At 43.7% G+C, this 144,179-nt stretch overlaps 3 long non-coding RNA genes and 4 pseudogenes across 7 annotated transcripts; 5 read left to right on the top strand and 2 right to left on the bottom strand.

Annotated features, from left to right (window-relative positions):
* The first annotated feature begins 20,136 nt into the window (after positions 1–20,136).
* Positions 20,137–22,363, top strand: LOC134485027 (sperm motility kinase Y-like; annotated as a pseudogene). The gene has a single exon (XR_015646174.1). The product of XR_015646174.1 is annotated as a sperm motility kinase Y-like (transcript).
* Positions 22,364–34,165: 11,802 nt separating this feature from the next.
* On the top strand, positions 34,166–37,226 carry LOC148007076 (sperm motility kinase Y pseudogene; annotated as a pseudogene). The gene is made up of 2 exons (XR_015646172.1): positions 34,166–35,752; positions 36,481–37,226. The product of XR_015646172.1 is annotated as a sperm motility kinase Y pseudogene (transcript).
* Positions 37,227–53,510: 16,284 nt separating this feature from the next.
* LOC134485028 (uncharacterized) lies at positions 53,511–64,720 on the bottom strand. 2 transcript variants are annotated; one of them, XR_015646170.1, is made up of 4 exons: positions 64,632–64,701; positions 62,637–62,759; positions 58,041–58,118; positions 53,511–55,347 (listed from the first exon to the last, which is right to left on the bottom strand). It is a non-coding gene; the product is annotated as an uncharacterized LOC134485028 (long non-coding RNA). The 2 variants fall into 2 exon arrangements; XR_015646171.1 differs by lacking the exon at positions 58,041–58,118 and having other exon boundaries at positions 64,632–64,720.
* A 17,153-nt stretch (positions 64,721–81,873) lies between these two features.
* Positions 81,874–86,014, top strand: LOC148007075 (sperm motility kinase Y pseudogene; annotated as a pseudogene). Its single transcript, XR_015646167.1, has 2 exons — positions 81,874–85,233; positions 85,485–86,014. The product of XR_015646167.1 is annotated as a sperm motility kinase Y pseudogene, transcript variant X2 (transcript).
* Positions 86,015–91,556: 5,542 nt separating this feature from the next.
* Positions 91,557–95,318, bottom strand: LOC148007074 (afadin-like; annotated as a pseudogene).
* A 1,145-nt stretch (positions 95,319–96,463) lies between these two features.
* On the top strand, positions 96,464–115,433 carry LOC148007073 (uncharacterized). The gene is made up of 3 exons (XR_015646168.1): positions 96,464–96,520; positions 98,424–98,546; positions 109,601–115,433. It is a non-coding gene; the product is annotated as an uncharacterized LOC148007073 (long non-coding RNA).
* Positions 115,434–126,862: 11,429 nt separating this feature from the next.
* LOC134485055 (uncharacterized) lies at positions 126,863–132,116 on the top strand. The gene is made up of 3 exons (XR_015646169.1): positions 126,863–126,936; positions 127,322–127,531; positions 130,792–132,116. It is a non-coding gene; the product is annotated as an uncharacterized LOC134485055 (long non-coding RNA).
* Positions 132,117–144,179: the final 12,063 nt, after the last annotated feature.

The following is a 144,179-nucleotide window of genomic DNA, read 5'->3' as shown; positions in this document are numbered from 1 at the left end:
GCTCTGATATGGTTCATGGTATGTTATCTACTCATGGAGCCCTCAAGATTTCTTTACTGCCCAGGGTCCAAAGAAGTATTTGATGTCCCTTTACTTGGATGAGAGGAGACTTGAATGTCACTGCTGCTCACAGGTTCTTGGTAGTTGAGCCCAATGGTGGATGCATTTTTGTGAGTCATATCTGCACCTCCTCCTAACATCTGTTAGAGTAGATGAAGTCTGTCTGTCTGGGTGGGGCAATACCTCCTCATCTAGGCCTTCTTGTGTGCATCTTGACCTGGGCCAGAACATGTGGAGTTGGGACAACCATTCTGGATGTCATCTGATGCAATGCCTCACACAGAGGTGCTGGCAGAACTGAGGGTTCTATTCCCTGGACATTGTGACACGAAACAGACTGGGAACAGTGGGAAGAGGAGGGTCCACAACACTAGCTCAGACTCCAATCTCTAAAGATCAGATTTCATCTTTCGTACAAAATCTGGTGAACTAGCCCTGTACAAGACTCATATTACCTTTCATTAGAAAACCTTTGGGAACAAAAACCCTAGTGTAAAGTGGGGTCTGTGCCAGCTGAGGGTGCCTGGCATCGGTCAGGTCTGGTGTCAGGATAGGCCCATCCACAGACATACACAGGCACACACACACACACATACACACACACACATCATTTCATGCAAGCCTACACAGCCCCCCCCCCAATCACCTGCTATCTTGGGATGTGTCCAGGCTGCCTCAACTTAGCTTCTTCCCACCACATATGTCCCTAAATTGTGTGAACCAGGGGTGGTCACTCCCCTTGCTGGGTTCCCTATTCCTCAAGTTCAGGTGAGGTCACTCTGCTCCTCCTGATCATTTCCTGGTCTAGAGCTTGTCACCTGACTCTGTGGTTCACAAGTGCTCCCAAGGAAGAAATAATCCATGTCTCCATGTTTACGTGGTTGCCCATACTGCTGATTCCTGGCAGGAGTCATGTGTGGATGGGTACTTGACAGGGTCTTGGTCCTTAGTTTGTCACTGTCTCCATGAACACAGCATTCCTGTGAGACCAAAGCACTCCAGACACAGCTTGGGGTATGCTGAGTGGCATGGTAGAGTATGCCCCTGAAGAGCAGGCAGGCCCAGCATGGCCACAGTACAGCCTTGGATGTGCCTGTCTGCCTTTCCCACCAGAGCATGACCTGCTGTAACAGGTGCTTGTGATTATCTTGGGGAACACAGCAGTGAGAACCCTGCTGGGGTTTCTGGTCTCCAGGGAGCAGGCAGGGGCCTTGTGCTCACTTGTCCCTCACTAGTCCCCTTGGCCCAGGGATTGTGGTTTTCAGGACTCCCAGAAGCATCAGAGGCCAGCACAAGTCATCCTTAGTGTGTGCAGCAGCTACAGGTGCATGCAGGTCAGGACCTGTGCCCTGTGTCTTCAGAGACAAGAAGGAGCCAAGAGCATTGGCTGACCCTGTGAAGCCACTTGGGTCTCAAAAAGATTCTATTTATGTCCTTACTCTGGGCCTGTGGAGACATTGTAGGGAACTATACCAATTTCCTTGGATGCCAGGCTGTGCAGAATTGCAGATTGTGGTCACAATCCATAGGGAATGGACAGGACAATTACAGGCCACGCTCTGCCATGCCTCTGCCTAAAAGTGTGCAATGGGGTCAGGGTATGGGCATAAGGAGGAGCACATGCAGATTCGAGTCTCCTTCCAATATTCATCTGTGGGCTGGGTAAAGAAAGCCAGCACAAAATCACAGTAACTTTATATGATTGTCTTTTAAAAGAAACATCAAAGATAACAGGTCTAAATCATGAAAATCGCATCTGTGTGTGCATAGACAGCTGTTTGCATGGAGAGTGTGTACCCACACTCCAAGCATAGACTACAGGCATGGGGAGTGTCTGTCTACACTTGGAGCAGAGCATACATGCTATCAAACACACAATAAAGGCCATCATGCCCAGGCCTTCCGTCTATAAGCCACTGAAAGCCTCTCACTCCTCAGTGGGGTCTGATGTCCAATACCTTAGAGACATCTGCAGACTGTGCTGCCAGAACATGAAGAGCCATGAGAGTCTCCCACAGGAACTCTGTAGTCTTGCTGGAAATGCAAGAGGAAAGCCCAGCCTCTAGGCCAACGTGTAGCATAGTTCATACAAGTATCACTGACACACAAACATGTTGAAGACAACATGGCAGGGCCTGACAGAGCTGTAACTTGGCCAAAGGTGGAGTGGCTGGGACAAATGAACAATCATGGCTGTGGTAGCTCCCTAAAGCCTGGATTTCTGCCCCCTCTATTATGGTGTCTCTGAAGAAGACAAACGGATGGACTCCTAGAGCCTCCTGTTGATTAGCTTGCTGTTCAGATGTGGGATGTGGTCACAGTGCTCTGACAAGGCCACAAGAACATCCATGGGAGTGGAAACTAGCCTAGGTGTGTCTTACTGTGCCCAGGGAACTGCACTCTGGCTTGTGGTGTGGAGGCCCAGGGTGCAATGGGGTCAAGGTGTGGCATAAGGAGGAGCCCACGCAGCATAGCATGTGAGTCCTTGAGCTCACTGCATTTAAGTCCTGGGGTGAGTCTCATGTGGTCAAACTCTGCATGACTCAGGTGGCTGACATCTTACCTGCTGTGATTGACATCACCGGCTTTTACAATGTGGGTGTAGCCTTAAGAGCCATGTTATATACTTGTCAACTGGAAAACAGAACTTGTGTTTCACTTAGGATGGATGTGTGTCCTTCCAAAGTGTGAGTGTACCATACTTTTGTTTTCTTCCCTCCCTCTCCACTTCCAAAGTCTGGAAGGCCTCCTTGATGTGGGCTCTAGACAGCCAACGCTCACTGCAATGATCACTTGGGTTTGCCATGAATGAACTTCTGTACTGGGAACTGACCTGGCACAGGGCTAGGCTTCCCTTCCTTGCTGACCGAGCAGAAACCTGTGACAATCAAGTGACACCTGAAAGAGTTCCTGTGCACCAAGTTGGGGTACCGTTCTCTGAGTTGCATGCCTCTGTGGATGAGTCCCACAAACGCCAAGGCACTGATGACAGGCCTGGAAAAGGACAGCATAAGTCACAGGAGACCCCAGGTTGATCTGGCAAGGGATAAGCACTCTTTGCTATGATTAACCTTATCTTGCTCATGGACAGACAATTCTCATGTGAACCAAGTGTGCTAAGTTTACGAAAATGGGCTGGGGTTGGAGAGCAGGCTCAGTGGTTCAGAGCCTGGCTGCACTTTCAAAGGTCCTGAGTTTGATTCCAGTCACCATATTATGGATACTAACTAACTATAATCAGATCTGATGCCCTCTTTGGACACACAGATGTACATGCAGATAGACCACTCAAATAATTGAATCTTAAAAGAAAGGAACAAAGGAATGAAAGAAGGAAGAAAAGAAAGTTAAAGAATGAAAGAAAGAAAAGAATGAAAGAAAGGAAGGAAAGTATGAAAGAACGAACGAAAGAAAGAACGAAAAATCAAGAAAGGCAGAGAGAGAGAAAGAGAGAGAGAGAGAGAGACAGAGAGAGAGAGAAAGGAAGGAAGAACGAATGAAAGAGAGAGATAGAAAGGAGAAGAAAAGAAAGGAGGAAGCAAGCAAGCTGGTCAGCTGTAGAGAAATGGGCCTGTAATACCAGACAATCAAGACACACAGTAGTAAGGGGGATCAGAAGTTCAAGGCTAGCCTGGTCTACAGCATGAGTTCAAGGTCACCATGGACAACTTAGTCACACCCTTTTTCTAAAGGTGAGGAGGGCTAAGGCTACTAACTCAGTGGTAGAGCACTCGTGGGGAAAGCAGACTGCTGTCCATTGATACCTCTCCTTCCTTGCTCTGAAATACACAATGGTATTAGAAGAGTCAAAGGTTCTTGGCCTAGTATCCACTATTCTATTTGCTACATCGTTAAGGGTGCAGTTTTTGGTATTTTGGTCAGGGATCAAATCTATGAAATAAAACTTAAGCAATACTCTTATTGCTGTCAGAGTGGCAGGTGGATGATAAATGCTTGCCCACCTGCATCAGTACAAAGATGGTTCCTTGGACTCCCTGCAAACACATCACTGCTAACTGTATGCCCTGTGTAGGCTTTTCCAGCACTGTACATAGCTTGAAAACCTTCCCTGCTATGGACCCTTGAGTGGGCATCCTGCCTTTTTCAGTCTCAGAATGGAGCACCTGGTCACCTCTAGGCTCACAGGTCAGGGACCTCTTCCATCCCATGGTGAACAAGACTGGCACGGCTGCACACACCTTGAAAAAAGAATATATTGGCAACCCTTAACGAAAAAGATGGTTCTTACTTTCCATTATGGCATTCTATAAAATACGGGTATTTCCTGGTACAATTACACATGTCATTGATTGTGTGTGTGTGTGTGTGTATGTTTGTGGAGGTTGGAGGGGGATAATTCATTTCTCTAAGCCCCTTCCTCAATGTGAGGCGAAAAACATTGACTCTCATACAGACTTTTAATAATTACACAGTTATTTATATATTTTTAAGATTTGTTTATTTTTCCAACTTTTTTTAGCGCTCTCTCTCTCTCTCTCTCTCTCTCTCTCTCTCTCTGTGGGTTTGTGTGTGTAATTAGATATAATACTCAGGGTCAGTACATCCTACACTTGAGCTACCCTATAACTTTTTATGTTTTAAACAGCTTTATTATGATATCTTTGACATATAAAGCTGATATGTGCTAGAGGTGAGCATATTGATGTTCTTAAAGACATGTTCTTTCTCAGATACAGAATGCCCCTGGCTAAAATCCTTGCTGCTCTTGCAGATTAACCTTGTCATGCACTGAAGCAATGGGACACATACTAAGCACACTCCCTGAGATGCCTCCTAGGTCGGTAGCACTGGCTCCATCCCAGGCAGAGCTGGAGTGGGCAGCTGTAAGGTTGAGGACCTGCATTTAGGACACTGGGCCCCAGGAGCACCTTACCTGCAGGTCATCCTTTGTACCTCTGAATGTCACTCCTGGGTTCTCACTGCCTTGCACTTAACCATAGACACCACTGTAGAACTGTCTAAGGCCAGAAGGGCAAAAACATTGTTGTTATAAATTTCTACTAAGTAAACGTCAAATGTTGAGCTTCTTGAACAGTATTCTGAAATGAACCTGGGAGAAACACAAGAAATATGGTCTTAAGTCTCTTCTGGAACTGCCACTCCAGCATATTCTTCCACAGGCAGTCACTCTCCTCTGCACTACCGTCTCCCTTGTTTTGCAGCTCATGGATCTCCTTGCTTAGCATATCCACAAGGTGCATTTGCTGTTGCTTCTCCAGCTTCTCCCTGGCATCTTGTTTCCATGGGTCTGGAGACAGACTCCCCAGAGGACAACTCCTCTTTACTGATAGTTATGAACTGCAGGTCCCTGTGCTCAATAGTGGGGGGCTGCTGCGGGGACTACAACACCAGAATGACTGTTTCTTGGGACCTCTGCAGTGTGGAAGGTTTTCCTGGTTTGGTCGGTGTGGTCAAAGAAGAGAAGGAAGCAGGTTCAGGGAATGAGAGTGCATCTGTCACCCATTCCTCTCCTGCTCCCTGTGCTTCCTCTCTGCTTCCTTGTCCAGGCAGGCCTTCTATATCTGAGACCACCGCTGCTGCTCCTCACTCTCTTTTGCTAGCCAGCAGCCACCTGAACAGACTGGGATGCTGCCTTGTTTGCAGAAGGTGGTGGGAGGGGCAAATCCACTAAAATGCCACCAAAATCTGGTGTAGTGGACCTGTGGTAGAGGAGGTGGTGGAGGGAGGTCTGTTCATATGGGCTGGGAGACAGTAACAGTGGTGGGCAGCACCTCTGCTGGGGTTTCCCAATGGCCAGGACCACTCTTAGTCAGAGTGGAAGCAGGGGTAACTGACTTGGAGGAAGGGTTCAGGTGCTCCTGTCTGGATGTCATAGATTCCAATGAGGAGCTCTGGATCCACATATTACTGTCACACTAGAGACCCTTGCCAGCCTCTACTCAATGGAGCTCAAGTAGGTAAAACTCTTCCTGAAGTTCTTCCTTGGAAGAGGTAAGAGGCTGAGAAAAGAAAAGAGGAAGCTCTACTACTTCAGGGACTCACCAGAGATGTTAGCAAAATTTCATGCATGTTTCTTCCTCACAGAGGAGGTAACAAAAACTGGGGAATGGGTGAATAACCAGACCTGACACTACTTTATGGCTCACCCGCCAAGTAGCCAGCTGTTCCTGTGTCTATGAAGGAATAAAAAGATTTTTCTATACACTGATGCATGCTGTTTGTGGCATTGTCACTCCTGCAATTTAGCTCCTAACCAGGTCTAGGTTGAGGGGTCTGTTCTTGTGAAATGTAAAGAAATAAACAATCAGATGATTGAAACTGCATAAAAGGCGTACTTTTTCCTCAGGGATCTGTTTTACAATCTTTTAAAAAGCATTCAAGGGGTTTGAAACCCCGAAAGGAGCTTTGACATTTCAGGAAAGGGCGATGGAGGGAAGATTTGTATGGTGGGTTACTGGGAAGAAAGGAAGGGCTAATATTGGATTATAAAGGAAATAAATAAATGGTTTTCTAAAAAGCATGTATTTTAAATGCTGTGCTAAAAATGTAATGTTGACCCTATGCTTTCAATAAAAAACATTTCACATTTTCTTATTTACTCATTTACACTAATTCGCATTTTCCCAGATTCAATAATTTAGTATTAGTTTACTTGAGTAGCGTAATAAAAATAAAACTTCAGTGAACAAAATTCAGGAATGATAGTTAATGTAATTTGTTGAGAACTGTATCAAAGAAGTCAGATATTTCACAAGTAAGAAAGTGTTCCAGCTCATCTCAGACCTCAGTGCAGAGGTCTCCAGTGGAGACAGATGTTAGCTGCTGTTCTAGTGGTATATGCACACTTCTCTCCAGGAATAGGAGGCTGATCTATTAGAAATAGTGTTAAAAACCCAAGTGTCACATTAAATGACAAGTAAAATAAACATAACAATGTTCCTTTAAATGCAGGAGCCATGTCATACCCATCATACACTGAGGGCAGGATGTTTAGCACTGAGCCAGAGACAAAGATGTACCAGAAGTCGGCTTCACGCACCCCTACAAGTCTCCTGACACCACAGACCAGGATAAGGACTTTCTCCAGGACCAGATGAGATCTGTGCTAGAGACATGAGAGTAAATACGTGAAGCCTTTTGGAGGTTGGGGTCCCTATTCAGGATATTCCATCCTCACTACTTTGTTAGCCAGCCTTTTAAGTGTAAAAATGATCTCCACTACCTTGGAAACCTGACACTTTTTTGAAGACACATTTACAGTGCATTTTGATCTATAAGGTCAAGGGGTTTTCAAGTAAAATCCTAATTTTGGACTAATTTGTGACCTCTATGAAAACAACAATGATCGAAGTACAATGTGCCTCACTGGCTTCTGGGTTACAAGGTGACTTAGAGAGTGCCTCCTCTTGTCACATTGGGGCTGAAAAGGTGATCTGCTCTGTTTTTCATCAGCCTGTCTTTACCAGGCAGATTCGTTGCATCACTGTGCTCTGTCCAAGGCTTTTGAGGACTCTCTGGGGAGCCGTTTTGAGCTGAATTATTATAGAGCTCAAAACCTTTACTCTTCCACCTATCGATGATGGACAATGCCATCGTCTGCTACACATGTGGCTGGAGCCATGGATCCCTCCATGTGTACTCATTAGTTGATAGTTTGCTACCTGGTAGTTCTGGTGGGTTGTGGTTGGTTGATATTGTTGTTCTTCCTGTGGGGTTGCAAACCCCTTCAGCACCTTCAGTCCTTTCTCTAACTCCTCCATTGGGGTCCCCCTATTCAGTGCAATGGTTACATGCAAGCATCCTTATTCCAGAGCACTGAGATGGGAATGGGTGTGTGGGAGCGGGAGCATCCACATAGAAGCAGAGGCAGGGGGTTGGGAGAGCATGGGAAGGGGATAACGTTTGAAATGTGAATACATAAAATATCCAAGAAAAATAAAACTCATAAAAACTTCACTCTGTGCTCTGGGTTTACCTGAGCCATAACGATCTGAAACTGAAACCAAAGCCAATTCATTCATTCTCTCCCTCTTACTGGTTCTAAGACTTGAAGAGCTTCAAAGTATGCGTCTAAAATTCTTATATTTAATAACTGCTCTTGGTACAATAGGGTGATCTTTATATACATTCTTTGACTAGCGTAAAAATGCAAAACCAACCAAGCAATAAGAAGAAACCATAGCCTAGGGTCTCACTATATATTTGAGGCTGGCCTGGAATTCACTACACAGACAGGGGCACCGGAAACTAACAGAAATCTGCCTCTTTCTGCATTCTTAGAGCTGTCATTAAAGGTACATGCCACCACAAATTGCTTTATATGTACATTTTCAAAAGCTTTTACATATATTGTGTCTAGAAAAACATTTCATTTACTTAATAAGTATCTATGGGGGAAACTGACCTTATTTTTTTTCTCAACACCTGAATTGTAATTTGTAAATAACAAAGTAACCTTTTTTAGAGTATTTTTTAAAAAGCACTCAACTTCTCTTCTCTCACCTGATAGCACACATATTATTATCCATCAGAATGACAGCATCACATGGTGCTGTCACCTGGTGTGATTATCCACACCTGTTCACAGTTTAGTCTTCCTGTCTGCTCACCTGGGACTCATTTGTTACCCACGTCCCTCTTTGAGTTAGTAAATGGTGTTCTGCTTTAAGATGCCAACACATGGTCTAGCCAGGATTGTTTCCTGTCCTACGCTTTAGTAAACAGGATTCTAGGCTGTCAGATGCTGATACTGTTGTTGATACTCCAGCTACAAAGGTCAGGGCTAGGGTGTGCAGGTTCCACAGCTGAGTCAGGGTCAGAAGTGAGTTCACAATACCGCACTTAACAGTCTGTGAATGTATCTAGGAAACTGTACCATCAGATCTGATCTGGATCATGATCCAGAAGTATTTCTCAGCATCATGCACTCAGTCTCAACTAACTTCTTCCTTGAAGAGCTGAGCAAGAGCTGTGGTAGGAGCTACTACATGGGACTTTTAGGGCCTCTCTTTATAAATATAATTTATGTGTATGAGTGTTTGCCCAGCATGTGTGCACATGAATGTTTGACTGGTGTCCAAAGAACTTAGAAGAAGGTTTCAAATCCCCTGAAATTAGGGGCAATTGTGAGCTAACACTGGTGTTGTAAAATACTGAACCATCTTTCCAGCCCCAGATTTTGATAACTTTTAGGAGGAGCCATATCTCAATACAGGATTACTATATGTTGGCTAACCTGGCTTGAGTCACTAGCTCTTACCTCTCTGCACCATGGAGGACAATGGCTGGGTAAGAAAGGTGGACAGGCAGTGAGAGAGGATGTCTTGATTTGCAACTTCCAGGGTAACCATGGAACTGGTACTAGTCATGAGTTCAGCTGCCTTAGGTAGAAAAGAAACAGCGGTCACTGTCACAGTAGAGTCTATGTTCAGAATACTTGTGCTTAGGTTCCTCAACCCGGTTGCTGTGTGGGAAATAAACTAGGCTTTCAGAAGATTATGTCCTGTCCACATCACTTATGATAATTAATTATAAAACAGGTAAATATATTCTATTCTATAACATTAACATTAAGATATTTAAACATTTTACAAGCTCTAAGTATAAGTGTACATATTTATATAATTATTTAAGGAAATACTCTAAAGAATATACATTCTTATGAGTGAACACAAATGAAATTCATGTGCTCTAACAACTAGGATTATAGGGTAAGATGAGTAAACACAAAGAGCTTTTACAGCACTTCTTTTTGAATTCAAATTTCAAAATAAAAAGCAAAATATCACTTCAATACAGTAAGACTAACCAATCAGCTTTAAAGTAACCAATTAGTCATACCTTTCCTGAGAAAGTCCAACCAGACTAAATCCATCCACAATGAGGAGTTGGTCATGGGCACCTAGTTGTCCAACCTGAGCCACCAGAAGGATGCAGGTGTAGGGAGAAAAGAAAAGAGGCAGCGTCAATGCACAGCAGCATTCCTCACAGCACACAGTCAGTGCACAGCAGCATTCCTCACACCACACAGTCAGTGCACAGCAGCATTCCTCACACCATACAGTCAGTGCACAGCAGCATTCCTCACACCCTTGCTGATTTCCCTCTAGGACTAAATAGGAATAGAAGTGAACACAACTTAGACACATTGCTCTCCTCATCTTCCAATGGCCTAGTGTCTCCCTATGATCATAAGGCTAGTCAAAGAGGAAGCAGAAGTACCATTGTGCATGCCCTTCTTTTCAGGACACTTCCGACAACACCCACAGTGAACAAAGCATACATACACACCAGAAGTATCCTTTGTCTTCACTCAACAATCAGCCATACTTAGAAGAGCTGTAGCAACGAGAAAACAGAGGACGACCTACTTTCCTGCTGTCTCTCAGCAGAGAGCAGGACATTCCCCAGCTGGGTATTTCCCAGAGGCATTAAAGGATGAACCAATTCCAATGGGGAAATTCACTGATGAAGTTGTGTTGCTGCTTTCCTTCAAGAATGAAACCTTAAAAGGGTTTTCTCCCAGAAATGTGGCCCAGGGAGATTGTCCAGAGAACACGCAGATGGCAAAACCCAAGTGCCTTTGTACTTTGTCCTTCCCAGTTTGCTCTGTGCTCATTCTTCCTCTGGCTCTGTTTTCCAGTTCCCCATAATTCTTACCTTCTTATATCCTCTAAGTATTTTATGATTCTTCCCCCAACCCAACCATCTCCCTCTTCTGGATTTCTTCTCTTCCCAGCAAGGACTCAATATGACTGCTGTGTAGCCCACTCTAGAGCGTGGTGCAGCTGAATGCATCCATTCACCTGAAGTTTATCACACTCTAAAAACACCAGCTTCCACAAAGTGAGGTGGAGAGTGGTATGAGCTCATGAAATCTTCCATAGGTTACTGGTCCTAGCACACACGGCATTTATCACAAGAGCTATAGAACAAATTCTTAGGCTTTCAAAAGTAGCATCACATTTCATTCAGCCTTAAATCTAATAACCAGCAATGACTTTGAAAAATTGAAATTACAGTTGCTGCAACAGTGCAGATCCTGTGAAGAGGTAGGTCCTGCGACAGTGGAGGCACTGAAATAGCGCCGGTTATGTGACAGTGAAGGTCCTTTGAAAGTGGAGGCACTGAGATTGTGGAGGTCAATCTACCTACAGGGGAGCTGCTGCACAATTGAAGGTTCTGCTACAGTGGAGGTCCTGCAAAATTGGAATTGATGATACAGGGGTATTCCTGTCACTGTAGAGATTCTGGGGCAGTGAAGTTGCAGAATCATGGGAGATCTTGCTTCAGTTGATGTCCTGAAACACTTTAGTTGCTACGGGTGGTGCTACGACAGTGGAATTCCTGGGATAGTGGAGGTTATAGGACAGTGGGTGTCCTGAGACAGTTGTAGTGCTCCTACAGTGGAAGTCCTGTGACAGTGGAGGTCCCGCAATAGTAGTATTGCTTGGACAGTCCAGATCTTGGACAAAGGAGGTCCTGTGACACTGGAGATGCTGAGACTCTTGAGCTCCTGAACAGTAGAAGTGCTGTGATAGTTGAAGTGCTGAGACACTTGTGGTCCTGTAACAGTGGAGTTGACACACAGACAGTGGATTTCCTGAGGTAGTGGTGGTGCTTAAACAGTGGATGTCCTGTGACAGAGGAGGTCCTGCAGTAGAGGAAGAACAATATATGCTGGCTGATGACCCAGAGCTTCCAGAAAATAGACCACCAACCAATATATATCAGAGGATGGCATTATTTGAAACCAATGGGATGGAAGGCCCTTGGTCCTGTGGAGATGTGATGCTCGAACATAGGAGGAGGCTGGAGTGGTGGGTTTTGAAAAGTTGGGTGAGTTTAGGAGCAGCATCATAGTGGCAAAATGGAGGGAGGAGGGAGAAGATGTAGGAGTGGGCTTTGTGGATTGGCACCTAGGACGTGGGACATCATTTGAGATGTTAGAAACAGTGGAAATGATAAGGTTTATTGTCTGATCCAAACCTAAGGGATACTACAGAAGGAACACAAAAACCCAGAGGTGCTCACCAACATTCAGATAAAATTTGGCCTTATGTGCTCTACTCCAAAGATACTATTCCAAGAACACTGTTTTTTGTTTTTTCAAACAAAGTTTAAAACTCTTAAGTGTACTCTCAAATCTGCCCTAATTCGCATAAATTGGTCAAAACTGTTGGCTTTGTAAATACTTCTATCTTGTCCCAATAGTCACATGCTGGTCATCCCAACAACATGATACTTGTCAAGGTGGGAGTCAATCAACATGGGATTCTAGTTCCAACTGGGTCATGCAGACCCTGAGCTCACCTTCAGTTTCACACACACACACATACACACACACACACACACACACACACACACACACACACCACACATACAGAGAGAGAGAGAGACAGACAGACAGACAGACAGACACACAGACACACAGACACAGAAACACACACACACATGCACACACACACACACACACACACACACACACACGGACACAACCACCCATGAGAGGGGGAGAGGTAGAAACAGAGAGAGAGAGAGAGAGAGAGAGAGAGAGAGAGAGAGAGAGAGAGAGAGAGAGAGAAAGAAGGGAGTGCTTATCATCTACTTTCTAAGGCATATTGTGTGCTCTTCGCGTTGAGCACAGAGACTTGCACATGAAAACCAATCTTGTACACCTAGGAACATTTTCTGTTCTGTATATTCTCTTTTCTATCCAGTTTTTAGGATATCTTTAAAAGCAAGTAGGGCATTGTCCTACCATGAAATCTTGGACCTAAAGGTACATTTTAATACAAAGCTTACATGTCACTTACAGATGACTCTAGTAGCAAGTACATTAAGTTCAAATCATTCAATCAGAAACCCTTAGTGTGTATACATCATTCTCACTGCCTTCAATTAACCTCATGTTTGGACCACTGTTCCTAGCTGGAGATTCCTGTTTATCTCCCAGAATAAAAGGGAGTCTCTGTGCTCAAGTGGAACAGCAGATTCAAGGTGGGACTGTTGGGTGACATTACAGTGAACATCAGGGACTGTCCCACGGAGGGAGGACATGGCCCTTTCTTTCCTCCAGGGGAAGCAGTATCTACATTGTCCTGAGCAGGGAAGGATCCTCTCATTCTAGCAGATATTCTGGATGACACAAGGAATGTGAATAGATTATGAAATCACTTTACCACATTTCTTTCTGAGGCAGAGACCCTTGAGACCCTTGGCTCAGGAGTAACAGTTCCAGATAGCAAGGTGAGGTCAGTGTGGGCCCTGTGTTGACCTATGAATAGTTATTTATGTTAATCACCAAATCATTAAAACTTACAGCATGTGAGAGAAAAGTCTCCCAGGAGTCTCAGCTAAAAGTAATCAGTGAGTTTTTAAGAACAAGGACAAGTAGGAAATTTAAATTCATGTGATTGCTACAAACAAAGCAAGACACTGTCACTAGATCACCTTTGTGTAAGGGCCCTGACGACATACACAACTTAAGATGTGAAGTGCTCAGATAGCATGCTTCCTGGCATGAACCCAAGACACAGCTTCTCTGTGTCTCATCACCTCTGAAGCATGGTCCACAAACAATGGCAACAAACCTTCTCTTCCTCAGAGTTCAAAGTTACCTTTATTGTTAGTGATAGTTTCCACAGTTAACTAACCTCTACTGGATAGACAGCTTTGACTAACCTTCTCTGAGCTTCTCCCAACCATGTACAGATGGTACATCCCTCTGCACATGAGGCCTGTTCCTCTCAGGCCTGCTGTTCTCCTTCCCAGATTAGAAACTGGATAACTTTCAAGCCTACATTCTTAAGTCATCTATCAACTTTGGGTACATGATAAGCACAACATGACATTGGGTGCCAAATAACACTTTCCTACCTGACAATGAATATGATCCAGGGGTACCAAACATGGAAACTGGTCAGGTAAGGTCAGGTAACCCCCATGCTATCTCCATGTGGAGATGAAGATTGACACACCTTCCCAAGCAGACTTTCTCAGCTGTCTCAGCCCACACAGCAGTCCTTTGCTGAGCTTCCTTACTCCCAGTGACTGATGAGAGTACATGAGAAGATGCCTGAATTCTGGAAAGCCCTGGGCCCCATGACCCACAGTAGCAGCAGCTTCTGATCACAGGTGATTTCAGGAACTGAAAATGCCTAATGTTCCTGTGTTGATTTGAATATGCTCAGCCCAGGGAGTGGGACTATTTGCAGATGAGCCCTCATTGGATAGGTGTAGCCTTGATTGAGGAAGTGTGTCACTGTTGATGTAACCCTTATGTTTCTTGTCCTAGCTGCATGAAAATCAGTTTTCTAGTAGCGGCCTTCAGATGATGATGTAGAACACCCAGCTCCTCCTGTGCCATGTCTGCCTAGATGCTGCCATGCTCCCACCTTGATGATAATGAACCAAACTGCTGAACTTGTAAGCCAAACCCAAAGCAGTGTTCTTCTTATAAGATTTGCATTGGTCATGGTGTCTGTTAATAGCAGGAAAACACTAAGTAAGTCACTTTCTACCACAGATTACGAGGTTAATTGAGTGATGTCATCACCTGAGGAGACATGGCCTCTTATTAAGGTTCTAATGTCCTAAGTAATTGCAGGCTCTCTTCTGGCCTAGGCATTGGCTATAAGATTAATCTTCCCAGTGTCTTTTTCTCTGCAAACTATACATTTTGCATTTCTATTTGCCCCATTTGCTCTTTTTCATTGAAGTCCTATAACCTCAGTATAACAGAGGCCATACTGGGCTCTCTTCAAATTTACATCGAAGAAATTTGTTTATTACTTTTTAATTTAGCCTCAGGTAGGTTTTTACGATGTGGGCGGAAGGAAGCCACATTTTTGTAAAAGCATCATACAAATTATCCCAGGCCAGTTACAAATATTATTGCCTTCTGAATCCCCTTGTCCTGGGCTTCCACATTCTGGATAGATCTTGGCACTCCTGACTCCAAATCTCCTGCCAGTATACCCCATTAAACTCTTCTTAGAGCACTGGGCCACTTCTAGTTCAAGGTTCTGAATTCTTGCATATATTCCAAAACACGTAACAAGCACAAACTGGCATGGTCAGGTATCACAGAGCAAGAGTCTGCTCTATTACATCCCCTTCTGCATTAGTTACCTTTGTATTTCTGTGACAGAAATGCCATGAGCACAGCAAACTATAAAACATGTAGGCGATTAGTGATCCTATTTCACAGACCACCTGTTACCACAGGTTAAGTTCCATGACTACAGGGCACAGTGGAAGGAGCAGGAAGCAGAGGACTCACATCTGGAATCACAAGTACAAAGCAGAGAGTGCACATGGAGTGGTGCAGTGCACTAAAACCTCAAAGCCCAGCCCCACTGGCATTCTTTCTCCAGCAAGGGCACACCTCCTGAGTCTTCCCAAACAGAGTCACCAACTGGGAAAGGAGTACTCAAATGCCCGAGACAGTGGAGGATAGCTCATGCAAAATGTCATGATGATTCAGGAATTCGAATCAGTAACAGAGAGAACCTTCACTCTGGGTCAATGTGTGTTGCTGCAAAGCCAGCAAGCTGCTCTCCCTCCTCTTGAACATAAGATGTGGATTAAGTAAAAATGTAAACAAGCATCTCCATGGAAAATCAACATCCCTGTTAATCTGGTAATACTTATAGGATAAGTCCAGAGGTGCAGGATACTGAAATCACAGAAGAAGCCAACACAAACTCAAACCCTTTAGTCAATAGGAATAAAAATTCCACAGAAGCCAAAATGGGTAACGATATGGAGCAAACACTCACTCACTCAGTAGATAAAATTACACCTAGCCCTTACTCACAGACCTACTTCATAAACAATGTACATTCTGCTGGTACCTACTCAACACAATCCTAAATGCTGCAATCAAACCAAATGGTTTCTTACTTTGTTGAGTATGACTTAAAAACACTGAAGTACTCTGAAGGAGGATAATGGAATCTTCTCAGGGCCTGGGGAAGTTGGCTGAGGGAGTACAGATTAACAAAGCAACACAACCCAATTTCCCCACCAGCAAGCAATAACCGGCCTGATGTCAGTTTCCAATTCCTGAGGGTTTAAGAGAAGCCTACTGACTGGAAGGACTGAGGTAGGTGAGATTAAAGTACAGTTACACTGAATGCTCACTTGAGGAATGGGAAGGGTAGCAACTGGAAAGTGCTCTGTGTGTGTGTGTGTGTGTGTGTGTGTGTGTGTGTGTTTGTGTGTGTGTGTGTGTATGTTCCATGAGTGTGTTTGTGTGTGAGTGTGGTTGGGTTGTTGCTGTTGTGTGCTTAATTTGAGACAGAGTGTTACCACAAACTGAAGCTGTCCTAAAACTCACCCTGTACACAAGGGTGGTTTGGACAGTAAAGAGACCTTCTCTCTCATGAAAGGGGGATTAATGATGTGTAGCACAAGCTATGTGTGAATGTAAATTTCAAAATCTGAAGATTTTATAAATCTCCTTTGGCTTGCTTTAACAATGCTGGTGATTATAGCAATACATGGTACACTGAGGACAGAACAGAATATATAGTGTGAGCTTTAGAGATGGTTCAGAGGTGAAAGGAATAGCTGATGATCTGAGTTTAGTTCCAGAGGCACTGTTAATAATCAAACACAAATGTAGCCGACTTTTATCCTGTGTAAAAATCAGTCAGGGCATCCAGTCATCTAAAGTCTGGAAGCTGGGGAAGGGAACATGGAAAATGAATATCCTAGTAAGAGCACCATTGGAAGGGGAAGCCCTGGGTCCTGCTAAGACTGAACCCCCAGTGAACTAGATTGTTGGAGGGAGGGCGACAAGGGGGGGAGGATGGGGAGGAGGGAAGGGGATGTTTGCACGGAAACTGGGAAATGGAATACTGGAAATGTATATAAAAAATACTCAAGTTAATATACATATATATATACATATACATACATATATATATATATATATATATATATATATATATATATATTCACACTGAGGTCAACCCTAGATAGGGCATAGAGCAATCCACACATCATGGGATTCAACGGGGTGTTTTATGAAAGAGCTATTTCACAGGAGCACACCTGTGTGTCAAGGCCTCCCTTCCAGCTAGGCCTTTGGAATCTCCAGTGCTAAACACTGTCTCTTCCTTTGCAGAAGTGAAACATAATAAAAATTCACACTTCACAGTACAGTGAATAGCAGTAATCGCGAAAGGTGTAAATAGAACCGATTAGTACCAGAGTATGTGGATTGATGTTATATGAAATGTGTGTGGATGCCGTGCATTATCCTTTTCCATGTACCTACATACTGAGCAATGACCCTGTACAATTTCTCTCTAGACAGAACCATCTGGAATTCACTCACTGAGGGACTTATGCCCTGGAGTGGCAGCTACAGGTAGGACTTGTGCAACCATGTCACGAATCGAAGAGACAGAGATGCATGGATTAAATGGAGAGAAGCAGATTGGAATGGTCGAGAGGCTAACCTGCCAACAACTCCAAACCCCCAGCAGGATGACAATGGAGAACAGCGAGCAGTTTCCCAGCCAGCCTCACTCTCCATAGCCAGACTTCTTCCAGTCCTTCCATTTTCCCAAGGAAAGAAAAGTTCAAAAAGCAGGGACAGGGAAAGAAAAACTGCTCTACTCCCAGGAGCCAAGGGCAAACCCCCTGGCACCTCCCTGTCTGAGCCCATAAGCAGAGACAGCCCAGTCCTGGGATCATCTCTAGAGGCTCAGGGACCCAGGCAGATGAGCCCTTGAATCACAAAGGGTTCCTCTACAGCATTCTATGGGTGTCAGTCCTGAGTCCCTGAGCCTGAGGTGCTCTGCACAGCTATTCAGAGAAGCCTTCTCCTGATCTCTGTACAAAGATCTCTGTGTTGGATGTCAGAGGAGAGTGTCCACCCAGCATGGGTTGGGGCTCTGGCCCTCTAATCTGTTGGTCCATGTTAACTTCTCCACAGAGAAAGCTTATGAGCTTTGCTGATGCATCCATTAGGCGTTTGGGGGATTCAAACTCAAGTCTCTGCCTAGTCCTGCAGCTTTGTCTCAGGTGTTTGATGATAACCTAGAGCCTTTCTGAGGACTTATGAGAACAGTGTCCTCTTGATGGGTCAGTTTAGAAACAGCTTTGTCTTTAAAAAAAGAAAACTATACCATCAGTTTGAGGCTAATCCTTCAGAATTCAAAGATAACGTAACACCCTGAGTGTAGACATGAGGACTTTAAAGCAGGATGCAGAGTAAACATTCAAAACAGAGAACTAGGGACAGCTAAACATCTTACAGGGTTTTATTTCTAACAGCCTAAAGTCTTTCCATAGCCCATAGAAGCCACGGTCTCAGAGTCCTTCCCAACCATGTTGACAGGTCCTATTGTGACCTCATGAGGAGCGATTGTGAGGCGGCCCAGCAAACACATATTAAGCTGTTGCCAGGCCTGGAATTCTTTGAGTGCTTTGAGAGGAGGTGTGGAGTGGAGCCCTCTGCGACTTGGTTGTATCTAGTGAGCTGTGTGTGGTTGTATCGAATTTTACTGTACTGTGTATATGTGTATGTATCAGTGTGTGTAAGAGAGTGTGTGTTGACAGATTGGCCTGTGTGTGAGTGCGTGTACATTTTTGCCTGTGTGTTTGTCAGTATATGTAGGAGTGTGTGAGTTTACAGGTTTGTATGTGTGTATGTGTTTGTATGTGTGTATGTCTTCTTGTGCGTACGTGTATCCCTGTGTGTATGTGTGTATGTGTCTGACGTGTGTTTTTCCAGGTTTGCTTGTGTGTAAGTATGCCTGTTTTGTGTGAATCTGGGTGTTTGTAAGAGTTTGTATGAGTATAAGTTCACTTCTGTGTATTTCTGTGTGTGTGCCTGTGTGTGTGCCTGTGCCTGTGTGAGTGCCTTTGTGTGTGTGTGTGTGTGTGTGTCTGTGTGACTGTGTGTGCACGTGCCCATCCCCTTTTGCCCCTTGTATCTATATTACCTGCACCTCAGTGCAAGAGAGTATAGAGGCCAGAAGTCACCCCGGCTGCTGTTCCTGAGGTAGGTTCTCAACCTTATTTTCAAGACAGGCTCTCTCACTGGCCTGCAGCTGCCCAAGTATCTGGGCTGGCTGACCAGTCGCTCCCAGGCATTTGGTATGCCAACCACATAATATCAGTTTAAAGGCCTATGTAGATGGCTGGCTGCCTATTTCTTGATTGATTGATTTTTGGATGACTTCAAGAGAAAGAATTAGGTCACATATTGCCACGCCACTGGCTATTTCCTTATTGGGGTTTAGTTTTTTGTTTTATTTATTTATTTATTTATTTATTTATTATGGATTGCTGGTTTCATTTTTTGGTGGTTTTTATGTTCTCACATGCTATATTACTGCTATGATTATTTACGGTTCTGCAGTCGGATGATTAACTCTATCTCCATTTTCAATGTCCTGCGGTTTCATCCTTTTACATTATTTCTGTTTCTCTATTTATTGAGCACAAGCAATCATTGGCTTAGACTTGATACAAATTTGCCCTTTGTGACACTTTGACTCTTCGGCCTTTGTTTAAGGTTTACTATTCACTGATATTTAACTGCCTTATTCCTTGTGGTTGGTTAATTTTAATTTTCAGTATTTTGCTCTGGAGAGTTGTGGATTTTTGTGGATCACTAGGTCCTGAAATTCAATGGAGTTTTCCCTTAAGTGTTGGCTTTTTATATTTGTTTGTTTTGTCTTATACTAATTCTTCCTCCTCTCGTTTCTTTCATCTGTTTTTTTTTTTCTTCAATGAACATCTATTCATAGTATTGACCATCTTTGGCCGCCCAATCCTATTGTAGTATGACGATTTTTATTTTCATCATTGCATTTAGTATGTGTGTGCTCTTGGCTTTCTCTTTTGGGGATGGTCATTTGGGTGGCTTTTACTTATGATTCTTCATATTTTCCCCCTTTTCATAATTTTACTCTATTTTTCTAGTCTAGTCTTTTCTTTGTTTTTATTTTTTTTTTCTTTTTCTTTTGTTTGTTTCTTTTAGGTTCCACATGTGTAATTTTAGCTCCTATATTGCTCCATCTTTTTCATTATTTGATTCCATTTTTGTTATTTTTAGGTAGCATTAGTACTGATAAAATGCCTACAGAGACTGAGGAGGAGTTACCAACCCCTACACCCGAGCCCAGTATCTCTGAGGAGGGCAACTTCCATTCCCAATACCAAGTATTGGGGACAATTGGGCAAGGGGGCAACGCCAAAGTCCTCCTGGCCCACCACCGGCTCACAGGAACCCCGGTGGCTGTCAAATTTCTGCAAAAGGACAAGCAGTGGTTCCAGCCAGCCATGATGGAAGCAAACATAATGAGAAAGATCAACCACCCCAACATAGTGTCTCTCATACAAGTTATTGAAAAGGAAACGAGAATATACCTCATAATGGAGCTGGTGGAAGGCCAAGAACTCTACCAGTACATCAGAGAGTCAGGGCACATAGAGGAGGATGAGGCCCGGCAAATATTTGAACAGATATTGTCAGCAGTGAGCTACTGCCATGGAAAGGGGATTGTTCACCGAGACCTCAAACTGGACAATATAATGATTGATAAAAACAAAAAGGTCAAAGTCATCGACTTTGGGCTTAGCACCCAATTTCAACCTGGAAAAATGCTAAACCACCACTGCGGCACGTACTCCTTTGGTTCCCCTGAACTCCTCCTTGGCCATCGGTATGACGGGCCGAAGAATGATATGTGGATTATAGGAGTGGTCTTGTACTGTATGGTAGTGGGAAAGCTCCCATTTGATTCAGTGATCATCCAAGAACTGCAAAGACAAGTAGTGGCAGGGGTATATCCTGCTCCCTGTGGGGTTTCAAAAGAACTGGAGGACCTCCTTAGTAAATTACTGAGGGTAAATCCCAACTTTAGACCAACAGCAAGAAAGGCGATGAAACACCCTTGGTTCAAAGAACACTGGACGGATTGATAGGTCCCTATGAAGAAATGCTTCCCCTCACACCAGACCCAGCCATTTTGGATGCCATGAAAAGCATTGGATTCCAAGCCTCTGTAGTAAAACACTCTTTAAAACAAAGAAAATATAATGAGGAAATGGCAACTTATTTCTTTCTACAAAAGCAGGCTCTCCAGGGGGATGGCTGCACAGCCCAGGCACAGCAAGTGAGTCCCGTTGCAGCCCCATTTCCTAGCCTTGATCCTGCTGCTGCTTTTAGATTAGAACCAAAGAGGAGTGGAAGCCTGCCAGTCCTTGGCACCTTGAGGGTGTCATCCTCCCACGGTCACGTATCTCACTATGGCCAGAATGCTCATCCAAAAGGAGGCAAAAGATCCACTGTGGCTGGTCGTCTCAGGCCTCTACCGATGACACCTACACAGGACCACTATCACAAATGTGCCATGAGTGTCCCATGCATTCAAACAACAAGCATCTTCAGTGAGAAGAGTAGCAATAAGGAAATCAAAGAAGACAACCCACTCTCCCACACAGCCCCATTAGAGGATAAGCCCATCCCCAGCAGGGTCCGGCACAGAGGTTTTAAGGGGTGGACCAGGAATATAGCAAATGCCCTGATAAAGCTGTGTTGCTGCTTGCCAAGGAGAAAGAAACCTCGCCTGGGGCAGAACAGAATCTCCCCCCAGAAATGAGCCACAGGGAGAGTCCAGATAACAAGCAGCAGGCACAGCCCAGCTACCTTTGTGCTTTGTCCTTTTCAGTTTGCTCTATGCTGGTCCTTCCTCTGTCTCTGGTTTCCATTTTCCCCACAATTCTTACCTTGTATCTGCTCTAAGTTCTTTATGAGGTTTCCCCAACACCAAGCCTTCTCCCTCTTCTTGATTTCTCCTCTTCCCAGCAGGGACCCAATAGGATTGATGAGTTCCCCACTCTACAGAGTTTTCTAGTTGGCCCATCCCTTCAGATGGACTCCAGCTCCCCCTTAGGCCAATAGCTCCCACAGGGTGAGGACAAGAGGTTCATGGGCTCATGGCCTCCTCCAGGGTCTACTGATCTTTTCACAAGTGGTCAACAATCACAAGTGCTGCAGAACACAGTCTTATGTTTTCAAATGTAACATACCATTCCATTAAGCCTCAAAACTAATTAACAAGGTTTGTCATTGAATAAGTATCAACAACCTAGTTTGTTGGTTATAGTTGATGGTCAGAATCCTGCATGCATGCCTATTGTTTTTCATACTGGTTTTTTTTCCTAAGACCTAGTGATCTATTGAATTTTATAGGTAGTAGTTCTAAATGGTTTGTTTCAAAGACCTCAACTGAGAAGTAGAAAAAAGAAGTTATAATATAGTAAGGGAAATCAAAGCCCCAAATGGTAAGCTAAGAATTCTACCTCACTGTCTTTTTTGCTTGGAATAAATTGTCTTGTCTATTTCACAGTGTCATCTGGAAATTCTTTCATGTCCTCAGTTTAAACAGTAGGTGATTTCAGACACATGGCAATGGAAAACACACCAGCAGAAACTACAGCAGCAACAGGAGTAGCAACAATAGCAGAAGCAGCATTAGGCACAGCAGCAGCAGGAGGAGGAGAACGAGGAGGGTAGGAGGAGGAGGAGGAGGAGGACGATGAAGAGAGGAGGAGAAAGAAGAGGAGGAGGAGGAAGAGAAGGAAGAGGAGGAGAAAGAGGAGGATGAACAGCAGGGGGAAGATTTTGATTCCCTGTCCCCGTGAGAATTGCTGATGACTACTTCTGGACACAGATATCATGCTGAGAACTGTTTATCAAAATGATTTAACAGAATATTAATTTTCATAGAAGACATGTCAATGTTCCTGAGGGCATGCAGCCCTGGAAAAGAGAGCCAGATGGCAGAGGCAAGCAGTGTGGAATGTTCTTACTGAGGAAGACCTTCTCAAAGCTGATGAAGTAATAGGTATGAAGGAGCATTTCATGGGAGTCACGGTCCCATGCCCCTGTGTCAGGGCACACAGAGCTCCTAGCCTTGCATCCTGCGTGAGAGGGGACCTGGAATATTCCCTGATCCCAACAGGGTCCTGGATTGCATGGTTCCCCCTCAGTCATGGTCCTCCCTGTGCCTCATGGGGTCCGCAGCTTCTACGGGCTGAATTTATATCAGTGATTAACTGGAGCTGGACCACAACCACACCACAGGCAAGCCCTGGGCACTGAGGACATTAAGAGCAGCAGACAACATCTCCTCCGCTGCTTCTGACTCTGCTCCACAAGCCAAGGCAGCTCCCACACAGCAGGCATCCAGCCTAACTCCCAGCAGGGAGAGTGTGAGATGCCTGTGGATGAGCTCACAGGGACTACAGGATTCTGTGGGAAGACATCTGGTAGCTTCTGGAGCAGCTGCAGCAGCCAGGACACATGAACTACAGTGGAGGTGAGCTATAGGAACAGATAGCAAAGAGCCTGATCTGGCCAATGCTGATCTGAATCCCTGAGTCCAGGCTGGAATAGTCACTCAGGGCTATTAGAGTGAAGGCCAGCCAAGGGCATACAATGTGTCACTAACATTCTCAAAGTCTTGTCCAGAAAAAAAAACACTGGCCTTGACCACTAAAGTTGAGTACAGACTCATGGGCTACAGGATAGCAGATTGAACTGAATCTCAATTCCCATGAGTATGACCTCTGGCTGCTCCCTAGGCTCAGTATAGATGAGCATGAGAAGGCACCATTGCTGTGTTTGCAGGAGTAGCAGAGAGCTCGGAATACATGACCCACTCCTAACCCAGACTGGAGCCACTCTGGGGAGGAGATGGCATCATTTGAGAGATGGGCTTATGCGGGACACTGTGCTCTGGTTTGTGGCACATACAGCTCCTGTCTTTCTTGCTGACAGTTCAGATCCTCAGCTGGCCTCATCACGGACAGTCCCATGAGGAGTGGGTGTTTGGTTCCTGCTTCCCAGTTAGGGCAGGAACAAGCCCAGATGCAGTGAGTAAGGACAGTGCTTCTGTCTTGACCCAGCTTCCTTGTCCTCCCCCCTCCCCCACCTCATATCAGGAGCCACCCAGAGACCTTCATAGGAGTGTGGGTCATGTTAATCGGAATGCACAGCTGGAGATTAAATTCTGGGTAAGGTCTCCATACAGCCCTGGTGGCTCCCACACCCTGCCTACCTAAGTTTTCCCAATTGGGTCCTCAGGGTCGTAGAGAATCTTCTACAGGCTGCCGTGAAGATACAGCCAGTTTCTTGGTAACATTGTGTTTAGCAGAGGTTCTCTGCTTCAGGCACAGAACCTTCCAGTGAGAGGGTTTGCTGAGTAGCACACCAGGACCAGAAAAGTGTAGAGCCCTCCAGTGGTAGACATGAAGTACTGCAGGAGTTTATTTCCTGATTTCTTCACATCTACCTTGTTCTAAAGGCTTTTTGTCAGACACATAGGGACCTAAGAAACTTGAGTTTGCACCCCCATAGGGAACCCAGGACACTAAACCAGCAGCCCTGTTAAACGTCGGCAGAGGACAGTCTGGGCTCTGTGTTTATAGAATGGCTCTAGACTGGTATGAAGACTGATTGACCAGCCAGTCAAGGAGAGTTAGGGACAGTTAGAGACTTGGAGGAGAGCATGAGCGGCAGACACAGCAGAGTCCAGGCCAACAGTGGAACCAGTTCATTTAATAGAGAAGCATATGCCCTCCCAAAAGGCTGTCAGCTTAAGGCACTGCACTGAAGACCTGACCCAATAACATGCCCAATTTACACATCACCCACCTGTGGCTTGTGGAGGGTCCTCAGGGTAGATCCTAAAGTCCATCATGGCTAAAAGGCAGAAGTTTGCACATCTTTGCAATGTGGAGGCTACTCTCTGCTGATGGGACCCACACAGTCTGTGAAAAAGTTTGCTTAAGTGAAAGTTGGCCGTCCTTGAACTCTCTGGTCTTCCAGGGTAGTGTGTGTTGACCACATGCAGAGCCATTCCTGAAAAACATAAGAGCCAAAATTCAACAATAGGGAGAGAATCCTGTGCCAGATGGAATCCCTCAGGCCAGTGCGGATTCAGAGACATCCTATGCCATGGCATGGAGGCTCCCAAGAACTTCTAGGATCAATGTGAGCCACACCAGTGTCCACAGTCCATCCTGGGAGAACATTAAAGTATCTGAAATTATCAGGGAACCTAAGGTAGGTTCGTCAGGATATGAAGCTGATGCATGGTGGGATGCTTGGAGGATACAGCCTAAGGCAACGTAGAGGAAAGTGTGTTATGAGAGCTAAGGCAGAGCAACCACACAGTCTGAGAACAAGTTTGCTTAAGTGAAATTTGGCCGTCCTTGAACTCTCTGTTCTTCCAGGGTAGGATGGCCTATCGGGCCCAGGACAGAGCGACTATGCCAGAATTACAATGGTCTGTAATAGAGATGGAGAAGGTGTCAGGATGGGATTTGGGCAGTGCATGGAGCTCTATGACTGCAAAGCCTGCCTAGGCTCCCAGGACCCAGAGCTGGCTGCTGCAGGAAGTCCTAGATCACAACTCTGCCGTTCCTCTTCCCAGGTCTTGCTTTTAACTACTGGACCCAACACAAAGCCTCCCTTGCAGGCTTACCAGAGAATGAAAACGAAATGGCCACCTCCTGTAACAAGAAACACTTCTAGAAGAGGAAGGAGACATCAATACATTCACAAAACCTTCAACTCGAAATCTGTCTTGCCAATAAGTGTGCAGGGATAAAGGTAAAGCAGATATTGAAGGACCAACCAGTCAATGACTGACACAAAGTGAGATCTGTCTCATGTGACAGACACAACCTCTGACGCTACTTATGGTATTCTTTCTGATTTACTTGCAGACAGAAAAGTAGCACACCTGTCTCCAGAGGCTTTACTCAGCAGCTGAAAGCCACAGCCAATCCTCAGATGGAGCTCGGGAAGTCTTGTGGAAGAGTGGGGGGAGAGTGACAAGGAAACTGGTTGGGTTAAAACACTACAAGAAGTCCCCTACCGTCAGATACCTTGGACCATGGAGTATGCTAGAGCCTGTGCAACCAACCCCAGAGCCGGGTTAGCTATCTGCAGTTGGTCTCCATGTGGGTCATCTGACAAGTAGATCCAGGACTGTCTCAGTCTGTGTTGCCTGCCATTGGATCTGTTCCCCATACCCGGACTGCCTGATTGTAAATCTGTGGGGCAGAATGTGCTCGGGCTACCTGGGACTAGATGTCCCGGGGTGGTGTGGTACCCAGGGACTCTCCCCTTGTCCAAAGAGAAGGGAGAGCATTATGGTAGAAAGGATTTGTAAGGTGGGACTGGGAAGGGAAGAGGGAGAGTGACTGGGATCTGGATGTAACCTGAATAAAGAAGACATTATTGGAAGTAAAAAAGTTAGCCTGGAAAATGGAAAGATTGATAAGTGGCTAAGAGCACTGAATACTCTTCCAGAGGTCCTGAGTTCAAATCCCAGCAAACACATGGAGGCTCACAAATGTCTCTAATGACATCTGATGCCCTCTCTGGTCTTTCTAAATACAGCTACCCTGTACGTATGCATAACGAATGATTGATTGAATGAATGAATGAATGAATGAATGAATGAATAAATAAATAAATTTTACCTAGTCTTAGTTATCAGGCAATGAATAAAATGTCGAGATTATGTTCAAACCCATGTCATGGATTGCCTGGATCTTTTAGATCGGCAGGAAACATCTCAACGAAGAACAAGAGAGGCTGGAGAAGAATGGGGAAGGGTTTGAACCCTGAAGTTCCTCAGTGTCCACTAGCACAGCACTTGTCTTTGGGAGATGACATCTTTCACTCTTCCTGACTGTTGCACCAATCAGAATTACAAGCTCTGTGGATGAACCTGTAAAAGAGGACAGTTGCTCTTGGGCCAATATGGAGGTTCCTGACCTCTCAGCAAGCTCACTGCTGACTTTTGAGGTCTCTGGAGGGTCAGCAAATTGAAGACACACAGAGTAGCCTCAGGTTGAGTCAGCCAGGCCCAGAGGGCTCAGTGGTGTCTCTCAGATTCCCAGGCCCTCCCTGAGATTGAACACACTACACAGTGTAAGAGGATTAGGGGATAACCAGGAAATGCAGTTGCTCAGGTGTCTGGCTCTGTAGGAGGGATATAAATCACAGTGGGAAGCTTCAGGACAGTCAGGTGACCTGAGCCCTCCACAGAGTCTAAGTCCAGACTCACAGACATTCATCTGTCCACAAGTCTCCTAAACACAGGCCTTGACTGACCTGCAGTCCAGAGTATGTTATTATACAGTGTCGCTTAGAGAGAGGACATACTTTCCAATTAGGCCTTTTCTGTGTCACACTGAGACTGGGTTTATGGTACAGCTGATGCAGATGGGGACTGGCCACAAGTGGCAGTCTATCGCAGATCATGAAATAAATAAATAAATAAATAAATAAATAAATAAATAAATAAATAAATACCCACTTATCTCACTGCAGATGGGGACTGGCCACAAGTGGCAGACTATCGCAGATCATGAAATAAATGAATAAATAAATAAATAAATAAATAAATGAATGAATAAATACCCACTTATCTCACTGCCTGCAATCCTCATTGTCACCACAAGGGAGTGCTGCTTTCACCTTCTCAGAAATAAAAGCTGACTTCCCTCAGGGAAATGGATGGATGGATGGATGGATGGATGGATGGATGGATGGATGGATGGATGGATGGATGATTGGATGGGTGGGTGGGTGGGTGGATGGGTGGGTGGATGGATGGATGTATGGATGGATGGATGGATGAATGGATGGATGGATGGATGGATGGATAGACAGAGAAGTGATTTGACTTAATCAGTTTCTTCCAGTCCTACTTTTCTGGTTGAAAACACACTGAACATGTCTGCTGCAATTGCTTGTTCTTCATTTCTGCTTTCTTTGGCTGTTCATTCAAGGCAGCTCCCTTAGAATCTGCTCATCTCAATAAAGGTCCATCTGTGGAATGTATAGCTTCTCCGTTAGGAGCTAAGGGATTCTTGGAAGGAGTTCCCAAAATCCCCTCTGGGGCAGATGCCAGTGTTCTCTACTTCAGACAGCAGCTGCATGAAGCAAACACACACCTGTCTGAACATTCCAGCTTGGGTGCATGTCACAGTGCACCTGCCCCAGGGTCCCTGCCAGTTGCACATGCCACAGGGCCACAACTACAAGATCCCTTCCCCAGGACTCATGCCCCCTTGCATCTCCCCCAGGATTCCTGCTCTGTTGTAACTGAACCAGGGTCCCTGCCCGGTTGTTCCTGGCTCACGTTTCCTACTCAGTTTTACCTGCCCCAACGACCCTGTCCCACTGCACCAGCCTCAGGGATCCTGTCCCATTGTGCCCACCATGCTGCCCCTTCCTGAGAGTACCTACTAACTGTTCCTAGGTGGCATTTTTCAAAATCTAATTCAAAGATCTTGCCAGTCAGAACCCATTGTCTTTATTAACACCAAGTAGATATTTGCAGGGCTTCCTCACCTACACTTAATCAATCCCTTCTCTCAATTGTCCATGTGGAAGCAAAGAAACTAGCAGCAGAACATGGATTATTCATCCAGGATATCAGCAGCCCTAGAATTCTCATGAGATGGGCTGCTGTGACTGTGATACAGGGGTGGCAGGGAGGCTTTGACACTGAACAAGCCCAGAGTGCTGCCTCTGCTCACATTGTGCCAGCACCTTAGCCTACCTCTAGATGTCCTAAACTCTGAGAGGAGGAAGGAGATCTTCCTACATAGAAGATGTTCTCTGAATCTGTGCTGGCCAAGGTCAAGCCAGAGTGTTTGAACATGCCAGTTCCAGCCCCTGAGGGTTCTCTGCCTGCCTGGTGTTTTGTTGTGCTTTATGTCTGGCAAGGTGAAGATGTGGCCCATAATAGGAATATCTTTGAAGACAACTGCCCTGGGTTCCCATGCTAAAATTCAATTAGGGACTGACAGGGACCTAAATAACAAGAAGACAGTGCCAAGACCATGAGTTCCAAAATCAAGAGCAAATGGGGCCTTGATGGTATCCTGTGCTGATCTGACAGGAGTCAGCACACACAATTCTCTTGCACATCCAATGCCCCTTGGAAAAATCCTCTGTGAAGGGTAAGTGATGCCTCATGAGAATGAACTGTCAGCGTAGGACAAGACACTTGGGACTACTGTCCTGAACTCACCAGCCTCAGATGAATGGGCTTTGAAAAGATTTCAGAACACAGGATAGGGGTGTGTAAGCAAGTGCAGGTAATCCTTGGGTAACACATAGTTCCTGAGGAGGTTCTGAGAGCTCTTGGATCCACTCCTGGAAAAGGCAGCACTGTGTTCAGGGGGGTAAGAAAGCATGAGCCTGCTGATGTTTTCACAGTATTGCATGGGAACAGTAACAATGCCCTTAGGAGTAGGATGTCCTAACACTCTCAGATCAAGCAGACAGCCTACAGCCTATTAGGCCCATATCCCAAGAAAATACCGGTCATGTGTGAAGCTTCTATAGCCAGGAAGCTGGAGCAGGGAACATTGACATTGTCTGGGTTAGGGGTTTACTGCTGAGAACAGACACACCATGACCAATGCAGCTCTTATGAGGACAACATTAATGGACACAGGATTGCAGGTTCAGAGACTCAGTCCAGTATCATCAAGCTGGGAGCATGGCAGCATCCAGGCAGTCATGGTGCCAGAGTAAGTGAGAGGTCTACATATTCATCTGAAGTCTGCTTGGGGAAGATTGGCTTGCATGTGGATAGGAAAAGGGTTTTAAAGCCCATGCCCACAGTGACACACCTACTTTAACAAGACCACGCCTCCTAATATTGCCACTCCCTGAGCTAAGCATATACAAACCATCATAGACATCTTGCAGGAGGGTGGTACTGTTCTATCAGAGAGAAGCCTCTGCTCCCGCTAATATACTGAGGTCAACCCTGGGTAGGGCACAGAGCCCTCCACACATCCTGGGACTCAGGGAGGCATCCTATGAAAGAGCTTTTTCCTAGAAGGACACATGGGTGTAGGCCTCCCTTCCAGCCAGGCTGTAGGGAGTCTCCAATGCTAAACTCTGTCTTTTTGCAGAAGTGAAACAATGAAAATTCACCCTTAACAGTACAGTGAATAGCAAAAATGGTGAAAGGTATAAAAAGAACCAATTAGTACCAGAGCATGAGGATTGGTTTTATATGAAATGTGGGTGGGTGCAGTGCAGTATCCTCCTCCATGTACCCACATGTTCAGTCACTACCCTGTTCGATGCAGCTTTACACAGAACCATCTGGAATCCATTCACTGAGGGACTCCATCCCTGGACTAGAAGCTACAGGTGGGACTTTTGTATCCAGGTCTCCCAGCCCTGGGACAGGGATGCATGGATAAAGTGGAGAGAAGCAGACTGGAATGGTGCAGAGGTTATCCTGCCAACAACCCCAAGCCCCCAGCAGCATGACAATGTAGAACAGCGTGCAGTTTCCCAGCCAGCCTCACTCCCCATAGACAGACTTCTTCCAGTCCCTCCTTATGCCAAGGAAAGAATAGCAAAAAAAGTAGGGGTAGGGAAAGAAAAATTGCTCTACTCCCAGGAGCCAAGGACAAGCCGCCTCCCATCCTCTGATCTGACCCCATAACCAGCCATAGCCAAGTCCTGGGCTCATCTCTAGAGGACATGGACTCAGGCAGATGAGCCCTTTAATCACAATCGGCTCCTCAAAAGCATCCTATGGGTATCAGTCCTAAGTCCATGAATCGGAGGTGCTCTGCACAGCTATTCAGAGAAGCCTTCTCTTGATCTCTGTGAAGATCTCTCTGTTGGATGTCAGAGGAGGGTGTCCATCCAGCATCAGTCCAGGGACTGTGGCCCTCTAATATCTTAGCCCATGTGAACCTCCCCACAGAGCCCCACCTGTCTTTGTGCAACTCCTCCTTGATCGCCTTTTATAGGAAGATATTTAGGGTCCCCTGCAGGAGGCAGGGAAAATGGCACACAGCTGAGGGTGGTAGACAAAACTGGGAACACATCAAATATTGAGTTGGTGTGAGGCTCCCTAAGCCATGCTTGGGCAGGTCTGTGCCAGCGATCCCATAAGACCCTTTGATTCTCCCCATGTACACAGCAGGAACCAATTGCCAGGCCTACCCTCTGCCCAGAGCAAAGGGAGATTGGAACTTGGATTCCAACCCTGGCCATTCCTATAATACCTGACCTTGTAACCCTTGCTCCCTTTGGGGCTCAACAGTCCCCCTCAAATGTAGACAACAATGTCTAGATGGTGTTCACAGCTTTTCTTGCCTGAAACTGTGCTTTGTTTGATACTACAAACCAGGAAGTAGGGACTTAAACTTGAGATCACTGACTCAGGCTAGGGAGGACTCCAGGGCACCTGAGCTCAGCTGCAAAGGCAGAAGCTGAACCACAGTGAGCAGAGGTGGCACATTTTGCAGTTTCTTTCCTTTTCTGCTCTCAGGCCTTTCAGTGAACTCTACAGATGAGGATCTTTCCTCCCAGGCTGAGTGTCTGCAGCCATGAGAGTCCTCTACAGGGGACTCCAAACCCCAGAAGAGTCTTCAGAAGGAAAGCGCTACACACTGCACTGCCCCCAGCACTCTGAGAAACAGAGACCCTTTCTGGGCTTGGGCCAGTCAGTGCTTAATAGTTAGCTTCTTGCTGCACTGGCTGCTCACAAATAACACAGCAGACTGGGTCCTGTGACCTGGCTGTCACAGACTGTGATTGAGAATTCATTTCAACTGTGTCAGCATAGCCACTCTGTTCCTTCTGGCCCCAGGTTGCACAGAGCTCCTTGTCCTCATACATGTCTCTTCCATCACTGGACCTTAATATTTAAAGTGAGCCCTACACTCAGGATGGACTTGGTTTTCTATACATCATGCCAACCTCTGTGTGATAGGAAGTGTCTGCCTGTGTATGCATACCCTCTTATGTGCCTAGGTGTCCATGCATACCACTACCCCATGTCCTGTCAGAGGCCATCCTCTGACAGGTCCTCACGCCTGCATGTCAGACCACCTGTCTTCAAGCCCCAACCCCTCCCCACTCCACAGATGTTGAGCTTATGGGCTTTGCTGATGCATCCAACATTGATGGGGGTTTTCGGGATTGAAACTCAATTCCTTACCCTTGGGAGGCAAGTGCTCTGCCTATCCATGCAGCTTTGTCTCAGGTGTTTGATGATAACCTAGAGCCTTTCTGAGGATTTATGAAATCAGTGTCATCTTGATGGGTCAGTTTAGAAACACAGCTTTGTTTTTTTTTTTATTTTTTTAACAGTGTACCATCAGTTTGAGGCTAATCATTCAGAATTCAATGAAAAAGTGACACCCTGAGTGTAGACATGACGACTTTGAAGCAGGAGGCATAGAAAACATTCAAAACAGAGAACCGAGGAGAGGTAAACATCTTACAGGCTTTGATTTCTAAAAGCCTTAAATCTCTCCATAGCCCACAGAAGCCAGAACCTTGAAGCCCTTCCCAACCATGTCATGACAGGTCCTATTGTGACCTAATGAGGAGCGACTGTGAGGCGTCCCAGCCAACAGATGTTAAGCTGTTGCCAGGCCTGGATTTCTTTGAGTGCTTTGAGAGGAGGTGTGGAGTGGAGCCCTATGCGACTTGTTTGTATCTTGTGAGCTGTGTGTGGTTGTATTGGATTTTACTGTACTGTGTATATGTATATGTATCAGTGTGTGTAAGAGAGTGTGTGCTGACAGATTTGCCTGTGTGTGAGTGTGTGTACACTTTCGCTTGTGTGTTTGTCAGTATATATAGGAGTGTGTGAGTTTACAGGTTTGTTTGTGTGTATGTTTGTATGTGTGTACCACTTCTTTTGTGTGTGCGTGTGTCCTGTGTATGTGTGTCCCTGTGTGTGTGTGTGTGTGTGTGTGTGTGTCTGTGATGTGCATTTTCCAGGTTTACTTGTGTGTAAATATGTGTGTGCCTGTTCCTACGTGAGTGTGTTTTGTATGAATCTGGGTGTTTGTCTGTGTGTGTGCCTGTGTGTGTGTGTGTGTGTGTGTGTGTGTTTGTGTGTGCACGCACGTGCCCATCCCCTTTTGCCCCTTGTATCTATATTACCTGCACCTCAGTGCAAAAGAGTGTAGAGGCTAGAAGTCACCCTGGCTCCTGTTCCTGAGGCAGGTCCTCAACCTCATTTTCAAGACAGGCTCTCTCACTGGCCTGCAGCTGCCCAAGTACCTTCCTTGGCTCTCCAGTGGCTCCCAGGAATTTGATATGCCAACCCCATAATATCAGATTAAAGGGCTACGTAGACTGCTGGCTGCATATTTATGGATGGATTTTTTTTCTATGTGTTTAAGAGATAGAATTAGGCCATATATTCTCAAGACCACTGGCTATTTCCTTATTGTGGTTTTGTTTTATTTATTTATTATTTATTTATTTATTTATTTATTTATTTATTATGGATTGCTGGATTCATTTTGGTGGTGATTTTTATGTTCTCACATGCTATATTATTGCTTTGATTATTTACGGTTCTGCCGTCGGATGATTCACTCTATCTCCATTTTCAATGTCCTGTGGTTTCATCCTTTTACATTATTCCTGTTTCTCTATTTATTGAGTACAAGCAATCATTGGCTTAGACTTGATACAAATTTGCCCTTTGTGACACTTTGAATTTTTGGCCTTTGTTTAAGGTTTACTGTTCACTGATATTTAACTGCCTTATTCCTTGTGGTTGGTTAATTTTAATTTTCAGTATTTTGCTCTGGAGAGTTGTGGATTTTTGTGGATCACTAGGTCCTGAAATTAAATGGAGTTTTCCCTTAAGTGTTGGCTTTTTACATTTGTTTGTTTTGTCTTATACTCAGTCTTTCTCCTCTCATTTCTTTTATCTGACCTTTTTCTTCAAACAATCCATTCACAGTATTGATCAGCTTTGGCCGCCCAATCCTATTGTAGTATGACGATTTTTATTTTCATCATTGCATTTAGTATTTGTGTGCTCTTGGCTTTCTCTTTTGGGGATGGTCATTTGGGTCGCTTTTACTTATGATTCTTCATATTTCCCCCTGTTCATAATTTTACTCTATTTTTCTAGTCTAGTCTTTTCTTTGTTATTATTTTTTCTTTTTGTTTCGTTTGTTTCTTTTAGGTTCCACATGTGTAATTTTAGTTCCTGAAGTGCTCCATCTTTTCCATTATTTGATTCCATTTGTTTGTTATTTTTAGGTAGCATTAGTACTGATAAAATGCCTACAGAGACTGAGGAGGAGTTACCACCTTCTAGTCCCGATCCCAGTATCTCTCAGGAGGGAACCTTTCATTCCCAATATAAAGTACTGAAGACTATTGGAAGAGGAAGCCATGCCAAGGTCCTCCTGGCCCACCACCAGCTCACAGGAACCCCAGTGGCGTTCAAAGTTCTCCGAAAGAACAAGCAGTGGTTCCGGCCAGCCATGACAGAAGCAAACATAATGAGAAAGATCAACCACCCCAACATTGTTTCTCTCTTACAAGTCATTGAAAACAAAACTAGAATATACCTCATAATGGAGCTGGTGGAAGGCCAACAACTCTACCAGTACATCAGAGAGTCAGGGCACATAGAGGAGGATGAGGCCCGGCAAATATTTGAACAGATATTGTCAGCAGTGAGGTACTGCCATGGAAAGGGGATTGTTCACCGAGACCTGAAAGTGGACAATATAATGATCGATAAAAACAAAAAGGTCAAAGTCATCGACTTTCAGCTTAGCACCGAAACACAACCTGGACATATGCTAAACCAGCACTGCGGTGCGTACTCTTTTGGTTCCCCGGAACTCTTCCTTGGACTTCTGTATGACGGGATGAAGAATGACATGTGGACAATAGGAGTGGTCTTGTATTATATGGTAGTGGGAAAGCTTCCATTTGATTCAGTGATCATCCAAGAATTACAAATACAAGTTGTTGCAGGGGTGTATCCTGCCCCCTGTGGGGTTTCAGAAGAACTGGAGAACCTCCTTAGTCAATTACTAACAGTAAATCCAATGTATAGACCAACATCCAGCGAGGTGATGAAACACGCCTGGTTCAAAGAACACGGGAAGGGGTTCACAGTTCGTTGTGAAGAACTGCTTCCCCTCAGGCCAGACCCTGAAATTTTGGGTGCGATGAAATGCATGGGATTTCAAGCCTCTGTAATAAAATACTCCCTAATAAAAAGAAAATATAATGAGGAAATGGCAACTTATTGCTTCCTACAACAGCAGGCTCTCCCGGGGTATGGCTGCACAGCACAGGCACAGCAAGTGAGTCCCATTGCAGCCCCATTTCCTAGCCTTGATCCTGCTGCTGCTTTTAGATTACAAAGAAAGAGGAGTGGAAGCCTGCCAGTCCTTGACACCTTGCAGGTGTCATTCTCCCAAGGTCACGTATCTCATTATGGCCAGAAGTTTCATACAAACGGAGGAAGAAGGTCCACTGTGGCTGGTCGTCTCAGGCCACTACCGATGACACCTACACAGGACCACTATCACAAATGTGCCATGAGTGTCCCATACATTCAAACTACAAGCATCTTCAGTGAGAAGAGTAGCAAGAAGGAAATAAAAGAAGATAATCTACTCTCCCACAGAGCCCCATTAGAGGATAAGCCCATCTCCAGCAGGGTCCGGCACAGAGGTTTTAAGGGGTGGACCAGGAATATAGCAAATGCCCTGATAAAGCTTTGTTGCTGCTTGCCAAGGAGAAAGAAACCTCGCCTGGGGCAGAACAGAATCTCCCCCCAGAAATGAGCCACAGGGAGAGTCCAGATAACAAGCAGCAGGCACAGCCCAGGTACCTTCGTGCTTTGTCCTTTCTAGTTTGCTCTATGCTGGTCCTTCCTCTGTCTCCGGTTTCCATTTTCCCCACAATTCTTACCTTGTATCTTCTCTAAGTTCTTTTATGAGGTTTCCCCAACACCAAGCCTTCTCCCTCTTCTTGATTTCTCCTCTTCCCAGCAGGGACTCAATATGAATTCCCCACTCTACAGAGTTTTCTTGTTGACCCATCCCTTCAGATGGACTCCAGCTACCCCATAGGCCAATAGCTCCCACAGGGTGAGGACTAGAGATTCATGGGCTCATGGACTCATCCATGGGCTACTGGTTCTAGCACATGTGGTCATCAGTCACAAGTGCTGCAGAACAGAGTCTTACGTTTTCAAATATAACATCCCACTCCATTAAGCCTTAAAATTAATAACAAGGTTTGTCACTGAATAAGTATCAACAACCTAGTTTGTTGGTTATTGTTGATGGTCAGAATCCTGCATGCATGCATATTGTTTTGCATACTGATTTTTTCATTCCTAAGACCTAGCAATTGATATATATATATATATATATATATATATATATATATATATGTAACATTTCTAAATGATTTCTTTCAAAAATCTTAACTGAGAAGTAGAAGAGAAGATTTGATAAAAAAATAAAGCAATCAAAGCTCCAAATGGTAAACTAAGTATTCTACCTCATAAGATATTTGCTTAGAATAAATTGACTTTTTTTCTCTCACAGTGCCATCTTGAAATTCTGTCATGTCCTGAGTATAAACAGAAGGTGATTTCAGACACATGGCCAAGGAAAAGACACCAGCAGAAGCTACAGCACCAACAGGAGAAACAGAAATAGCACCAGCAGCATTAGCAGCAGAAGGAGGAGGAGGAGGAGGAGGAGAAAGATGAGGAAGAGGAGGATTCCCCAACACCAATCTCCTCCCTCCTCTTGATTTCTCCTCTTCCCAGCAGGGACCCAATATGAATGATGAGTTCCCCACTCTACAGAGTTGTCTTGTTGACCCATCCCTTCAGATGGACTCCATCTCCCCCTTAGGCCAATAGCTTCCACAGGGTGAGAACTAGAGGGTCATGGGATCATGGACTCTTCCATGGGCTACTAATCCATAGAGAAATGGGCCTGTAATACCAGACACTCAAGACACACAGTAGGTAGGGGGATCAGAACTTCAAGGCTAGCCTGGTCTACATCATGAGTTTAAGATCGCTTGGACAACTTAGTGACACCCTTTTTCTAGAGGTGAGGAGGGCTAAGGCTACTAACTCAGTGGTAGAGTACTCGTGGGGAAACCGACTGCTGTCCATTGATACCTCTCCTTCCTTGCTCAGAAATACACAATGGTATTAGAAGACTCAAAGGTTCCTGGCCTAGCATCCACTATTCTATTTGCTACATCATTAAGGGTGCAGTTTTTGGTATTTTGGTCAGGGATCAAATCTATGAAATAAAACTTAAGCAATACTCTCATTGCTGTCAGAGTGGCAGGTGGATGATAAATGCTTGCCCACCTGCATCAGTACAAAGCTGGTTCCTTGGACTCCGTGCAAACACATCACTGCTAACTGTGTGCCTTGTATAGGCTTTTCCAGCACTGTCATAGCTTGAAAACCTTCCCTGCTATGGACCCTTTAGTGGGCATCCTGCCTTTCTCAGTCTCAGAATGGAGCAAAGATCCCCTGCTCACCTCTAGGCTCACAGGTCAGGGACCTTTTCCATCCCATAGTGAACAAGACTGGCACAGCTGCACACACCTTGGAAAAAGAATGTATTGGCAACCCTTAACAAAAAAGATGGTTCTTACTTTCGATTATGGCATTCTATAAAATACGGGTATTTCCTGGTATAATTACACATGTCATTGATTGTGTGGGTGCGTATGTTTTTTGAGGTTGGAGAGGGATAATTAATTTCTCTAAGCCCCTTCCTCAATGCTGGGTGAGAAACATTGACTCACATATAGATTTTAATAATTATACATTTATTTATATATTTTTAAGATTCGTTTATTTTTCCAACTTTTGTAGCTCTTTCTGTGTGTGTGTGTGTGTGTGTGTGTGTGTGTGTGTGTGTGTCTGTGTGTAATTAGATATAATACTCAGGGTCAGTAATCCTACCCTTGAGCTACCTTATAACTTTTTATGTTTTAAACAGCTTTATTATGATATCTTTTATATATAAAGCTGATATGTGCTAGAGGTGAGCATCTTGATGTTCTTAAAGACATGTTCTTCCTCGGATACAGAACGCGAGTTGGCTAAAATCCTTGCTACTCCTGCAGATTAACCTTGTCATGCACTGAAGCAATGGAGCACATACTAAGCACACTCCCTGAGCTGCTTCCTAGGTTGGTAGCACTGGCTCCATTCCATGCACAGCTGGTGTGGGCAGCTGTAAGGTTGAGGACCTGCACTCAGGACACTGGGCTCCAGGAGCACCTTACATGCTGGTCATCCTGTGTACCTCTGAATGTCACTCCTGGGTTCTCACTGCCTGGCACTTAACCATAGACACCACTGTAGAACTGTCTAAGGCCAGAAGGGCAAAAACATTGTTGTTATAAATTTCTATTATGGAAACATCAAATGTTGTGCTTCTTGAACAGTTTTATGAAATGAACCTGGGAGAAACGCAAGAAATATGGCCTGAAGTCTCTTCTGGAACTGCCACTCCAGCATAAGCGTCCACAGGCAGTCAGTCTCCTCTGCACTACCGTCCCCCTTGTTTTGCAACTCATGGATCTCCTTGCTTAGCATATCCACAAGGTGCATTTGCTGTTGCTTCTCCAGCTTCTTCCTGACATCTTATTTTTATGGGTCTGGAGACAGACTCCCCAGAGGACAGCACCTCTTTTCTGATAGTTATGAACTGCAGATCCCTGTGCTCAATAGTGGGGGGCTGCTGCAGGGACTACAACACCAGAATGACTGTTTCTTGGGGCCTCTGCACTGTGGAACGTTTTCCTGGTTTGGTCGGTGTGGTCAAAGATGAGAAGAAAGCAAGTTCAGGGAATGAGAGTGCATCTGTCGCCCTTTCCTCTCCTGCTCCCTGTGCTTCCTCTCTGCTTCCTTGTCCAGACAGGCCTTCTATATCTCAGACCACCACTGCTGCTCCTCACTCTTTTTTCCCAGCCACCTGTGCAGACTGGGATGCTGCCTTGTTTGCAGAAGGAGGGGGGAGTGGCAAATCCACTGAAATGCCACCAATATCTGGTGTAGTGGACCTGTGGTAGAGGAGGTGGTGGAGGGAGGTCTGTTCATATGGGCTGGGAGACAGTCACAGGAGTGGGCAGCACCTCTGCTGGGGTTTCCCAATGGCCAGGACCCCTCTTGGTCAGAGTGGAAGCAGGGGCAACTGACTTGGAGGAAGAGTTCAGGTGCTCCTGGCTGCATGTGCTAGATTCCACTGAGGACCTCTGGATCCACATATCACTGTCACACTAGAGACCCTTGCCAGCCTCTACTCAATGGAGCTCAAGTAGGTAAAATTTCCTGAAGCTCTTCCTTGGAAGGGGTAAGAGGCTGAGAAAAGAAAAGAGGAAGCTATACTACTTCAGGGACTCACCAGAGATACTAGCAAAATTTCATGCATGTTTCTTCCTCACAGAGGAGGTAACAAAAACTGGGGAATGGTTATATAACCAGACCTGACACTGCTTTATGGCTCACTGGCCAAGTAGCCAGCTGTTCCTGTGTCTACAAAGGAATAAAAAGATTTTTTCTATACACTGATGCATGCTGTTCGTGGCATTGTCACTCCTGAAATTTAGCTCCTAACTTCAGGTCTAGGTTGAGGGGTCTGTTCTTGTGAAATGTAAGGAAGTAAACAATCAGATGCTTAAAACTGCATAAAAGGCATACTTTTTCCTCAGGTATCTGTTTTACAATCTTTTAAAAAGCATTCATGGGGGTTGACACCCCGAAACAAGCTTTGCCATTTCAGGAAAAGTGTGATGGAGGGAAGATTTGTATGGTGGGTTACTGGGAAGACAGGATTGTAAAGGAAATAAATAAATGGTTTTCTAAAAAGCATGTATTTAAAATGCCCTGCTAAAAACTATAATTTTGACACTATGCTTTCAATAAAAAACATTTCACATTTTATTTACTCATTTAAACTAATTCTCATTTTCCCAGATTCATTAATTTAGTATTAATTTACTTGAGTAGCGTAATAAAAATAAAACTGAAAAAATAAAAAGTAAAAATAAAAGCTGAGTCAGGGTCAGAAGAGGATTCACAATACTGCACCTAACAGACTGTGAATATATCTAGTAAACCGTACCATCAGATCTGATCTGTATCATGATCCAGAAGTATTTCTCAGCATCATGCACTCAGTCTCAACTAACTTCTTCCTTGAAAAGCTGAGCAAGAGCTGTGGTAGGAGCTACAACATGGGACTTTTAGGGTCTCACTTTATAAAAATAATTTATGTGTATGAGTTTTTGCCCAGCATGTGTGCACATGAATGCTTGACTGGTGTCCAAAGAACTTAGAAGAAGGTTTCAAATCCCCTGAAATTAAAGTTTTAGGCAGTTGTGAGCTAACACTGGTGTTGTAAAATACTGAACCATCTTTCCAGCCCCAGATTTTGATAACTTTTAGGAGGAGCCATATCTCAATACAGGATTACTATATGTTGGCTAACCTGGCTTGAGTCACTAGCTCTTACCTCTCTGCACCATGGAGGACAATGGCTGGGTAAGACAGGTGGACAGGCAGTGAGAGAGGATGCCTTGATTTGCAACTTCCAGTGTAACCATGGAACTGGTTGTAGTCATGAGTTCTGCTGCCCTAGGAAGAAAATATAAAGAAACAGTGCTCACTGTCATAGAGGAGTCTATGTTCAGAATACTTGTGCTTAGGTTCCTCAGCCTGGTTGCTGTTTGGGGAAATAAACCAGACTTTCAGAAGATTATGTCCTGTCCACATCACTTATGATAATTAATTGTAAAACAGGTAAATATATTCTATTCTATAACATTAACATTAAGATATTTAAAGATTTTACAAGCTCTAAGTATATGTGTACATTTTTATATAATTATTTAATGAAATGTTCTATACTAATATACATTCTTATGAGTGAACCCAAAATGAGATTCATGTGCTCTAAGAACTAGGGTTATAGTGAAGGTGACTAAACACAAAGAGCTTTTACATCACTTCTTTTTGAATTCAAATTTCAAAATTAAATGCAAACTATCACTTCAGTACACTAAAACTAACCAATTAGTTGACGCGTTTAAGTGACCAATTAGTCATACCTTTCCTGAGAAAGTCCAACCAGACTAAGTTCATCCACAATGAGGAGTTGGTCATGGGCACCTAGTTGTCCAACCTGAGCCACCAGAAGGGTATAGGGAGAAAAGAAAAAAGGCAGCGTCACTGGTTGCTGCCGCTATGGAGAGCTCATAGGCAGCACCCCATGAGCAAACTTGAGCCTCGGGACCACAGGTAAGACCAACTTTTCTGCTGCAAGAGACCTGCCTGGTGAACTCAGGACACAGAGAGGCAAAAATCCTCTAGGACCAGGCACTTCCGGGGTTTACCAAGAGTCCCAAACCCGCGGATCCCGAAACGCAGCAGCTCTCTGCTCCCGAACCCTGTGGGAGAGAGACCTCACCACCTGGTCAGGTGGGCACTCCTGAGGCTGCAGAGCAGAGGAGACCACCAACACTGCCCACACCTGCCCACATCCCTGGCCCAAGAGGAAACTGTATAAGGCTTCTGGGTTCCTGCAGAGGAGGGCCCAGGAGCAGCAGGACCGCTGCGTCTGAGACACCGCCAGAACCTGAAGGGACAGACCAGATAAACAGTTCTCTGCACCCAAATCCCATGGGAGGGAGAGCTAAACCTTCAGAGAGGCAGACACGCCTGGGAAACCAGAAGAGACTGCACTCTGCACACATCTCTGATGCCAGAGGAAAACACCAAACACCATCTGTAACCCTGGTGCACGGAAGCTCCCGGAAAAGGCGGCGTAGATCTTTCTGGTTGCTGCCACCGTGGAGAGCTCATAGGCAGCACCACACGAGCAAACTTGAGCCTCGGGACCACAGGTAAGACCAACTTTTCTGCTGCAAGAGACCTGCCTGGTGAACTCAGGACACAGAGAGGCAAAAATTCCTCTAGGACTGGGCACTTCCGTGGTTTACCGGGAGTCCCAAACTCGCGGATCCCAGCCCGCAGCAGCTCTCTGCTCCCAAACCCCGTGGGAGAGAGACATCACTGCCTGATCAGGTGGGCACTCCTGAGGCTGCAGAGCTGAAGAGACCACCAACACTGCTCACCCCTGCCCACATCCCTGGCCCAATAGGAAACTGTTTAAGGCCTCTGGGTTCCCGCAGAGGAGGGCCCAGGTGCAGCAGGACCGCTGCGTCTGAGACACCACCAGAACCTGAAGGGACAGACGGGATAAACAGTTCTCTGCACCCAAATCCCGTGGATGGGAGAGCTAAACCTTCAGAGAGGCAGACATGACTGGGAAACCAGAAGAGACTGCACTCTGCACATATCTCTGACGACAGAGGAAAACACCAAAGTCCATCTGGAATTCTGGTGCACGGAAGCTCCTGGAAAGGGCAGCACAGATCTTCCTGGTTACTGCTGCCGCAGAGAGCTCATAAGCAACACCCCACGAGCAAACTTGAGCCCCAGGACCACAGGTAAGACCAACTTTTCTGCTGCAAGTGACCTGCCTGGTGAACTCCAGACACAGGACCACAGGAACAGCTGAAGACCTATAGATAGGAAAAACTACACGCCCGAAGGCAGAACAGTCTGTCCCCATAACTGGCTGAAAGAAAACAGGAAAACAGGTCTACAGCACTCCTGACACACAGGCTTATAGGACAGTCTAGCCACTGTCAGAAATAGCAGAACAAAGTAACACTAGAGATAAACTGATGGCGAGAGGCAAGCGCAGGAACCCAAGCAACAGAAACCAAGACTACATGGCACCATCGGAGCCCAATTCTCCCATCAAAACAAACATGGAATATCCAAACACACCAGAAAAGCAATATCTAGTTTCAAAATCATATTTGATCATGATGCTGGAGGACTTCAAGAAAGACGTGAAGAACTCCCTTAGAGAAACACAGGAAAACATTAATAAACAAGTAGAAGCCTACAGAGAGGAATCGCAAAAATCCCTGAAAGAATTCCAGGAAAACATAAATAAACAAGTAGAAGCCCATAGAGAGGAGTCACAAAAATCCCTGAAAGAATTCCAGGAAAACACAATCAAACAGTTGAAGGAATTAAAAATGGAAATAGAAGCAATCAAGAAATAACACATGGAAACAACCCTGGATATAGAAAACCAAAGGAAGAGACAAGGAGCCGTAGATACAAGCATCACTAACAGAATACAAGAGATGGAAGAGAGAATCTCAGGAGCAGAAGATTCCATAGAAATCATTGACTCAACTGTCAAAGATAATGTAAAGCGGAAAAAGCTACTGGTCCAAAACATTGGTCCAGGACTCAATGAGAAGACCAAACCTAAGGATAATAGGTATAGAAGAGAGTGAAGACTCCCAGCTCAAAGGACCAGTAAATATCTTCAACAAAATCATAGAAGAAAACTTCCCTAACCTAAAAAAAGAGATACCCATAGGCATACAAGAAGCCTACAGAACTCCAAATAGATTGGACCAGAAAAGAAACACCTCCCGTCACATAATAGTCAAAACACCAAACGCACAAAATAAAGAAAGAATATTAAAAGCAGTAAGGGAAAAAGGTCAAGTAACATATAAAGGCAGACCTATCAGAATCACACCAGACTTCTCGCCAGAAACTATGAAGGCCAGAAGATCCTGGACTGATGTCATACAGACCCTAAGAGAACACAAATGCCAGCCCAGGTTACTGTATCCTGCAAAACTCTCAATTAACATAGATGGAGAAACCAAGATATTCCATGACGAAACCAAATTTACACAATATCTTTCTACAAATCCAGCACTACAAAGGATAAGAAATGGTAAAGCCCAACATAAGGAGGCAAGCTATACCCTAGAAGAAGCAAGAATCTAATCGTCTTGGCAACAAAACAAAGAGAATGAAAGCACACAAACATAACCTCACATCCAAATATGAATATAATAGGAAGCAATAATCACTATTCCTTAATATCTCTCAACATCAATGGCCTTAACTCCCCAATAAAAAGACATAGATTAACAAACTGGATACGCAACGAGGACCCTGCATTCTGCTGCCTACAGGAAACACACCTCAGAGACAAAGACAGACATTACCTCAGAGTGAAAGGCTGGAAAACAATTTTCCAAGCAAATGGTCAGAAGAAGCAAGCTGGAGTAGCCATTCTAATATCAGATAAAATCAATTTTCAACTAAAAGTCATCAAAAAAGATAAGGAAGGACACTTCATATTCATCAAAGGAAAAATCCACCAAGATGAAGTCTCAATCCTAAATATCTATGCCCCAAATACAAGGGCACCAACATATGTAAAAGAAACCTTACTAAAGCTCAAAACACACATTGCACCTCACACAATAATAGTGGGAGATTTCAACACCCCACTCTCATCAATGGACAGATCATGGAAACAGAAATTAAACAGAGATGTAGACAGACTAAGAGAAGTCATGAGCCAAATGGACTTAACGGATGTTTATAGAACATTCTATCCTAAAGCAAAAGGATATACCTTCTTCTCAGCTCCTCATGGTACTTTCTCCAAAATAGACCATATAATTGGTCAAAAAACGGGCCTCAACAGGTACAGAAAGATAGAAATAATCCCATGCGTGCTATCGGACCACCACGGCCTAAAACTGGTCTTCAATAACAATCAAGGAAGAATGCCCACATATACTTGGAAATTGAACAATGCTCTACTCAATGATTACCTGGTCAAGGAAGAAATAAAGAAAGAAATTAAAAACTTTTTAGAATTTAATGAAAGTGAAGGTACAACATACCCAAACTTATGGGACACAATGAAAGCTGTGCTAAGAGGAAAACTCATAGCGCTGAGTGCCTGCAGAAAGAAACAGGAAAGAGCATATGTCAGCAGCTTGACAGCACACCTAAAAGCTCTAGAACAAAAAGAAGCAAATACACGCAGGAGGAGTAGAAGGCAGTAAATAATCAAACTCAGAGCTGAAATCAACCAAGTAGAAACAAAAAGGACCATAGAAAGAATCAACAGAACCAAAAGTTGGTTCTTTGAGAAAATCAACAAGATAGATAAACCCTTAGCCAGACTAACGAGAGGACACAGAGAGTGTGTCCAAATTAAAAAAATCAGAAATGAAAAGGGAGACATAACAACAGATTCAGAGGAAATTCAAAAAATCATCAGATCTTACTATAAAAACCTATATTCAACAAAACTTGAAAATCTTCAGGAAATGGAAAATTTCCTAGACAGATACCAGGTACTGAAGTTAAATCAGGAACAGATAAACCAGTTAAACAGCCCCATAAATCTTAAGGAAATAGGAGCAGTCATTAAAGGTCTCCCAACCAAAAAGAGCCCAGGTCCAGACGGGTATAGTGCAGAATTCTATCAAACCTTCATAGAAGACCTAATACCAATATTATCCAAACTATTCCACAAAATTGAAACAGATGGATCACTACCAAATACCTTCTACGAAGCCACAATTACTCTTATACCTAAACCACACAAAGACACAACAAAGAAAGAGAACTTCAGACCAATTTCCCTTATGAATATCGACGCAAAAATACTCAACAAAATTCTGGCAAACTGAATCCAAGAGCACATCAAAACAATCATCCACCATGACCAAGTAGGCTTCATCCCAGGCATGCAGTGATGGTTTAATATACGGAAAACCATCAACATGATCCATTATATAAACAAACTGAAAGAACAAAACCACATGATCATTTCATTAGACGCTGAGAAAGCATTTGACCTAATTCAACACCCCTTCATCATAAAAGTCCTGGAAAGAATAGGAATTCAAGGCCCATACCTGAACATAGTAAAAGCCATATACAGCAAACCAGTTGCTAACATTAAACTAAATGGAGAGAAACTTGAAGCAATCCCACTAAAATCAGGGACTAGACAAGGCTGCCCACTCTCAACCTACTTATTCAATATAGTTCTTGAAGTTCTAGCCAGAGCAATCAGACAACAAAAGTAGGTCAAGGGGATACAGATCGGAAAAGAAGAAGTCAAAATATCACTATTTGCAGATGATATGATAGTATATTTAAGTGATCCCAAACGTTCCACCAGAGAACTACTAAAGCTGATAGACAACAGCAAAGTGGCTGGGTATAAAATTAACTCAAATAAACCAGTTGCCTTCCTCTATACAAAAGAGAAACAAGCCGAGAAAGAAATTAGGGAAACACCACCCTTCTTAATAGACCCAAATACCAAAGTACCTCCGTGTGACTTTAACCAAGCAAGTAAAAGATTTGTACAATAAGAACTTCAAGACTCTGAAGAAAGAAATTGAAGAAGACCACAGAAGATGGAAAGATCTCCCATGCTCACGGATTGGCAGGATTAATATAGTAAAAATTGCCATTTTACCAAAAGCGATCTACAGATTCCATGCAATCCCCATCAAAATACCAATCCAATTCTTCAAAGAGTTAGACAGAACAATTTGCAAATTCATCTGGAATAACAAAAAACCCAGGATAGCTAAAACTATCCTCAACAATAAAAGGACTTCAGGGGGAATCACTATCCCTGAACTCAAGCAGTATTACAGAGCAATAGTGATAAAAACTGCATGGTATTGGTACAGAGACAGACAGATACACCAATGGAACAGATTTGAAGATCCAGAAAAAAACCCACACACCTATGGGCACTTGATTTTTGACAAGGGAGCCAAAACCATCAAATGGAAAAAAGATAGCATTTCCACCAAATGGTGCTGGTTCAACTGGAGGTCAACATGTAGAAGAATGCAGATCGATCCATGCTTATCACCCTGTACAAAGCTTAAGTCCAAGTGGATCAAGGACCTCCATATAAAACCAGATACACTCAAACTAATAGAAGAAAAACTAGGGAAGCATCTGGAACACATGGGCACTGGAAAAAATTTCCTGAACAAAACACCAATGGCTTATGCTCTAAGATCAAGAATCGACAAATGGGATCTCACAAAACTGGAAAGCTTCTGTAAGGCAAAGGACACTGTGGTTAGGACAAAACGGCAACCAACAGATTGGGAAAAGATCTTTACCAATCCTACAACAGATAGAGGCCTTATATCCAGAATATACAAAGAAGTCAAGAAATTAGACCGCAGGGAGACAAATAACCCTATTAAAATGGGGTTCAGAGCTAAACAAAGAATTCACAGTTGAGGAATGCCGAATGGCTGAGAAACACCTAAAGAAATGTTCAACATTTTAGTCATAAGGGAAATGCAAATCAAAACAACCCTGAGATTTCACCTCACACCAGTGAGAATGGCTAAGATCAAAAACTCAGGTGACAGCAGATGCTGGCGAGGATGTGGAGAAAGAGGAACACTCCTCCATTGTTGGTGGGATTGCACACTGGTACAATCATTCTGGAAATCAGTCTGGAGGTTCCTCAGAAAATTGGAAATTGAACTGCCTGAGGATCCAGCTATACCTCTCTTGGGCATATACCCCAAAAATGCCCCAACATATAAAAAATACACGTGCTCCACTATGTTCATCGCAGCCTTTATTTATAATAGCCAGAAGCTGGAAAGAACCCAGATGCCCTTCAACAGAGGAATGGATACAGAAAATGTGGTACATCTACACAATGGAATATCACTCAGGTATCAAAAACAATGACTTTATGAAATTCGTAGGCAAATGGGTGGAACTGGAAAATATCATCCTGAGTGAGGTAACCCAATCACAGAAAAACACACATGGTATGCACTCACTGATAAGTGGCTATTAGCCCAAATGCTTGAATTACCCTAGATCCCTAGAACAAACGAAACTCAAGACAGATGATCAAAATGTGAATGCTTCACTCCTTCTTTAAAAGGGGACAAGAATACACTTGACAGGGAATAGAGAGACAAAGATTAAAACAGACACAGAAGGAACACCCATTCAGAGCCTGCCCCACATGTGGCCCATACATATACAGCCATCCAATTAGACAAGATGGATGAAGCAAATAAGTGCAGGCTGACAGCCGGATGTAGATCGCTCCTGAGAGACACAGCCAGAATACAGCAAACACAGAGGCGAATGCCAGCAGCAAACCACTGATCTGAGAATAGGACCCACGATGAAGGAATCAGAGAAAGAATTGGAAGAGCTTGAAGTGGCTCGATACCCCATATGAACAACAATGCCAAGCAACTAGAGCTTCCAGGGACTAAGCCACTACCTAACTGGACTGACCCTGGACTCTGACCTCATAGGTAGCAATGAATATCCTAGTAAGAGCACCAGTCTAAGGGGAAGCAATGGGTCCTGCTAAGACTGAACCCCCAGTGAACTAGATTGTTGGGGGGAGGGTGGCAATGTGGGGAGGATGGGGAGGGGAACACCATTAAAGAAGGGGAGGGGGGAGGGGGATGTTTGCCAGGAAACCGGGAAAGGGAATAACACTCGAAATGTAAATAAGAAATACTCAAGTTAATAAAAAAAACAGTGGGGAAAAAAGGCAGCATCAATGCACAGCAGCATCCCTCACACCACACAGTCAGTACACAGCAGCATTCCTCACACCACACAGTCAGTGCACAGCCGCATTCCTCACACCACACAGTCAGTGCACAGCAGCATTCCTCACACCACACAGTCAGTGCTCAGCAGTATTCCTCACACCACACAGTCAGTGCACAGCAGCATTCCTCACACCACACAGTCAGTGCACAGCAGCATTCCTCACACCACACAGTCAGTGCACAGCAGCATTCCTCACACCATATTCAATGAACTGCAGTGTTCTTCACACCACACAGCATCCACAGCCATGAGCATCTGCACACTTTTTCACAAAGCTCGAGTGCAGAATGCCCTTCACTGATTCCTTTAAAACAAATACTGGCCACATCTGCAACACTGCCTTGGACAATGACTTACCATACATTTCCAGTTTATACCGGCCAGCACCCTATGCAAAAACAAGGTCAGAACAGCACAATGAAATCACACAGCAGGAAATAGCAAAATCCTACCCACATATACCCTGGAATCTTGACTAGTTAGGAAATTTTCTATTTTATGGTTCCAAACTTCTAAGAAAAATACTCCTGTAAAATGGACAATTGGGTCAGAAAATGCCTATGGACTTGGAATACTCAAAATGATTATTTATAAAGTCTAAAACAGCTACAAATCTAAAGGAATGAGAAACATAACAAGTGACCATCCCTTACCCACATCAGGACAGAAAACCAGCTTGGTACTAAATAATCCAGCATCTGCCTTCTCTATCTTCCATTTAAACATAATTTATAAATTTTAAAACAAGAAATTAACTTCTTGGAGGAAGCAGTTAACAGCATTTTGTAAGGAAATATTATCCAGAAAGTACTCTACTGGAATTCATACCCTGGAACTGAACAGTCAAATGCACTTACAATAGCATTCTATGGAAAGCTAATGAAATGTTTGAGAAAAATCTTAGGTATGGTATATAATTTCAGGATCATCAATATTCTGCTTAGAGATCATAATATAACAACAAAAGAGTTTTTGGATCACATAGGGAAATATTATACAATGCAGTCATGTGCATGAAGCCTTACCCGTACATTACTGGAATTAGCAAACATTATGTGTATACTTTTGTACTAATAATAAAAATAACTTACCTTAATAACTGTGAGATAGTATATCATATAATAATGTATCATAAAAAGTGACTTCAAGAAATGAAGAAAAATTTCTAAAGAAGGAATCAAGAAGATGTTATTTTATATGCACACCATCTGTATTTCCACCCAGTAGTTAATATTTTAGTTTACCTTTTTCATTGGTGAGACTGGTCCATTTTCTCCCCTGCAGTAGGGAGTAGGGACAAGGCAGCAGTCATCAAGAATGCAGTGTGTTACTCTTTCATAGGCATACAACCTGTGTTTTATTTACATATAAATATGTGGATGTATGTAATAAAATTATGAATAAAAAAATAAATTACATTGTACATTAATATATAAATAGAAATTATATATTATAAAAGAAAATTGTCTTATATAGGGTTCTTTAGAGTCACAGAACTTATGGGTAATCTCTGTACAGAGAGACAATTTGTTGATGACTTGCAGTCTGTAGTCCAACTCCCCAACCATGATCAGCAGCAGGTATGAATGGGAGTCCAAGGATCTAGCAGTGGCTCAGTCCCACAAGGCAGGCAGACAGGCAGGTGAAAAAGAGAGACTCTTCCTTCTTCCAATGTCCTCATGTAAATCCCCAGCAGAAGGTGTGTCCCAGGTTAAAGGTGCATACAACCACAGCTGGATCTGGGACTTGCTTTGTCCCAGGTTACCTTGAACTCAGAGACCTCCTTGCCTTAAGCTCCTGAGATTCCTAGCCACTTTGCCTCATGGTCTCCATGCCAAGATGCAGTTCAGAAACTTGTATCTCCCAGCCTCAACATCAGGATCAAAGGTGAGCTTTACAATTCTGGGTTGTAGTTCATTCCACTTATAGTCAAGTTCACAACCAGGAATAGCCACTACGAGTATATATGATGTGTCATTATACATGCACAATATATATATATATATATATATATATACATATAAATTTGAAAACACCACATTTTATTAGTACATGTTAACCGAGGAAAGTGACAGATGTGGCATTTGTCTGCACATCATGCATGGGTGGGAGAAGAAATTATAAGCCCTTGCATCAAATGAGGAGCTGAAGTTAACAGCAGCTGATAGAAATTCATTCTTCCTTGGGGGAAGGCCATTGGTACGACTCCCAGTGAACAGCTGTACACACAGTATGCAAGCCTGACCAGGTCTAACAGGGCTTAATGAGATACAAAAAAATGTGTTTATGTGTATTTCTGTACACACACACACACACACACACACACACACACACACACACACACACACAGAGGGGTGGTTTAGTGGTGCTGACTTTTAACCCAGGATCTGATTCAGGTGGACCTCTGTGAGTTCTAGACTAATCTGATTTACACAGCCAGTCCCAGACTAACCAGGGCTATAGAGTCAAAAGGGGGATTCTGAGAGGAATCTTTTAGAATTTGGAGGAGAGAAGTTAGGGTTGATAAGACCATATTTTACTGTATAGATGTATGGAAATTTAAATAAGTGAGAAAATACATGAAGTAACTGAGAGGAAAAAAGTACACTCAATAATGGCAACTTTTTGAACTGACTTTTGTCCAGTTACTTGGCAAAGCAGAAATAAATATGCCTTTAACTGATTTCATCTATGGCAATGCCACTTTCCTTGAGTCAAAACACTTAACATAGATGATTGGAAATGACCTTGAAATCACAGTTTCCCTCAGCATCCATGGGCTACATTGAAAATTTATAGTTCTGATTAAGAAGCTGGAAGATATTTCATAACTTTGTATTATCCACTGCGGATTATTTTATAGATCTATAGAATTCCACAACTCAGCTGTTAATTCATTCAATTCTCCCAGTAAACATCCATGATACAGTAATGATGCCCTAATCTCTTTGAACAGGTGCTCTGGTGCAGAGTTTGCCTGAGATAGCCCAACAGCTGCATCCTCTCTTGTCTCCTTCTACAGAGCTTCATGACTCTGCTGAACAGAATATAAAGTTGGTTATTTGTTTGGATTTTACTTGGGATTTTTGTTTTTAGCCTTTTCCCTGATATCTTTCCATGATATATATTCTATTTTTCTAACTTTGATTTTAGTTCATTTCAAGCACATTATGCTACATGCAATTTTAAAATAACCCAGCACTAAGTCTGGCTAAACACAGGCATCAGAGTTTCACGCAGCCTCCATGGCTACTTCTATGCACTTGTTACTCTGCATCCTAAGGCTCGATTGCTAAGCCGATTGTGAACCAGTTTAACATAAAATACCTTGACTACTGAAGATGAAATTGCTCTTTGTTTGAGCATGTGAAAAGATAGTCTTTTTATGAGCCAAATTTAATAATAACCAATCATAAGTCTTTGCTCATGCCTTGTGAAGGATGGCATAAGGAATCTTTACCTTTCTTTTTTGGTTCTCTAGAATTTTCTAGTTCTTCAGGGTGGCTCCCTCTGCCCTTTCTTATCCAGAGAACTCTGGAAGGAGTCCAGGGCCTAATTACTTTTCCTATAAGCAGAAACATAAGGTCTTTCTCCCAAACTACCATGTCCTTTAGCCAGTAACCAGAAAGATTTTTAGCTTGACATCTTTCCCAGAAAAATAGTAAAATAACCAGAAAATTCAAAATCACACACATTTTGAAAATTAAATTCTCAACAAAGTAACTAAACCAAACAAGCACAGTAGAAACCTTTCTTTCCGGCCTTTTCTAATCTGCCAGGCCAGGATATTGAACCCACTTTTGAGAGAACAGGAGCATCCTGTGAGACACTGAGACTTTCCTAGAGGATTTTATCCTCATCCAATCTCTGTTATCTGCTTTGCAGGTTGTACTTTTTCTGTTAGCTCAGCTTCTCCCTGCACAGCAGGAGCTCCCAGATAATCTGGGCCCATTTTCCCTGAGTTAGCTCTGAACCTCAGAAGGAATTCCCCAGGTGACTGAGGTCAAAATTGTGTCCTCTTCTATCCAATTAAACCAAATTAGCAACAACTAAACCAAACTTTATTAAAAGCAGGCACCCTTTACTTTCCCTCTCTGCCTGGAGCCATTCATTATACTGATTCTTTTTACAGGAGGAGAACTCAGAGCCTGATTTGGGTCTGTCTATCCCTGTTTTTAAGATTCCCATGTGCTGGAGTCCCTTGACTCATCTCTGCTCATTCAGGAATCTAATTCTCTCATCCCTAGGACAATAATCCTAACTCCCTAGTGGATTGTTGACTACCACACTCGACGTCATCAATTGCACGTAGTTTTAAATTAAACCCATGCTAATTCATTCTATGCTCTGGTATCAGTGGTTAGGTTCACCCTACATGGCTAGTTCTATGCAGCCATCTTGTCTTGGTTCCTGCTGTTAGTTTGCTACTTTAACCAAACAAATTTTAACTGAAGTGCCTGGAGTACTGTTGCATTTCTCATCCCACCCACACCCTCTGGCTGGCCTGCAGAAGGCTGGGTAAAGTTCCTCTCACAGGACTTGCCTTCGTCATTTGAAATGAAAATACCAGAGGTTTATACTAACCAGATTTACATGGGTAAATCTCCAAACCAAAAGCGCCCATGCAAGGAACAGAAAACTAAATAATATAACGACAAAGTGTGCGATTAGATTGGACAAATACACCTCTACACTACTCTATTGCCCATTTATGAAATCTCTAGCTACTTGTGGCTCCTCCAGGCCACAGGGGTCTGCTCCATTTTTAACCTCTTCCTCCTCCATCTACTTCTTGCCCACATCCTCCATCTCTATTTTTCTTTCTCTCCCTTTTCCAATGCATTCTGCTCTACCTTTTCCTTCCATTGTCCAATCAGAGGAAGTAACCTTTATTTGGCTAATTACTATTTCACCTGACATCATCTGAATATGTGATCTATTGCACTACAGGTCCACCCTGTTGGGAAAGCAAAAATACAAAGAGCAATCCACAAGACATTTTGCTCATTTTGAGTTAACACATATAGTAATTTCACTACATCTTTTTCATCATTTTTATTCTATTCTTATTAAATTATTTCTAGGGAATATTTGTAGTTTTTAACTACAATGCTTACACATAGTAAGGAGGAGTTACAACACCCTAGACCTGAGCAGAATCTCTGAGGAGGTATACTTCCACTGTCAATACAAAGACTTAAGGACCATGGGACACAGGAGCAACGCCAAGGTCCCAATGCCACACCATCAGCTCCCTGGCAGCCCCATGACCATCAAACTGCTTCTAAAGAAGCCATGGTGCCAGCCACTCATGACCAAGTCAGAGACAATGATGATGGTCGACCACCTGAACAGCATCTTATTTCCCCAAGTAAGAGCTCATTGAAGGACAACAGTTTTATGAAAACACCAGAAAATGGGGGTAAGGTAGAGGAGGATAAAGTCAGGCAAATATTTAGGCAAATTAGAGCAACTGTGCGCTAATGCCATGAGCACGGTATAGTACACACGGAACTCAAACCATATATGTTGGACATAAATGGATAAGTTAAAATCATAGACTTTCTTTCGCCTTAGAACACAAGTTGAACCAGGGCAATGCTGAACTGGCACTGTGGTGGTTTGTCTTTTGGAACTCCTGAACTCTTGCCCAGCAAACTTTATGATAGTCCACAAAATGACATTTGGACCTTAGTTTTACATGGTACTTAAAAAGTTAAGATCTTTACTCTGTATTCATACTAGATTTGAAAAGACTTGTTGTGGCAATTGTATTCTGCCACCTGTTGGGTGTTAGAAGAGATGGATAACCTGCTTAGCCTCTTAATGATACTCAACATGAAATATAGGATGACAGTCACCGATGTGATTATGTACCGCTGGTTAAAGGAAGACCGGAAGGCTTTCTCAAATCCCTATGAGGACTGAGCTCCATCACACAAGACCCTGTAATTGTGGACGACATGGAACATATTGAGTCCAGAGCCTAAGATATTACAATGTATAATCAACCCATGGGATCATGTTTCTTACTGTCCTGGCAAGTTCTCCAGGTGCAAGGCTGAACAACAGAGGCTCACACATTGAGTTCAGTTATTCCCTACCCTTGATGATAATGATTCATTCCCTTTGGGCTCAAGAGGAGTGGAAGCTACCCCACCCTAAGCACACTGGTCTCATCATCCTCCAATGGCTTTCTGTTTCCCTGCGGCCATAAACTATTCCATGATTAGGCATAAGAGCACCTGGTGCTGCCCTTCTCTCTTCAGGCCACTCCAGATGACACCCACACTTGAGAAACATGCATGCATGCTTCCAGTGTCACCTGAATACACTAAATAATCAGCCTCACTGAGAAGAACAATAGCAATAAGAACACAGAAGCCAATCTACTCTCCTGGTGTGCCTCAGTAGGGAGAAAGTCTGTCCTCAGCTAGTGCCAGCCCAGAGGCTTTAGGGACAGACCAAGCAAAAGTGGTGTTCCTGACACAATGAGGTCCATTGTCAATGGAGGTCCTGGGACAGTGAATGTGCTTCAACAGTTGAGGTCCTCAGAATATAGAGTAGAAGCTATGGAGGTCCCAGGACAGGGGAAGTGCCATATCAATGGTGCTTCGACAACTGTGGAGGTGCTGCAACAGTCGAGTTCCTTCAAATTGGAAGACTTGTGACAGTGGAGTGGCTGAGTTTTTGGAGGTACTGCAAGAGTGGAGGTACTGTTACAGTTGAGGTGCTTCATCAGTTGAGGTCCTGTAACAGTGGAGTTCCTAAGACATTTCAGGTCTTTGACAGTGGAGTAGCAGCTGGGACATTGGATATGCTGCTACAGTGGAGGTCTTGAAAAACTTCAATTGATGCACGAGTCAGGATCTTTGACCTAGGAGGTGATGGGACAGTACAGGTGTAGGAGAGCCAGTAGAGGTGTGGCGACAATAGAAATGCTATAATAGTGAAAGCCTTGCAGCACTAGAGGTCCTGTGATAGAGGAAGTGCTTCGACAGTAGACGTACTGTGACAGAGAAGGTCCTGCCAATTCTAGTGTCAGAGGAAATAGATGTCCTGAAAAGTGGAGGTCGTTCAATAGTGGGCTTCATGTGATAGTTGAGGTGCTACCACAGTGAAATTCCAACATCAGTGGGTGGACACGCTGTGCCAGTTGAGGTAATGGAACTTGGATTTCCTGAGTTATTGGAGGTCCTGTGACTGCGGGGTCATGGGAGAGTAGAGGTGCTGAGACACTGCTCTGTGACATTGGATGGCCTTGTGACAGTTTAGGTACAGTGACAATGAAAGTCCAGCAACAGTGCACATACTGTGACAGTAGATGTCCTGAAAATTGAGGGTCCTGACAATGCAGCCGCTGTTAGTGAGAAGGTCCTATGACACTGGAGGTCCAGTGATAGTGGAGGTACTGGGACAGAAGCCACACTGGAACAGTGGATGTCCTGCTACAGTGCATATCAAAGTGCTTGTAACAATGATGATTTTTGACCACTCTAACTTCATTTCACTACGCAAGTAATTGAGTCTGAGACAAGATAATACCATGTCATGGTGCTACTTGAATGCCACTAGATTTACAGTTAAGTATGAAGGTCTAGGCTGTGACAGAGGAGGTCCTTTGACAGTGATGGCCCTGCAAAATTGGACATCCTACAACACTGGAGCTCCAGCAACAGTGGAGGTCTTGAGACTCTAGATTTACATTGACATTGCAGGTCCTGCGGCAGTGGAACTTCTCTGCGAGCTGAGGTCCTGCAACATACTAGTTGCTGAGGGAATCAATTTTCTGCAACAGTGAAGGTCCTACAATAGTTCAGGTCCTGAAAAGTTGAGACTCTGTGAGAGTAGAAGTACAGGGAAAGTGTATGTCCTGTGCCAGGAGAGGCCCTGCAATTTGGAGGCCCTGAGAATGTGGAGTTGATTTGACAACAGAGTTTCTACCACACTGGTGTTCCTGTGACAGTGTCCAACAAAGTCCTTGTATTAGAGAAGAAATAATACCAGCCAGCAATGACCATGGAAGTGATGATGATGGTTGATCACCCCAACATCATCTCGATTCTTCAAGTAATTTAGACCAAAACAATACATCTATTCATGGAACTGGTTGAAGGGCAACAGCTTTACAAATACACCCAAAAGTATGGCTATCTAGAGCAAGGCAAGGCCAGCAAAATATTGTGTAAATAATAGCTGTGATGAGCTACTGCTATGGGCACACAATATTTCACAGGCACCTAAAGCCAAAGAATATTGTGTTGTACATCAATGGGAAAGTCAAAATTACCAACTTTGGCCTTAGTATCCCATTCCAATCAGGGTAAATGATGAACCAGCACTGCAGTACTTATACTTTTTGTGTTCCTGAACTCTTCTTTGGTAAATGTTATGACGTTCCAAAGAACTAAATTTGAACCTTAGGTGGAGTTTTATATTTCATGGTAGTCAGAAAGTTTCCATTTGACTCTCTCTTCATTCTAGAGTTGAGAAGACAGGTTGTAGCAGGAGTGTGTGGTGCCTCTGGTGTGGTGTCAGAAGGACCTACTTAGCCTCCTAATGACAGTCCACCCTAGATATAGGCCAAAAGTCACTGTGGTCATGATGCAACCCTAGTTCAACTAAGGCTAGACGCAGTTCCCAAATCCCTATGAGCAACTGATCCCCCTCAGGCCAGACCCTGTAAGTATAAGAGCAATGGAATATATAGGATTCCAAGTGTTGGAAACTAAGGACACTTCAACTGAACAAAATTATAACCAGTCCATGGCATCCTACTTCCTTCTGCAAAGGCAGGAAGTTCACAGGCAACACAGCACAAAATAGGCTTGGACAGTCATCACAGTGGAGGTGTGGGGAAAAAGCAGGTGCTAAGAGAGTGGATGTCCTGCTACAGTGGCTTCCAAGTCCTTGTGAGGAAGAAGCACTTATGCCATCCAATAATGACCATGGCAATGATGACAATTGTGGTTAACCACTCCAACATCATCTTCAATAATTGAGACGAAAACAAGTAGATACCTTGTCATGGAGCTGTGTGAGGTTCAATGTCTTCATAAATGTATCTGAAAGTATGGCTACATAGTGAAAGACAAGGCATGGGAAATACTTATGCAGATATTAGCAGCCTGGATCTACTGTCAGGGGCACAGAATAAATACAGGACTTCAAAACAAATAAAATGGTGGATAAGAACAATAAAGTCAAAATCATCGACATTGGCCTTAGTACCCAAGACAAACCAGAGCAAATGCTGAACCTGTACTACGGTGCTAACACTTTTGATGCCCCTGAACTCTTCCTGGGTTATACTTATGATGGTCCAAAGAACCACATATGAATGTTAGTCTTACATTTTATGGTACCTGAAAATGTTACCTCTGTTTTAATATAAGAGCTGTGTTTGTCCAAGTCTGCACAGGTTCCCAGCACCCTTCCTAGTCATGTCTGACAAATCCATATGGAAACCACTGTGTAACTGGAGTCCTAGTCTATAGCATCTCTCTCCTTCATGCTACCCTCCTTTTATAATGGAGATTTCATAGGAAATCATATTCTTTGTGTACTTACAAATCCCATGTTGTTTACATGTGGCTAAGGTTTCTTCCTCAGCATGCATGCCTGGAGACAAGGCTGGATGCAGGTATTCTGTAGACAAGGCAAGATGCAGCTGCTCTGGAAGCCATAGGACACCAGCATCACAGCTGTAGTTCAGTGCATGCATGGCATGCATTCACAAAGACTGTAGCCCCAAGGTCAGGTACATCCACAAGGTACTAAGGAGAGGGACCTGATTGCTACTGTTGATGTTGCATTTCCTCTTTGTTCTGACTATTTTAACTGGAATTGCCCCCACACAGCAAAATTCCTAAGATATCTGACAGCCACACACAGATGCACATCCAGGTAAAATACAAATGCATGTGAAATAAAAATAAATAATTTTAAACTGGTGAGAGAGAGAGAGAGAGAGAGAGAGAGAGAGAGAGAGAGAGAGAGAGAGAGAGAATGGTGTTTATAAAAGAGAAACTTACCCTCAAAATCCATTTACCCTCCTGAAACTTCTTTCTCATGCGCAGAGGAACATAGACATGAAATTCTTTCTCTCTACACTTCTCAGTGTGTGCTGGGGTACTCTAGATTACTGGTTATTTGGTGAAATGTTGAGAGGTTTAGAAAGATGAACATCATGTTGCAAGTCAGTGGTCTTTAGTCCCTCATGAGTTCCGGGATTTCAGCTGAGGATCTCTTGCAATGGGTTCTGTATCCAGAGTTATAATCATGAGCTGTGGAACTTCATTTTCTACATGGATACAGGGCCCCAGTGTAGTCATCTGTTACTTCCCCAACCCATGAGCATGACCCAGGCCCAGTCACAAGTCAGAATTGGGTCCTCAGAGATGCCACTAGGAATGTATGTAGACAAAAGTAAGAAGTCTGGGGAGGGTAAGGAGGAAGAGTGTCAGGTTGAAGCCTGTTTCAAATTCAGAATAGCAGAGTATGTATTTCAGTTAACTGCTTTCATATTTCCATAGTCGGTGCAATATTAGGATTTGTTAGATTAGATCTTTGAGCCATAGAGCTAACACCACTGAAGCCAAAAATTTATACAGACAGGCTATCAGGAGTGTCACCCATGTTTACTCTCTCTGCTTCCAGAAGAGGTACAGACACATATTTCCTCACTCATGGTGAGTACAGCACAAAGGAAACCAGTGCATGCTCCTTACACCCCTGAGGACTTCCCAGGGTAGGGGTCCCCAACACACTGGGATCTGACAGTGAAAGTGTCTGTGATTTGACTAGGGCACTAGGGACTACTTACATCACTTTTCCAGGGATGGCACTGCAGAGATCAGACAGTAGTTAAACTTGAAAGCTCATCACATTCAACTTCTTCCTGTGCTCCTAACACACCTGATCCCCACACCCTAAGATCTGGCATCCCTTTAAGCTGCTGCTGTACTTTCACACCCTGCCTCCCGGGACTCTGGACTCTTCCTCCTGATGCTCTGCTCCCAACTGCCTTACACCTAGCATTTTACTCCTTTCTTTTTATTTCTTGTTCCCATATCCTGCATGTGTTCTGAGTGGGTCAGCTATGCAGCTATGGGTAGGATCATGAAATATGTGGCTACACACACACACACACACACACACACACACACACACACACACACACACCAGGTACCAATTTAAGACAAGGCAGACTGTTTATCTTCAGGGGATGCAATGCCTTCAAGAATTGGGACCCTGAAAAAAGAGCACTACACTTCAAAACAAAAATCCAAGGAAAATAAACAACTGGAGTGTCAGTGGAGGTTCTGTAAGAAGAGTGTCAGAAGAGCCTGTGAGAAGATGAAGGGTACACTGAACACCAAGCCAAACTGGAAACGTCTGCATCTGAACTGTGCAGCATCCACCCTGCAGTGTGGCATGCTGTGGGGGTGTCTGAGAAACCATATCTCATCACCTGAGTTTGCACGTATTTAGACCAAGTCTTTGGGTGTTGGAGGTGACTACTATATCTATAGATTAATTAAAATTAATATGGATGAATTCATCATGCATAAACAGTACAACAAAGTTGTCTAGACCCAACTGTTGGATGTATCATTAATGGATTATTCCTTAAATACTTCTGAGCACGAGGATGAAAAATTTAGGATTAATCTCAGTTCCACTAGTGGATGACTCACCAAATGTGCACCACACTGGAGGGGACCAACCATCAAAGGAAAGCTACGGTTCTTTTAATCTTTTGCAACTGCAGTAGCCTATGCAAAGCAAATACTCACATGTGTCTCATCAGTCAATCAGTCCACAGGACAGAGATTACCTATGCCAATCTCAGGGACAGAACAGCATTTTCTGTTTCCAGTTCAACTACCTTTTTTTCTTTAACCTGCAGCCAGGATCCAAAAAAATGCATCAAAACAGCATTTACCTGCTCACACTGAAACACCATTAATGAACAGAGAACAAGAAATGGTAGAAACAGTCTCAGCAAGGAGAAAGTCAACAGTCAGGTTGTGAAGACTCCATCACATACTACAGAGACAAGACAAGTCGGCCTCAGCAAGGCCCGGCCAGCTACCCACACACCCCATGGCTCTGAGCCCATCAGCAACAGACCTGAGGACTACCAGGGAAGCAAGCTTCACACTTGAGACTCTTTTATCTTTCGGTCAGTAAGGTGCCGTGGAAAGTAGCTGGGAAGCAGAGTTTACAGAGAAAGTCATAGAAACATTTCAGCATTAAAAATCAAAATCTGATCCCTTCAAAGCCAGGTGTGCGTGTGTGTGTGTGTGTGTGTGTGTGTGTGTGTGTGTGTGTGTGTGTGTGTGTGTGTGTGTGTGTGTAGGGGCTCATAAGACATAGGTGGTTTGGAAAATCAAGCAGAGGAAGGATTTATTGAGAAGCTGAGATGGTGGGCAATGAAGGGTGGATGTTGTAAGGAAGCTAGAGCATGGTGGGATTTTATAAGCCAAAGAAGTGAAATTCGTATTTAATTCCCTTAGACAACTGGTCCAGGTGCAGTGTTCCTGATGGTGGCTCAGTGCTCCAGCTGTGGATTCAGGGAACTCAGAACATCATACTGAAAATAATCTCTCAGACTACAGAGTCAAATTCCTGCTGGTGCTCCAGTCCCATCAGAGAAGAAAGTAAGTCCCTCCTCCTATGGATCCTCTCATTTTTGTCATTCTCGCCTGCAGGAGATTCAGTCCTTCCTCTGAGGGGGCTACTCATACCTGCAGGTGATTTAGACCCTCTTGAAGGGAATTCTGTCTCCAGATTGGGATGCGGACCCTCCTGTTAGAGAATTAACTCTCTAAATCTTCTCACAGAGTATGTGTGACTACCTGGAGACAGCATTATCTGCACTTCTAACCTCTGATTGGTAAAGAGAACCCACGATATGAGTTTGAAAACCTCTGAGTTATATACTGAGTAATGAAAACCTCTGAGTTATATACTGTTGATTTCTAAATGTATTCAGGTGATTATGAATTATTCTGCAATATTTTGATGAAATTTACTTACTTCCTAGATTTCAAACAATAATAGAAGCTATAGTTAAAAGTTTAGTGTGTGTTTGGCCAAATTATTTACAAAATATTTTTGATTTTTATAAAAGTAGGTGAACGACATAGAAATTTTCCCCTATTTTGTTTTGTTTACTGCTAGGATATAGAAATGCTTTATTTCTGCTGACAGAGCTTATATTCATTGGTCTTGTATAACTCACTGTTCAGTACTAAACTTTAGCAGATTCCTTAGGGTCTCTGCCATTTATAACAGTATTCCATCTACAAGTTGACTGCCTTGTTCTTCCTTTCTGATGAGATGCCTTTTGTTCAGTTTTCCCCCGTAAATGACAGAGCTATACTGTGAGAAAAATGATGGACAGCAGTGCCAGAAAGACCTGGGACACATTTACAAAGTCTGGTCCAATTAGAATGGGGCATGGTGAGATAGTTCTGTCAGGTATGCTCTGACCCTATGAGTCTCTCATCACTACCTTCACTTGGACAAGTTGTAACCCAATTAATATGGTGAAGGATGAAGTCCCTGACACTTAGTAGGTGACACTTAAAGACAATGCCCTCCAGGTGATCCATTCAAGGAAACTTGAAAGGTGGGCTCTCTTGTAATGACATTGGTGTCCTTATGAAAGGAACCTTAAAGTCACAGACACTTGAAGGGGGCAGACAATGACCACAGGGCACCAAGAGGAACCAGCTACCTACAAACGGAGGAGAACTGGAGCCAACTCTTTTACCCCAGTCCTCCAAACGGAAGCCAACAGAAACCTCTGCTCAGTTCTGCCTGCAGCCCACAAACACTAGAGTGTGCATTCTTGGTGTGCTCCAGAGCCTGAAACTTGCTGCTCTAACCCCAGCTCTGTCGTGGGGTGGATGGAAGTTTTGTCTATTTTGGGGTGGATGGTAGCCTATCTCTCAAGGTGAGGTAAAGTGGTCCTGAGTTAGGTGCCAAGATACAGTCCCGGGGGGAAGCTTCTCCATAGCTAAGCTTGAGGTTGAAGCAGGCAGAGCTGTGCTCTCCTTAAGGAATGTAGCACTAGTTGCCAGATTAGAGGTTTCTTCTTTCAATGTACACTTAGGCAAATTTGCAAAGATCCAAAATGCTGGCTGCGGTTCTCACCAGTTTCCTTGGAGTATGTCCACAGAGTTCCTTGTCTGCTCCTGGGAATCCAAGCCTTGTCCTTGAAGGGGCTGCTCATGCACTCATCTGACTTCTTTGGTCAGGAAGCACACCTGCTAAAAACTGAATTTTAAGAGGCAGATCAGATCAGAGAAAGGACTGAAAGAGATTGAAGGGGCTCGAGACCCCATATGAACAACAATGCCAAGCAACCAGAGCTTCCAGGGACTAAGCCACTTCCCAAAGACTAAACATGGACTGACCCTAGGCTCCAACCTCATAGGTAGCAATGAGTAGCCTAGTAAGAGCACCAGTGGAAAGGGAAGCCCTTGGTCCTGCCAAGACTCTACCTTCTAGTGAATGTGATTGTTGGGGGGAGGGCGGTAATGGGGGAGGATGGGGAGAGGAACACCCATAGAGAAGGGGAGTGGGAGGGATTAGGGGGATGTTGGCTCAGAAACTGGGAAAGGGAATAACAATCGAAATGTAAATAAGAAATACTCAAGTTAATAAAAAAAAAAAGACATAGGGACAGGAGGAACTGCATCCTGAACTTTTGTGTAGGAATTTTGGCTTGGACTGATCAAGTATCAGAAAGACCATGAATTCCCTATGGCCAAATTAGCTAGGGCTATGTTTATACCAAGAGAGCTCCTTGAAATACCTGATCTGCAGTTTGCGCTCCCTTTTACAAGCAACTACTCAGTTGAATGTAAGTGACTACATCCAGGTTACTTAGTTGGCTGCTAAGTGTAAATCTACTTTTACCTGTATTTAAACATACGGTTCACATGCCATTAAATGGAAAAGCCCCAGTGGTATTAGTTATAAAGGTGCTCACATAATAAGTTTTTGCCAAGAAATTTTCAGTAATTTATGTAAAAATCTATATGGAGAATGCAGTATAGTACAGTCAAATCACAGGCTTCATAATCCTATATTTAAAGTTTGATATGATTACAAAAATTAAAGCAGGACTATTTTAAATATTCTAATATCTTTAATTTAGAATTAATCTGTTTTTCGATGCACCAATCAGCCAAAATGTAGGTTAGCTTGTTTCCTAAGCCATGTGTTTTAAGAGGCATATCAGTCTACCAGCTAAATTTGAAACACCTTTTACAGGATTGTATTATTTATGTACCAGGAATATTAAAGAAGATGAAAAGAATAGGAAAGTTAAAATGATCTAGTAAGCATTAAGTTTTATGGATGCATAACACCTAAAATCTTGATGAGATATGTGTAAGATAACTAGTAGGGGGAGCATAAGTAAAGGAATGATCCTATCACTGCCTCTAAACCATAAAATGCATTCCTACAGTTATCTGAACTCCATTGACTATGGAAATCAAGGTGACCCAAAAAAAAAAAAAAAAAGAGGCAGAACAGATCATTTTCTTTCTGATTATGTTCACAGCATAGTCTTCTTTATTTGTTTGTTTGTCTGTTTTTGTTTTTTAATCTTTTATTATATACATTTCTTTACTTACACTTCAAATGTCATTCCCCTTCCCGGTTTCCTGTTCATACTTCTTAGGTGGGGCTGCTGTAAGGTTCAGATTCTCTGCTTAGGAGCCATTACAACACATGATGTTTATATTTTTGTTCACTTTTATCAATTTATTTTTCTGCAGTGTGCTCGAAGAGGGCAACGAGTAGGGTTACATCCCAAATCCTATTCAGTATGGAGTCTGCTGATGTTCAACATAAGGAGGTGCCAAGTCAGGGGACCTTAATGTGCTGATGCAGCAAATGAGAGTCCACAGATGCCCCAAGGGGGAGATGGAGGAAGGAGCCATAAGAACAGTTGGGAGAAAACAGGTCAACGTCCCTAAGATTCAGAAAAGAAGCAGTTGGTCTCCATCCAGAGGGAACTCAAGCTAACATTCACAAAATAGTGCTACTAAGCCAACCCTAATTCTCTTAGTTTTCCCACATCCCTTAGAGCAGAAAGGAGTGGTTTCAAACTCCATGGGCTCCCCTCATACTCACTGGAATTCGATGTGAAACTGCCATAACCTCTGTTCTGAAAAATCCCCTCAGTAATTAATGAAGGGCGTGGCTAAGTCCGAGAGAGGAGGGGCGGGTATTGTTCATTGGCCACTCATGCGCATGAGCTCTATGCCCATACACTGAAGTTTTCCACGCTACCTTTCAGGATCCTTCGCATTTACAGTGCTTGTAAAATACAAACAAATTTACTGTGGCATCGAATACCCATCTCTCTAGAGGCATCACTTTCCCAGCCCACTGGCGATCCTGCCCCCTGAGACTTGTAATGGAGGAGGCCCTTCCCCTTCCACTCTACCATCTCAGGAGAGTCTACCACACAGACAATGTCTTATAGGGTCCTTCAATCAGGCCCCGCAGGTTCTGTGTTCATTTCTCACACTTTAACATTTATCCACACTTGTGGTCTGCTGATGTCTCCTGATCCCCCAGCCTTTCCTGTATGTAACTGCCTGGGATCACAGGGTGAGTAGGGGCAGTACTATCTACATACTGTTTAAAACGTTTAGGCAATCTCAAGACTGACACTTACCTCCCAGCGCTGTGAGTGAACAGGTTGAAAAAATTCTTATACAAACACAATCACCTGACACTTTAGGAGATGAAAATTTCTTCTGCCAAGTCAATCAACCACCCTATTCTGCTTAATTGTATCATAAATTCATGAGTATAAGTGTTTCTAAAATCACTTTATTACCTGGGAATGGCAGAGGAAGACTCATGTAGGATTTGGCAGAAAACGAAGTGGTACAGAGACCAGGGGCCACAGTAGGCCAGAGCCACAAATCCCACACAGGGCAGGGAGCACAAGAAGACATGGTCCTGGGTCAGCACCAAATCTAGTTTCTAAGGGATGTCTCTACATAATTAAAAAAAGTAAATTAAAATATAGAAATACAAACACAAATTCCAACATATAAGTTCTGTTCTTCCAAAAAAGTTCCCCACAAGCTTTTTAAACCCTCAAACATGCTTCCCCTTTCTTAAAGTTCCTTTGCATTATTTATAGGACACTGCTGAGTGTCATAGGCTACAGGTAACAGTACTCAAAGTCATTCCCTGTTCATCTGAACTTTACATCCTTAGACCAGCAACTTCCCAACTCCATCCTTACATTTCACCCAAACCCTGAGATTTGGACACTGTCCTGCTCCCCGTGCTAAAGCACAGTAGTCATGAGGGTGAGGGGACCCAACATCCCACTGACCCTTCAGCCTGCTGGAACTGATCAGTGTATCTTGTGCCATGATAATAAAACATACCTTCCTTCCATCAGTACTGAGTGGCCACTTGCATTTGAAACGTGAATGACCAGAAGACCTTTAAGGCAATGGGCTTATCAGTGTGTAGTTTGGGGAGTCCAGGCCTTAGGAAAACATTTCCCAACAGTAGTGTACGCTATTCAATGTGCTCTTGCAACACTTATTCACATCTGACCTCACTGTCCAGGGATGGCCAAGTCTACTTCACTACAGGTCTCACAAACACACATGCAGTGTTTTCAGATGCTTGCAGGTTCTTGAGTACATCTGTCTTCCCATGGACTAGGGACAGCAGGTACCTGCTCACCTTCGGGAGGTATTTTTATGCTACCAAAGGCTGCCCATGTGCTGCAGACACAAGGAGAATGCACTTCCTGGGCAAGACAAGTGTGCAAATCCTTCATCAGCTCTCTGGGACATTCTATTCTCTTACAGAGGAAAAAGCAAAGACACGCTTTCAAATAGGAAACTCGATAAACGTAAAAAATACTAATGGTTGTATTTCAACAATTGATCGTACAGCTCTTATTGAAAAGAATTTTTGGGTTTCAAATGCTTCCGTTTTTTAAAAAAATTGTGATTATTTCCCTGATGCACAGATTTCTATGGAACAGAAAGTTCTTCTGAAACCATATTAGAGATTCTGAAAAAGAAAATGTGTTGAAATCATAAAGTCACCTTTCACACTAAATAAGCAAACTGAGGCCTTTCTCCCATAGCTCAACTGAGGAATGAGGATGCAAAATTCAGGAATTAAAATTAAATAAATCTGTTACGCTGAGAAAGAGATGCAGACTCAACTGACACAAGTGTTCTTATAGCACTTAAGTCACAGCAGACACAGCAACACGCTTCTTCCTTTCTTGACAGTTTTTATAAATCTCTTTACTAAATTTACAAATTCTGAGATAGCTGTGCTTGACTGCCACCCATGAGCTCCCATTTATCTTGGACGTCTTTGTTCCAACCTGCAAGAATGCTGTCTATGTAATGCTGTGAGAGCTCTACAGCCTTTGGAACCTCTGAAGTATTAGTTAACTCTCTAACAGAACTGTCACCTTTGCTTTCCACCAATGATTAGTGTTCTGGTGATTTGAATTGATAAAAATAAAATCCCTTGCATCAAATATGAAACCTTTCTCTAGAATTTTGGAAATTAAATTATGAATTAGATATTCAATCTCAAACATTTACATTGGATCAGGAGGCTCACATTTTAGACGAATGATGTGTTGTGCGCCTTACATAAAAAACTACTTGTAGCCCACTCATGTAAATTAAAGAACGTACAGGCAACATTTCACCTGCCCCAAGAGACCTGTCTCCTGCATACAGGGTCCCCAATGACACAGGAATGCCCTAGGCTGAGAGGCCTGTCTCCTGCAGACAAGGTCCATTATGACACAGTAGTGCTCTGAAATTTTCGGCTATCACTGTCTGGTAGGAAAATGGAGTTTGGAGAAAGAACAGAAAGATAATATCTAGGCCTACTGCCCTTGGAATGACAATGGAAAAGGTAGGGTAGAGGAAACACCCTGTCATCTTTAAAGCCCTTCATTCTGCCTTCTGGGCCCAAGAGTGCCAAAGCTAACAAGAACGGGTAACTTCACCTTAGTCAGATCACTAAGAACTAGGCAGGATTTTTCTTGGTAAAATAAGACAAAATTTCTTGGATGTGGAACATCTCTCAATTGCAACCATTTCAGAAAAAGAAATTAAACATCACTTAGAAGTACATTTGTTCCTACCTCTTCAGGTCCACCCCACAAATCCATTGCCAAGGTCAGACCTGCTTGAGTACAGGTGACCTCTCTCTTCTCACTTAGTGTTCAGTTCATTCTCAAGCTCTGTTACTTTACGAGAAGCTTCCACTTTGTCAGACACATCATGACTTTTTGAGAAGTTGTGTGGAAGCTCCTTAAACATCAGGTTTTCATGATCTCCAGAACTGCCAGATAAGTGTGCATCTTGGCTGGACAAGAGCAGACCACAAAAGATTATGCATAAAAATACAACTAACTAGCCTAACAAAATTTTCATCTAAATTTTAATGTTTCAGTGGGAGCTGTTCATTTTTGCACATTATTTCAGTTGTTTTATGTATTCTGGCTGAAACAAACTATACTTACTCTACGGTCTGAGCAGAACTTTAAAATCCAATCTTTGCTCATCAACTAAATGTCAGTTCAAAGAAAAGGCAGAATTTGTGGCATAACCCTATAACCAACCTGGCCAGAAAGGTATGAGTACAACTTAATATATATCAAAAGAATAATAAACCAAGAAAGAATTCCATGCAGAAAAGGGGCAAAATAAACTCTTGACTGTGACTTTCAAAAATAAATATGTGCACTACTGATGGCTCAGTGATCAACTGATGATTACATAAATGCTAGGAAGAACAGGCAGCCAGTTTAGCCATTGAGAGACCCTCTTTCATTGAGCAAGGGAGAGTAATTAGAGGATAACTTCCGTCAACCTCAGGGCAAGCCTCCACACGCACCTATGTACACAGATGTATATGCTGGTCCAACACACCCAAACTTATAAGGGAGAAAGAAAATAACAAAGCAAGGGTGCTCAATTTCATTAAGCATCAGAATTTAAATGTTTTGGCCATGTAAACAAGCTTAACTATGGGGGTAGTTTAAAAGTACACCATTTCCACAAACTTTTCCCCATATACTACTGAGAGCCAGAACAACCCTGATTAATGTAATTCAGTGTTACATGGGCAGAGGACATATAACCTGAATGAATGTTTATACACACACACACACACACACACACACACACACACACACACGCACACGCACACACACACACACATACACCACACACACACATATATGTATATATACATACATATATATTTGTTCATACATATTTATACTTATGTAAATATATAACGATACACAACAAACAGCCAATACCAAACAAAATGTAGAGAAACTTGAAGCAATCCCACTAAAATCAGGAACAAGGCAAGCCTGCCCACTCTGCCCCTATCTATACAATATATTATGAGAGTTTATAGACAGAGTGGTAGGAGAACAAAAAGAGATCAAAGGGATACAAATTGGGAAGGAGGAAGTTAAGATACCACTATTGGTGGATGAAATGTTAGTATAAACATGTGACCAGAAAAAATTGCACCAGAACTCCTCCAGCTGATAAACAACTTAAGCAGAGTGCCTAGATAGAAAATTCACTCTACCAAATAAGCAGTATTCCCCTACTCAAAAAAATTATGGGCTGAGAAAAATTAGGGAAACAGCACCCTTCACATTAGTCACATATAATATAAAATACCTCAGCCTGACTCTAACCAAGCAAGTGAAAGATCTGTACAACAGGGACAAGTCTCCGATGAAAGAAATTGGAGAAGACCGCAGAAGATGGAAAGATCTCCCATGCTCTTGGATCAGCAGGATAAAGAGAGTAAAATGGCCATCTTACCAAAAGCAGTCTATAGATTCAATGCAATCCCCGTCAAAATTCCAACTCACTTCCTCATAGAGTTAGAGCAATTCTCAAATTCATCTAGAATGACAAAAAACACAGGATAGGGAAAATATTCTCAACAATAAAAGAAATTCTGGGAGAATCTGCATTCCTGACTTCAACCTGTACTACAGAGTAATAATTGTAAAAAAAAAACAAACAGTTATTGGTACAGGCAGATCAAAGTAATACAATGTACAACCCAGAAAATAACCCTACACACGGATGGGAACTTAATCTGTGACAAAGAAGCCAAATCCATCCGGCATAAAAAAAAAAAAAACAAAAAAAACAAAAAACAGCATTTTCAACCAAAGGTATTGGTTGAACTGTTGGTGAGCATGAAAAGAGTGCAAAATTACCTATTCTCAACTCCTTGTACAATGTTCAAGTCCAAGTGGATCAAGAACCTCCATATAAAACCAGACATGCTGAATATAATAGAAGAGACCGTGGGGAAGAGCCTCAAACACATTGGCACAGGGGGAAATTTCTGACTAGAATGCCAATGGCTTATGTTCTAAAATCACCATTCGACAAATGGGACCTCATAAAATTGAAAAGTATCTGTAAGGCAAAGGTCTTAGTCATTAGGAGAAAATGGCAATCCAGAGATTGGGAAAAGGAGAGCTAGTATAAAAAATACACAAATATTCAGAAGTTAGGCACCAAAAATCCAAAAACAATATTTTTCAAATGGTGTACAGAGCTAAACAAAGAATTCTCAACTAAGGAGCCTTAAAAGGATGAGAAGCACTTGAAGAAATGTTCAACATGCTTCCTCATCAGGGAAGTGTATATCAAAATGACCCTCACAAGCCACAGCACACCAATGACTAAGATCAAAACCACAGGTGACAGGAAATGCTGGCAAGGATGTGGAGAAAGAGCAACACTCCTCTACTGCTGGTAGAACTGCAAGCTGGTAAAATCACTTTAGAAATCAATGCAGTGCTTCCTCAGAAAATTAAAAATAGTTCTACATGAACAACTAGCTATAACACTACTAGACATAAATCCTCAAATATGTTCCAACATATAACAAGGCCCCATGTTCCCTTATGTTTATATAAATCTTATTTATAATATCCAGACATTGTAACAGAACCACATGTACCTCAATGGAAGCATGGATATAGAAATTGAGATGCATTTGCACATTAGAGTACTACAAACTTACTATCAACAATGACTTCACGAAATTACAGGGAAGTGAATAGATCTAGAATATATAAACTTGAGAGAGATAACCCAGACACAAGCTGTGTACAGACTTATAAGTTGTTATTACCCCCAAAAGCTCAATATGCCACAATAAACCTCACAAACCATATGGAGCTTAAGAAGAAGGAAGACCAAAGTGTGGATGTTCATTCCCACATAGTACAGGGAACAAAATAATCCCAGGATGTAGAGCAAGGCAGGGACCTGTGAGCAAGAGAGTAGTGGTAGATACATATGCAGGGTTGTGGGGAGGACAGGATCAGGTGATAGAAAAGACATGAGAGAATTAGAGTTTCAGGAAATTGATTAAAAGTATGTAGCATTGGGGAATGATGAACAGGGTGTAGCCACTACAATGTCCCAGATGTTAGGGAAGTGAGAGTCCCCCAGGATGCAAAGGGTTGACTTTATCTGAAGTATGCAACAAGGGGGACCTGCAACCTGTATAGACACCTCCACTAGATAGACACAGCCCCAAATAGGCAAAGGGGCCACACAATCATCCTAATTTTTTTTCTTTTTCTCTTTGTTTCGGACCTGGGGACCGCACTCCGGGCCTTGCGCTTGCTAGGCAAGCGCTCTACCACAGAGCTAATTCCCCAACTCCTCATTTCAAATTTTTAACCTAGGTATGTTCAAGTCCAAAGTAAAGACAGCAATAAAAAATAGAACAGACACTGAAGGAAAGGCCATACAGAAACTGCTCTACCTAGGATTCCATCCCATGAGCAGATATCAAACTGAGACACTATTACTGCTGTCAAGATGTGCTTACTGAGAGAAGCCTGCTATTGCTATTCCCTGAGAGGTTGTACCAGCACTTGACCCATACAGCTGTAGACACTTACAGCGAACAATCATGCTGTGCCTGGGGACCCCACTGGAAGAGCTAGGTGAAGGACTGAAGGACCTGAGGGAATTCAGCACCATAAGAAAACATTACCAGTTTACTGGACACCCACAGCTCCGAAGAACAAAGCAAAAACTAAAGAATACACATGGAGGGAACCATGGCTCCTGATACATGGCTTTCACTGACATCAATGGGAGAGGAGGCCCCTGGTCCTGTGGAGGTTTGGTGTGCCAGCATAGGGGGATGTTAGAGTGGTCAGGCGGGAGTAGGGGAGAGAGTGGAGGAGCTCCCTCATAGACGCCAAGCTGAGGGGCATGGGGAGGATGGAATGGGTGATTGCAGAGGGGCAACAAGGAAGGGGGATATCATTTGAAATTAAATGAATAAATTGATTAATTTTAAAAAATCTCATGATCATCTCAGTAGATTCTGAAAAGGCCTTTGGCAAAACGTGACAGTCCATCATGTGAAACTTACAGAGAGAGAAGGATACAGAAGAATACATGAACACAAAGTAATATACAGCAGTCCACTAGCCAACGTCAAACTAAATAGAGAGAAACTTAAAATAATTCCCACAAACTCTGGGGCAGGGCAAGGCTGGCCACCCTCTCCATAACATTTCAATATAGTTCTTGAAGTTCAGGCTAGAGCAATAAGACAACTAAATGTGTAAAAAGAGATATATATTGGAAGGGAAGAAGATATCATATTGGTATTTGTAATGATATAGTATGTATGAGACACCCAAAAAATTCTATCGGAGAACTCCTACATTTGATAAATACCTTCAGTACAGTGGATGGATACAACATTAACTAAAAAAAAATCAGTACCATTCTTTTAAACAAACAATGAAGGGGCTGACAAATAAATTAGGGAAACATTGCTCTTTACAATAGCAACAAATAATATAATATAAATGTCTTAGTGTAACTCTAAGAAAGTGAAAGATCTGTATGACAAAAATTTTAAATCTCTGAAAAAAGCAATTGAAAGATATCAGAAAGTGAATGCAATACCCATTAAAATACCAAAACAAGTCTTTACAGACCTTAAAAGAGAAATTCTCAACTTCAAGTGTAAGATTTAACAAACCCAGGATAGCTAAAACATTCCTGAACAAGAACAGAATTTCGGGAGGAATCACCATCTCTGATTGACTGCTGTCCTACAGAGCTATAGCAATAAAACTACATGGTATTGGTATAGGAACAGGCAGGCTGATCAATAAAATGTAATCCAAGACCCTGAAATAAACCCACACAAGTATGGATGCTTATTGTCAATAAAGTGGGCAAAATCATATGACAAAAAATAAGAAAGCATCTTGAACAGGTGGTGCTGGTCTAATTGGATATAGGCATAGGGAAGAATGCAATGAGCCTTATCTATAAACCTGTGCAAAACACATGTCCAAGTGGATCAAAGACCTCAAAATAAAACCTTATACAACAAATCTGATACAAGAAAAAGTGAGAAATAGGCTTGAGCACATTGGTACAGGAGACAACTTCCTGAGCAGAACACCAATGGTGCTCAGATATTGAGATCAACAATTAATAAATGAAACTTGATGAAACTGAAAATCTTCTGTAAGTAAAAGAAAACACTTAATAGAAATGTCTGCATACAGGTTGGAAGAAGATCTTCACCAACCCTATAGTGCACAAAAGGCTAATATTCAAATTACATAAATAACAAGTGAAACTACAAGAGACCAAATATCCTAATCTTATAATGTGGTGCAGAGATAAATTCATCAGCAGAACTTTGAAGGGCCAAGAGCCACTTAAAGAACTGGTCACCATCCTTGGTCACCAGGTATATCCAAATCAACAGCACCCTGGGATTCCAACTTATGTGCATCAGTATGGATAAAATAAAAATCTAAAGTGACATCCAGCACATGCTGATGAGGATGTGGAATAGTGGGAACACTCCTCCATTGCTGCTTGGATTGAAAACTTGTACATCCATTTTCGAAATCATATTGGCAGTTTCTGAGAAAACTGGGAATCAGTTTTCATCTGGACTTAGAAAAACAACCCTGGGACATATAATCAAATGGTGACCCAACATCCCAAAAGGACGCTTGATGAACTATGTTAATAGTGTTTTTATCTGTAATGTCCAAGAACTGAAAACTACCTGTATGTCCCCCTACTGAAGAATGGATACAGGAAATATTGTATATCTACACAATGGAATACTCGTCAGCTATTAAGAATAAATACATTATGAATTTTGTAGGCGAATGGATGAACTTGAGAATGTTATCCTGCGTGAGGTAACCCTGAACCACAGAAAAATGTATGTCATTTATAAGTGGACATTAACCATAAAGTGCAGGATAACAGGTTGATAGGCATGAAGGAAGAAGGAGGGCCTAAGTGAGGAGGTGTGGATCTCACAAGAAGGAGAAACAAAATAGTCTAAGAAGGATGAAGTGATGGAACAGGGTAAGAGAAGAGGCAGGAAAGGAGATGGAAATGCTGATCAGGTCTAGGGAGAGGGGTTTGGAAGAGGGCTAGGAGTGAGATTACAAATTGTCTGGGCAGGAGTGTCCAGGGATCTCTGGTGACTTGCTGGATGCCTGGTAAGGGAGAGGATGGGGGAGTCTATGGGGGTGACTCTAGCTTAGATTCCTACCGGAGCAGAAGATGGAAATGGCCACCTCCTGTAGCAAGAAAGAACTTCTAGAAGAGGAAGAGGACATCAATGCACTCACAACACCTTCAACTCAAAATCTGTTTTGCCAATAAGTGTACAGGGATAAAGATATAGCAGATATTGAGGGAACAACCAAAAAATGACTGCCCCAAAGTGAGATCCATCTCATGTGACAGAGATAACCTCTGACAGTACTTACATTACTCTGATTTACTTGCAGACAGAAAAATAGCACACCTGTCTCCAGAGGCTTCACTCAGCAGCTGAAAGCCACAGCCAGTCCTCAGATGGAGCTTGGGAATCTTGTGGAAGAGTGAGGGAGAGTGGTGAGCAGACTAGAGGGGTTAAAAACACTACAAGAAGTCCCCTATAGTCAGATACCTTGGACCATGGAGTATGCTAGAGCCTGGGCAACCAACCCCAGGGCCAGGTGTAGCTATCTGCAGTTGGTCTCCATGTGGGTCATCTGACAAGTAGATCCAGGACTGTCTCAGTCTCTCTTGCCTGCCATGGGAACCCTTCCCCATACCTGGGCAGCCTGATTGTAAATCTGTGGGACAGGGGGTGCCTCATACTGTTGGGAGTAGATGCCCCAGGGCGGGGTGGTACCTAGGGAGTCTGCCCTTCTACAAAGAGAAGGGAGAGCATTACGGTGAGAAGGATTTGTAAGGTGGCACTGGGAAAGGAGGAGGGAGAGTGGCTGGGATCAGGATGTAACCTAAATAAAGAATACAGTACTGGAATTAAGAAAGTTAGAATGGAAATTGGAAAGATTGCTCAGTGTTAAGAGAACTGATTGCTCTTCCAGAAGTCCTGAGTTCAAATGCCAGCAACCACATTGTGGCTCACAAATATCTCTGATGAGATTTGATGCCCTCTCTGGTATTTCTAAAGACAGCGACATTGTATATATGTATACACACACACACACACACACACACACACACACACACACACACACACACATATATATATATAAAATCAAATGAATAAATAAATAAATAAATAAATAAATAAATAAACATAGGAATTACCTGGTCTTAGATTCAGAGCAGGGAATAAAGTGTAATGAGATTATATTCAAACCAACGTCATGTACTGCCTGGAACTTTCAGATCTGCAGGAACCATCACAAGGAAGAACAAGAGAGGCTGGAGAAGGATGGGGAGGGGTCTGATCCCTGCAGCTCCTCAGTGTCCACTAGCACAGCTCTTGCCCTTGGGAGATGATGTCATCCATTCTTCCAGACTGTTGCACCAATCAAAATTACATGCTCTGTGGATGAACCTGTAAAAGAGGACAGTTGCTTTTGGGCCAATATGGAGGCTCCTTGCCTCTCAGCAAGCTCACTGCTGCCTTTTGAGGTCTCTGGAGGGTGGGCAAAATGAAGACACACAGAGTAGCCTCAGGTTGAGTCAGCCAGGCCCAGGGGGCTCAGTGGTGTCTCTCAGATTCCCAGGCCCTCCCTGAGATTGAACACTCTACACAGTGTAAGAGGATTAGGGGATAACCAGGAAATGCAGTTGCTCAGGTGGCTGGCTCTGTAGGAGGGAAATAAATCACAGTGGGAAGCTTCAGGACAGTCAGGTGACCTGAGCCCTCCACAGAGTCTAAGTCCAGACTCACAGACATTCATTCTATCCGCAAGTCTCCTAAACACAGGCATTGACTGATCTGCAGTCCAGAGTATTGTACTATACAGTGTCCCTTAGAGATAGGACAAACTTTCCAATTAGTCCTCTTCTGTGTCACACTGAGACTGGGTCTGTAGCACAGTGGATGCTGATGGGGACAGGCCACAACTGGCATTCTATCCCAGCTCATGCAATAAACAAACAAACAAATTAATAAACAAACAAACAATCCATCTCACTACTTGCAATCCTCATTGACATCACAAGGGAGAGCCGCTGTGACCTTCTTCTTACACATAAAAGCTGACTTGTCTCAGTGAAATGGATGGATGGATGGATGGATGGATGGATGGATGGATGGATGGATGGATGGATGGATGGTTGGATAGATGTGTGAATAGATAGAGAGATAGATAGATAGATAGATAGATAGATAGATAGATAGATAGATAGATAGATAGATAGATGGATGGATGGATGGATTTGTGGGTGGGTGAGTGGGTGGGTGGGTGGATGGATGGATGGATGGATGGATGGATGGATGGATGGATGGATAGGTGGGTGGGTGGATGGATGTATAGATAGATAGATAGATAGATAGATAGATAGATAGATAGATAGATAGATAGATAGATAGATAAGTAATTTGACTTAATCAGTTTCTTCCAGTCCTATTTTTCTGAGCAAAACACCATGGACATTGCTGGTGCAATTCCTTGTTGTTTACTTCTGCTTTCTTTGGCTTTTCATTCAAGGCAGCCCCCTTAGAATCTGCTCATCTCAATAAAAGCCCATCTGTGGAATGTATAGCTTCTCAGTTAGGAGTTAAGGGATTCTTGGAAGGAGCCCCCAAAATCCCCTTTGGGGCAGTTTCCAGTGTTCTCTACTTCAGACAGCAGCTGCATGAATCAAACACACACCTGTCTGAACATTCCAGCTTGGGTGCATGTCACAGTGCACCTGTCCCAGGGGTCCTGCCAGTTGCACATGCCACAGGGCCAATACCATTAGGTCCCCTCCCTAGGGCTCCTGTCCCATTGCATCTCCCCCAGGGTCCCTGCTCCACTGCACCTGCAACAGGTTGACTGCACTGTTGCACCTGGCCCAGGGTTCCCACTCAGTTTTACTGTCCCAAAATCCCTGGCCAACTGCACCAGCCTCAGGGATCCAGTCCCATTGTTCCCACCCTGGAGCAGCTTCCTGAAAGTGCTGACTAACTGTCCCGAGGTGGCATATTTGAAAATCTAACTCAAAGATCTCCCCAGTCAGAACCCATTTTCTTTGCTGGCACCAAGTAGATATTAGCAGGGCTTCATCACCTTCCCTTTCTCAATCCCTTCTCACAGTTGGCCATGTGGAAGCAAAGAAACTGGCAGCAGAACATGGGATAGTCACCCAGGATATGAGCACTCCTAGAATTCTCATGAGATGGACTGCTCTGACATGTGATAAAGGGGTGGCAGGTAGGCTTTGACATTGAAGAAGCCCAGAGTGCTGCCTCTGCTCACATGGGTGCCAGCACCTTAGCCTGACTCTAGATGTCCTATACTCTGAGAGGAGGAAGGAGATCTTCCTACATAGAGGCTGTCCTCTGAATCTGTGCTGGCCAAGGTCAAGCCAGAGTGTTTGAACATGCCAGTTCCAGCCCCTGAGGGTTCTCTGCCTGCCTGGTGTTTTGCTGTGCTTTACGTCTGGCAAGGTGAAGATGTGGTCCATACTAGAAATATCTTTGAAGGCAGCTGCCCTGGGTTTCCATGCTAACATATAACTATGGACTGGCATGGACCTAAATACCAACAACAGTGCCAGGAATGTGAATTCCATAAAGAAGAGCAAATGGAGCCTTGATGCCATCTTGTGCAGATCTGACAGGAGTCAGTACACACAATTCCCCGTACATCCAACGTCCCGTGGGAAAATCCTCTGTCAAGGGCAGGTGATGCCTCATGAGAGTGAACTGTCAGGGTAGGACAAGACACTTGGGAATACTGTCCTGAACTCACCAGTCTCAGATGAATGGGCTTTGAAAAGTTTTCAGAACTCAGAATAGGGGTGTGTAAGCAAGTGCAGGTAATCCTTGGGAAACACATAGCTCCTGAGGATGTTCTGAGAGCTGTTGGATCCACTCCTGGAGAAGACAGTATTGTTTCAGGGAGTACAAAGCAGAAGCCTGCTGATGCTATTCACAGTATTGCAATGGAGCAGTAACAATTCCCTTAGGGGCAGGATATGCTAGCACTCTCAGATCAAGCAGACAGCCTACAGCCTCTTAGCCTTGTAGTTCCAAGAGAATGCCGCTCATGTGTGAAGCTTCTAAAGTCTGGAAGCTGGGGAAGGGCAGATGGACATTGTCTCAGTTAGGGGTTTACTGCTGTAAAGAGACAGAACACAACCAATGCAGCTCTTATGAGGACAACATTAATGAACACAGGATTGCAGGTTCAGAGACTCAGTCCAGTATCATCAAGCTGGGAGCATGGCAGCAACCAGGCAGGCATGGTGCCAGAGAGAGTGAGAGTACAACATCTTTATCTGAAGGCTGCTTGGGGAAGATTGGCTTGCATGTGGATAGGACAAGTTTCTTAAAGCCCATGACCAATGTGACACACCTACTTAAGACCATGCCTCCTAATAGTGCCACTCCCTGAGCTAAGCATATACAAACCATCACAGACATCTTCAAGGAGGGTGGTACTGTTCTATCAGAGAGAAGTCTCAGCTCCCATTAATATGCTGAGGTCAACCCTAGATATGGCATAGAGCAATCCACACATCATGGGATTCAACGGGGCATTTTATGAAAGAGCTTTTTCCCAGGAGCACACATGTGTGTCAAGGCCTCCCTTCCAGCTAGGCCTTTGGAATCTCCAGTGTCTCTTCCTTTGCAGAAGTGAAACATAATAAAAATTCACACTTCACAGTACAGTGAATAGCAGTAATCGCGAAAGGTGTAAATAGAACCGATGAGTACCAGAGTATGTGGATTGATGTTATATGAAATGTGTGTGGATGCCGTGCAGTATCCTCTTCCATGTACCTACATACTGAGCAACTACCCTGTACAATTTCTCTCTAGACAGAACCATCTGGAATTCACTCACTGAGGGACTTATGCCCTTGAGTGGTAGCTACAGGTAGGACTTGTGCAGCCATGTCACGAAGCGAAGAGACAGAGATACATGGATTAAATGGAGAGAAGCAGACTGGAATGGTGGAGAGGTTAACCTGCTAACAACCCCAAACCCCCAGCAGGATGACAATGGAGAACAGCGAGCAGTTTCCCAGCCAGCCTCACTCTCCATAGACAGACTTCTTCCAGTCCTTCCGTTTTCCCAAGAAAGGAAAAGTTCAAAAAGCAGGGACAGGGAAAGAAAAACTGCTCTACTCCCAGGAGCCAAGGACAAACCCCCTGGCATCTCTCTGTCTGAGCCCATAACCAGCCACAGCCCAGTCCTGGGATCATCTCTAGAGGCTCAGGGACCCAGGCAGATGAGCCCTTGAATCACAAACGGCTCCTCTACAGCATTCTATGGGCTTCAGTCCTGAGCCCTGAGCCTGAGGTGCTCTGCACAGCTATTCAGAGAAGCCTTCTCCTGATCTCTGTACAAAAATCTCTCTGTTGGATGTCAGAGGAGAGTGTCTACCCAGCATGGGTTGGGGCTCTGGCCCTCTAATCTGTTGGTCCATGTTAACTTCTCCACAGAGAAAGTGTATGAGCTTTGCTGATGCATCCAATAGTCGTTTTGGGGATTCAAACTCAAGTCTCTGCCTAGTCCTGCAGCTTTGTCTCAGGTGTTTGATGATAACCTAGAGCCTTTCTGAGGACTTATGAGAACAGTGTCCTCTTGGTGGGTCAGATTAGAAACAGCTTTGTCTTTAAAAAAAGAAAACTATACCATCGTTTTGAGGCTGATCCTTCAGAATTCAAAGAAAACGTGATACCCTAAGTGTAGACATGAGGACTTTAAAGCAGGAGGCAGAGTAAACATTCAAAACAGAGAACTATGGACAGCTAAGCATCTTACAGGGTTTTATTTCTAACAGCCTAAAGTCTTTCCATAGCCCATAGGAGCCACAGTCTCAGAGTCCTTCCCAACCATGTCATGACAGGTCCTACTGTGACCTCATGAGGAGCAATTGTGAGGCGGCCCAGCAAACACATATTAAGCTGTTGCCAGGCCTGGAATTCTTTGAGTGCTTTGAGAGGAGGTGTGGAGTGGAGCCCTCTGCGACTTGGTTGTATCTAGTGAGCTGTGTGTGGTTGTATCGAATTTTACTGTACTGTGTATATGTGTATGTATCAGTGTGTGTAAGAGAGTGTGTGTTGACAGATATGCCTGTGTGTGAGTGTGTGTGTACACTTTTGCCTGTGTGTTTGTCAGTATATGTAGGAGTGTGTGAGTTTACAGGTTTTTATGTGTGTATGTGTTTGTATGTGTGTAATTCTTCTTGTGCATGTGTGTGTATCCGTGTGTGTGTGTGTGTCTGACGTGTGTTTTTCCACGTTTGCTTGTGTGTAAGCATGTGTGTTTTGTGTGAATCTGGGTGTTTGTAAGAGTTTGTGTGAGTATAAGTTCACTTCTGTGTAAGAATGTGTGTTTTGTGTGAATCTGGGTGTTTGTAAGAGTTTGTGTGAGTATAAGTTCACTTCTGTGTATTTCTGTGTGAGTGCCTCTGTGTGTGCCTGTGGGGTGTGTGTGTGTGTGTGTGTGTGTGTGTGTGTGTGTGTCTGTGTCTGTGTGTGCACGTGCCCATCTCCTTTTGCCCCTTGTATCTATATTACCTGTACCTCAGTGCAAGAGAGTGTAGAGGCCAGAAGTCACCCCGGCTGCTGTTCCTGAGCTAGGTCCTCAACCTTATTTTCAAGACAGGCTCTCTCACTGGCCTGCAGCTGCCCAAGTATCTGGGCTGGCTGACCAGTCGCTCCCAGGCATTTGGTATGCCAACCCCATAATATCAGTTTAAAGGCCTATGTAGATGACTGGCTGCCTATTTCTTGATTGATTGATTTTTGGATGACTTCAAGAGAAAGAATTAGGTCACATGTTGGCAAAGGCACTGGCTGTTTCCTTATTATGGTTTTGATTTTTATTTATGCTTTCTTTCTTTCCTTTTTCCTTTCTTTCTTTCTTTCTTCCTTTCTTTCTTCCTTCCTTTCTTTCTTTCTCTCTTTCTTTCTTATGGATTGCTGGATTCATTTTGTTGGTGGATTTTATGTTCTCACATGGTATATTATTGCTTTGATTATATACATTTCTGCAGTCGGATGATTCACTCTATCTCCATTTTCTTTTTTTTTTTTTTTTTTTCGTAGCTGGGGACTGAACCCAGGGCCTTGCGCTCGCTAGGCAAGTGCTCTACCACTCAGCTAAATCCCCAACCCTCTATCTCCATTTTCAATGTCCTGCAGTTTCATCCTTTTGCATTATTCCTGTTTCTCTATTTATTTAGTACAAGCAATCATTGGCTTAGACTTGATACAAATTTGCCCTTTGTGACACTTTGAACCTTCGGCCTTGGTTTTAGGTTTACTATTCACTGATATTTAACTGCCTTATTCATTGTGGTTGGTTAATTTTAATTTTCAGTATTTTGCTCTGGAGAGTTGTGGATTTTTGTGGATCACTAGGTTCTGAAATTCAATGGAGTTTTCCCTTAAGTGTTGGCTTTTTATATTTGTTTGTTTTGTCTTATACTAATTCTTTCTCCTCTCATTTTTTCATCTGATTTTTTTCTTCAATGAACATCTATTTATAGTATTGGCCATCTTTGGCCACCCAATACTATTGTAGTATGACGATTTTTATTTTCATCATTGCATTTAGTATGTGTGTGCTCTTGGCTTTCTCTTTTGGGGTTGGTCATTTGGGTGGCTTTTACTTATGACTCTTCATATTTTCCCCTTAACTTTTTCATAATTTTGCTCTATTTTTCTAGTCTAGTTTTTACTTTGTCTTTGTTTTTTTTCTTTTTCTTTTGTTTGTTTCTTTTAGGTACCACAAGTGTAATTTTAGCTCTTATATTGCTCCATCTTTTTCATTATTTGATTCCATTTTTGTTATTTTTAGGTAGCATTAGTACTGATAAAATGCCTACAGAGACTGAGGAGGAGTTACCAACCCCTACACCCGAGCCCAGTATCTCTGAGGAGGGCAACTTCCATTCCCAATACCAAGTACTGGGGACAATTGGGCAAGGGGGCAACGCCAAAGTCCTCCTGGCCCACCACCGGCTCACAGGAACCCCGGTGGCTGTCAAAGTTCTGCGAAAGGACAAGCAGTGGTTCCAGCCAGCCATGATGGAAGCAAACATAATGAGAAAGATCAACCACCCCAACATAGTGTCTCTCATACAAGTTATTGAAAAGGAAACGAGAATATACCTCATAATGGAGCTGGTGGAAGGCCAAGAACTCTACCAGTACATCAGAGAGTCAGGGCACATAGAGGAGGATGAGGCCCGGCAAATATTAGAACAGATATTGTCAGCAGTGAGCTACTGCCATGGAAAGGGGATTGTTCACCGAGACCTCAAACTGGACAATATAATGGTTGATAAAAACAAAAAGGTCAAAGTCATCGAGTTTGGGCTTAGCACCCAATTTCAACCTGGAAAAATGCTAAACCACCACTGCGGCACGTACTCTTTTGGTTCCCCTGAACTCCTCCTTGGCCATCGGTATGACGGGCCGAAGAATGATATGTGGATTATAGGAGTGGTCTTGTACTGTATGGTAGTGGGAAAGCTCCCATTTGATTCAGTGATCATCCAAGAACTGCAAAGACAAGTAGTGGCAGGGGTATATCCTGCTCCCTGTGGGGTTTCAAAAGAACTGGAGGACCTCCTTAGTCAATTACTGAAAGTAAACCCGAATTATAGACCAACAGCAAGAAAGGTGATGAAACACCCTTGGTTCAAAGAACACTGGAACGGATTCATAGGTCCCTATGAAGAAATGCTTCCCCTCACACCAGACCCGGCCATTTTGGATGCCATGAAAAGCATTGGATTCCAAGCCTCTGTAGTAAAACACTCTTTAAAACAAAGAAAATATAATGAGGAAATGGCAACTTATTTCTTTCTACAAAAGCAGGCTCTCCAGGGGGATGGCTGCACAGCCCAGTCACAGCAAGTGAGTCCCCTTGCAGCCTCATTTCCTAGCCTTGAGCCTGCTGCTGCTTTTAGATTAGAACAAAAGAGGAGTGAAAGCCTGCCAGTCCTTGGCACATTGCGGGTGTCATCCTCCCATGGTCACATATCTCACTATGGCCAGAATGCTCATCCAAAAGGAGGCAAAAGATCCACTGTGGCTTGTTGTCTCTGGCCACTACCGATGACACCTACACAGGACCACTATCACAAATGTGCCGTGAGTGTCCCATGCATTCAAGCAACAAGCATCTTCAGTGAGAAGAGTAGCAATAAGGAAATCAAAGAAGACAACCCACTCTCCCACAGAGCCCCATTAGAGGATAAGCCAATCCCCAGCAGGGTCCGGCACAGAGGTTTTAAGGGGTGGACCAGGAATATAGCAAATGCCCTGATAAAGCTGTGTTGCTGCTTGCCAAGGAGAAAGAAACCTCCGCTGGGGCAGAACAGAATCTCCCCCCAGAAATGAGCCACAGGGAGAGTCCAGAGAACAAGCAGCAGGCATAGCCCAGGTACCTTTGTGCTTTGTCCTTTTCAGTTTGCTCTATGTTGGTCCTTCCTCTGTCTCTGGTTTCCATTTTCCCCACAATTCTTACCTTGTATCTGCTCTAAGTTCTTTATGAGGTTTCCCCAACACCAAGCCTCCTGCCTCTTCTTGATTTCTCCTCTTCCCAGCAGGAAGCTCTATCCCTGGGCTCAGGATAGATGGGCCCTGAGAAGGCAACATTCATGGGTCTGCAGGAGTAGGGGAGGTCTTGGCATTCATGAGGCACTCCTAACCCTTACTTGAGCCACTCTGGGGAGGAGATGGCATCATTTGTGAGATGGGCTTATGTGGGACACTATGCTTCGATGTATGGCACAGACAGCTCCTGTCCTTGCTGACAGTTCAGACCCACAGCTGGCCTCATCTCAGACAGTCCCATGAGGAGTGGTGTTTGGTTCCTGCTTCACAGTTAGGGCAGGAAAACACCTAGGATACGATGGGCCACTGCAGTGAGTACGGGCCACGTGCCTGTCTTGTCCTTGCTTACTTGTTTTTTCCTCTTCCTCCTCCTCCTCCTCCCCCTCCTTCTTCTTCCTCCTCCTCTTCTTCCTCCTTCTCCTTCTCCTCCTCCTCCTCCTTCTCCTCCTCTTCCTCCACCTACTTTCAGGAACCACCCAGAGACCTTCACAGGAGAGTAGTTCATGCCAATCAGAATGCAGGGCTGGAGATCAAATTCTGGCTAAGTTCTCCATCCAGCCCTGGTTGCTCCCACACACACCCTGCCTACCTGAGATTTCCAAATTGTGTTCTCAGGGTCGTGGAGAATCCTCTACAGTTAGCCCTGCCGATACAGCCAGTTACTTGGGAACACTGGGTTTAGCAGGAGTCCTCTCCATCAGGCTCAGAAACTTAGAGTGAGTGAGAGGGCTTGCTGAGTGGCACACCAAGACCAGAAAAGTGTAGAGCCCTCCAGTGGTAGACTTGAAGTACTGCAGGAGTTTATTTCCTGATTTCTTCACCTCTACCTTGTTCTAAAGCCTTTTCAGGGACCCATAGGGACCTAAGAAACTTGACTTTGGACCCCCATAGCGCAACAGAGAGACTAAAGCAGCAGCCCTGTGAAACTTCTGCAGAGGACAGTGTGGGCTCTGTGTTATAGAGTGGCTGTGGACTGGCATGAAGGCTGACTGACCAGCCAGTCACAGAGAGCTAGGGACAGTTAGATTCTTGGAGGAGGGAGCATGAGCGGCAGACACAGCAGAGTCGAGGCCTTCAGAGGAGCCAGCTCATTTAATAGAGAAGCATATGCCCTCCCAAAAGGCGGTCAGCTTAAGACACTGCACTGAAGACCTGACCCAGTAACATGCCTCATTTACACATCACCTACCTGTGCCTTGTGTAGGGTCCTCAGGTTAGATCCTAAAGTCCATCATGACTTAAAAGCAGAAGTTTGCACATCACTGCAATGTGGAGGCTACTCTCAGCTGATGGGACCCACGCAGTCTGTGGACAAGTTTGCTTAAGTGAAAGTTGGCCGTCCTTGAACTCTCCGGTCTTCCAGGGTAGTGTGTGTTGACCATATGCAGAGCCATTCCTGAAGGATATAAGTGCCAAAATTCAACAATAGGGAGAGAATCCTGCACTGGATGGAATCACTCGGCTCAGTGTGGACACAAAGATATCCTACGCCATGGCATGGAGGCTCCCAAGAACTTCTAGGATCAATGTGAGGCACACAAGAGCCCACAGTGCAGCCTGGGAGAACATTAAAGTATCTGGAATTATCAGGGACCCTAAGGTATGTTGGGCAGGATATGGAGCTGATGCATGCTGGGATGCTTGGAAGAGACAGCCTGAGGTAAAATAGAGGGCAGTGTGTCACGAAAGCTAAGACAGAGCAACCAACAGGATGGCTTATCTGGCCCAGAACAGATCGACTCTGCCAGAATTAGATGGTCTATGTAGAGCTTCAGTCCTGGGATTGTAGGAGTATAGAAAGCGCCAAAGTCAGGGTGCAAACTACCTCCATGTTTTCGTACCTCCCTGTAGGTTGAAGAGGCAGAGAACGACCGGAGAGGTGACCAGTATGTCCTCAGCCTGGACAACAAGTGTCTGCTCAATCATACAGACAGCCCACGACTCTCTCACCCAGCGAAACCTGAGACTACACACTGGTGGACCAGCTGGTTCCTCAAGAGGTTAGCTCTCTCAATGGCATGAAATTCAGGTGCTACCTCTTCCTATGCTGGCCTGGTGAAGACAGAACCCTGGAGGACATTGTGGTCTGGGCAAGAGATATACAGCAGCCCTTTCTGTTCCAGCCAGCCTTGAAAGTTGCTTGAGATCATTCCAGCATGACCAGTCTCCATCCTTTTCCAAGCAAGTCAGTTGTTGGCCCTTACGACTTCTGCCCACCACCTCAGTCGCCTTTCCCTACCCACTTGTAGGAGTCGGGGACCAGCTCTGACTTAATCTTAGGGCTTTGGATGTGCTCTATTTTTCCTGTTTCTGGTTGTAAGCTACTAGGATTCTCAGGAGCATAAGTGTATGAGAGAAACAAGTGTCTTGTTAGCCCTGAAGCAGCTTGTGCTCTGGTCTTATCTGCTAGAGAAGGTGTCATGAAGGGACATGGGCAGTAGAGGGAGGTCTATGACTGCAAAGCCTGCCTAGGCTCCAATAATCCAAACTGGGTACTGCAGAATTTCCAAGATCACAGCTCTGCAGTTACCCTTCTCATGTCCTGGTTTTAACTACTGCACCCAACACAAAGCCTCCCTTGCAGTATGTCTCAGATCCATTTGAGACTCTGCAAACCAGACATCTTTGTACGGAATGGAAAAGAACCCTTACTGCACATCTCAGGTTGTGGAGGCTGGTCCATCCTGTCTAACAGTGATTCTGAGTCACTGGTATAGGGCTGTTTGGGGTCTCCTCTCCTCACCTTAGCCAAGGAGTTCCAGGGTCATCAAGCAGGTACAGTCCATGGGCTCTGATATGGTTCATGGTATGTTATCTACTCATGGAAACCTCAAGATTTCTTTACTGCCCAGGGTCCAAAGAAGTATTTGATGTCCCTTTACTTGGATGAGAGGAGACTTGAATGTCACTGCTGCTCACAGGTTCTTGGTAGTTGAGCCCAATAGTGGATGCATTTTTGTGAGTCATATCTGCACCTCCTCCTAACATCTGTTAGAAGATGAAGTCTTCCTGGCTGGGTGGGGCAGTACCTCCTCACCTAGGCCTTCTTGTGTGCATCTGGACCTCAGCCAGAACATGAGGAGTTGGGACAACCATTCTGGATGTCAGCTGATGCAATGCCTCACACAGAGGTGCTGGCAGAACTGAGGGTTCTATTCCCTGGACATTGTGACACGAAACAGACTGGGAACAGTGGGAAGAGGAGGGTCCACAAGGCTAGCTCAGACTCCAATCTCTAAAGATCAGATTTCATCTTTCGTAGAAAATCTGGTGAACTAGCCCTGCACAAGACGCATATTACCTTCCATTAGAAAACCTTTGGGAACAAAAACCCTAGTGTAAAGTGGTGTCTGTGCCAACTGTGGGTGCCAGGATAGGCCCATCCACAGACATACACAGGCACACACACACACACACACACACACACACACACACACACACACACACACACACACACACACATCATTTCATGCAAGCCTACACCGCCCTCCCCCAATCACCTGCTATCTTGGGATGTGTCCAGGCTGCCTCAACTTAGCTTCTTCCCACCACATATGTCCCTAAATTGTGTGAACCAGGGGTGGTCACTCCCCTTGCTGGGTTCCCTATTCCTCAAGTTCAGGTGAGGTCACTCTGCTCCTCCTGATCCTTTCCTGGTCTAGAGCTTGTCACCTGACCCTGTGGTTCACAAGTGCTCCCAAGGAAGAAATAATCCATGTCTCCAAGTTTACGTGGTTGCCCATACTGCTCATTCCTGGCAGGAGTCATGTGTGGATGGGTACTTGACAGGGTCTTGGTCCTTAGTTTGTCAGTGTCTCCATCACCACAGCATTCCTGTGAGACCAAAGCACTCCAGACACAGCTTGGGATATGCTGAGTGGCATGGCAGATAATGCCCCTGAAGAGCAGGCAGGCCCAGCATGGCCACAGAACAGCCTTGGATGTGCCTGTCTGCCTTTCCCACCAGAGCATGGCCTGTTGTAACAGGTGCTTGTCATTATCTTGGGGAACACAGCAGTGAGAACCCTGCTGGGGTTTCTGGTCTCCAGGGAGCAGGCAGGGGCCTTGTGCTCACTTTTCCTTCACTAGTCCCCTTGGCCCAAGGATTGTGGTTTTCAGGACTCCCAGAAGCATCAGAGGCCAGCACAAGTCATCCTTAGTGTGTGCAGCAGCTACAGGTGCATGCAGGTCAGGACCTGTGCCCTGTGTCTTCAGAGATAAGAAGGAGCCAAGAGCATTGGCTGACCCTGAGAAGCCACTTGGGTCTCATAAAGATTCTATTTATGTCCTTCCTCTGGGCCTGTGGAGACATTGTAGGGAACTATACCAATTTCCTTGGATGCCAGGCTGTGCAGAAGTGCAGAGTTTGGTCACAATCCATAGGGAATGGACAGGACAATTACAGGCTACGCTCTGCCATGCCTCTGCCTAAAAGTGTGCAATGGGGTCAGGGTGTGGGCATAAGGAGGAGCCCACGCAGATTCGAGTCTTTTTCCAATATTCATCTATGGGCTGGGTAAAGAGCCAGCACAAAATCACAGTAACTTAATATGATTGTCTTTTAAAAGAAACATCAAAGAAAACAGGTGTAAATCATGAATATGGCATCTGTGTGTGCGTAGACAGCTGTTTGCATGGAGAGTGTGTACCCACACTCCAAGCACGGAACACAGGCATGGGGAGTGTCTGTCTACACTTGGAGCAGAGCATACATGCTATCAAACACACAATAAAGGCCATCATGCCCAAGCCCCGGGTCTATAAGCCACTGAAAGCCTCTCACTCCTCAGTGGGGTTTGATGTCCAATACCTTAGAGACATCTGCAGACTGTGCTGTCAGAACATGAAGAGCCATGAGAGTCTCCCCCGGGAACTCTGTAGTCTTGCTGGAAATGCAAGAGGAAAGCCCAGCCTCTAGGCCAACATGTAGCATAGTTCATACAAGTATTACTGTCACACAAACATGTTGAAGACAACATGACAGGGCCTGCCAGAGCTGTAACTTGGCCAAAGGTGGAGTGGCTGGGACAAAAGTACAATCATGGCTGTGGTAACTCCCTAAAGCCTGGATTTCTGCCCCCTCTATTATGGGGTCTCTGAGGAAGACAAACTGATGGACTCCAAGAGCATCCTGTTGATTAGCTTGCTGTTCAGATGTGGGATGTGGTCACAGTGCTCTGACAAGGCCACAAGAACATCCATGGGAGTGAAAACTAGCCTAGGTGTGTCCTACTGTGCCCAGGGTTCTGCACTCTGGCTTATGGTGTGGAGGCCCAGGGTGCAATGGGGTCAAGGTGTGCCATAAGGAGGAGCCCACGCAGCATAGCATGTGAGTCCTTGAACTCACTGCATTTAAGTCCTGGGGTGAGTCTCATGTGGTCAAACTCTACATGACTCAGGTGACTGACATCTTACCTGCTGTGATTGACATCACCGGCTTTTACAATGTGGGTGTAGCCTTAAGAGCCATGTTATATACTTGTCAACTGGAAAACAGAACTTGTGTTTCACTTAGGATGGATGTGTGTCCTTCCAAAGTGTGAGTGTACCATACTTTTGTTTTCTTCCCTCCCTCTACACTTCCAAAGTCTGGAAGGCCTCCTTGGTGTGGGCTCTAGACCGCCAACGCTCACTGCAATGATCACTTGGGTTTGCCATGAATGAACTTCTGTACTGGGAACTGACCTGGCACAGGGCTAGGCTTCCCTTCCTTGCTGACCGAGCAGAAACCTGTGACAATCAAGTGACACCTGAAAGAGTTCCTGTGCACTAAGTTGGGGTGCTGACTCTGAGTTGCATGCCTCTGTGCATGAGCCCCACAAACGCCAGGGCACAGGTGACAGGCCTGGAAAAGGACAGCATAAGTCACAGGAGACCCCAGGTTGATCTGGCAAGGGATAAGCACTCTGTGCTATGATTAACCTTATCTTGCTCATGGACAGACAATTCTCATGTGAACCAAGTGTGCTAAGTTTAAGAAAATAGGATGGGGCTGGAGAGCAGGCTCAGTGGTTCAGAGCCTGGCTGCACTTTCAAAGGTCCTGAGTTTGATTCCGGTCACCATATTATGGATACTAACTAACTATAATCAGATCTGATGCCCTCTTTGGACACACAGATGTACATGCAGGTAGACCACTCAAATAATTGAATCTTAAAAGAAAGGAACAAAGGAATGAAAGAAGGAAGAAAAGAAAGTTAAAGAAAGAATGAAAGGAAGAAAAGAATGAAGAAAGGAAGGAACGTATGAAAGAACGAACGAAAGAAAGAACGAAAAAGAAAGACAGAGAGAGAGAGAAAGAGAGAGAAAGGAAGGAAGAACGAAAGAAAGAGAGAGATAGAAAGGAGAAGAAAAGAAAGGAGGAAGCAAGCAAGCCGGACAGCCATAGAGAAACAGGCCTGTAATACCAGATCAAGACACACAGTAGGGAGGGGGATCAGAAGTTCAAGGCTACCCTGGTCTACAGCATGAGTTTCAGGTCTGCTTGGACAACTTAGTCACATCCCTTTTTCTAAAGGTGAGGAAGGCTAAGGCTACTAACTCAGTGGTAGAACACTCGTGGGGAAAGCAGACTGCTGTCCATTGATACCTCTCCTTCCTTGCTCTGAAATACACAATGGTATTAGAAGAGTCAAAGGTTCCTGGTTTAGCATCCACGATTCTATTTGCTACATCGTTAAGGGTGCAGTTTTTGGTATTTTGGTCAGGGATCAAATCTATGAAATAAAACTTAAGCAATACTCTCATTGCTGTCAGAGTGGCAGGTGGATGATAAATGCTTGCCCACCTGCATCAGTACAAAGCTGGTTCCTTGGACTCCCTGCAAACACATCACTGCTAACTGTATGCCTTGTGTAGGCTTTTCCAGCACTGTACATAGCTTGAAAACCTTCCCTGCTATGGACCCTTGAGTGGGCATCCTGCCTCTCTCAGTCTCAGAATGGAGCAAAGATCCCCTGCTCACCTCTAGGCTCACAGGTCAGGGACCTCTTCCATCCCATGGTGAACAAGACTGGCACGGCTGCACACACCTTGGAAAAAGAACATATTGGCAACCCTTAACGAAAAAGATGGTTCTTACTTTCCATTATGGCATTCTATAAAATACGGGTATTTCCTGGTATTATTACACATGTCATTGATTGTGTGTGTGTGTGTGTGTGTGTGTGTGTGTGTGTGTGTGTGTGTGTGTGTGTGTTTGGAGGTTGGAGGGGGATAATTCATTTCTCTAAGCCCCTTCCTCAATGCTGGGTGATAAACATTGACTCTCATATAGACTTTTAATAATTATACAGTTATTTATATATTCTTAAGATTTGTTTATTTCCAACTTTTTGTAGCTCTCTCTCTTTCTGTGTGTGTGTGTGTGTGTGTGTGTGTGTGTCTGTGTCTGTGTGTCTGTGTGTCTGTGTGTCTGTGTATGTAATTAGATAGAATACTCAGGGTCAGTAATCCTACCCTTGAGCTAGCTTATAACTTTTTCTGTTTTAAACAGCTTTATTATGATATCTTTGATATATAAAGCTGATACGTGCTAGAGGTGAGCATCTTGATGTTCTTAAAGACCTGTTCTTTCTCAGATACAGAACCTGAGCTGGCTAAAATCCTTGCTGCTCCTGCAGATTAACCTTGTCATGCACTGAAGCAATGGGGCACATCCTAAGCACACTCCCTGAGATGCTTCCTAGGTCGGTAGCACTGGCTCCATCCCAGGCACAGCTGTAGTGGGCAGCTGTAAGGTTGAGGACCTGCATTTAGGACACACGGCCCCAGGAGCACCTCACCTGCAGGTCATCCTTTGTACCTCTGAATGTCACTCCTGGGTTCTCACTGCCTGGCACTTAACCACAGACATCACTGTAGAACTGTCTAAGGCCAGAAGGGCAAAAACATTGTTGTTATAAATTTCTACTATGGAAACATCAAATGTTGAGCTTCTTGAAAGTATTCTGAAATGAACCTGGGAGAAACAAAAGAACTATGGCCTGAAGTCTCTTCCGAAACACCCACTCCAGCATAAGCTTCCACAGGCAGTCACTCTCCTCTGCACTACTGTCCTCCTTGTTTTGCAGCTCATGGATCTCCTTGCTTAGCATATCCACAAGGTGCATTTGCTGTTGCTTCTCCAGCTTCTTCCTGACATCTCATTTCCATGGGTCTGGAGACAGACTCCCCAGAGGACAGCTCCTCTTTACTGATAGTTATGAACTGCAGATCCCTGTGCTCAATAGTGGGGGGCTGCTGCGGGGACTACAACACCAGAATGATTGTTTCTTGGGGCCTCTGCAGTGTGGAAGGTTTTGCTGGTTTGGCCGGTGTGGTCAAAGAAGAGAAGGAAGCAGGTTCAGGGAATGAGAGTGCATCTGTCGCCCTTTCCTCTCCTACTCCCCGTGCTTCCTCTCTGCTAACTTGTCCAGGCAGGCCTTCTATATCTCAGACCACCACTGCTGCTCCTCACTCTTTTTTGCTTGCCAGCAGCCACCTGAGTAGACTGGGATTCTGCCTAGTTTGCAGAAGGAGGGGGAGTGGCTAATCCACTGAAATGGCACCAAAATCTGGTGTAATGGACATGTGGTGGAGGAGGTGGTGGAGGGAGGTCTGTTCATATGGGGTGGGAGACAGTCACAGGGGTGGAAAGCACCTCTGCTGGGGTTTTCCAATTGCCAGGACCACTCTTGGTCAGAGTGGAAGCAGGGGTAACTGACTTGGAGGAAGGGTTCAGGTGCTCCTGGCTGGATGTCATAGATTCCACGGAGGAGCTCTGGATCCACATATCATTGTCACACTAGAGATCCTTGCCAGCCTCTACTCAATGGAGTTCAAGTAGGTAAAACTCTTCCTGAAGTTCTCCCTTGGAAGGGGTAAGAGGCTGATAAAACAAAAGAGGAAGCTCTACTACTTCAGGGACTCACCAGGGATATTAGCAAAATTTCATGCATGTTTCTTCCTCACAGAGGAGGTGCCAAAAACTGGGGAATGGGTGAGTAACCAGACCTGACAGTGCTTTATGGCTCACCCGCCAAGTAGCCAGCTGTTCCTGTGTCTACGAAGGAATAAAAAGATTTTTCTATACACTGATGCATGCTGTTTGTGGCATTGTCACTCCTGCAATTTAGCTCCTAACTTCAGGTCTAGGTAGAGGGCTCTGTTCTTGTGAAATGTAAAGAAGTAAACAATCAGATGCTTAAAACTGCATAAAAGGCGTACTTTTTCCTCAGGGATCTGTTTTACAATCTTTTAAAAAGCATTCATGGGGGTTGACACCCCAAAAGGAGCTTGGCCATTTCAGGAAAGGGTGATGGAGGGAAGATTTGTATGATTTGTATGATTTCCATTCCTTGAGGTAATGGAACTTAGAGTTCCTGAGTTATTGGAGGTCCTGTGACTGTGGGGTCCTGGGAGAGTAGAGGTGCTGAGACACTGCTCTGTGACATTGGATGACCTTGTGACAGTTTAGGTGCAGTGACAATGAAAGTCCAGCAACAGTACACATACTGTGACAGTAGATGTCCTGAAAATTGAGGGTCCTGACAATGCAGCCGCTGTTAGTGAGAAGGTCCTATGACACTGGAGGTCCAGTGATAGTGGAGGTACTGGGACAGAAGCCACACTGGAACAGTGGATGTCCTGCTACAGTGCACATCAAAGTGCTTGTAACGATGATGATTTTTGACCACTGTAACTTCATTTCACTACGCAAGGAATTGAGTCTGAGACAAGATAGTACCTTGTCATGGTGCTACTTGAATGCCACTAGTTTTACAGTTAAGTCTGAAGGGCTAGGCTGTGACAGAGGAGGTCCTTTGACAGTGATGGTCCTGCAAAATTGGACGTCCTACAACACTGGAGATCCTGCAACAATGGAGGTCCTGAGACTCTAGATTTACATTGACATTGCAGGTCCTGCGGCAGTGGAATTTCTCTGCGAGCTGAGGTCCTGCAATATACAAGTTGCTGACAGAATCAATTTTCTGCAACAGTGAAGGTCCTACAATAGTTGAGGTCCTGAAAAGTTGAGACTCTCTGAGAGTAGAAGTACAGGGGAAGTGTATGTCCCGTGCCAGGAGAGGCCCTGCAATTTGGAGGCCCTGAGAATGTGGAGTTGACTTGACAACAGAGTTTCTAACACACTGGTGTTCCTGTGACAGTGTCCAACAAAGTCCTTGTATTAGAGAAGAAATAATGCCAGCCAGCAATGACCATGGCAGTGATGATGATGGTTGATCACCCCAACATCATCTCGATTCTTCAAGTAATTTAGACCAAAACAATACATCTCTTCATGGAGCTGGTTGAAGGTCAACAGCTTTATAAATACACCCAAAAGTATGGCTATATAGAGGAAGGCAAGGTCAGGGAAATATTGTATAAATAATAGCTGTGATGAGCTAATGCTATGGGCACACAATATTTCACAGGGACCTGAAGCCGAAGAATATTGTGTTGTATATCAATGGGAAAGTCAAAATTATCAACTTTGGCCTTAGTGTCCCATTCCAACCAGGGTAAATGCTGAACCAGCACTGCAGTACTTATACTTTTGGTGTCCCTGAACTCTTCTTTGGCAAATTTTATGACGTTCCAAAGAACTAAATTTGAAGCTTAGGTGGAGTTTTATATTTCATGGGAGTCAGAAAGTTTCTGTTTGGCTCTCTCTTCATTCTAGAGCTAAGAAGACAGGTTGTAGCAGGAGTGTGTGGTACCTCTGGTGTGGTGTCAGAAGGACCTACTTAGTCTCCTAATGACAGTCAACCCTAGATATAGGCCAAGAGTCACTGTGGTCATGATGCAACCCTAGTTCAACTAAGGCTAGAAGCGGTTCCCAAATACCTATGAGCAACTGATCCCTCTCAGGCCAGACCCTGTAAGTATAAGAGCAATGGAATATATTGGATTCCATGTGCTAGACACTAAGGACACTTCAACTGAACAAAATTATAACCAGACCATGACATCCTACTTCCTTCTGCAAAGCAGGAAGTTCAGGGGCAACACAACACAACATAGGCTTGGACAGTCAGTACAGTGGAGGTGTGGGGAAAAAGCAGGTGCTAAGACAGTGGATGTCCTGCTACAGTGGCTTCCAAGTCCTTGTGAGGAAGAAGCACTTATGCCATCCAATAATGACCATGGCAATGATGACAATTGTGGTTAACCACTCCAACATCATCTTCAATAATTGAGACGAAAACAAGTAGATACCTTGTCATGGAGCTGGGTGAGGTTCAATGTCTTCATAAATGTATCTGAAAGTATGGCTACATAGTGAAAGACAAGGCATGGGAAATACTTATGCAGATATTAGCAGCCTGGATCTACTGTCAGGGGCACAGAATAAATACAGGACTTCAAAACAAATAAAATTGTGGATAAGAACAATAAAGTCAAAATCATCGACATTGGCCTTACTACCCAAGACAAACCAGAGCAAATGCTGAACCTGTACTACGGTGCTAACACTTTTGATGCCCCTGAACTCTTCCTGGGTTATACTTATGATGGTCCAAAGATAAGCACTGATAAGCCCATTGCCTTAAAGGTCTTCTGGTCATTCACGTTTCAAATGTAAGTGGCCACTCAGTACTGATGGAAGGAAGGTATGTTTTATTATCATGGCACAGGATACACTGATCCGTTCCAGCAGGCTGAAGGGTCAGTGGGATGTTGTGTCCCCTCACCCTCATGACTACTGTGCTTAAGCACGGGGAGCAGGACAGTGTCCAAATCTCAGGGTTTGGGTGAAATGTAAGGATGGAGTTGGGAAGTTGCTGGTCAAAGGATGTAAAGTTCAGATGTACAGGGAGTGACTTTGAGTACTGTTACCTGTAGCCTATGACACTCAGCAGTGTCCTATAAATAATGCAAAGGAACTTTAAGAAAGGGGAAGCATGTTTGAGGGTTTAAAAAGCTTGTGGGGAACTTTTTTGGAAGAACAGATCTTATATGTTGGAATTACTGTTTGTATTTCTATATTTTAATTTGCTTTTTTTTAATTCTGTAGAGACATCCCTTAGAAACTAGATTTGGTGCTGACCCAGGACCATGTCTTCTTGTGCTCCCTGTCCTGTGTGGGATTTGTGGCTCTGGCCTGCTGTGGCCCCTGGTCTCTGTACCACTTCATTTTCTGCCAAATCCTACATGAGTCTTCCTCTGCCCATTCCCAGGTAATAAAGTGATTTCAGAAACAGTTATACTCATGAATTTATGATACAATTAAGCAGAATAGGTTGGTTGATTGACTTGGCAGAAGAAATTTTCATCTCCTAAAGTGTCAGGTGATTGTGTTTGTATAAGAATTTTTTTCAACCTGTTCACTCACAGCGCTGGGAGGTAAGTGCCAGTCTTGAGATTGCCTAAACGTTTTAAACAGTATGTAGATAGTACTGCCCCTACTCACCCTGTGATCACAGACAGTCACATACAGAACAGGATGGCAGATCAGGAGACATCAGCAGACCACAAGTGTGGATAAATGTTAAAGTGTGAGAAATGAACACAGAACCTGCGGGGCCTGATTGAAGGACCCTATAAGACATTGTCTGTGTGGTAGACTCTCCTGAGATGGTAGAGAGGAAGGGGACGGGCCTCCTCCATTACAAGTCTCAGGGGGCAGGATCGCCAGTGGGCTGGGAAAGTGATGCCTCTAGGTGAGATGGGTATTCAATGCCACAGTAAATTGATTTGTATTTTACAAACACTGTAAATGCGAAGGATCCTGAAAGGTAGCCTGGAAAACTTCAGTGTATGGGCATAGATCTCATGCGCGCGCATGAGTGGCCAAAGAACGATACCTGCCCCTCCTCTCTCAGACTTAGCCACGCCCTTCATTAGTTCCTGAGGAGATTTTTGCGAATGGAGGTTATGGCAGTTTCAGCATCGAATTCCAGTGAGTATGAGGGGAGCCCATGGAGTTTGAAACCACCCCTTTCTTCTCTCAGGGATGTGAGAAAAATAAGAGAATTTGGGTTGGCTTAGTAGCACTATTTTGTGAGTCTTAGCTTGAGTTCCTTCGGGATGGAGACCAACTGCTTCTTTTCCGAATCTTAGGGAAGTTGACCCGTTTTCTCCCAACTGTCCTTATGGCTCCTTCCTCCATCTCCTGCTTGGGACCTCTGTGGACTCTCATTTGCTGCATCAGCACATCAAGGTCCCCTGACTTGGCACCTCCTTATTCTGAACATCAGCAGACTCCATTCTGAGTAGGATTTGTTTGTACAGCTGTTAATACCAATAACTATGTAACCCTACTCATTGCCCTCTTAGAGCACACCGCAGAAAAATAGATTGATAAAAGTGAACAAAAGTATAAACATCATGTGTGGTAATGGCTCCCAAGCAAAGAATCTGAACCTTACAGCAGCCCCACCTAAGATTTATGAACAGGAAACCGGGAAGGGGAATGACATTTGAAGTGTAAGTAAAGAAATGTATCTAATAAAAAATTAAAAAACAAAAACAGACAAACAAATAAAGAAGTCTATGCTGTGAACATAATGAGAAAGATGATCTTATCTGCCTCTTGTGTGTGTGTGTGTGTGTGTGTGTGTGTGTGTGTTTTACGTTGACTTCCGTAGTCAATGGAGTTCAGATAACTGTAGGAATGCATTTTATGTTTTAGAGGCAGTGATAGGATCATTCCTTTACTTATGCTCCCCCTACTAGTTATCTTACACATATCTCATCAAGATTTAAGCTGTTATGCATCCATAAAACTTAATGCTTACTAAATCATTTTCACTTTCCTATTCTTTTCATCTTCTTTAATATTCCTGGTACCTAAATAATACAATCCTGTAAAAGGTGTTTCAAATTTAGCTGGTAGACTGATACGCCTCTTAAAACACATGACTTAGGAAACAAGCTAACCTACATTACGGCTGATTGGCTCATTGAAAAACAGATTAATTCTAAATTAAATATATTAGACTATTTAAAATAGTCCTGCTTTAATATTTGTAATCATATCAAACTTTAAATATAGGATTATAAAGCCTGTGATTTGACTGTACTATACTGCATTCTCCATATAGATTTTTACATGAGTTACTGAAAATTTCTTGGCAAAAACTTATTATGTGAGCACCTTTATAACAAATACCACTGGGGCTTTTCCATTTAATGGGGATGTGAACCGTATGTTTAAATACAGGTAAAAGTAGATTTACACTTAGCAGCCAACTAAGTAACCTGGATTTAGTCACTTATATTCAACTGAGTCATTGCTTGTAGAAGGGAGCACAAACTGCAGATCAGGTATTTCAAGGAGCTCTCTTGGTATAAACTTAGCCCTAGCTAATTTGGCCATAGGAATTCATGGTCCTTCTGATACTTGATCCATCCAAGCCAAACTTCCTACACAAATGTTCAGGATTCAGTTCCTCCTGTCTCTATGTCTTTTTTTTATTAACTTAAGTATTTCTTATTTACATTTCGATTGTTATTCCCTTTACTGGTTTCTGAGCCAACATCCCCCTAACCCCTCCCACTCCCCTTCTCTATGGGTGTTCCCCTCCCCATCCTCCACCATTACCACCCTCCCCCCAACAATCACATTCATTGGGGGGTTCAGTCTTGGCAGGACCAAGGGCTTCCCTTTCCACTGGTGCTCTTACTAGGCTATTCATTGCTACCTATGAGGTTGGAGCCCAGGGTCAGGCCATGTATAGTCTTTGGGAAGTGGCTTATTCCCTGGAAGCTCTCGTTGCTTGCCATTATTGTTCACATGGGGACTCTAGCCCCTTGAGCTCTTTTAGTCCTTTCTCTGATCTTATCTGCCTCTTAAAATTCAGTTTTTAGCAGGTGTGCTTCCTGACCAAAGAAGTCAGATGAGTGCATGACCAGCCCCTGCGAGGACAAGGCTTGGATTCCCAGGAGCAGACAAGGAACTCTGTGGGCATACTCCAAGCAAACTGGTGAGAACCACAGCCAGCATTTTGGATCTTTGAAATTTGCCTAAGTGTACATTGAAAGAAGAAACCTCTATTCTGGCAACTAGTGCTACATTCCTTAAGGAGAGCACAGCTCTGCCTGCTTCAAGCTCAAGCTTAGCTATCGGGAAGCTTCCCCCTGGGACTGGACCTTGGCACCTAACTCAGGACCACTTTACCTCACCTTGAGAGATAGACTTCCATCCACCCCAAGATAGACAAGACTTCCATCCACACCATGACAGAACTGGGGTTAGAGCAGCGACTTTCAGGCTCTGGAGCACACCAAGAATGCACACTCTAGTGTTTGTGGGCTGCAGGCAGAACTGAGCAGAGGTTTCTGTTGGCTTCCGTTTGGAGGACTGGGGTCCAAGAGTTGGCTCCAGTTCTCCTCCGTTTGTAGGTAGCTGGTTCCTCTTGGTGCCCTGTGGTCTCTCTCTGCACCCTTCAAGTGTCTGTGACTTTAGGGTCCCTTTCATAAGGACACCAATGTCATTACAAGAGAGCCCACCTTTCAGGTTTCCTTGAATGGATCACGTGGAAGGCATTGTCACATACTAAGTGTCAAGGACTTCATCCTTCACCATATTAATTGGGTTACAACTTGTCCAAGTGAAGGTAGTGAAGAGAGACTCATAGGGTCAGAGCAAACCTGACAGAACTATCTCACCATGCCCCATTCTAATTGGACCAGACTTTGTAAATGTGTCCCAGGTCTTTCTGGCACTGCTGTCCATCATTGTTCTCACAGTATAGCTCTGTCATTTACGGGGGAAAACTGAAAAAAAGGCATCTCATCAGAAAGGAAAAACAAGGTATTCGACTTGTAGATGGAATCCTGTTATAAATGGCAGAGACCCTAAGGAATCTGCTAAAGTTTAGCACTGAACAGTGAGTTATAGAAGACCAATGAATATAAGCTCTGTCAGCAGAAATAAAGCATTTCTATATCCTAGCAGTAAACAAAACAAAATAGGGAAAATTTCTATGTCATACACCAACTTTTATAAAAATCAAAAATAATTTGTAAATAATTTGGCCAAACACACACTAACCTTTTAACTATAGCTTCTATTTTTGTTTGAAATCTAGTAAGTAAGTATATTTCATCAAAATATTGTAGAATAATTCATAATCAACTGAATACATTTAGAAATCAACAGTATAGAACTCATAGGATTTCATTACTCAGTATATAACTCAGAGGTTTTCAAACTCATACTGTGGGTTATCTTTACCAATCAGAGTTTAGAAGTGCAGATAATGCTGTCTCCAAGTAGTCACACATACTCTGTGAGAAGATTTAGAGAGTTAATTCTCTGCAGGAGGGTCCGCATCCCAATCTGGAGACAGAATTCCCTTCAAGAGTGTCTAAATCACCTGCAGGAATGAGTAGCACCCTCAGAGGAAGGACTGAATCTCCTGCAGGAGAGAATGACAAAAATGAGAGGATCCATAGGAGTAGGGACTTAATTTCTTCTCTGATGAGACTGGAGCACCTGCAGGAATTTGACTCTGTAGTCTGAGAGATTATTTTCAGTATGATGTTCTAAGTTCCCTGAATCCACAGCTGGAGCACTGAGCCACCACCAGGAACACTGCACCTGGACCAGTTGTCTTCAGGGAATTAAATACGAATTTCACTTCTTTGGCTATTAAAATCCCACCATGCTCTAGCTTCCTTCCAACATCCACCCTTCATTCCCCACCATCTCAGTTTCTCAATAAATCCTTCCTCTCCTTGATTTTCCAAACCACCTATGTCTTATGAGCCCCTACAAACACACACACACACACACACACACACACACACACACACACACACACACACACACAGACACACGGCTTTGAAGGGATCAGATTTTGATTTTTAAGGCTGAACTGTTTCTGTGACTTTCTCTGTAAACTCTGCTTCCCAGCTACTTTCCAAGGCACCTTACTGACCAAAAGATAAAAGAGTCTCGAGTGTAAAGCTTGCTTCCCTGGTAGTCCTCAGGTCTGGAGCTGATGGGCTCAGAGCGATGGGGTGCATGTTGGTAGCCGGCCATGCCTTGCTGAGGCTGACTTGTCTTGTCTCTGCAGTATGTGAAGGAGTCTTCGCAACCTGACTGTTGACTGTCTCCTTGCTGATGCTGTTTCTACCATTTCTTGTTCTCTGTTCATTAATGGTGTTTCAGTGTGGGCAGGTAAATGCTGTTTTGATGCATTTTCTTGGATCCTGGGTGCAGGTTAAAGAAAAAAAGTTAGTTGAATTGTAAACTGAAAATGCTGTTCTGACCCTGAGATTGGCATAGGTAATCTCTGTCCTGAAGACTGATTGACTGATGAGACACATGTGAGTGTTTGCTTTGCATAGGCTACTACAGTTGCAAAAGATTAAAAGAACGGTAGCTTTCCTTTGATGGTTGGTCCCCTCCAGTGTGGTGCACATTTAGTGAGTCATCCACTAGTGGAACAGAGATTAATCTTAAATTTTTCATCCTCGTGATCAGAAGTATTTAAGGAATAATCCATTAATGATACATCCAACAGTTGGGTCTGGACAACTTTGTTGTACTGTTTATGCATGATAAATTCATCCATATTAATTTTAATTAATCTATAGATATAGTAGTCACCTGCAACACCCAAAGACTTGGTCTAAATACGTGCAAACTCAGGTGATGAGATATGGTTTCTCAGACACCCCCACAGCATGCCACACTGCAGGGTGGAGGCTGCACAGTTCAGATGCAGATGTTTCCTGTTTGGCTGGGTGTTCAGTGTACCCTTCACCTTCTCACAGGCTCTTCTGACACAACCTCCACTGCCACTCCAGTTGTTTATTTTCCTTCGATTTTTGTTTTGAAGTGTACTGCTCTTTTTTCAGTGTCCAAATACTTGAAGGCATTGTATCCCCTGAAGATAAACAGTCTGCCTTGTCTTAAATTGGTACCTCTCTCTCTGTGTGTGTGTGTGTGTATGTGTGTGTGTGTGTGTGTGTGTGTGTGTGTGTACAGCCACATATTTCGTGATCCTACCCATAGCTGACCCACTCAGAACACATGCAGGAAGTGGGAACAAGAAATAAAAATAAAGGAGTAAAATGCTAGGTGCAAGGCAGTTGGGAGCAGAGCATCAGGAGGAAGAGTCCAGAGTCCAGGGAGGCAGGGTGTGAATGTACAGCAGCAGCTTAAAGGGTCTGCCAGTTCTTAGTGTGTGGGGATCAGGTGTGTTAGGAGCACAGGAAGAAGTTGAATGTGATGAGCTTTCAAATTTAACTACTGTCTGATCTCTGCAGTGCCATCACTGGAAAAGTGATGTAAGTAGTCCCTAGTGCCCTAGTCAAATCATAGACACTTTCACTGTGTTTTACCTGCATGTGCATCTGTGTGTGGCTGTCAGATATCTTAGGAATTTTTCGTGTGGGGGCAATTCCAGTTAAAACAGTCAGAACAAAGAGGAAATGCAGCATCAACAGTATCAATCACGTCCCTCTCCTTAGTACCCTGTGGATGTACCTGCCCATGGGGCTACAGTCTTCTTTGTGAATGCATGCCATGCATACACTGAAGTACAGCTGTGATGCTGGTGTCGTATGGCTCCCAGAGCAGCTGCATCTTGCCTTGTCTACAGAATACCTGCATCCAGCCCTGTCTCCAGGCAAGCATGCTGAGGAAGAAACATTAGACACATGTAAACAACATGGGATTTGTAAGTACACAAAGAATATGATTTCCTATGAAATCTGCAGTATAAAAGGAGGGTAGCATGAAGGAGAGAGATGCTATAGACTAGGACTCCAGTTACACAGTGGTTTCCATATGGATTTGTCAGACATGACTAGGAAGGGTGCTGGGAACCTGTGCAGACTTGGACAAACACAAATGCTTTTCTGTAATGGGATCCAAGAGGAAAACAGGATCAGATGAAAGCTCCTTATCCAAAGATGACCTCTCTTCAGTGAGAAGGCCAGAGTTATGTGTGGCTTCCATCTCAAGATCTCGGGTGGAATGTGTGAGTCAGGTGTCCTTGTGCCTGCTGTTCTCCAGTGCTTTTAACAAGAAGGCTTCCTCCTTCAAATTTGCAAGCTTGAGGGTGGCGAGCTCTGTCCCTGCTGTGGTTAGATTATGGTCATCCAACAAGGGTGTACATGAGTATATGTGCACTGTGTGTGTTATGTAGTGCCCACAAAACCCGAAGAGGGTAAGATATTCTAGATCTTGAGTTGCACATGACTGTGAGCTGACTTGGAAGTGTTGAAAAACAAGTGAAGGTCCTCTGCAAAGGCAGCCAGTGCTCTGAAATCCTGAGCTTTCTCTCTAGTTCCTGCTCTGTAGGTTTTCTCGTGTCCTGTTGATTACTGTCTGCTTCACAAGCCTGTTCCACAGGAATCAGTCTTATGATTGTGTAGCATCACAACACCAAAAATACTTAAATCTCTGACTGGATGCCCTGACGGATTTTTACACAGGATAAAAGTCGGCTACATTTGTGTTTGATTATTAACAGTGCCTCTGGAACTAAACTCAGATCATCAGCTATTCCTTTCACCTCTGAACCATCTCAAAACCTCACACTATATATTCTGTTCTGTCCTCAGTGTACCATGTATTGCTATAATCACCAGCATTGTTAAAGCAAGCCAAAGGAGATTTATAAAATCTTCAGATTTTGAAATTTACATTCACACATAGCTTGTGCTACACATCATTAATCCCCCTTTCAGGAGAGAGAAGGTCTCTTTACTGTCCAAACCACCCTTGTGTACAGGGTGAGTTTTAGGACAGCTTCAGTTTGTGGTAACACTCTGTCTCAAATTAAGCACACAACAGCAACAACCCAACCACACTCACACAGAAACACATGCATGGAACACACACACACACACACACACACACACACACACACACACACACACAGAGCATTTTCCAGTTGCTACCCTTCCCATTCCTCAAGTGAGCATTCAGTGTAACTGTACTTTAATCTCACCTACCTCAGTCCTTCCAGTCTGTAGGCTTCTCTTAAACCCTCAGGAATTGGCAACTGACATCAGGCCGGTTTCTGCTTGCTGGTGGGGAAATTGGGTTGTGTTGCTTTGTTAATCTGTACTCCCTTAGCCATCTTCCCCAGGCCCTGAGAAGTTTCCATTAACCTCCTTCAGAGTACTTCAGTGTTTTTAAGTCATACTCCACAAAGTAAGAAACCATTTGGTTTGATTGTAGCATTTAGGATTGTGTTGAGTAGGTACCAGCAGAATGTACACTGTTTATGAAGTAGGTCTGTGAGTAAGGGCTAGGTGTAATTTTATCTGCTGAGTGAGTGAATGTTTGCTCCATATCGTTACCCATTTTGGCTTCTGTGGTATTTTTATTCCTATAGACTAAACGGTTTGAGTTTGTGTTGGCTTCTTCTCTGATTTCAGTATCCAGAACCTCTGGAATTATCCTATAAGTATTACCAGATTAACAGGGCTGTTGATTTTCCATGGAGATGCTTGTTTACATTTTTACTTAATCCACATCTTATGTTCAAGAGGAGGGAGAGCAGCTTGCTGGCTTTGCAGCAACACACATTGACCCAGAGTGAAGGTTCTCTCTGTTACTGATTCGAATTCCTGAATCACCATGACATTTTGCATGAGCTATCCTCCACTGTCTCTGGCATTTGAGTACTCCTTTCCCAGTTCGTGACTCTGTTTGGGAAGACTCAGGAGGTGTGCCCTTGCTGGAGAAAGAATGCCAGTGGGGCTGGGCTTTGAGGTTTTAGTGCTCTGCACCACTCCCTGTGCACTCTCTGCTTTGTACTTGTGATTCCAGATGTGAGTCCTCTGCTTCCTGCTCCTTCCACCGTGCCCTGTAGTCATGGAACTTAACCTATGGTAACAGGTGGTCTGTGAAATAGGATCACTAATCGCCTACATGTTTTATAGTTTGCTGTGCTCATGGCATTTCTGTCACAGAAATACAAAGGTAACTAATGCAGAAGGGGATGTAATAGAGCTGTGTGATACCTGACCATGCCAGTTTGTGCTTGTTACTTGTTTTGAAAAATATGCAAGAATTCAGAACTTTGAACTAGAAGTGTCCCAATGCTCTAAGAAGAGTTTAATGGGGTATACTGGCAGGAGCTTGGGAGTCAGGAGTGCCAAGACGTATTCAGAATGTGGAAGCCGAGGACAAGGGGATTCAGAAGGCAATAATATTTGTAAATGGTCTGGGATAATTTGTATGATGCTTTTACAAAAATGTGGCTTCCTTCCGCCCACATCGTACAAACCTACCTGAGGCTAAATTAAAAAGTAATAAACAAATTTCTTCGATGAAAATTTGAAGAGAGCCCAGAGGTGATGAGACACAGAGAATCTGTGTCTTGGGTTCATGCCACTAAGCATGCTACCTGAGCACTTCACATCTTAAGTTGTGTATGTTCTCAGGGCCCTTACACAAAGGTGATCTAGTGACAGTGTCTTGCTTTATTTGTGGCAATCACATGAATTTAAATTTCCTACTTGTTCTTCTTCTTAAAAACTCACTGATTAGTTTTAGCTGAGACTCCTGGGAGACTTTTCTCTCACATGCTGTAAGTTTTAAAGATTTGGAGATTAACATAAATTACTATTCATAGGTGAATACAGGGCCCACACTGACCTCACCTTGCTATCTGGAACTGTTACTCCTGAGCCAAGGGTCTCAAGGATCTCTGCCTCAGAAAGAAATGTGGAAAAGTGATCTCATAATCTATTCACATTCCTTGTGTCATCCACAATATCTGCTAGAATGAGAGGATCCTTCCCTGCTCAGGACAATGTAGATACTGCTTCCCCAGGAGGAAAGAAAGGGCCATGTCCTCCCTCCGAGGGACAGTCCGTGATGTTCATTGTAATGTCACCCAACAGTCCCACCTTGAATCTGCTGTTCCACTTGAGCACAGAGACTCCCTTTTATTCTGGGAGATAAACAGGAATCTCCAGCTAGGAACAGTGGTCCAAACATGAGGTTAAGTGAAGGCAGTGAGAATGATGTATACACACTAAGGGTTGCTGATTGAATGATTCTGAACTTAATGTACTTCCTACTAGAGTCATCTGTAAGTGACATGTAAGATTGTATTAAAATGTACCTTTAGGTCCAAGATTTCATGGTAGGACAATGCCCTACTTGCTTTTAAAGATATCCTAAAAACTGGATAGAAAAGAGAAAATACAGAACAGAAAATGTTCCTTGGTGTACAATACTGGTTTACATGTGCAAGTCTCGGTGCTCAACGCGAATAGCACACAAATGCCTTAGAAAGTAGATGATAAGCACGCCCTTCTCTCTCTCTCTGTCTGTCTCTCTCTCTCTCTCTCTCTCTCTCTCTCTCTCTCTCACTCTCTCTCTTTCTACCTCTCCTCCTCTCATGGGTGGGTGTGTCCATGTGTGTGTGTGTGTGTGTGTGTGTGTGCGCGCATGTGTGTGTGTTTATGTGTCTGTGTGTCTGTCTGTCTCTGTCTCTCTCTTTCTCTGTATGTGGTGTGTGTGTGTGTTATGTGTGTTTGTGTGTGTGTGTGTGTGTGTGTGTGTGTGTGTGTATGTGTGTGTGAAACTGAAGGTGAGCTCAGGGTCTGCATGGCCCAGTTGGAACAAGGATCCCATGTTGATTGATTCCCACATTGACAAGTATCTTGTTGTTGGTATGACCAGCATGTGACTATTGGGACAAGATAGAAGTATTTACAAAGCCAACAGTTTTGACCGATTCATGTGAATTAGGGCAAATTTGAGAGTACACATAAGAGTTTTAAACTTTGTTTGAAAAAACTAAACAGTGTTCTTGGAATAGTTTCTTTGGAGTAGACCGCCAAAGGCCAAATTTTATCTGCTTGTTGGTGAGTACCTGTGGGTTTTTTTTTTCCATATGTAGTATCCTTTAGTTTTGGGTCAGACAATGTAAACCTTATCATTTCCGCTGATTTTAACATCTCAAATGATGTCCCACGTTCTAGGTGCCAATCCACAAATGCCCACTCCTACATCTTCTCCCTCCTCCCTCCATTTTGCCACTATAATGCTGCTTCTAAACTCACCCAACTTTTGGAAACCCACCACTCCAGCCTTCGATGAAAATTTGAAGAGAGCCCAGTATGGCCTCTGTTATACTGAGGTTATAGGTCTTCAATGAAAAGGAGCAAATGGGGCAAAGAGAAATGTAAAATGTATAGTTTACAGAGAAAAAGACACTGGGAAGATTAATATTATAGCCAATGCCTAGGCCAGAAGAGAGCCTGCAATTACTTAGGAGATTAGAACCTTAATAAGAGGCCATGTCTCCTCAGGTGATGACATCACTCAATTAACCTCATAATCTGTGGTAGAAAGTGACTTACTTAGTGTTTTTCTGCTAATAACAGACACCATGACCAATGCAAATCTTATAAGAAGAGCACTGCTTTGGGTTTGGCTTACAAGTTCAGCAGTTTGGTTCATTATCATCAAGGTGGGAGCATGGCAGCATCTAGGCAGACATGGTACAGGAGGAGCTGGGTGTTCTACATCATCATCTGAAGGCTGCTACTAGAAAACTGATTTTCATGCAGCTAGGACAAGAAAGATAAGGGTCACATCTACAGTGACACACTTCCTCAATCAAGGCTACACCTATCCAATGAGGGCTCATCTGCAAATAGTCCCACTCCCTGGGCTGAGCATATTCAAATCAACAGAGGAACATTAGGCATTTTCAGTTCCTGAAATCACCTGTGATCAGAAGCTGCTGCTACTGTGGGTCATGGGGCCCAGCGCTTTCCAGAAATCAGGCATCTTCTCATGTACTCTCATCAGTCACTGGGAGTAAGGAAGCTCAGCAAAGGACCTCTGTGTTGGCTGAGACTGCTGAGAAAGTCTGCTTGGGAAGGTGTGTCAATCTTCATCTCCACATGGAGATAGCATGGGGGTTACCTGACCTTACCAGACCAGTTTCCATGTTTGGTACCCCTGGACCATATTCATTGTCAGGTAGGAAAGTGTTATTTGGCACCCAATGTCATGTTGTGCTTATCATGTACCCAAAGTTGATAGATGACTTAAGAATGTAGGCTTGAAAGGTATCCAGTTTCTAATCTGGGAAGGAGAACAGCAGGCGTGAGAGGAACAGGCCTCATGTACAGAGGAATGTACCATGTGTACATGGTTGGGAGAAGCTCAGAGAAGGTTAGTCAAACCTGTCTATCCAGTAGAGGTTAGTTAACTGTGGAAACTATCACTAACAGTAAAGGTAACTTGGAACTCTGAGGAAGAGAAGGTTTGTTGCCATTGTTTGTGGACCATGCTTCAGAGGTGATGAGACACAGAGAAGCTCTGTCTTGGGTTCATGCCACGAAGCATGCTAGCTGAGCACTTCACATCTAAAGTTGTGTATGTCGTCAGGGCCCTTACACAAACGTGATCTAGTGACAGTATCTTGCTTTATTTGTAGCAATCACATGAATTTAAATTTCCTACTTGTTCTTGTTCTTAAAAACTCACTGATTAGTTTTAGCTGAGACTCCTGGGAGACTTTTCTCCCACATGCTGTAAGTTTTAAAGATTCGGTGATTAACATAAATTACTATTCATAGGTGAACACAGGGCCCACACTGACCTCACCTTGCTATCTGGAACTGTTACTCCTGAGCCAAGGGTCTCAAGGGTCTCTGCCTCAGAAAGAAATGTGGAAAAGTGATCTCATAATCTATTCACATTCCTTGTGTCATCCACAATATCTGCTAGAATGAGAGGATCCTTCTATGCTCAGGACAATGTAGATACTGCTTCCCCAGGAAGAAAGAAAGGGCCACTACCTGCCTCTGTGGGGCAGTCCCTGATATTCACTGTAATGTCACCCAAAAGTCCCACCTTGAATCTGCTGTACCACTAGAGCATGGAGCCTCCCTATTATTCTGGGAGATAAACAGGAATCTCCAGCTAGGAACAGTGGTCCAAACATGAGGTTAAGTGAAGGCAGTGAGAATGGTGGATATACATTAAAGGTTTCTGATTGAATGATTCTGAACTTAATGTACTTCCTACTAGAGTCATCTGTAAGTGATATGTAAGCTTTGTATTAAAATGTACCTTTAGGTCCAAGATTTCATGGTAGGTCAATGCCCTACTTTCTCTTAAAGATAATTTAAGAACTGCATAAAGAAGAGAAAATACTGATCAGAAAATGTTCCTAGGTGTACAGGACTGGTTTACATGTGCAAGTCTCTGTGCTCAACTCCAAGAGCGCACAATATGCATTAGAAAGTAGATGATAAGAACTCTCTCTCTCTCTCTCTCTCTCTCTCTCTCTCTCTCTCTCTCTGTGTGTGTGTGTGTGTGTGTGTCTGTGTGTGTGTGTGTGTGTGTGTGTGTGTGTGTGTGTGTGTGAGAAACTGAAGGTGAGCTGAGGGTCTGCATGCCCAGTTGGAACAAGGATCCCATGTTGATTGACTCCGACCTTGACAAGTATCTTGTTTTTGGGATGACCAGCATGTGACTATTGGGACAAGATAGAAGTATTTACAAAGCCAACAGTTTTGACCGATTTATGCGAATTAGGACAGATTTGAGAGTACACTTAAGAGTTTTAAACTTTGTTTGAAAAAACTAAACAGTGTTCTTGGAATAGTTTCTTTGGAGTAGACCGCCAAAGGCCAAATTTTATCTGAATGTTGGTGAGCACCTGTGGTTTTTGTGTTCCTTATGTAGTATCCCTTAGGTTTGTGTTAGACAGTGTAAACCTTATCATTTCCACTGTTTTTAACATCTCAAATGATGTCCCACGTTCTAGGTGCCAATCCACAAATGCCCACTCCTACATCTTCTCCCTCCTCCCTCCATTTTGCCACTATGATTCTGCTCCTAAACTCACCCAACTTTTTGAAACCCACGACTCCAGCCTCCTCCTATGTTCGAGCATCACATCTACACAGGACCAAGGGCCTTCCATCCCATTTGTTTCAAATAATGCCATCCTCTGATATATATTGGTTGGTGGTCTATTTTCTGGAAGCTCTGGGTCATCAGCCAGCATATATTGTTCTTCCTCTATTGCAGGACCTCCTCTGTCACAGGACATCCACTGTTTAAGCACCACCACTACCTCAGGAAGTCCACTGTCTGTGTGTCAACTCCACTGTTACAGGACCACAAGTTTCTCAGCACTTCAATTATCACAGCACTTCTACTGTTCAGGAGCTCAAGAGTCTCAGCATCTCAAGTGTCACAGGACCTCCTTTGTCCAAGAACTGGACTGTCCAAGCAACACTACTATTGCGGGACCTCCACTGTCACAGGACTTCCACTGTAGGAGCACTACAACTGTCTCAGGACACCCACTGTCCTATAACCACCACTATCTCAGGAATTCCACTGTCATAGCACCACCCGTAGCAACTAAAGTGTTTCAGGACATCAACTGAAGCAAGATCTCTCATGATTCTGCAACTTCACTGCCACAGGATCTCTACAGTGACAGGAATACCCCTGTATCAGCAATTCCAATTTAGCAGGACCTCCACTGTAGCAGAACCTTCAATTTTGCAGCACCTCCCCTGTAGGTATATTGACCTCCACGATCTCAGTGCCTCCACTTTCAAAGGACCTTCACTCTCACAGGACCGGCACTATTTCAGTGCCTCCACTGTCGCAGGACCTACCTCTTCACAGGATCTGCACTGTTGCAGCAACTGTAATTTCAATTTTTCAAAGTCATTGCTGGTTATTAGATTTGAGGCTGAATGAAATGTGATGCTACCTTTGAAAGCATAAGAATTTGTTATATAGCTCCTGTGATAAATGCCGTGTGTGCTAGGACCAGTAACCTATGGAAGACTTCATGAGCTCATACCACTCTCCACCTCACTTTGTGGAAGCTGGTGTTTTTAGAGTGTGATGAACTTCAGGTGAATGGATGCATTCAGCTGCACCACGCTCTAGAGTGGGCTACACAGCAGTCATATTGAGTCCTTGCTGGGAAGAGAAGAAATCCAGAAGAGGGAGAAGGCTTGGGTTGGGGGAAGAATCATAAAATACTTAGAGGATATAAGAAGGTAAGAATTATGGGGAACTGGAAAACAGAGCCAGAGGAAGATTGAGCACAGAGCATATTGGGAAGGACAAAGTACAAATGCGCATGGGTTTTTCCATCTGCGTGTTCTCTGGACAATCTCCCTTGGCCTCATTTCTGGGAGAAAACTCTTCCTCCACCCCCTTGTAAGGTTTCATTCTTGAAGGAAAGCAGCAACACAACTTCATCAGTAAATTTTCCCATTGGAATTGGTTCATCCTTTAATGCCTCTGGGAAATCCCCAGCTGGGGAATGTCCTGCTCTCTGCTGAGAGACAGCAGGAAAGTAGGTTGTCCTCTGTTTTCTCGTTGTTACAGCTCTTCTAAGTGTGGCTTATTGGCGAGTGAAGACACAGGACACTTCTGGTGTGTATGTATGCTTTGTTCGCTGTGGGTGTTGTCGGGAGTGTCCTGAAAAGAAGAAGGGCATGCCCAATGGCTCTTTGTTTCCTCTTTGACTAGCCTTATGATCATAGGGAGACACTAGGCCATTGGAAGATGAGGAGAACAATGTGTCTATGTTGTGTTCACTTCTATTCCTATTTAGTCCTAGAGGGAAATCAGCAAGGGTAGAGAATGGGACCGTAACTGGACAAAGCTGCTGAGCCTGTGTTGTGCAGCAATTCCTGTGTATAACTTGCTGTTACATTAAGCAATAGGATCCCATGTTCTGGCTATACCTTTTTGATGCAATGTATCTATAATATTTTACCTCAAAACTCAAAAGTCAATCCAAACTATGGGCTGACATTAAGAGGTTAAGCTGCCTCTTCTTACACCCCACAGTGAGCAGGGTACACAGCTGCTACAACCTGTCTTCTGAACTGTTGTATGACAACAGAGTCAAATACAACAGTGAAATATAAGCCTACTCCTAAGATCCATATGTTGTTTTTTTGTTTTTTGTTTTTTGTTTTTTTTTTTTTTTTTTTGCACCACCATAAAGTTGTCCTAGGAAGAGATCAGGTGCACCAATAGGGTAAGCACCATGCTGCCAGTTCAGCATTTGCCCAGGTTTGTCTTGAGTTGAAGGCCAAAGTCGATGCTTTTGACTTTTCCGTTCTTCTCTAACAAAATATAATCTGGTTTCAGGTCACTGTGAACTTATACAATGCCCATAGCCATAGATAAAGCCTGCTAATATTTGCCTAAATATTTCCTTGGCTCCTTCCTCCTCTCGGTGGAAAGACTTTCAGATGTATTTGTAAAGCTTTAAAATTTCAACCAGTTTCACGATAAGTTATTAGAATTGTCTCAGACTAATTGGAGAAGCAAGATGATGTTGGGGTGGGTGAAAAACTTCATTATATTTGCCATGGTCATGTTTGGTTGGCACCATTGCTTGTTCTTTGCATGCACTTTGATAACCCCTGTAGCAGAACTTCCACTGTCCCGGCACCTGAACTATCCCAAGACCTCCACAGTCAAAGGACCAATATTGTGGTAGGGCGTCTGTGGTCAGGCAACTCCTCTGTCTCAGACCCTCCAAATTGCAAGACCTTTACGGGCACTGGAAGTCACTGTCCCTAACTTCCACTGTTGTAGTACCTCAACTATAACAAGGACCTCTACTATTGTACAACCCCCTTGTCATAGCACATCTATTGTTACAAAGTAGTCCACTGTCAAAGGACCTCCAGGGTCTCAGCCTCTCCACTGTTACAGGATCTCTACTGTCTTAGGACCACTGCTGTTGGAGGACCTCCTGTCTCTCAGCAACTTCAGTTTGTTGGAGCTCTCCTATCAGAGGACATTTACATTTGCTGTACTTCCAGTGTCACAGCTGTTATAAGAACCTCCATTCTCACAAGACCTCCAGTGTGTCAGTACCTCCACTGTCCAAGGACTTTTATATTGTAGGACCCCTACTGTCCTACAGAATGTCCACTATCGCTAGATTTCCACTGTCACAACACCTCAACCCTATAAGAACTGCAATTTTGGCATGACCTCCAGTGTTCTAGCCTCTCCAATGTCATAGGACCTCCACTATCACAGGACATCCACTGTCTCACAAAGGCCAATTTAAAGGACCTCTACTATAACAGGATATCCACTCTAGCTGGACTTACACTGTTGCAGTACCTCAACTGTTGCAGGACCAACAAGGTTGCAGGACATAGACCCTCTCAGCAGCTAGAATTTGCAGGACTTCTACTGGCACAAAAATTCCACAGTTGCTGGAGCTCCACTGTCACTGCAAATGCACTGTCTCATGATATTCACTGTTGCTTGACCAGTAGTGTGGCAGCACCTCCATTTTTGCCAAGCCCCTCCACTGACGCAAGACTTCTACTTTTGTAGCACCTTCACTGTCCAAGCAAACCAACTCCTGCAGGATCTCCATTGCCTCAGAGCATTCACTAATGCCAGCCCTCCAATGTTGTAGGATATCCACTTTCACAACAGCTAGAATCTTGCAGGACCTCTACTGGCAAAGACAGTCCACCGCTTCTGGCTCTCTACAGTCAGTGCCAATGCACCGATTCATGACCTCCATTGTCACAGGACCTCCACTTTTGTAGGACCTTCACTGTCCAGGCAAACTGCAGGATCTCCAGTGTCTCAGGATATTTACTGGTGCAGAGCCTCCCTTTATTGCAGACTTCAACTATTCCAAGGTCATCTACACTGTCTTAGGACCTCCAATATTGCAGGACCTCAAATGTCCCAGGATCTCAGGTGACATAGCACCTCCATTTTCCCAACACCCTTACTGTCCCAGAACCTCAATTTTCCCATGACCTATTCAGTTGCATGACCTGCAAAGTTGGAAGAACTGCACCGTATGAGAGCCTCAACTGTTGCAGGACCTCCAATGTTGTAGGAACACAATATTCACTGGACCTACACTCTCCATCACCTTCACTTTCCTAGCACCTCCACTCTCACAGGACCTACACTGTTGCAGGAACTCCATTGTCTGAGCACCTGCATGTCTCAGGACCTCGAATGATCCAGAACCTCTAATGGTGTAGGACCTCCACTGTCACCAGACTTCCACTGTCTCAGGACATCCACTGTATCACCACATAGACTTTTTCAGAAATTCTACTGGAACAGGATCTCCATTGTGGCTGGTCTTACATTGTCTTAGGCCTCCACTATCACAGACTTTCAGATGAATTTGTAAAGCTGTAGAACTTCAAAGAGCTCTATGAGAAGGTATAGACGTGTCTCAGATTCAATTCCTTGGTGAAGCAATATGATTTTGGGGTGGATTAATATCTTCATTATATTTGCCATGGTCTGGTCTGGGTGGCATCCTTGATGCTTCTTTCCATGCATTTTGATAACCATTGTAGCAGTACTTCCACTGTCCCAGAACCTGCACTACCCTAAGAACTCCCTTGTCACAGGACATCCACTGTGGTAGTACCTCGGCTGTCAGGAAACTCCACAGTCTCAGTACCTCCAAACTGCGAGATCTCTACTGGCACAGGAATTCTACTGTCCCTGAACATCCACTGTCACAGCACTTCAACTGTTTCAAGGACCTCTATTGTCGCAAGACCTCCTATATCATGGTTATAAGGACCTGCATTGTCAAAAGACATCCATTGTCTAAGCCCTTCCACTTTCTCAGGATCTCCAAGCTGCAGGAACTCTACTAGCACAGGTTATCCATTGACACTGCTTTTCCACTGTTGCAGGACCTCAACTGTTATAAGGACCTCCACTATGGCAGGACCTTCAGTGTCTCAACTCCTTCTCGGTCTCAGCAACACCAATGTGCAGACCTCTACTAGCACAGGATATGCACAGTATCTACACTTATACTGTTGCAGTACCTTAACTGTTGCAGGACCTCCAATTTAGAAGATGTACTCTTTTAGCAGCCAGACTTTTGCAGGACCTCTACTGGCACAATAATTCCTCTGTTGTTGGACCTCCACCGTTAGTTCAATGGCACTGACTCATGACATCCACTGTTGCAGGACCTCCAATGTTGAAGGATGTTCACTGTTGCAGGACATTCCCTGTCAAAGGACCTCTGTTGATGCAGGATCTCCACTTTCACTGTTCTAGCAAACCAACTATTGCAGAACCTACATTGTTGGAACAACTGCATTGTATCAGGACATTTACTGTTGCACGACCTGTAGTGTGGAAACACCCCCATTTTTACCAGATCTCAGCTGTCCCAGGCCCATCTCCACTGACTGAGGACCTCCAATAATGCAGGACACCCAATATTTCAGGACCTCAAATGTGCCAGGGCCTCCACTGATGAAGGATCTCCAATATCGCAGCACGAAAACAGTCACAGAACCTCCATTGTCCCATCACCTTTACTGTCCCATCACCTCCACTCTCACATGACCTACAATGGTGCATAAACTCCAATGTCCGAGCAACTGCACTGTCTCAGGGCCTCGATTGTTCCAGAACCTCCAGTGGGGCAGGACCTCCACTGTCACCAGATCTCCACTGTCTTAGAACATCCACTCTATCACCAACTCGACTTGTGTAGAACCTCTCCTGGCATAGCATCTCCATTGTGCCTGGTCTGACATTGTCTCAAAACTTCAACTATCACAGGAATTCCACTATAGCAGGACATCCTCTGTCTAAAGACAACCCCTATTGCAGGACCTTTACTGTGCAAAGAACTCCACTGTTGCAGGACATCCATTCTTGCAACACCTGCATTGTCTCAGGATCTCCACTGTACCAATCCCATCTCCAATGTCTCAGGCCGCCCACTCTTTCAGGACCTCCACTGTTGCATGATCTTGAATGTAAAAGGACCTTCGCTATCTCAGTGCCTCCACTGTTGCATGAAATACAATGTCTCTCAGTGCCTCCACTGTTGCAGGACCTACAATGTCACGGGTGCAGTACTGTTTTATCAACACCACTATCACTTATTACAAGGCTTTGCTGGTTATTTATTTTGAAGCTTAATGGAGAATGACGTTACATTTGACAAAATAAGAATTTGTTCCAAACCTCTTGTGATTAATTGCCATATGTGCAAGGATCAGTTGCCCCTAGAAGATTGCATGAATCCATAGCCCTCTAGACCTCACCTTGTGGGAACCCTTTACTTTCGGTGGTGATACCGTCCCGGTAAAGGCATGGGGTCAACAGGACAACTCTGAAGTCTGGGGTACACATCAGTCATATTGAGTCCTTGTTCGGAAGAGGAGAAATCTAGAAGAGGGAGAAAAATTATGGTGGAGGAAGAATCATACAGTACTTAAAAAGTTAAGACAGAAACGATTTTGCAGAAAAGGATACCAGAGACAGAGCTAATCAACACAAAGCAAACTGGGTAGAACAAAGCACAAAGGTACCTGTCTATGCCTGCCTGCTGCTTATTCTTTGGATGCTGTCTCCAGCCCTCATTTCTCAGGAGAGATACTGTCCTGTCCCAGGAGAGTTTTCTTGCTTGATAGAGCACAGGAACACTGCTTCATTTGGGTATTCCTAATTTCTTGGAGCATCTGTTGAATCCTCTTAGCCAGCCACTGATGGAAACAGACTCGCCCTCTCCTCATGCACAGAGAGATAATAGGTTTTCTTCTATGTTCTCATTGATGCTTCTGTTCGGCCTAAGGCTGCTTGTTGAATGAAGGAAGAAGACACTCTGGCATGTATGTTTTGTCCAGGTTATCTGTAGTGGCCTGAGAAGAAAGCCAGTCCCCGTGGTTCTTCTGAAAGCTCTATGACTAGAATATGGTCAAAGGCATAAATGAGGCCATGTGGTTGACAAGTCCAATGTGTCAATGGTGGGTTGGTTTCCACTCCTCTGCAGTCCAGTCCTAGAGGGACAGCAGCATAATCATCAAGGGTAGGGAATAGAGCCATTACTAGAATCACTGTCTGAGCCTGGGTATGAAGCCAGGCATCAGAATAGCCTGTCCTTCCAGTAAGCAGTTGGATGCCATGATCCACTTAGACTTTCTTTGATGTAAAGAATCTTTATGTCTTGTGTTTTGAATGGAACATGTTGCACTACTTACAAAATTCCAGGGTGTGGCCTGAGAGGTATCATTTCTTCATAGGGGTTTGTGAAACACTCCCAATCTTCTTTGAAGCAGGGGTGCATTATCATGTCTATGACTGATATTTCTGGGTTTGACTGTTATTAAATGCTAAGCAGGTCATCTAGCTCTCTTGACACCCCATAGTGGTCAAGATTCACACCTGCCACAACCTGTCTTTTCAGCTCTTATATGAAAAGAGAGGTAACATTTTCAGCTACCATAAAATGTAAGACTCTAACATTCATATGTGGTTCTTTGGAACATTATAAGTATAACCCAGGAAGAGTTCAGGGGCATCAAAATGTTAGCACCGTAGTACGGGTTCAGCATTTGCTCTGGTTTGTCTTGGGTACTAAGGCCAATGTCGATGATTTTGACTTTATTGTTCTTATCCAACATTTTATTTGTTTTGAAGTCCTGTATTTATTCTGTGCCCCTGACAGTAGATCCAGGCTGCTAATATCTACATAAGTATTTCCCATACCTTGTCTTTCACTATGTAGCCATACTTTCGGATACATTTATGAAGACATTGAACCTCACCCAGCTCCATGACAAGGTATCTACTTGTTTTCATGTCAATTATTGAAGATGATGTTGGAGTGGTTAACCACAATTGTCATCATTGCCATGGTCATTATTGGATGGCATAAGTGCTTCTTCCTCACAAGGACTTGGAGGCCACTGTAGCAGGACATCCACTGTCTTAGCACCTACTTTTTCCCCCACACCTCCACTGTACTGACTGTCCAAGCCTATGTTGTGTTGTGTTGCCCCTGAATTTCCTGCCTTTGCAGAAGGAAGTAGGATGCCATGGTCTGGTTATAATTTTGTTCAGTTGAAGTGTCCTTAGTGTCCAGCACTTGGAATCCTATATAGGATTCCATTGCTCTTATACTTACAGGGTCTGGCCTGACGGGGATCATTTGCTCATAGGGATTTGGGAACCGCTTCTAGCCTTAGTTGAACTAGGGTTGCATCATGACCACAGTGACTTTTGGCCTATATCGAGGGTTGACTGTCATTAGGAGGCTAAGTAGGTCCTTCTGACACCACACCAGAGGCACCACACACTCCTGCTACAACCTGTCTTCTCAACTCTAGAATGAAGAGAGAGTCAAATGGAAACTTTCTGACTGCCATGAAATATAAAACTCCACCTAAGGTTCAAATTTAGTTCTTTGGAACGTCATAAAATTTGCCAAAGAAGAGTTCAGGGACACCAAAGGTATAAGTACTGCAGTGCTGGTTCAGCATTTACCCTGGTTGGAATGGGATACTAAGGCCAAAGTTGATAATTTTGACTTTCCCATTGATATACAACATAATATTCTTCGGCTTCAGTTCCCTGTGAAATATTGTGCGCCCATAGCAGTAGCTCATCACAGCTATTATTTATACAATATTTCCCTGGCCTTGCCTTGCTCTATATAGCCATACTTTTGGGTGTATTTGTAAAGCTGTTGCCCTTCAACCAGCTCCATGAAGAGATGTATTGTTTTGGTCTAAATTACTTGAAGATTTGAGATGATGTTGGGGTGATCAACCATCATCATCACTGCCATGGTCATTGCTGGCTGGCATTATTTCTTCTCCTATACAAGGACTTTGTTGTACACTGTCACAGGAACACCAGTGTGTTAGAAACTCTGTTGTCAAGTCAACTCCACATTCTCAGGGCCTCCAAATTGCAGGGCCTCTCCTGGTACAGGACATATACTTCCCCTGTACTTCTACTCTCAGAGAGTCTCAACTTTTCAGGACCTGAATTATTGTAGGACCTTCACTGTTGCAGAAAATTGATTCTGTCAGCAACTAGTATGTTGCAGGACCTCAGCTCGCAGAGAAATTCTACTGCTGCAGGACCTGCAATGTCAATGTAAATCTAGAGTCTCAGGACCTCCATTGTTGCAGGATCTCCAGTGTTGTAGGACGTCCAATGTTGCAGGACCTTCACTGTCAAAGGACCTCTTCTGTCACAGCCTAGCCCTTCAGACTTATCTATAAAACTATTGGCATTCAAGTAGCACCATGACAAGGTATTATCTTGTCTCAGACTCAATTACTTGCATAGTGAAATAAAGTTGGAGTGATCAAAAATCATCATCGTTACAAGCACTTTGATGTGCACTGTAGCAAGACATCCACTGTTCCAGTGTGGCTTCTGTCCCAGTACCTCCACTATCACTGGACCTCCAGTGTCGTAGGACCTTCTCACTAACAGCGGCTGCATTGTGAAGACCCTCAATTTTCAGGACATCTACTGTCACAGTATGTGTACTGTTGCTGGACTTTCATTGTCACAGCACCTAAACTGTCACAAGGTCATCCAATGTCACAGAGCAGTGTCTCAGCACCTCTACTCTCCCAGGACCCCACAGTCACAGGACCTCCAATAACTCAGGAACTCTAAGTTCCATTACCTCAAGTGGCACAGCGTGTCCACCCACTGATGTCGGACTTTCACTGTGGTAACACCTCAACTGTCACAGGACACTCACTCTTGAACAACCTCCACTTTTGGAGGACATCTATTTTTCCTGAAACTAGAATTGGCAGGACCTTCTCTGTCATAGTACCTCTACTATCCAAGCACTTCCACTATCACAGGACCTCTAGTGCTGCAAGACTTTCACAATTATAGCATTTCTCTTGTCGCCACACCTCTACTGGTTCTCCTACACCTGTACTGTCCCATCACCTCCTAGGTCAAAGATCCTGACTCGTGCATCACTTGAAGTTTTTCAAGACCTCCACTGTAGCAGCATATCCACTGTCCCAGCTGCTACTCCACTGTCACAGGACCTGAACTGTCTTAGGAACTCCACTGTTACAGGACTTCATCTGATGAAGCACCTCAACTGTCACAGTACCTCCACTGTTGCAGTACCTCCAAACTCAGCCACTCCACTGTCACAAGTCTTCCAATTTGAAGGAACTCGACTGTTGCAGCACCTCCACAGTTGTGGAAGCACCATTGTTATGGCACTTCCCCTGTCCTGGGACCTCCATAGCTTCTACTCTATATTCTGAGGACCTCAACTGTTGAAGCACATCCACTGTCCCAGGACCACTGACAATGGACATCACTGTGTCAGGAACACCACTTTTGCTTGGTCTGTCCCTAAAACCTCTGGGCTGGCACTTGCAGAGGACAGACTTTCTCCCTACAGAGGCATACTAGGAGAGTAGATTCTCTTCTGGGTTCTTATTGCCATTGTTCTTCTCAGTGAGGCTGATTATTTAGTGAATTCAGGCGACACTGGAGGTTGGATGCATGTTTCTCCAGTGTGGGTGTCATCTGGAGTGGCCTGAAGAGAGAAGGGCAGCACCAGGGGCTCTTATGCCTAATCTTGGACCAGTTTATGGCCGCAGGGAAACACAAGGCCATTTCAGGATGATGAGACAGTGTGCTTAGGGTGGGGTAGCTTCCACTCCTCTTGGCACAAAGGGAATGAATCATTAGCATCAAGGGTAGGGAATAACTGAACTCAATGTGTGAGCCTCTGTTGTTCAGCCTTGTACCTGGAGAACTTGTCAGGACAGTAGGCAACATGATCCCATGGGTTGATTATACATTGTAATATCTTGGGCTCTGGACTCAATATGTTCCATGTCGTCCACAATTACAGGGTCTAGTGTGATGGAGCTCAGTCCTCATAAGGATTTGAGAAAGCCTTCCGGTCTTCCTTTAACCAGTGGTACATCATCACATCAGTGACTCTCATCCTATATTTCGTGTTGAGTATCATTAAGAGGCTAAGCAGGTTATCCATTTCTTCTAATACCCAACAGGTGTCAGGATACAGCTGCCACAACCAGTCTTTTCAAATCTAGTATGAATACAGAGTAAAGACCTTAACTTTTTAAATACCATGTAAAACTAAGGTCCATATGTCATTCTGTGGACTATCATAAAGTTTGATGAGGAAGAGTTCAGGAGCTCCGAAAGAGAAAGCACCACAGTGCCAGTTCAGCATTGCCCTGGTTCAACTTGGGCTCTAAGGCGAAAGTCTATGATTTTAACTTTTCCACTTATGTCCAACATAATCTTATATGGTTTGAGTTCCCTATGTATTATACCGTGCTCATGGCATTAGCTCACAGTTGCTCTTATTTCCCTAAATATTTGCCTGACCTGGTACTCCTCTAGCTTACCCCCATTTTCTGGTGTTTTCATAAAATGGTTGTCCTTCAATGAGCTCTTATTGGGGAAATAAGATGCTGTTCAGGTGGTAGGCCATCATCTGTGTCTCTGCCTTGGTCATGAGTGCCTGGCACCATTGCTTCTTTAGAAGCATTTTGATGGCCATGGGGCTGATGGTGTGCTATTGGGACCTTGGCGTTGCTCCTGTGTCCCATGGTCCTTAAGTCTTTGTATTGACAGTGGAAGTTTACCTCCTCAGAGGTTCGGCTTGGGGCAAAAGTGTGGGAACTCCTCTTTCCTCTGTCTAAGCATTGTAGCTAAAAATACTACAAATATTCCCTAGAAATAACCTAACAAGTATAGAATAAAAATAATGAAAAAGATGTAGGGAAACTGAAGCTAAGATCACTGCATGGTTTAACTAAAAATGAGCAAAATGTCTTTAGGATTTCTGTTTGTATTTTTTGCTCTCTCAAGAGGACAGCCCTCTAGTGCAATAGATCACATATTCAGATGATGTGAAGTGAAATATTAATTAAACAAATAATACCACAGCCTATTATAGGGCAATGGAAGGAAAAGATAGATTGGAATGTTTTGGAGAAGGGAGAGGAAGATGACTAGAGATGGAGGAAGCAGTCAAGAAGTAAATGGGAGAGGAAGACGTTGAAAATGGAGCAGACCCATGTGGTTTGGAGAAGCCACAAGTAGCTAGTTATTTCATAAATGGGCAATAGAGTAGTGTAGTGGTGTATTTGTCTAATCTAAGCACTCAGGTTGTAATTATATTGTTGAGTTTTCTGTTCTTTGCATGGGACCTTTGGGGTTGGAGACTTACCCCTGTAAATCTGGCTACTATAGTCATCTGGAGTTTTCAATACAAAAGACTAAGGCAAGTCCTGTGAGAGGAGCATTAGCCAACCTTCTTCAGGTCAGTCAGAGGGGGTAGATGTGATGAGAAATGTAAGCAGTCCAGGTATTTCAGTTAAAGTGGTTGGTTAGCATAGCAAACTAGCAGCAGGAACCAGGACAAGATGGATGCATAAAGCTAGCCATGTGGCGTGAGCATAAGCACTGCTTCCAGAGCATAGCAAGAATTAGTACTCCTATGTTCTCATTGTTGTTGTTGTTCTCACTGAGGCTGATTATTGAATGAAATGAGGCGAAACTGCTGGCATGTTTGTATGTTTGTCCTGTGTGCGTGTCATCTGCAGTGGCCTGAAGAGATGAAGGGCAGCACCAGTGGCTCTGCAGCCTACTCTTTGACAAGATTATGACCAAAGGGAGACACTACTCCTTTGGCAGATGATGAGACGAGTGTATCTAGGGCGGGGTAGCTTCCACTCCTCTTCAGCCCGAAGGGAATGCATCATCATCATCTTCTTCGTCGTCGTCATCGTCGTCATCATCATCATCATCATCATCATCATCAAGGGTAGGGAATAACTGGATTCAATGTGTTAGCCTCTGTTGTTCAGCCTTGCATCAGGAGAACTTGCCCTTACAGTAAGCAACATGATCCCGCGGTTTGATTATACATTGTAATATCTGAGTCTCTGAACCCAGTATGTTCCATTTCTTCCACAATTGCAGGGTCTAGCCCGAGAGAGCTCAGTCCTTCATAGGGATTTGTGAAAGTGTTCCAGTCTTCCTTTAACTAGGGGTACATCATCACATATGTGATGTCAACCTATATTTCGGGTTGACTATCATTAAGAGGCTAAGAGGTCCTCCATTTCTTCTGACACCCCACCCGGGTTAGGATATATAGTTGCCACAACTGGTATTCTCAACTCTAGTATGAATACAGAGTAAATTCTGACTTTTTTTTAACTACCATGAAATGTAAGATTAAGGTCCACATGTCATTCTGTGGACTATCATAAAGTTTGCTGAGAAAGAGTTCAGGAGCTCCAAAAAAGAAAGCACCACAGTGCCAGTTCAGCATTGCTCTGGTTCAACTTGGGTTCTAAGGCAAAAGTCTATGATTTTGACTTTTCCATTTATGTCCAACATAATCTTATCTGGTTTGAGTTCCCTATGTACTATCCCGTGTTCATGACCTTAGCTCACAGTTGTTCTTATTTGCCTAAATATTTGCCTGCCCTCTTCCTTCTCTAGGTGGCCCCATTTTCAGGTGTTATGGCAAAGCTGTTGTCCTTCACCAAGCTCTTACTTGAGGAAGTAAGTCGCTGTTCAGGTTGTCGACCATCATTATTGTCTCTGCCTTGGTCATGAGTGGCTGGCACCATTGTTTCTTTAGAATCAGTTTGATGACCATGGGGCTGCCAGTGAGCTGATGGTGTGGTAGTGGGACCTTGGCGTTGCTCCTATGTCCCATGGTCCTTAAGACATCTCATTGAGAGTGGAAGTTTCCCTCCTCAGAGATTCTTCTCAGGTCTAGGGTGTTGTAACTCCTCCTTACTATGTGTAAGCACTGTAGTTAAAAACTACAAATATTCCCTAGAAATAACTTAAAACGAATAGAATAAAAATAATGAGAAAGATGTAGTGAATCAGAAGCTAAAATCACTATATATGTTAACTCAAAATGAGCAAAATGTCTTGTGGATTGCTCTTTGTATTTTTTGCTTTCTCAAGAGGGTGGACCTGTAGTACAGTAGATCACATATTCAGATGATGTCAGGTGAAATAGTAATTAGCCAAATCAAGGTTACAGCCTGTGATTGGACATTGGAAGGAAAAGGTAGAGCAGAATGCATTGGAAAAGGGAGAGAAAGAAGAATAGAGATGGAGGATGTGGGCAAGAAGTAGATGGAGGAGGAAGAGGTTGAAAATGGAGCAGACCCCTGTGGCCTGGAGGAGCCACAAGTAGCTAGAGATTTCATAAATGGGCAATAGAGTAGTGTAGAGGTGTATTTGCCCAATCTAATCACTCAGTTTGTCATTATATTATTGAGTTTTCTGTTCTTTGCATGGGCCTTTTGGGTTTGGAGATTTACCCTTGTAAATCTGGCTTGTATAAACCTCTGGTGTTTTTATTTCAAATGACTAAGGCATGTCCTGTGAGAGGAACATTACCCAGCCTTCTGCAGGCCAGCCAGAGGGTGTGGATGGGATGAGAATTGCAACAGCACTCCAGGCACTTCAGTTAAAATTTGTTTGGTTAAAGTAGCAAACTAACAGCAGGAACCAAGACAAGATGGCTGCATAGAACTAGCCATGTAGGGTGAACCTAACCACTGATACCAGAGCATAGAATGAATTAGCATGGGTTTAATTTAAAACTACATGCAATAGATGACATTGAGTGTGGTAGTCAACAATCCACTAGGGAGTTAAGATTCTTGTCCTAGGGATGAGAGAATTAGATTCCTGAATGAGCAGAGATGAGTCAAGGGACTCCAGCACATGGGAATCTTAAACACAGGGGTAGACAGACCCAAATCAGGCTCTGAGTTCTCCTCCTGTAAAAAGAATCAGTATAATGAATGGCTCCAGGCAGAGAGGGAAAGTAAAGGGTGCATGCTTTTACTGTGTGTACAGCCGTTCACTGGGAGTCGTACCAATGGCCTTCCCCCAAGGAAGAATGTATTTCTATCAGCTGTTGTTAACTGCAGCTCCTCATTTGATGCAAGGGGTTATAAGTTCTTCCCCCACCCATGCATGATGTGCAGACAAATGCCACATATGTCACTTTAGTCGGTTAACATATACTAATAAAATGTTGTGGTGTTTTCAAATTTATATGTATATATATTGTGCATGTATAATGACACATCGTATATACTCGTAGTGGCTATTCCTGGTTGTGAACTTGACTATAAGTGGAATGAACTACAACCCAGAATTGTAAAGCTCACCTTTGATCCTGATGTTGAGGCTGGGAGATACAAGTTTCTGAACTGCATCTTGTCATGGAGATCATGAGGCAAACTGGCTATGAATCTCAGGAGCTTAAGGCAAGGAGGTCTCTGAGTTCAAGGTTACCTAGGACAAAACAAGTCCCAGATCCAGCTGTGGTGGTACTCACCTTTAATCTGGGACTCACCTTCTGCTGGGGATTTACATAAGGACATTGGAAGAAGGAAGAGTCTCTCTTTCGTCTGCCTGCCTGCCTTGTGGGACTGAGCCACTGCTTGATCCTTGGACTCCCATTCATACCTGCTGCTGATCATGGTTGGGGAGTTGGACTACAGACTGCAAGTCATCAACCGATTGTCTCTCTGTACAGAGATTACCCATAAGTTCTGTGATTCTAAAGAACCCTGTATAAGACAGTTCTCTTTTATAATATATAATTTCTATTTATATACTTATGTACAATGTAATTTATTATTTTATTCATAATTTTATTATATACATCCATATATCTATATGTAAATAAAACACAGGTTGTATGCCTATGAAACAGTAACACACTGCATACTTGATGACTGCTGCCTTGTCCCTACTCCCTCCTGCAGGGGAGAAAATGGACCAGTCTCACCAATGAAAAAGGTAAACTAAAATGTTAACAACTGGGTGGAAATACACATGGTGTGCATATAAAATAACATCTTCTTGATTACTTCTTTAGAAATTTTTCTTCATTTCCTGAAGTCACTTTTTATGATACATTATTATATGATATACTATCTCACAGTTATTAAGGTAAGTTATTTTTATTGTTAGTACAAAAGTATACACATAATATTGTGCTAATTCCAGTAATGTCCGGGTACGGCTTCATGCACATGACTGCATTGTACAATATTTCCCTATGTGATCCAAAGTACTTTTGTTGTTATATTATGATCTCTAACCAGAATATTGATGATCCTGAAATTATATACCATACCTAAGTTTTTTCTCAAACATTTCATTAGCTTTCCATAGAATGCTATTGTAAGTGCATTTGACTGTTCAGTTCCAGGGTATGAATTCCAGTAGAACACTTTCTTGATAATATTTCCTTACAAAGTGCTGTTAACTGCTTCCTCCAAGAAGTTAATTTCTTGTTCTGAAATTTAAACCTTATGTTTAAATAGAAGAAAGAGAAGGCAGATGCTGGATTTTTTAGTACCAAGCTGGTTATCTGTCCTGATGTGGGTAAGGGCTGGTCACTTGAGGTGTTTCTCATTCCTTTAGATTTGCAGCTGTTTTCGACTTTATAAATAATCATTTTGAGTATTCCGGGTCTATGGACATTTTCTGACCCAATATCCATTTTTACAGGAGTATTTGTCTTACAAGTTTGGAACCATAAAATAGAAACTTTCCCAACTAGTCAAGCTTCCAGGGTATATGTGGGTAGGATTTTGCTCATTTCCTGCTGTGTGATTTCATTGTGCTGTTCTGACCTTGTTTTTGCATAGGGTGCTGGCCATTATAGACTGGAAATCTATGTTAAGTCCTGGTCCAATGCGGTGTTGCAGATGGGGCCAGTATTTGTTTTAAAGGAATCAGTGAAGGGCATTCTGCACTCGAGCTTTGTGAAAAAGTGTGCAGATGCTCATGGCTGTGGATGCTGTGTGGTGTGAAGAACACTGCAGTTCATTGAATATGGTGTGAGGAATGCTGCTGTGCACTGACTGTGTTGTGTGAGGAATGCTGCTGTGCACTGACTGTGTGGTGTGAGGAATGCTGCTGTGCACTGACTGTGTGGTGTAAGGAATGCTGCTGTGCACTGACTGTGTGGTGTGAGGAATGCTGCTGTGCACTGACTGTGTGGTGTGAGGAATGCTGCTGTGCACTGACTGTGTGGTGTGAGGAATGAGCTGTGCACTGACTGTGTGGTGTGAGGAATGCTGCTGTGCACTGACTGTGTGGTGTGAGGAATGCTGCTGTGCACTGACTGTGTGGTGTGAGGAATGCTGCTGTGCACTGACTATGTGCTGTGAGGAATGCTGCTGTGCACTGACTGAATGCTGTGAGGAATGCTGCTGTGCACTGACTGTGTGGTGTGAGGAATGCTGCTGTGCACTGACTGTGTGGTGTGAGGATTGCTGCTGTGCACTGACTGTGTGCTGTGAGGAATTCTGATGTGCACTGACTGTGTGCTGTGAGGAATGCTGCTGTGCAATGACTGTGTGCTGTGAGGAATGCTGCTGTGCATTGATGCTGTCTTTTTTCTTTTCTCCCTACACCTGCATACTTCTGGTGGCTCAGGATGGACAACTAGGTGCCCATGACCAACTCCTCATTGTGGATGGATTTAGTCTGGTTGGACTTTCTCAGGAAACGTATGACTAATTGGTCACTTAAACACGTCGACTAATTGGTTAGTTTTAGTGTATTGAAGTGATATTTTGCATTTAATTTTGAAATTTGAATTCAAAAACCAGTGATGTAAAAGCTCTTTGTGTTTACTCACCTTCACTATAATCCTAGTTCTTAGACCACATGAATCTCATTTTGTGTTCACTCATAAGACTGAATATTAGTATAGAGTATTTTCTTAAATAATTATATAAATATGTACACATATACTGAGAACTTGTAAAATGTTTAAATATCTTAATGTTACTGTTATAGAATAGAATATATTTACCTGTTTTATACTTAATTATCTTAAGTGATGTGGAGAGGACATAATTTTCTGAAAGCCTGGTTTATTTCCCCAAACAGCAACCAGGCTGAGGAACCTAAGCAGAAGTATTCTGAACATAGACTCCTCTATGACAGTGAGCGCTGTTTCCTCATATTTTCTACCTAAGGCAGCTGAACTCATGACTACAACCATTTCCATGGTTACCCTGGAAGTTGCACATCAAGGCATCCTCTCTCACTGCGTGTCCACCTTTCTTACCCAGCCATTGTCCTCCATGGTGGAGAGAGGTAAGAGCTAGTGACTCAAGCCAGGTTAGCCAACATATAGTAATCCTGTATTGAGATATGGCTCCTCCTAAAAGTTATCAATATCTGGGGCTGGAAAGATGATTCAGTATTTTACAACACCAGTGTTAGCCCAAAACTGCCCGAAACTCTAATTTCAGGAGATTTGAAGCCTTCTTCTAAGTTCTTTGGACACCAGTCAAGCATTCATGTGCACACATGCTGGGCAAACACTCATACACATAAATTATATTTATAAAGAGAGGCCCTAAAATTCCCATGGAGTAGCTCCTACCACAGCTCTTGCTCAGCTCTTCAAGGAAGAAATTAGTTGAGACTGAGTGCATGATGCTGAGAAATACTTCTGGATCATGATCCAGATCAGATCTGATGGTACGGTTTCCTAGATATATTCACAGTCTGTTAAGTGCAGTATTGTGAACTCTCTTCTGACCCTGACTCAGCTGTGGACCCTGCACACCCTAGCCCTGACCTTTGTAGCTGAAGTATCAACAACAGTATCAGTATCTGACAGCCTAGAATCCTGTTTACTAAAGCGTAGAACAGGAAAGAATCCTGGCTACACCGTGTGTTGACATGTTAAAGCAGAACACCATTTACAAACTCAAAGAGGGACGTGGGTAATGAATGAGTCCCAGGTGAGCAGACAGGAAGACTAAACTGTGAACAGGTGTGGATAATCACACCAGGTGACAGCACCATGTGATGCTGTCATTCTGATGGATAATAATATGTGTGTTATCGAGTGAGAGAAGAGAAGTTGAGTGCTTTTTAAAAATTCCTCTAAAAAAGTTTACTTTGTTATTTACAAATTACAAGTCAGGTGTTGAGAAAATAAAAAAGGTCAGTTTCCCCCCTAGATACTAAGTAAATCAAATGTTTTTCTAGACACAATATATGTAAAAGCTTGTGAAAATGTTCATATAAAGCTATTTGTGGTGGCATGTGCATTTAATGCCAGCTCTAAGAATGCATAAAGAGGCACATTACTGTTAGTTTCCCGTCCCCTCGCCTGTGTAGTGAATTCCAGACCAGCTCAAATATATAGTGAGACCCTGGGCTCTGTTTTATTCTGATTGCTTGCTCGTTTTTCCATTTTTAGGCTAGTCAAAAATGTATATATAAGATCACCCTATTATACCAAGAGCAGTTATTAAAATAAGAATTATAGATGCATCCTTTGAAGCTCTTCATCTTAGAAAGAACGAGGGAGAGAGAATGAATGAATTGGCTTTGGTTTCAGTTTCAGATCGTTCTGGCTCAGGTAAACCCAGAGCACAGAGTGAAGTTTTTATGAGTTTTATTTTTCTTGGATATTTTATGTATTCACATTTCAAACGTTATCCCCTTCCCATGCTCTCCCAACCCCCTGCCCCTGCTTCTATGTGGATGCTCCCGCTCCCACCCACCCATTCGTATCTCAGTGCTCTGGCATGAAGATGCTTGCAGCTAACCATTGCACTGAATATGGGGACCCCAATGGAGGAGTTAGAGAAAGGACTGAAGGTTTTGAAGGGGTTTGCACCCCACAGGAAGAAAAACAATATCAACCAACCACAACCCACCAGAACTACCAGGTAGCAAACTATCAACTAATGAGTACACATGGAGGGATCCATGGCTCCAGGCACATGTGTAGCAGAGGATGGCATTGTCCATCATCGATAGGTGGAAGAGTAAAGGTTTTGAGCTCTATAATAATTCAGCTCAAAACGGCTCCCCAGAGAGTCCTCAAAAGCCTTGGACAGAGCACAGTGACCCAACGAAACTGCCTGGTAAAGACAGGCTGATGAAAAACAGAGTAGATCACCTTTTCAGCCCCAATGTGACAAGAGGAGGCATTCTCTAAGTCACCTTGTGAACCAGAAGCCAGCGAGGCACATTGTACTTTGATCATTGTTGTTTTCATAGAGGTCTCGAATTAGTCCAAAATTAGGATTTTATTTGGAAAACCCTTGACCTTATAGATCAAAATGCACTGTAAATGTCTCTTCAAAAAAGTGTCAGGTTTCCAAGTTAGTGGAGATCATTTTTACACTTAAAAGAGTGGCTAACAAAGTAGTGAGGATGGAGTATACTGAATAGAGACCCCAAATCCAAAAGGCTTCAACCTCCAAAAGGCTTCACGTATTTACTCTCATGTCTCTAGCACAGATCTCATCTGGTCCTGGAGAAAGTCCTTCTCCTGGGCTGTGGTGTCAGGAGACTTGTAGGGTGCGTGAAGCCGACTTCTGATACATCTTTGTCTCTGACTCAGTGCTAAACATCCTGCCCTCAGTGTATGATGGGTATGCCATGGCTCCTGCATTTAAAGGAATGTTATGTTTACTTGTCATTTAATGTGACACTTGGTTTTTAACACTATTTCTAATAGATCAGCCTCCTATTCCTGGAGAGAAGTGTGCATATACCACTACAACAGCAGCTAACATCTGTCTCCACTGGAGACCTCTGCACTGAGGTCTGAGATGAGCTGGAACACTTTCTTACTTGTGAAATATCTGACTTGTTTGAGAAAGTTCACAACAAATTACATTAACTATCATTCCTGAATATTGTTCACTAAAGTTTTATTTTTATTACGCTACTCAAGTAAATTAATACTAAATTAATGAATCTGGGAAAATGAGAATTAGTGTAAGTGAGTAAATAAGAAAATGTGAAATGTTTTTTATTAAAAGCATAGGGTCAAAATTATAGTTTTTAGCACGGCATTTAAAATACATGCTTCTTAGACAACCATTTATTTCCTTTATAATCCAATATTAGCTCTTCCTGTCTTCCCAGTAACCCACCATACAAATCTTCCCTCCATCGCCCTTTCCTGAAATGGCAAAGCTCCTTTCGGGGTTTCAACCCCCTTGAATGCTTTTTAAAAGATTGTAAAACAGATACCTGAGGAAAAAGTACGCCTTTTATGCAGGTTTAAGCATCTGATTGTTTATTTCTTTACATTTCACAAGAACAGACCCCTCAACCTAGACCTGGTTAGGAGCTAAATTGCAGGAGTGACAGTGCCACAAACAGCATGCATCAGTGTATAGAAAAATCTTTTTGTTCCTTCATAGACACAGGAACAGATGGCTACTTGGCGGGTGAGCCATAAAGCAGTGTCAGGTCTGGTTATTCACCCATTCCCCAGTTTTTGTTACCTCCTCTGTGAGGAAGAAACATGCATGAAATTTTGCTAACATCTCTGGTGAGTCCCTGAAGTAGTAGAGCTTCCTCTTTTCTTTTCTCAGCCTCTTACCACTTCCAAGGAAGAACTTCAGGAAGAGTTTTACCTACTTGAGCTCCATTGAGTAGAGGCTGGCAAGGGTCTCTAGTGTGACAGTGATATGTGGATCCAGAGCTCCTCCGTGGAATATATGACATCCAGCCAGGAGCAACTGAACCCTTCCTCCAAGTCAGTTACCCCTGCTTCCACTCTGACCAAGAGTGGTCTTGGCCATTGGGAAACCCCAGCAGAGGTGCTGTCCACCCCTGTGACTGTCTCCCAGCCCACATGAACAGACCTCCCTCCACTACCTCCTCCACCACATGTCCATTACACCAGATTTTGGTGGCATTTCAGTGGATTAGCCACTCCCCCCTCCTTCTGCAAACGAGGCAGGATCCCAGTCTGCTCACGTGGCTGCTGGCTAGCAAAAAAAGAGTGAGGAGCAGCAGTGGTGGTCTGAGATATAGAAGGCCTGCCTGGACAAGGAAGTAGAGAGGAAGCATGGGGAGCAGGAGAGGAAAGAGCGACAGATGCACTCTCATTCCCTGAACCTGCTTCCTTCTCTTCTTTGACCACACCGGCCAAACCAGGAAAACCTTCCACGCTGCAGAGAACAGAACACCAATGGTGCTCACATATTGAGATCAACAATTAATAAATGAAACTTGATGAAACTGAAAAGCTTCTGTAAGTAAAACAAAACACTTAATAGAAATGTCTGCATACAGGTTGGAAGAGGATCTTCACCAACCCTATAGTGCCCAAAAGGCTAATATTCAAATTACATAAATAACAAGTGAAACTACAAGAAACCAAATATCCTAATCTAATAATGTGGTGCAGAGATAAATTCATCAGCAGAACTTTGAAGGGCCAAGAGCCACTTAAAGAACTGGTCACCATACTTGGTCATCAGGTATATCCAAATCAACAGCACCCTGGGATTCCAACTTATGTGCATCAGTATGGATGAAATAAAAATCTAAAGTGACATCCAGCACATGCTGATGAGGATGTGGAATAGTGGGAACACTCCTCCATTGCTGCTTGGATTGAAAACTTGTACATCCATTTTCGAAATCATATTGGCAGTTTCTCAGAAAACTGGGAATCAGTTTACATCTGGACTTAGCAAAACAACCCTGGGACATATAATCAAATGGTGACCCACCATCCCACAAGGACACTTGATGAACTATGTTAATAGTGGTTTTATCTGTAATGTCCAAGAACTGAAAACAACCTGTATGTCCCCCTACTGAAGAATGGATACAGGAAATATTGTATATCTACACAATGGAATACTCGTCAGCTATTAAGAATAAATACATTATGAATTTTGTAGGCAAATGGATGAACTTGAGAATGTTATCCTGAGTGAGGTAACCCAGAACCACAGAAAAATGTATGTCATTTATAAGTGTACATTAACCATAAAGTGCAGGATAACAGGTTGATAGGCATGAAGGAAGAAGGAGGGCCTAAGTAAGGAGGTGTGGATCTCACAAGAAGGAGAAACAAAATAGTCTAAGAAGGATGAAGTGATGGAACAGGGTAAGAGAAGAGGCAGGAAAGGAGATGGAAATGCTGGTCAGGTCTAGGGAGAGGGGTTTGGAAGAGGGCTAGGAGTGAGTTTACAAATTGTCTGGGCAGGAGTGTCCAGGGATCTCTGGTGACTTGCTGGATGCCTGGTAAGGGAGAGGATAGGGGGAGTCTATGGGGGTGACTCTAGCTTAGACTCCTACCGGAGCAGAAGATGGAAATGGCCACCTCCTGTAGCAAGAAAGAACTTCTAGAAGAGGAAGAGGACATCAATGCACTCACAACACCTTCAACTCAAAATCTGTTTTGCCAATAAGTGTGCAGGGATAAAGGTAAGGCAGATATTGAGGGAACAACCAATCAATGACTGCCCAAAAGTGAGATCCATCTCATGTGACAGACACAACCTCTGACGCTATTTCTGATATTCTTTCTGATTTACTTGCAGACAGAAAAGTAGCACACCTGTCTCCAGAGGCTTCACTCAGCAGCTGAAAGCCACAGCCAGTCCTCAGATGGAGCTTGGGAAGTCTTGTGGAAGAGTGGAGGAGAGTGCCAAGCAAACTGGTTGGGTTAAAACACTACAAGAAGTCCCCTACTGTCAGATACCTTGGACCATGGAGTATGCTAGAGCCTGTGCAACCAACCCCAGGGGCAGGTGTAGCTATCTGCAGTTGGTCTCCATGTGGGTCATCTGACAAGTAGATCCAGGACTGTCTCAGTCTCTCTTGCCTGCCATGAGAACCCTTCCCTATACCCTGACTGCCTGATTGTAAATCCGTGGGGCAGAATGTGCTCGGTCCACCTGGGACTAGATGTCCCGGGGTGGTGTGGTACCCAGGGAGTATCCCCTTGTCCAAAGAGAAGGGAGAGGATTATGATAGAAAGGATTTTAAGGTGGGACTGGGAAGGGAAGAGGGAGAGTGACTGGGATCAGGATGTAACCTGAATAAAGAAGACATTATTGGAAGTAAAAAAGTTAGCCTGGAAAATGGAAAGATTGATAAGTGGCTAAGAGCACTGAATGCTCTTCCAGAGGTCCTGAGTTCAAATCCCAGCAAACACATGGAGGCTTACAAATGTCTCTAATGACATCTGATGCCCTCTCTGGTCTTTCTAAATACAGCTACCCTGTACGTATGTATAACAAATGAATGAATGAATAAATAAATAAATTTTACCTAGTCTTAGTTATCAGGCAATGAATAAAATGTCGAGAAAATGTTCAAACCCATGTCATGGATTGCCTGGATCTTTTAGATCCGCAGGAAACATCTCAAGGAAGAACAAGAGAGGGTGGAGAAGAATGGGGAAGGGTTTGATCCCTGAAGTTCCTCAGTGTCCACTAGCACAGCACTTGTCTTTGGGAGGTGACATCTTTCACTCTTCCAGACTGTTGCACCAATCAGAATTACAGGCTCTGTGGATTAACATGTAAAAGAGGACAGTTGCTCTTGGGCCAATATGGAGGTTCCTGACCTCTCAGCAAGCTCACTGCTGACTTTTGAGGTCTCTGGAGGGTGAGCAAAATGAAGACACTCAGAGTAGCCTCAGGTTGATTCAGCCAGGCCCAGAGGTCTCATTGGTGTCTCTCAGATTCCCAGGCCCTCCCTGAGATTGAACACTCTGCACAGTGTAAGAGGATTAGGGGATAACTAGGAAATGCAGTTGCTCAGGTGGCTGACTCTGTAGGAGGGAAATAAATCACAGTGGGTAGCTTCAGGACAGTCAGGTGACCTGAGCCCTCCACAGAGTCTAAGTCCAGACTCACAGATATTCATCTGTCCACAAGTCTCCTAAACACAGGCCTTGTCTGACCTGCACTCCAGAGTATGTTATCATACAGTGTCCCTTAGAGAGAGGACATACTTTCCTGTTAGGCCTCTTCTGTGTCACACTGAGACTGGGTTTGTGGTACAGCCGATCCAGATGGGGACTGGCTACAAGTGGCAGTCTATCACAGATCATGCAATCAATCAATCAATCAATCAATCAATCAATCAATCAATACCCACTTATCTCACTGCCTGCAATCCTCATTGTCACCACAAGGGAGCGCTGCTTTGACCTTCTCAGAAATAAAATCTGACTTCCCTCAGGGAAATGGATGGATGGATGGATGGATGGATGTATGGATGGATGGATGGTTGGATGGATAGACAGAGAAGTGATTTGACTTAATCAGTTTCTTCCAGTCCTACTTTTCTGAGCTAAACACATTGGACATGGCTGCTGCAATTGCTTGTTCATTTCTGCTTTCTTTGGCTGTTCATTGAAGGGAGCCCCCTTAGAATCTGCTCATCTCAATAAAGGCCCATCTGTGGAATGTATAGCTTCTCAGTTAGGAGCTGAGGCATTCTTGGAAGGACTTCCCAAAATCCCCTCTGGGGTCAGTTGCCAGTGTTCTCTACTTCAGACAGCAGCTGCATGAAGCAAACACACACCTGTCTGAACATTCCACCTTGGGTGCACGTCACAGTGCACCTGCCCCTGGTTCCCTGCCAGTTGCACATGCCACAGGGCCACTACTACAAGATCCCTACCCCAGAACTCCTGCCCCATTGCATCTCACCCAGGATCCCTGCTCTGTTGTATCTGAACCAGGGTCCCTGGCCTGTTGTACCTGGCCCAGGGTTCCTACTCAGTTTTACCTGCCCCAACGACCCTGTCCCTCTGCACCAGCCTCAGGGATCCTGTCCCATTGTACCCGCCATGCTGCACCTTCCTGAGAGTACCTACTAACTTTTCCTAGGTGGCATTTTTCAAAATTAATGCAAAGATCTTGCCAGTCAGAAACCGCTGTCTTTGGTAACACCAAGTAGATATTTGCAGGGCTTCCTCACCTACACTAAATCAATCCCTTCTCTCATTTGTCCATGTGGAAGCAAAGAAACTAGCAGCAGAACATGGATTATTCATCCAGGATATCAGCACCCCTAGAATTCTCATGAGATGGGCTGCTGTGACTGTGATACAGGGGTGGCAGGCGGGCTTTGACACTGAACAAGCCCAGAGTGCTGCCTCTGCTCACATGTGTGCCAGCACCTTAGCCTACCTCTAGATGTCCTAAACTCTGAGAGGAGGAAGGAGATCTTCCTACATAGAAGATGTTCTCTGAATCTGTGCTGGCCAAGGTCAAGTCAGAGTGTTTGAACATGCCAGTTCCAGCCCCTGAGGGTTCTCTGCCTGCCTGGTGTTTTGTAGTGCTTTACGTATGGCACGGTGAAGATGTGGTCCATACTAGGAATATCTTTGTAGACAACTGCCCTGGGTTCCCATGCTAAAACTCAATTAGGGACTGACAGGGACCTAAACACCAACAAGACAGTGACAGGACCATGAGTTCCAAAATCAAGAGCAAATTGTGCCTTGATGCCATCTTGTGCGGATCTGACAGGAGTCAGCACACACAATTCTCCTGCACATCCCATGCCCCTTGGGAAAATCCTCTGTCAAGGGCAGGTGATGCCTCATGAGAGTGAACTGTCAGGGTAGGACAAGACACTTGGGACTACTGTCCTGAACTCACCAGTCTCAGATGAATGGGCTTTGAAAAGTTTTCAGAAAACAGGATAGGGGTGTGTAAGCGAGTCCAGGTAATCCTTGGGAAACACATAGTTCCTGAGGAGGTTCTGAGAGCTGTTGGATCCACTCCTGGAGAAGGCAGAATTGTGTTCAGGGGGGTAACAAAGCAGGAGCCTGCTGATGCTATTTACAGTATTGCATGGGAACAGTAACAATGCCCTTAGGAGCAGGATGTCCTAGCACTCTCAGATCAAGCAGACAGCCTAGAGCCTATTAGGCCCATATCCCAAGAGAATGCCACTCATGTGTGAAGCTTCTATAGCCAGGAAGCTGGAGCAGGGAACAAGGACATTGTCTCAGTTAGGGGTTTACTGTTGAGACACACCATTACCAATGCAGTTCTTATAAGGACAACATTAATGAACACAGGATTGCAGGTTCAGAGACTCAGTCCAGTATCATCAAGCTGGGAGCATGGCAGCATCCAGGCAGTCATGGTGCCAGAGTAAGTGAGAGGTCTACATGTTCATCTGAAGGCTGCTTGGGGAAGATTGGCTTGCATGTGGATAGGGAAAGGGTCTTAAAGCCCATGACCAATGTGACACACCTACTTTAACAAGACCACGCCTCCTAATATTGCCACTCCTGAGCTAAGCATATACAAACCATCATAGACATCTTGCAGGAGGGTGTTCTATCAGAGAGACGCCTCTGCTCCAGTTAATATATTGAGGTCAACCCTGGATAGGGCACAGAGCCCTCCATACATCCTGGGACTCAGGGAGGCATCCTATGAAAGAGCTTTTACCTAGAAGGACACATGGGTGTTAAGGCCTCCCTTCCAGTCATGCCGTAGGGAGTCTCCAATGCTAAACTCTGTCTCTTTGCAGAAGTGAAACAATAAAAATTCACCCTTCACAGTACATTGAATAACAAAAATTGTGAAAGGTGTAAATAGAACCAATTAGTACCTGAGCATGATGTAGTGAATCAGAAGCTAAAATCAATATATGTGTTAACTCAAAATGAGCAAAATGCCTTGTGGATTGCTCTTTGTATTTTTTGATTTCTCAAGAGGGTGGACCTGTAGTGCAATAGATCACATATTCAGATGATGTAAGGTGAAATAGTAATTAGCCAAATCAAGGTTACAGCCTGTGATTGGACAGTGGAAGGAAAAGGTAGAGCAGAATGCATTGGAAAAGGAAGAGAAAGAAGAATAGAGATGGAGGATGTGGGCAAGAAGTAGATGGAGGAGGAAGAGGTTGAAAATGGAGCAGACCCCTGTGGCCTTGTGGAGCCACAAGTAGCTAGAGATTTCATAAATGGGCAATAGAGTAGCATAGAGGTGTATTCGCCCAATCTAATCACTCAGTTTGTCATTATATTATTGAGTTTTCTGTTCTTTGCATGGGCCTTTTGGGTTTGGAGATTTACCCCTGTAAATCTGGCTTGTATAAACCTCTGGTGTTTTTATTTCAAATGACTAAGGCAAGTCCTGTGAGAGGAACATTACCCAGCCTTCTGCAGGCCAGCCAGAGGGTGTGGATGGGTTGAGAATTGCAACAGCACTCCAGGAACTTCATTTGGTTAAAGTAGCAAACTAACAGCAGGAACCAAGACAAGATGGCTGCATAGAACTAGCCATGTAGGGTGAACCTAACCACTGATACCAGAGCATAGGATGAATTAGCATGGGTTTAATTTAAAACTACATGCAATAGATGACGTTGAGTGTGGTAGTCAACAATCCACTAGGGAGTTAAGATTCTTGTCCTAGGGATGAGAGAATTAGATTCCTGAATGAGCAGAGATGAGTCAAGGGACTCCAGCACATGGGGATCTTAAACACAGGGATAGACAAACCCAAATAAGGCTCTGAGTTCTCCTCCTGTAAAAAGAATCAGTATAATGAATGGCTCCAGGCAGAGAGGGAAAGTAAAGGGTGCCTGCTTTTAATAAAGTTTGGTTTAGTTGTTGCTAATTTGGTTTAATTGGATAGAAGAGGACACAATTTTGGCCTCAGTCACCTGGGGAATTCCTCCTGAGGTTCAGAGCTAACTCAGGGAAAATGAGCCCAGATTACTGGGAGCTCCTGCTGTGCAGGGAGAAGCTGAGCTAACAGAAAAACTACAACCTGCAAAGCAGACAACAGAGATTGGATGAGGATAAAATCCTCTAGGAAAGTCTCAGTGTCTCACAGGATGCTCCTGTTCTCTCAAAAGTGGGTTCAATATCCTGGCCTGGCAGATCAGAAAAGGCCGGAAAGAAAGGTTTCTATTGTGCTTGTTTGGTTTAGTTCCTTTGTTTGAGAATTTAATTTTCAAAATGTGTGTGATTTTGAATTTTCTGGTTATTTTACTATTTTTCTGGGAAAGATGTCAAGCTAAAAATCTTTCTGGTTACTGGCTAAAGGACAGGCTAGTTTGGGAGAAAGACCTTATGTTTCTGCTTATAGGAAAAGTAATTAGGCCCTGGACTCCGTCCAGAGTTCTCTGGGTCAGAAAGGGCAGAGGGAGCCACCCTGAAGAACTAGAAAATTCTAGAGAACCAAACAAGAAAGGTAAAGATTCCTTATGCTATCCTTCACAAGGCATGAGCAAAGACTTATGATTGGTTATTATTAAATTTGGCTCATAAAAAGACTATCTTTTCACATGCTCAAACAAAGAGCAATTTCATCTTGAGTAGTCAAGGTATTTTATGTTAAACTGGTTCACAATTAGCTTAGCAATTGAGCCTCAGGATACAGGGTAACACAGATGCATAGGAGTAGCCATGGGGGCTGCGTGAAACTCTGATGCCTGTGTTTAGCCAGACTTAGTGCGGGGTTATTTTAAAATTACATGTAACAAAATGTGCTTGAAATAAACTAAAGTAAAAATTAAAAAAAATAGAATACAAATTAAGGAAAAGGTATCAGGGAAAAGGCTAAAGTCAAAAATCCCAAGTAAAATCCAAACAAATACCCAACCTTATATCCTGTTCAGCAGAGTCATGAAGCTCTCTAGAAGGAGACAAGAGAGGATGCAGCTGTTGGGCTGTCTCAGGCAGAGTCTGCACCAGAGCACCTGTTCAAAGAGATTAGGGCATCCTTATTGTATCATGGATGTTTACTGGGAGAATTGAATGATTTAACAGCTGAGGTGTGGAATTCTATAGATCTATTAAATAATCCGCAGTTGATAATACAAAGTTATGAAATATCTTCCAGTTTTTTAATCAGAACTAACAATTTTCAATCTAGCCCATGGATGCTGAGGGTAACTGTGATTTCAAGGTCATTTCCAATCATCTATGTTAACTGTTTTGATTCAAGGAAAGTGTCATTGCCATAGATAAAATCAGTTAAAGGCATATTTATTTCTGCTTTGCCAAGTAAATGGACAAAAGTCAGTTCAAAAAGTTGCCATTATTGAGTGTACTTTTTTTCCTCTCAGTTACTTCATGTATTTTCTCACTTATTTAAATTTCCATACATGTATACAGTAAAATATGGTCTTATCAACCCTAACTTCTCTCCTCAAAATTCTAAAAGATTCCTCTCAGAATCCCCCTATTGACTCTATTGCCCTGGTTGCTCTGGGACTGGCTGTGTAAATCAGATTAGTCTAGAACTCACAGAGGTCCACCTGAATCAGATCCTGGGTTAAAAGTCAGCACCACTAAACCACCCCTCTGTGTGTGTGTGTGTGTGTGTGTGTGTGTGTGTGTGTGTGTGTGTACAGAAATACACATAAACACATTTTTTGTATCTCATTAAGCCCTATTAGAACTAGTCAGGCTTGTATACTCTGTGTAAAGCTGTTCACTGAGAGTCGTACCAATGGCCTTCCCCCAAGGAAGAATGAATTTCTATCAGCTGCTGTTAACTGCATCTCCCCATTTGATGCAAGGGCTTATAATTTCTTCTCCCACCCATGCATGATGTGCAGACAAATGCCACATCTGTCACTTTACTCGGTTAACATATACTAATAAAATGTTGTGGTGTTTTCAAATTTATATGTATATATATATATATATATATATATACATATATATATATGTATATATATATATATATATATATATATATATATATATATATATATATATATATATATATACTGTGCATGTATAATGACACATCATATATACTCATAGTGGCTATTCCTGGTTGTGAACTTGACTATATGTGGAATTGTATACCAAGAATTGTAAAGCTCACCTTTGATCCTGATGTTGAGGCTGGGAGATACAAGTTTCTGAACTGCATCTTGGCATGGAGATCATGAGGCAAAGTGGCTAGGAATCTCAGGAGCTTAAGGCAAGGAGGTCTCTGAGTTCAAGGTCACCTGGGACAAAGCAAGTCCCAGATCCAGCTGTGGTTGTATGCACCTTTAACCTGGGACACACCTTCTGCTGGGGATTTACATGAGGACATTGGAAGAAGGAAGAGTCTCTCTTTTTCACCTGCCTGTCTGCCTGCCTTGTGGGACTGAGCCACTGCTAGATCCTTGGACTCCCATTCATACCTGCTGCTGATCATGGTTGGGGAGTTGGACTACAGACTGCAAGTCATCAACCAATTGTCTCTCTGTACAGAGATTACCCATAAGTTCTGTGACTCTAAAGAACCCTGTATAAGACAGTTCTCTTTTATAATATATAATTTCTATTTATATACTTATATACAATGTAATTTATTATTTTATTCATAATTTTATTATATACATCCATATATCTATATGTAAATAAAACACAGGTTGTGTGCCTATGAAACAGTAACACACTGCATACTTGATGACTGCTGCCTTGTCCCTACTCCCTACTGCAGGGGAGAAAATGGACCAGTCTCACCAATGAAAAAGGTAAACTAAAATGTTAACTACAGGGTGGAAATACAGATGGTGTGCATATAAAATAACATCTTCTTGATTACTTCTTTAGAAATTTTTCTTCATTTCCTGAAGTCACTTTTTATGATACATTATTATATGATATACTATCTCACAGTTATTAAGGTAAGTTATTTTTATTGTTAGTACAAAAGTATACACATAATGTTGTGCTAAATCCAGTAATGTCCGGGTAAGGCTTCATGCACATGACTGCATTGTATAATATTTCCCTATGTGATTCAAAGTTCTTTTGTTGTTATATTATGATCTCTAAGCAGAATATTGATGATCCTGAAATTATATACCATACCTAAGTTTTTTCTCAAACATTTCATTAGCTTTCCATAGAATGCTATTGTAAGTGCATTTGACTGTTCAGTTTATGAATTCCAGTAGAACACTTTCTGGATAATATTTCCTTACAAAGTGCTGTTAACTGCTTCCTCCAAGAAGTTAATTTATTGTTGTGAAATTTAAACCTTATGTTTAAATAGAAGAAAGAGAAGGCAGATGCTGGATTTTTTAGTACCAAGCTGGTTATCTGTCCTGATGTGGGTAAGGGCTGGTCACTTGAGGTGTTTCTCATTCCTTTAGATTTGCAGCTGTTTTAGACTTTATAAATAATCATTTTGAGTATTCCAAGTCTACAGACATTTTCTGACCCAATATCCATTTTTACAGGAGTATTTGTCTTACAAGTTTGGAACAATGAAATAGAAACTTTCCCAACTAGTCAAGCTTCCAGGGTATATGTGGGTAGGATTTTGCTCATTTCCTGCTGTGTGATTTCATTGTGCTGTTCTGACCTTGTTTTTGCATAGGGTGCTGGCCATTATAGACTGGAAATCTATGTTAAGTCCTGGTCCAATGCGGTGTTGCAGATGGGGCCAGTATTTGTTTTAAAGGAATCAGTGAAGGGCATTCTGCACTCGAGCTTTGTGAAAAAGTGTGCAGATGCTCATGGCTGTGGATGCTGTGTGGTGTGAAGAACACTGCAGTTCATTGAATATGGTGTGAAGAACTCTGCTGTGCACTGACTGTGTGGTGTGAGGAATGCTGCTGTGCACTGACTGTGTGGTGTGAGAATGCTGCTATGCACTGACTGTGTGATGTGAGGAATGCTGCTGTGCACTGACTGTGTGGTGTGAGGAATGCTGCTGTGCACTGACTGTGTGGTGTGAGAATGCTGCTGTGCACTGACTGTGTGCTGTGAGGAATGCTGCTGTGCACTGACTGTGTGATGAGAGGAATGCTGCTGTGCACTGACTGTGTGGTGTGAGAATGCTGCTGTGCACTGACTGAATGCTGTGAGGAATGCTGCTGTGCACTGACTATGTGCTGTGAGGAATGCTGCTGTGCACTGACTGTGTGGTGTGAGGAATGCTGCTGTGCACTGACTGTGTGGTGTGAGGAATGCTGCTGTTCACTGACTGTGTGGTGTGAGGAATGCTGCTGTTCACTGACTGTGTGGTGTGAGGAATGCTGCTGTGCACTGACTGTGTAGTGTGAGGAATGCTGCTGTTCACTGACTGTGTGCTGTGAGGAATGCTGCTGTTCACTGACTGTGTGGTGTGAGGAATGCTGCTGTGCACTGACTGTGTAGTGTGAGGAATGCTGCTGTGCACTGACTGTGTGCTGTGAGGAATGCTGCTGTTCACTGACTGTGTGGTGTGAGGAATGCTGCTGTGCACTGACTGTGTAGTGTGAGGAATGCTGCTGTGCACTGACTGTGTGCTGTGAGGAATGCTGCTGTTCACTGACTGTGTGGTGTGAGGAATGCTGCTGTGCACTGACTGTGTGGTGTGAGGAATGCTGCTGTGCACTGACTGTGTGCTGTGAGGAATGCTGCTGTTCACTGACTGTGTGGTGTGAGGAATGCTGCTGTGCACTGACTGTGTAGTGTGAGGAATGCTGCTGTGCACTGACTGTGTGCTATGAGGAATGCTGCTGTGCGTTGATGCTGCCTTTTTTCTTTTCTCCCTACACCTGCATACTTCTGGTGGTTCAGGTTGGACAACTAGGTGCCCATGACCAACTCCTCATTGTGGATGGATTTAGTCTGGTTGGACTTTCTCAGGAAAGGTATGACTAATTGGTCACTTAAACACGTCAACTAATTGGTTAGTTTTAGTGTATTGAAGTGATATTTTGCATTTAATTTTGAAATTTGAATTAAAAAACCAGTGATGTAAAAGCTCTTTGTGTTTACTCACCTTCACTATAATCCTAGTTCTTAGAGTACATGAATCTCATTTTGTGTTCACTCTTAAGAATGTATATTAGTATAGAGTATTTTCTTAAATAATTATATAAATATGTACACATATACTGAGAACTTGTAAAATGTTTAAATATCTTAATGTTAATGTTATAGAATAGAATATATTTACCTGTTTTATACTTAATTATCAGAAGTGACGTGGAGAGGACATAATCTTCTGAAAGTCTGGTTTATTTCCCCAAACAGCAACCAGGCTGAGGAACCTAAGCACAAGTATTCTGAACATAGACTCTACTGTGACAGTGACCGCAGTTTCCTCATATTTTCTACCTAAGGCAGCTGAACTCATGACTAGTACCAGTTCCATGATTACCCTGGAAGTTGCACATCAAGGCATCCTCTCTCACTGCCTGTCCACCTTTCTTAACCAGCCATTGTCCTCCATTGTGCAGAGAGGTAAGAGCTAGTGACTCAAGCCAGGTTAGCCAACATATAGTAATCCTGTATTGAGATATGGCTCCTCCTAAAAGTTATCAAAATCTGGGGCTGGAAAGATGATTCAGTATTTTACAACACCAGTGTTAGCCCAAAACTGCCGGAAACTCTAATTTCAGGGGATTTGAAGCCTTCTTCTAAGTTCTTTGGACACCAGTCAAGCATTCATGTGCACACATGCTGGGCAAACACTCATACACATAAATTATATTTATAAAGAGAGGCCCTAAAATTCCCATGGAGTAGCTCATACCACAGCTCTTCCTCAGCTCTTCAAGGAAGAAGTTAGTTGAGACTGAGTGCATGATGCTGAGAAATACTTCTGGATCATGATCCAGATCAGATCTGATGGTACGGTTTCCTAGATATATTCACAGTCTGTTAAGTGCAGTATTGTGAACTCTCTTCTGACCCTGACTCAGCTGTGGAACCTGCACACCCTAGCCCTGACCTTTGTAGCTGGAGTATCAACAACAGTATCAGTATCTGACAGCCTAGAATCCTGTTTACTAAAGGGTAGAACAGGAAACAATCCTGGCTAGACCATGTGTTGGCATGTTAAAGCAGAACACCATTTATTAACTCAAAGAGGGACGTGGGTAACGAATGAGTCCCAGGTGAGCAGACAGGAAGACTAAACTGTGAACAGGTGTGGATAACCACACCAGGTGACAGCACCATGTGATGCTGTCATTCTGATGGATAATAATATGTGTGTTATCAAGTGAGAGAAGAGTAGTTGAG

This window comes from Rattus norvegicus, chromosome 1 (assembly GCF_021556685.1).
Source record: "Rattus norvegicus strain SHRSP/BbbUtx chromosome 1, alternate assembly SHRSP_T2T, whole genome shotgun sequence".
In the NCBI taxonomy this organism is placed as follows: domain Eukaryota; kingdom Metazoa; phylum Chordata; class Mammalia; order Rodentia; family Muridae; genus Rattus; species Rattus norvegicus.
Note: the sequence above shows the minus strand (reverse complement) of the source record. Positions and strands in the feature narration are given on the sequence as shown.